Below are 108,354 nucleotides of genomic sequence, written 5' to 3' on the forward strand. Positions count from 1 at the left end.
TTGTTGATAATTAAAATAATAAAATTATAACCCTAAAGTTCTGTCTAAAATATCTTACAAGTTATAAAAGTCCAAGAACTTACCCAGTTCCCTGGACACTGTACCTGTCACAGAGCAGAAAGATTTATATCTTTTCCCTGTGGTCTCTCTGTAATAGTTATAATAACTGTTTGGGCCTCGGAGATATCCCCTCCTGCCAGCCTCCTCCGTACTAATACATATCTAATCGTGTCCTCAAGCGTTTCATCTATGAAAATCTCGGCCGTGAAGGAGAACTACAAAATAGAGTTTTGGAAATTGCTGCCTTTTGAAAGACTCTGACATGGATGTTTCCTTCAAGAAATTAATCTGTTCGTATCAGTACAAATGATATATATATATATATATATATATATATATATATATATATATATATATATGTTTAAGCATCAATTTTAATTATAAATAACAAAATGTGAAAAATAAATTACAAGCGCTGCTCTTAAATGCTGCTGTAAAATTATTTTTTTAAAAGGTGAAAAGATATTGGTCGCTATAATTGACTGAAAACAGCATCGCCGTGGTCATAGCCCATTAAAAAATAATCCTGGTATCCGGTTGCAGGTTTTGCCACCGAGACCCGGAACAAATCTCCTTATATCATTTTCCAACACATTTCATCAAAGCCTTGATCTGTCAAAGCAACGTTTTCAATGGGGATTTGGCTTCTCCGGGATCACAGTAACGTGAATGAACTCGTGAATAAGGCATCCGCTTCGGTTCATTATGACAACGAGTGATAATTACCCCAATTAAAAGTCTTTTGTATAATTAATGGAATGAACAGGGTGATAATTGGATGTTAATGGATAACACTTTTGTCTGAGTGTGCACATTAAGATCTGTTGGGCCCCTTGAGCGCGGGGACCTGCTGTCATTAACTTATTAAATAAATAAACAAATAAATAAATAAAACTCGTGTGTGGCATATCACCCATAAATAGATTTTTTTTGAGTTTGTTCCTTATATCTAGTCAAAACGGGATCACATGTTCAATAGTCCAAGCCTGTCCATCAGAGGCCACGCGCCCTTAAAGCCAACATGTCCTTGAATGAAACACTGACCTCCCTCCTTCTCATCCCTGAAAATCACAACCATCCTCTCTTCCGTTCCGCAGGTAGCGACCTCTCAACATGCAGCACTACGGGGTGAACGGCTACTCTCTGCACGCCATGAACTCCCTCAGCGCCATGTACAACCTGCACCAGCAGGCCGCGCAACAGGCGCAGCACGCGCCCGACTACCGGCCGTCCGTGCACGCGCTTACACTGGCCGAGAGACTAGCTGGTAATTGAGTGCACGCTCTCTCTCTCTCTCTCTCTCACACACACACAGACATTTTTGCATCTTTTTTTTGTATAACCCGCTCAGGTGCCTCATTAACACGTGTACAATGTGCAGCAGATATTCATGGTGCAAATAAAGTAACTTTCCATGATCCCATCATCATCATCACCATATGCTCAGTACAATAAAACTTGCCGTGTGTTTTCTCTTCCAACGGCTGCGCATTTCAAGACATCATCCTGGAGGCTCGCTACGGCTCTCAGCACCGCAAGCAGCGCCGGAGCCGCACGGCCTTCACAGCCCAGCAGCTGGAAGCGCTGGAGAAGACTTTCCAGAAGACGCACTACCCGGATGTGGTGATGAGGGAGCGGCTGGCCATGTGCACCAATCTGCCCGAGGCCCGAGTGCAGGTAGGCCTGTCACAAAGGAAATTCACTGTGCAGAGGGCAAAAAAATTAGCTACTGAAATGGATTTGTGTGTTTGTAGAAATTTACAGTGAGTTTATATGCGTGGCCTTTGTGTAACTTATCTCATTTTAATGAGATTTTGTATTTTGATAGGGGTTTCAAAAGTTCTGTGTAATATATTTTTATATAACCCGAATTTGTGGGGGTGGACTAACACATTTTTCTTGACAGTTTTTTTTAGATGTAAATAAGTAATGAAATAAATCCAAATAATTGAAAAAGAAAAAAATAGATAGGCCCCCTATAATTGTTTTCTGCATTAATTAAAAACACTGGTGAAAACACTGTGCATTATTTATATATATACAGTGTATGTATTTAAGGGAGTACTTTCTCAATGAAGCTTTTCACTTATGCCTACACAAAAGAAAATGCCCACTGCCCCCAGCCGGTGCCTACTACAGTTTTGTCCACTGTTGTACATCTTTTCTGCTGTTCTGCCTCTAACTCGCTAACACCCTCTTTTCCTCTCTACCGTCAGGTTTGGTTCAAGAACCGCAGAGCCAAGTTCCGCAAGAAGCAACGCAGCCTCCAGAAGGAGCAGCTCCAAAAGCAGAAGGAGGCATCAGGCGAAGGAGGAAGCGAGAAGGAGGACGCACCTCCCTCCACCACCATCCTTCCTGACACCCAGCTGCCTCCTTCATCATCCTCCTCTTCTTCATCTTCTCTGGAGACAGAAGGACCTGTGGTCCACCCCGTACCACTGGACATGGAGCTGAACGTCACGTCAGCAGAACATTCAGGCAGCGAGTCGGCAACGGAGGATAATGCCACAGATAAGGAGGATGAGAGTAAATCTCAAAGAGAGGAGATAAAGTGTGAGAGACCAGTGACACCTGGGGACATTTCCCCCTGCAAAAGACTCAGCCCTAAACCAGGTAAGAACATAGGATGGCATCCCACACCTGCAACACCCTGCTTATCAGCCGACTAATTATTAAATGTTTATACTGACAACTTAATCCCCTCTTCTCTCTGTCCAGACTCTCCCCTGGTCTCTCCATCTGTGACCCCCTCCTCCTCCAGCAGTGGCCTGGCCAGCAGCGGTCCTCTCTCTCAGAGCCACTCTTACTCTTCCTCCCCTCTCAGCCTATTTCGTCTGCAGGAGCAGTTCCGCCAGCACATGGCTGCCACCAACAACCTGGTGCACTACCCTGCTTTTGACCTTGCCGCCCCGTCTTCACTCCCCTACCTAGGAATGAATGTTAACATGCCCCCTGCACCGCTGGGTTCTCTGCCCTGTCAGTCCTACTACCAGTCCCTGTCCCATCATGCCCAGCAGGTGTGGAACAGCCCGCTGCTTCAGGCGTCGGCTGCAGGCGGCCTCACCAGCCACAACAGCAAGACCACCAGCATCGAAAACCTGCGTCTGAGGGCCAAACAGCACGCTGCCTCACTGGGACTGGACACAATGTCTAACTAAGGATCAGACAGGACCATGTAAACTAGGCCACAGCCTCGGCCTGCGCATCACCCCATCCTACTGCGTGTCTGTGTGACTGTGATAGGTCTTTAGGAGCTGTACACTGATGCCTACTTGAGCAGATGGGCACAGGACATGCAGAGATGTCCAAAAAATAAAACATGCCAACATGCACTGGACCTACAGAACTCCATTTAACAGCTTTGTAAACCACACTTCCACAGCTTTTTGACTCCTCTTAGCTTCTGCTGCAGCTCAAGGTCCAAAAGTACATGCTTGGGAAAAGAAAACCCAACATCGCCAGAAAAAGGTGAAGCGGATCGAGTGAATGTCCAAAACTCAAAGGACAGCAAACATATTCCTGACTCATATGATAATGTTTCCAACAGACATGCATAGTTGGACCTTCTTAACATCTTAAAACAATACAAAAAAAAAAGAATCACTAAAGATGATGTGAACAGCTGATGATGGATGCACTCAGTTCAAAAGACAATGCAAATAATGTTTACAAGAAAAATGTGAATAAATGAGGCACTTTTGGAGGAAATAGGCTGGTTGGCCAGGAGGAAAAAAAAAAAGGTATCGCTGATGCAGCAAAGAGACCATTTCTGTCAAAGGACCATTGACATTTCAATTAAGAAACGTGGTTATGTACATAGCATGTACTACATAACAGCACATAAATAAAAATAAACCCAAGCCATGTTGTCCTCAACAGCATAATTAAACGTGACTAATTTACCCGTTTAATGGCCAGTAATATGCCACTTTGTACAGAGGCTGGTTTGATAATGAGAAAATGATTTCAGTGAATAAATTCTCAAAGCTTTTAATTACATTTTGCCCTGGGCTGAGGGAGCTGGGGCAAATGCAATTATGAACATGCATACCATTTAAAGCAGCCTTTATAAATTCAAAAGGTCTGTGCACTAACAGTCAATTAAGGTAGCAACGTGATTGACATCAATTGGAAATCATTTTATATTCAACAGAAATCAATTTCCGTTGAATGCAAAATGATATGCCAAACAATTTTGGACTATTGGACAAATACTGTCTCCACTCATATTTTCTCAGCAGTCATTCTTGCCTTAATATTCTCTTGAGGAAACATGCAGCTTTTTACTGAAAGTCAGGCTGACTGTTAGCACTTGGTGAGGAGACTCACACACGTCTCTGATGTTTTCTGTTCATGTGTTCTGGCAAGTAAAGTCTTCATATGAAAAAATAGCACATTATTTTAATATGTAAAATACAAAAAAGTTTATCTATTAATGTTTACTGGTAGGGTAATTGTAAAGTTCCTATTATGTTGTATAATTAATAATGGACTCTGTCTCCGATAAAATTCCTTTAGCTGTCAGATTGTAAGATTGTATTTGCTGAGCTCACCGGCAGCCCTGTCTACCCCCCCCCCCCTCTTGGTTGTCTGTGTGTACCGACCCTGGGTTGAATTAATATTTTAAATGTGATCAGTTTCTTCTCTGGAACTGACTTAAAAGAAGAAGAAGAACAAATTTGGATTGTTGGAAAACTGCCTCCTTCTGTAGTGTGCAATCAATCCAAACAGAAAAGCCTGAAGTCAAAGAAGGTGAAAAGCTTTCAGTGAATAATTGACCCGAGTCCTCTGTGTACTGCTGTCTTGACTCTATTTGAGTTCCGTTGTTGCTCTTATTCTAATGCTGTTCCCCCGACTGTCTCTGTCAAAACTACTTGGTCCAGTGGTAGATAGATTTATAACGGTGGAAGAGGAAGTGATCGGACCATCACCAGTGTTGTTTCCTTTACTCCTCCCTAACAATGTAGACTTGAACTAGTGTTGTTGTAAAATATTCATCAAATAAAAACATTGCTTGGAGATCTTTATAATGAAGACTTTTACTATTTGTGCTGAATATTTACTCAGTATTGGGTTCATAATGACCAAACTTTGACATGTGTTAGAGCTAAAATCCATTAAACAGCATGAAATCAGAAATACAAGTAGAAGCTTTAGGATCTTACATTTTAATAGTGTTGTCACTCAGCCTTTGAGTGAGTATTAAGCAAACTAGAAAACCTATGGAACGAAGTTGGTTTAAACTGGAAAATGTAAGCAAAAGCAGGTAATATAGAATGTGAGTTATATATTCATCAGTCCAACCTTTCTTCTGTCTTGCAATTGACTAACTATGGGAGAAAAGGTGATGCTGAAGAAGGTCACATTAAAAGAACATTTAAAAAAACGAAGTAAAATATACCAGAATCTGCAGGGAGACAAAGAGTAGGGGAGCGAGAGAGACAGAAAAAGAACAACATAATCTGAAAAATCTGAAAAATAAAAAGCCGCACGGAGACATAAGCCATCCCCAATGAATAAGCAGGCCATTATCCTGAAGAATGACGGCCTGGGGCGGTGATTATGCTGCTATTATATCTTTAACAGCATGGTTTGTCAAAACGCACAGACCCCCACCCCACTGTGCTCCTACACACACTCAAACACAGAAACACACACACACGTGTGGGGCAATTGGGCATCTCTTCCACATCCTCTAAAATGTGCCCTTGCTCTTCCTGCAGTAAACTTTACATGTATTGCCCCGTCTGTGTGACATTGCTCTGCTGTTAATTGAATCGGCCTTTAACATGTATTTTCCCCTCAGTGTGTGTAAATAACAAATGCACCTCGGCTGCTGCACCGAGCCATATTTCCGACCGTTATGAATGACTGCTTTCCAAAGATCGGATAGAAGGGGATAATGATCTCACCAGATTAGCAGCCTTAATGTGGGTGTAACACCTCACCCTAGCCTTGTTGTGTTTTATTACACCAGATACATGTGTGTGTCCTCAGTCAAGGGCATACCTCGATTGTGTGACTGATAAGATTGGGGTGTGGATATGCAGCCGGAGCGAATGTCCTTGTTATCCAGGGGAGGAATCTGTCCAGGTACACGGCTGGTTTTCCTCCCATGGGACTCTGGAGCAGAGAACATAACACAATACTCTTGTTCCAAATGTTCTCTCTTTTCTTAACACCCATCCCCCAAATACACACACACACGCACACATATGCACACCCTGGGGGCTGAACAGGGATTGCTAGATTGTACTGCTGCAGGGTCAAGTGTGTTGAGCCCTTGGTGCTGGATCAGGTGCTTCCATCTCTAACACTCAGGGCTGTGTATTCAACAATAACGCCATAACCGCCTATTTATAGGCGCACACGCATCTCCATCTACTTTCCTTTAAGCAAGTGATGACATGTGTGTGTGTTTGTGTGTGTGTGTGTGTATGAGAGCATGTGAGTTCTGTAAAAATCTGTCACCCAAGAAATACGAAACAAAGCCCAGATATTAACCCAATACTGACTCAGGTCAGACTATTTTTCTAGTATTTTATAAAAGTAGGTTGTAAACATTGCAGTGTACATTTTTTCTTTATGCTGTAGAGTTAAGTTTATAGTAGACATGACAGCTTTATGCACATTCAAACAAGAGAGCTTTGTATTTGACCCACACCTGTTTGCTGCATCGTTTGGTTTGACTCTCCTTTTCCCTTCTCTCTCTCATATACACACAGCCCCCCGGAGCAAGTCCCCCCCAAACACAAAAATCACAGTGTACCATTCAATCAGTGCTTTTTTTCCTCCTTCCTCTCCATGGTTCTCTTAAAGGTTTTAACCATGGCGAGAATGAAAAGTTCCAGCGTTAGAAACCTCGGCCCATTGAGGAGGTGACAGGGTCTGCCAGAATATGATCCTAATCCTGTTTCCAGCATTCTTTTAGCCCACTGGCATTGCCATTTCGCTGCATATTCTCTGTGCTGTCAGGCCCAGGGAAATCCCTCTAATAGTGCATTGCCCAGATACACATCAAAGCCCTCCTGGAAACCACCAGCGGGAACTTTACTGAGAGTGAAGCACAAGTCTAATCAGGCTCACAGCTGCACATACACATGCAAGAAAAGCTAAAAACTGCTTGGACGCCATAATTCATACAGAAATTTAACTCATACATGATGCTTGAAGGTGTCCAAACTTCTTCAAAATAAAACTGATGTGACAACAATCCTTGTCCTTTTTCTGTAAGGTGTTTTAAAGGGACTTTTATCTTAATTGGTTAACTAATTAACAGAAGAGACACAGAGGAGAGATAGCTGGTTATACAGATGGAAAAACAAAGAAAGGATATCAAGTGATATCAAGAGGCAAACAACAGGTGGCTAAACTGTGTATCCTGGGCCACCCTCCTTTAGTTCCACTTCATCTTCCATTTTCTTCTTGTCCTTTTTTTCTTAAACACTCTGACTGCCATCTCGCCCCTCCCCGGGTAATCTTCTTAGAGAGAAGAAAACCCCCATTCTCTCTCTTCTTAATCTGTCTGCAGCCTAAACCTACGGTTGCATTTCAAATGCGGGCCTCGCTAAACTGAACAGGAGAGCTCTCAGCCAGTTCATGGCGTATGGAGTCTTAGCTCACACGGTGAAAACACGTCTGATGTGTGAAGCTTGTTGGAAGTGATTTAAAGAAGAATCTTTAGTTTTGGGAGGAATCACTTCTAGCAATTTGTTGCAAAAAATAGGAATAACACTGAGTGAATGTCTCGCATTGCAAAACTGTTCTCTCCAAGGCAACCGAAATGTCCATATGATATATAACAAATACGCATTAGGAGAGAGCAATATGGGTAAAATACTCTATCAAGCTTTAGGAAATTCTATTGAGATACAGTATATTTTGTGGGAAGTGAAAGGGGGACACGCTTTATGGAAATATTAAGCAGAGAAGAAAAGGCAATCTGGAAAATTAAATACCCAACAAATCAAGAAGCTTCATTATGTTAGAGCCAGTGGGGCAAAGTAAGTACATTAACTAAAGTACTGCACTTACAGGCATTACTTTTAAGATTTTATGTATGGATGAGCTTACAGAATACAATGTATTGTTAAAGATTGAAATCAGCTGTGCCAAACCTTTTCTGTCTTGTGACAAAAAAAGAAAAATCAGTGAGTAATTTTTTGTCCATTGTCATGTTTCAGATTGAATTGTTAGTAGTAACCCCCCTTTCAAATAATAGTTCAAATTATCTGATATTTTACAAAAACAAACAAACAAAAAAAGCCATTAAAGAAAATTCAATACAAATTTGTCTGGGAGTGTAGTTTTCTTATTTCCTCTCTCATTAATCATCTCTTGAACTTGATCGGATTAGGTTGGGAATCACGTGACTAAACTCCCTAACTGTATATAAAGAAGTTATATCCATCTCAACTAGCTACAGTATTAAAATGCTCCTTGCACACTGAAATATCAGTATTAACAATATCAATTACAGGAGACACTTTTCTGCAGAAACAGCACTTCTGCTTTTATACTTTAAGCATAATCTGCATGAAAGACTTTTAATTGTAATGGAGTATTTTCAAACTGATGTATTTTACTTAAGTCAAAGGTCTGAATACTTCTTCCACCACTGGTTCATTCAAAAAATATAAATATATAGACACAGCACTGCCAAAGAGGGAGCTTGCTGGTTGATTTTCAGCTTTGTCCATAATGGTTTTAAGCAACCAGAGATGCTAATGAGATTGTTACCTCAGCATTCATGGAACAGAAACATCTCTGACAGTTGACAAATGAGAAATTGTCAGTTTGCCCAACCAAACTACACAATAAAAAAAAGTTTCATGAAAAGCACAAGTGCAATCATGACAGCATGGAAATTGGCCTCTAGAGGACAGTAAGAGATCCAGAAAGTCTGAAACTCTACTTGTGAGCTTCACTGTTGTAGTAGAGGATCTATTAGTAATAGTCATAGTGGCATTATTCGTACAATCTCCTGGAAAATGATCCATAAATTCTGAAATATGTAAAACAGACAACTGAAGAGAAAGAAAGGAACAGGAAGAAGTCAGCCTATACATGCCACCTGCTCTCGGTCACTCTCCCCCTCCTCAATCTGTCATTCCGCTGTAATACGTCTTTCAGTGAAAATGATCCTTTCACTACTTTCAATAGACAACTGGATACCTGTAAAGGTAAACTGTTTTTTTTTTTAAATAGGAACATCTGTAATCTGGGGGAAATATATATATATATAGTATTTTTCTATCTCTCCTGTGGCTGAGACAGGCAGAGAGCACATCCTGCTGGGCTCAGTCTACACAGTGCATCTGTGACAAAGACCCCCACCGGTGAAATCCTCTCTCCCACCGCTAACTGGGACACATGTCTGATCTTTACCTCTGGGCCTGAGAAAAACACCACAGCGGGAACAGCAGCATCTGCTTTAAATACACAGACTATAACTAAGACAACACCGGCCTCCAGGTGTGTATTTACTAAACATAAAGACACCTTAATGTTCATCCTGAAGTACTGAATCAATAAAACTGAATCATTCACTTTAGGCAGTGGCAGGTAATTAACTCATTTAGACTCGATCTACTCCTGTCAGACATGTTTCTTTTAGGACGTTTAAGTTTCAGTCATTTTCCCTTCTGCTGTCATTTAATAACCTGCTGTATGTGGGTTTAATATATGGAGTTCATTACTAAAGGGTACAAGATCATTCATTCAGCAGCGCGCGTCGTACGAGGTGCAAACTTGAATGACAGCGTGCTGCATCTTTATTGACATAAAATGCAACATTTAAATTGTATTTGAAAACACAACAGAGGCATGGCTGTGTAGTTAAATCCATAATGTTCATCTTTCTAATACACAGCATATGTCTCCCTAACACAGGCTTACACATAGGGACACAAATGCACAGCGCTTCATTGGCTAATTCAATAATAAAGCAGGCAGCCAGTCGAGTCTATAGACAGGCAGAATAGAGAGTAAGTCATCTCTAACAGTCTGCCGTCTCCTGAGTGTTAAAACATGTAAATTTATGTAAGAGCCCATAGGAAACACATATTTACAATACGTTTAGGTAATCACAAGATGTGCGAAGAGGCATTCAAGGCCCTGGAGACGAAAGCAGTCAATACAAAAATAGTTTTTATGTGTCATTAATTCCCTCTGCATTCCCCGATACATCCCCCTTTTACCGCAGTAATACAGTAATCACTCACAATCGCACAGAAAATTATCTGCACTCATCTGTGGAATAAAAAAGCGGAGGGGCAAAACAGGGCGAAGCGTCCCATTTTAGCTCTCTGCTGCCTCTTTAATGTTCATCTGGGAGCCGCATGGCTGCCGTCCATCCCTGCACACGGATGGGAGTCAGCTCCTGCACTTGGAGCAGCTTAATGACAGTGGGATGTGGTTGGTGGACTCGTTAGACACACACATACTCAAGGGTGCGCACACACACACACACACCTTTTTCACGCTACATTGCCTGGGCAGGACAACATAAAGGGTCATCGGCGGTGTGATGGAAAAAGAGGCACCTCTGCGCTCACATTAGGTTGTGATAAGAGGAAACATTTCACCTCTGGGTGATGTCAATGCAAAACGGAGACAATCCAGCTATAATAATGAAACTTGCACTGATTCAGATGTGAGAAGCCAAATGGTCAAATAAGTCATTACCTGCCTGTTCATTACGCCCTCCTTCCACACAGCCGCATATCGCATTATTAGGCAAAGCCATCAAACCTGATGAATAACCATAGAACAAGCCAAACCCATTTTCACTGGAGAGTTAAAGAGAGCAGGTAATTCTGATAGAAATTTGAGTTTCAGTAATGTGGTTCCACGACCTGAAACATTCATCTTTATGCATCTGACACAGAGGAGGAAACACTGTATGTGCTGGAGTTTCTGTAACCTTTATAGATAAATGCTTAGTGTCTCCTAGTGGGAAGGAAACATGGAGGATACCTTTACTCTTTAGCTAACATTGCCACCTATGGGGCAAAAAGATAACTGCAAGTAAAAGTCACACCACAAAGTTGGTTCCAGTCCTCAGTACATTTATATTGCATTGTGCTGAAAAATTGTCAAGAATCCCAAAACTGAAATTTGACATTCCTGTTGGCTTACAGGTCTCCATAACAAACTGCTGTTCAACACTGTCCAGTGTGTCCACAGTTGGGTCCATCAACTCCACACTTCATTTATTCCAAAGTTCAAATAAGTCAGAAGTCAAGTCCATCAGCTGTGCTCCAACAGTTTGTAAAGGTAAGTGAGTATTAATCTGACCGCGGAGAGTCACTTAATACTCACGAGTCCAAAGGTCCAAAAGCTTTTAGGGCAAACCTGTTCATCAGTCCATAGCCTACGTCAGCCTCCTTAGCTTGCACATGTAGATTGGCCCAAAGTTCGCGGCTAAATGTGGGATGACCATCTCACCCAGGTGGAGTTCAGAGGCGAAGTGAAAGGTTTTCCTAAACATATGTGTGAGGGGTCGCAGATTGACAACCTGGATGTGGATATGATTAGGAAGGCAGGGGGAGAGGGGGGCAGGAAAAGAAAAGGTCAAATGATTTGGTGTGCTTTGGATTTCCGTGTTCATAATCAAGGAATTTATACAGTCACACCAAGAACAAAGCACATACAAAAGAGAGAGTGAACGCATTAACGGAAACATGCTCCAAATCCAGGAATACAACAAGTAATCAAACGCATACAAATAAGGTCATGCAACAAGAATTTTCTCTTTAGCTGCTTTCTCTCTTGTATGTGCATTGTCCTAAGGGGCGACCATAAATTACGAACATTTCAGAAGTTCATCTCTAGCATACAATTTCTTGTTGAAACTGACTGTGTGTGTCTGACTGACCTCAAGGTGGATGCCGTGCTTCTCTTGAGCCACGTGGATGGCCTGTTCCACTACACCCAGGTTCTGGATTTGAGAGAGTGTGCAGGTGGAGTACATGATCTCTCCGCCTGGACACGCTGCTTTGATTCCCGCCCTGCAGGATGCAGAGAGGGTTTGTTCATTTTATATAAAACAATCATGTTCACTTAAAGCCATGAAGAGAAATCCTATCCTCACACTGTCTTTGATACTTACAGCAGCAGCTCCAGCTGTAACTGTGGTAGCCTCCGTCTCTCTCCAGTCCTCATCTTACTGAATATATTGTTGTCATCCTCCATGACTGAATGTCTGTCTGTAGTGCAGGGAACATCAACAAGGACCTGAACACAGAGAAGAAAGGAGGAGGTGGACAAAGTGGTAGTATTTGGATAAACACGTGATTAATTCAGGCACAGCCAATCAGTTTTTTTTTTTTTTTAAAGAATGTGTCCGTGGCTCACTCTGTCAAAAGAGTTCCTTTCGATTTCCCCCCACTTGGTGCCATCCATGGAGGTGATACGCAGGTTGTCGTCTGTCAAAAACTCCTTAGGAACGTAGCTCTGTAGGACCCTTCTCAGTCGCAGTGTCCGAGACACTGAGGTGTCATTTACACACAAAAACCCTTTGATGTAAACACAAATGGTGAACGGTTAGCAACAACTGACTGACAGAGCAACAGAACTACTACACACAGAAAGAGAACAGGCAAGATTTTGGTACGAGCTGAGTGAAGAAAATACAAACACGAGAGCAGTCTGCTTACTGATAGCCTGGGTCTGAAATAAAGCCAGGGTCTTGCCTCCTGGAGCAGCACAGAGGTCAAGCACATTGTGGCCTTTTTGAACATCCAGGGCGAGACAAGGCAGCACAGACGCCGCGTCCAGCAGATAGTAACCCAACAACCTGTGCATGTCTGGTCTTAAGAGAACAACAGAGAACTGAGAATCAAAATCCTCATTTGGACGACTTGTAAAAGACTTCACACAAAAGGGTCAATGTTAACAATGTTTTCCAATAACTGACACATGAAGTAAACATTTTGACCCACAGAGGTAATTAGTAAATGTATAAAACATTTCGTATTTTGTCAAATAAGTCAAATATGCTCACCTAGCAGGCTTGAATCTTGTGATATCCCCTGTTGGAAACACTGCACACTTGATGTTAGGACTAAGCTGTAGGTGAGATAGATGCTGAACGTCAGGATCAGATTTCTTCACAGGAGGGTCACTGGATTCCTCCTCCACACCAACTGCAGAGTCTTGCTCCAAGCATGACTGAGCTGCATGGATGATGAAGAATACAGAAATGAGGAGAGAGATTTGTCTTTTTAATGTTAAAAAACTGTTATCAAGAGGTCTGTTAATCTTCACAAGTCTAAGTGGTGATATCTGAAGATGTAACAATTGTATACACCACGACCTATCTCAGGGCAAAAGATAAGAAAAAGTCCCAGGCATCTGGACAAGATGAAATATTTGTGAAAAACTAAAATACACTGCACACCTACCCTCAGTATCTGTATCATCGATGAAGTCTCTGCATCCCTTTGCTTGGAGGTCTTCCAGAACAGCATCGTGGGAGAAATTGTTGAGCAGGGCTCCATATTTTCTCTCTGAGAGCAAGGCGACTCGGACTGATGGCCACAGGTGCCCCAGCTGGACACTGTAGGTGGTATCAAAGTGCTGCAGGGCTAGACTGGTAGGGGGATGCTTGGGATGCGTAGCAGCCTGTTCAAAAGGTCAAATCAACAGGTATGTCAAAACACTGATTTTAAATGGTTTTGTTTTGATGTGCTCTTCTGTTTCAGTGAGAGTTTAACTAGGATTTGATGGGATTTCTTTTATATTCTTCAATGAAAATAAAAAAGGAAATACATTTTTATTATAATGTATGAGAGAACAGGAGAAACATTATATTTAATTATACTTGCACTTGTACTTGACAATTTCATGAATATTTTGTCATTTATTGCATTTAGCAACAGAAGTCACAGTTGTAGATATTGTCATTTCTTTTAACACTGCTGTGAGTTAGTGCTGTTAGCTATTTACATTTCAGAGGCAAACATTTTTCAAGCTCTCATTAACTACGTTCTCCGTGGTGCACACAGTAATTATAAAACTCAAGGACATTTTGTAGAGACATCTATTTGTAGCTATGTAGCTAGTTATTCTTCACAGATGAAGATGTGTTACACCTCTAACAATTTTCGGTGATAACGACAATTACCGGCTGCTTTATTAAATACTGTGTTGTCAGCGTACCCATTTCTCTTTCACGCGGTTTCGTTTGGGCGTCAAACTCCTTAAATCTTTAACTTTTCTTAATAGAAGTCTGGTGTCCATGAGCAGCGCCATCGTGCCGTGCGACAGTTTTTAGGTGCCGACTTCGCTCCGAAAGCCAAAAACAAAAGTTCCGCTCACATGAACTGGTCGATGGGCGGGCCTTACACAAAAGCTAAGTCGATGATTGGACAAGATCAACTTCAATTATCACTTGTCACCAATAGGAAACTTTATCCGGTGATCCCTTCTAGTCGTTTCCTATGTGTGACCGACCTCACGTCCTCATCGAAAAGTGGTGCTGCTGCCGAGTTTGGGCTGCTGTCCTCTGTGGGGATTTTGTGGTGAATTTCAAAGCCGTAAACATGGTATTCGAGAGGAAAATGCTCACGTACGGCGACCCCGACGACGAGGTAGTGAACAAAACCGGTTTTTGTCTTTTTAGCCGCTTTTTGTAAGTGTATTTGGCCAAGTTACCTAACAAGTTACCGCAGTTCAATTAGCCGGACTCTGCTGTCAGTGTAGCGGTGTAATGTACGAGTTCAGTGACAGCTCTTTTAACCACGTTTAAATATTATTTGGAGTATCAAACACGGACGGCAGCTCAGATTATAACATTAACTGTACACGAGTTAAAGTTATGAGAGATATTTGACTCATAAATCAAAATTTTCAGATCAAATTAACTAAATATCTTTGACATCATTGTCACTGATTAGGAGGAAGATGCGCCTGCTGAGGAGGAAGAGGAGGAGGAAGAAGAGGAAGACATGGTGGTAAGTTTGTTTTTCATGTATTTCATTAACCTAAGATGTGTATGAAAATGAACTCACCTGTTGTCACACACAAAGCTCTCTCAAAAAACCTACAGAAAACATTAGAGTATGGACAACTCGAATAGCCTTAAATATAAAGTATAAACATTTAATAAGGTAATAGAAATAGACAAAATAAAAACTGTTAAAAAAAATCACATAACATACACTGATGTGCATTATTAGCACTCACTGTTTTCATTTTTACAAGTTGTACATTTTCTAGTTTAAAGACGGTAGCTCAAAGTCAAGGAAAGTTATAATTATGTCTGTACACTTATACATTCCTATGAGACTCCACGAATTAATCACTGTATTGCAAGTAGTTTTGGTAAACAGCAGCCATGAACAAGCTAAGGATTGTGCTTTAAGTCTTGGTCCAATTTCCCAAATGTACAGCCTTTCTCCCTCGTCCTTCTCAGGACCCTATAGAAACGATACGAGCCAAATGTGAGCAGACTGAACACTGTGTGCACTACAAGGAGCGTTTGGAAGCCTGCGAAGCCAGAGTCAGCTCCCGGTCCAACACTGAGGAGGACTGCACAGAAGAGCTCTTTGACTTCCTGCACGCTCGGGACCACTGTGTAAGTGTGTGACACAAAGAGACGGTGGGAATGGAGGAAGAAATACAATGTGAATTGTTTTGTGAAGACTTCAATTTGTGCCTTATTTGTCTACTGATGATAATGTTAATTGTGTTCTCCTTTCTCATTACAGGTGGCACACAAGCTTTTCCACAATGTGAAATGATGTGCCAGCCCAGTTCCCACTATTTGCAGCTGTAGAAGCTATTCAACTGCAAAAACTGTAAAATAATCAGGACAGTTCTGAAGTATTTTGTTGTTCTCCTATGTATTAATGTAAAATAATTTTCTGGGGTTCCTAGACTAAAAACATAGCACTCTTTCTATAGACAGTCAATACTTGTAGACAAGGTCAGAAACAGTTTATAAGTTATGAATCACTGCTTGTATGGGTGATGGGGCGCATCCGTTTTAAAAGGTTGTGCAAAGAAGGGCTCTGACTATCATTCATAATGTGGTCACTTCATATGCAAAAGCCAATGTGCTGCTCCAGTAATGGAGGGTTTACCTCAGGTTTGGCCAGGGACTTATCTTTTCTGACCAGAAAATAAAGGTTTTCCTTTGGTTTCCAGTCTGTCTGAGTTGCTCCTTTTCATTGTTTTCCTCTCATCTGTGAGAAAGAAGTGACTGACTGTATATTCACTTCAGCAGACCACCAAAGGAATGAAGGCTCTTTTGCTCTGTTTCTATATGAAAAAAAATTGGGTGATTATGGACAAATTGATATTGGAATAATCACAGCTTTATCCGTCATGGTATTTACGAAAGTAGTAAGATCCTGTGGTTTATCCTGTCTCATGTTGTTTTAGTGTCAGGTTTATTGGTAACTATAATATCTCTAAAGGAAAATGATTACAGTAAATGGTAAGATGAAGAACTATACTTTAATTTTGCTCAGCCTTGTTAAGGACAGACTTGTAAACTATTTTAGGCAAAGATGTAGTCAACATTTGTTTACACAAACTAAATGTTACTACGTAACACTACATCAAAAATGCCTTAAAGCCACAAAGCAGTGAGAGTGCACCCCCATATCACATCAGGTGCACTGACAAAAATACAGTTACACACTAAATGGATGCTCCTGGTACTTGCGTGACCACTAAAACTAATTTTACACTACCAAGACTTGTAAAGCAAAGAACAATACACTTTTTTTTGTGAATACACCAAGCTAATCTTTTTTTTTCATCTATTACTTTTCCATGGCCAAAAAAACTTGGGCAATAATAAAAGAATCCTTCACACAAAGTTATGCTATGTTCTCACTAAAACTTTATTTGAATACGGGCTAAAAGTCATGATAATAAATTAAAAAAAGAATTATAAAAAAAATAAGCTCCTAAAAATGAAAGTTAAAAAAAAATGAACACATGGTGGCAGTGTGACGTCATGTACTGCCAGTTCAAACGGGAACAGTGAGGTAGATGGTGAATGTAGATGTCTGTGACTGCAGACGTTTTAAGAAAACCATATTATCACCACAAGGATAACAGAGATCTCATGCACACAGTGCATAACATTACAGATGACGTAGAGGCATTCTCCTTCTCACCTAGAGTTTTCTTTGTTGTTGCCAACAAACTCATCCATGGAGGCCTGTAGAAAGTAGCAGTGGAGACAGAAAGTTTATTTACCAGACTGAGTAATAAACAACAGTGTGTCTTAAAAAGTATTCCTGCAGCTCTGCCATATACTGTGACTGCTACAAAATGTAATATGCAATTATGTGTTTTTTTTTAACCTATTATTGTTGTGATTCTACTGGAATACAAGAATTGTGTGTTGTATTCAATGCATACACTTAAATGCGAGTACTGCAGTTTGGTACAGGAAAGTTATTGCTGCGCTGCATTTACCTGCATGAGCAGCCTCTCCTTCCTCAGTTTCTTGTAGAAAAGGAGAACATCTGGATCCGCCCGCACCACACGGGGGTCAAAGTCCATGACCCTCAGACCCTCCAGGCTCCGAGCCCTGGACAAGGCCACATAAGCCTGGCCACTCTCAAACACACGCGCCAGAGAGATTTCAACACAGTCCAGTGTCATTCCCTAAAATAAATGACAGACTAAAGGTCACAAGGAGCCAATATGCAAAAACTATTTTACAACCCAGAATTCACTGGCATTTTGTAGTTCATGTTGCAGCCTGCTTTACTGGATGTATATTCCAGTTTCTGACTCTGACTCTTGGATTTATTCACACCTCATTAGTATATGGAAAAAATATATTGGAGTACTGTGCCATGTAGGTAGCACATTAAGCTACTTGCTTGTGTGAGTTTGTACATCACAATCACAAGACTAAACTGCTTTTGAATGTTTTTTTTTGCAGAGAAAAATAACGTGTATAAGATGTATAAGATCTGAGAGAATTTACTAACAGGGCAATTTGAAGATTGAAAGACACACAGCCAATTACCCCCTCCCCCCAAGATATTCTCCTGTATTCTTTTATGTCCACTCATTTCCTCTGAAGGGATGAAGGCGTGGGATTTCCTTTTTCCTTTTTTTTTTTCATCCCTGTGCCACGGCTCCTCTGCAGCACATCAAACACTGGTGACACACTGGTTGTGACCAATGAACTCAATTACCCAGAGGAGCCCTTTCCACCCTCTATAACCAATTTCAGAGGTCAGGATATGAGAGTCTGCTGTGAGAACTGAGTGGGAACTGCTGGTGAGACAGCTGAGGGACTGGTGATGACACAGTTACAGCTCATTTGTGGGCAACAGTAATACCGGGCTAGTGTTCAAGGTGTCTGAGCAGGCTTCTATAGCAATTTCCCTCATCAAATAGCATTGTTGCACCTAGTCTCACCTAGCCTGAGTTTCCTTCTGCTTATTGTATGATTGTGAAACTGTCACTACAAACTTTGTTTCTACAATATCTTTTTTTTTGCCTTTATGTTATGTCAGGAAAACAAGGAGGACGTTGAATCGGGGACATTTTGATTTTATGGTCAGCATCTTAAAACTTTTCTAAAAGAACCACAGCATCTGTAAATTCATGCTCAGATGTTCATAACATGAGTCACTGTGCCTTTGTTTTACATCACTAACTGGAATAAAATTCAAATTTAAAACTAAAACTGTGAATTCAGAAAAAGCTGCTGTTTGATAAATCAGACGTCATATTTCAATCAAAGTGCAATTTTGGAAAGCTGCTGATAGTTAAATCTCACGGAAACGCCAACAGGTTTTTCTTGAGATTTCAATCATCATAATAATAATATTTTTTGTTTTCGAAGATGTTTCACCACTACCCACAATTAATTTTTTTCCCCATCTGTGAGAATCTCCTCTATTTCCTTTGCACAGTGCAGCCAAAAATTGCCTGGACTTAATAAGACCATTATCTTGTTTGAGCATGCACCATTTTCCCCACGTATGTAGAATAACACTTTGAGCTAACATGCAAACAAAGTCAATGCAAAACATGACATGAAGTAGGTATAGTGTTTAGCATGTTGACCATCATAAGTTATGCTATGTTGTTATTGTAATTACACCTTGTACATAGTGTTTGCATCAACTTCCAAGTTGTAATTAGGAAAGAGGGAAAGCACTTGAGAGCCAAACCAATGTCAATGTCTCATAACCGTTTGAGGAACTCAGTTCCCCTGCCTGAAGAAGAACACAGTCTACATTTCTAACGTCACTCTCATTTCCCTGTCTTGTTGATCTAAACCTTTCATGACAAGCAATAATGTGGACAAGACGGATTGAGCTTCAAGGCTGGCTCCCACAGTGCAATCAAACTGTCAGCTATTTTTAGCTGTCTAAAAGTGACTACAGACGCAGTACAAAAGAAAAATAAATTAGTTTCAGGCCAATTAAATCAAAATAGCCATTCATCAAGTGAGTCATTATTTCAAGAAAAACCCACACAAAACAAAGGCGCTTCGTGGCAACACTGAACAACATCTTCTTCAAAGGAAAAGTAAGGGCATCTTTGTGATTTGGTGGAGCGCTGGTGTAGGCTCTGATTGAACCTGTGCTCACCTGGCTCTTGTGGATGGAGATGGCCCAGGCTAGTTTGAGCGGCAGCTGCTGTCGACTCAGGTGGATCCCACCACCGGACTTAAACACCCAGCGCTCAGGCTTCAGCACCTCTGTAACGCCGCACAGGAAATGCACTCGTGGGAGTCCTGAGGAAAACGAGTCATTACAGGGGTGTTACCACCAGAAAGTAACTTACCATTTTGTTTCAGCCTAACCTGCCAATTCAACATAAAATGCATTATGTTCTTCTACAATTCAAAATCATCCAGTGATGTTTATTTTGTTAATGTAATGTGATAAATAATAAATAATAGGTGTTGAACAGAAAATAGCATTAAGACAGGTGGCTGTAGTTTTTTGTGGGGGGGCGGGTATAGGCATGCTTTTGGATTGGATAAGGTCACAGTTAAGAGCTACAGCTGTTGACACAACAACTCTGTCATCTTGTAACAGCAGTTACCCATATACAGTACATGTCTTAAAGTGAACATAAGAAATGGGAGGTGGCTGGTGGGAGCAAAAAATGCCTCCTGTGGTTGAGTACCTCCTACAAACACCCAAACCTCATCAGAAACAGAAAAGATGGTGTCAAAGCAATGGACACTGATTGGCAAGTGATCGGAAAAGAAAGAAAAAATAAAAGCACAGCACTGACAAATGACAAAATAGCTTAAAACCTGTGTGGGGTTAGTGTGAAGACTGACATCACTCTCATGTCTGTACAGTAAATATGAAGCTCGAGCCAGGAGACAGTTAGCTTAGCATGAAGCACAACAACCTGGCCAACATACTCTGCATAATCGTGCTTGTTATGCAGGGTATAGATAAGAGTGGGATCAAAAGATTGGCTGGACAAAGCAATTGTCTAGCCAGTCTGGTATTTCTTTGGTATTTCTTAGCAAAATTAAATATTTTTCAAGTTAATAAAATTAATAAATACTGACCGTGTTTTCCAGACTCAAAACCCACAACAACCCCTCGAGCTCCATTCACCAGACCTCGAGAAACATCCAGGTTCTTTGTCAGCATGACCTTAAAAGTACAAGCCACACCAAAAATGTCAAAGCATGTCTTCATTCAAACTGAGCACAGTGCTCCACACATGTCAAAAGTGGGAAATATTGCAGAGACATTATAGATTTACACTCTACAGTCATACCTGAGCTCCCACTTTGAGTTGGATCAGTCTGCTGACGGGGCTGTGAGCATCTATAGTCTTTACCAGGGCCGGGTCACTGTCAAGTGCCTCAAACACACGCACTGAACCTAAGAGACAGGGAGAGATTTATTTAACATGTGGGTAATAATATTATGAAGGCAGGCTGTTTTATAGAAAATGTGATGGATCACACGGTTCCATGTGAAGAACCTAAAAATGTCTGAGTATGAAAGTATGAGTATGTTGTTAATTGGCATAACTGTTCAAAAAGCAGTCTAAAGAATAAAAAAAAAAAAAAAAAAACACTAACTGCTGCCACAGTGGGTCAACACACTGCTCAGAGTTTCCTGATGCAGTTAGGACTTACAAAATAAAAGTAAACGAGAACAAGAAATAACAAGAGTCAGAAAACAAATGGCGTCCGGCTGAGACTGAAAACACCTTGAGAGAAAAAAAATTTTCAACGAGGCTGTCACCCATCACACAAGCCACGGATAACAGTTTTCACCTGGTTCCCAGCAAAACTCAGTAACACCTGGTAGAAGTTGAACAAAAATATATAATTGAACGGAAGAATTCAGACCTGGCAGCTGCTGGAGTTTGCTGTCGTTTGTGAGCTCCACGTCATCCTTGTGCGTGCAAAGCCTGGTTGCCAGAATACCGTCTCTCTCGATGTGATGGTAGGCGCTTTCCATCAGCTTAGCAGTGACTTCCTCCGTCACCCTGAATGGTGTTAATTAAGACAGAACTTTTTTTTCTTTTGAAAAGCCTGGAACAGTATAAAATAAAATAGAACAAAAAAAAAAGTCCTGCTGTTGTCATAACAGTTGTAAATCTAAATGTATTTACCATTTAGGTACAAATGGACAACACATTATTCTGCACATTTGGTACGGGTATTAAAAAAAAATATATGAATTAATAGCTTTTAAAAAAACAAAGCTATCAAAAAAAACAGTGCCTGTTATTTTACCTGCCCACTCTCACTGCCTGCAGCAGGGAGATGAAGGACTGGTCCGTTTGCCTGCGCACTTCCGTTAGCTCCATGTTGACCTGGATGACCTTACGCCAACTCCTGGCCTAAAGGTTCACAGAGAGGAAAAAGGTCTTTTTCCAATAACATCCATTAATGCTTTTCAGGAAATAAGCAGAGAGTCTGAACAGATCCCAACTTATGGTAACAACATAGCAAATCATAGAAAGTAAAAGTGACTCAGTACAGTAATGACTCATATACTCAGACCACCCTTGCAGCATAAACATAGAAATAATAGAAAAATAGGAACACATCCATAATCACAATGCGGTTTTTATGTCCATAAAAAAACCCCATTAACTTTAGAGGAGTACAAAAAAAAAGGCAGGATTCCTTCCAGGGTAGTTCTGTTGATTGTAGAGCGGTTACAATTTTTTAGTAAGTGACCAAATCGCTCTCATTACCTAACACACAGTCATGTCACATAGTATTGCTAACAAAATGGAATAAGCACATAGGAATGGCGGCCTGACCTGGAAACAGAAGCTGGCCTTCTCCTTTCCTTTAGACACAGGAGGCAGCTGAAGGAAGTCACCACATACGATCAGCTGGATGCCTCCAAACGGCTCAGTGGACCTCCTCACTGACCTACAGGAGTGCAGTGAGAAGTTGTACATCAGTGAACATGAATATACTGTATAGCAATATAACAGTCTGAAAGTGTCTTTATATTGCGCCCCCCCTCCAAAAAAAAAAAAAATATGGAGACATTTATTTTGGAGCAGCTCTGTATGTGCCCCTCAAGGTTTAGTTCATCGATTTATTGAGGGAAAGAGGTGCAGCTGCAGTAAGTTTGATTTACTATGATCATATTTAACATTTGCAATGCTGCTGAGCTTCTCAATAAAACACAGGGTTCTATCTGTTCTAACTGGAGCTATAAACTGTCATATAAAAGTAAAGTGGAATTAATATCAACACCATCAAAATTCTTCATGCTGTAGGTCGAACTACGTCAGTTAACTTCTGAGGAACATAAAGAGTGTGAGTTCGTTATTACAGGCATTCAAAACCTAGATGACACTTTCAAGTTTTCCTTTTAACTTTTCAATAGATAGTTTAAATTTCCCAAACTTCATTTAACCTTTGAAAGACTAGTCAACCAGTTTTGTGAGTTTCAAATTGTTTTATGAATTATGAATGGGTATGTGTTTAACCAACACCAGCTGTCTGTAAGACCTTTCATAAATTAAATGATATTAACCACCAGTGAGAAACATTAATAATAATTTGTGTATTGCGTAAAGAATTATTAAATTAGTTAATTTTATCATTAAGTTCTGTGGTATGGGTCAATTGGAATCATCAACACAGCATTCTAAATGTGATATGAAATCATTTCAGGAAAGATTTGTGTAAAAAAAACACTAAGGAATTCATCATCATCGTCATGCATTGACGAAGACAAACTTTGGATTAGGCAATCTGTGATTTATGTCTATGGAATCCACTGTACTGTAAGTCTCATAATTTAATGTCATAGCTGCAGCCACCTGGGAAGCAAATATCTACCACACTTGAGGCAAAATAAAAGACACAGTGGCTAAACCCAAATACATGAACAAGAGTTCTGCCCCACTTAAGTGTATGTGAACTTATATCATGACAGAATATAGTACACAACATGTGTGTTTTTAGATTGGTACTAAACTTGGACGCAATGTTAAGCTTTGAATCTCCTCTCACCTGGCAACCGACTCAAGCTTGTCAAAGAACCGTGCCTCCACCATGGAGATCTCATCGATGATGAGGTGCCGGCAGCTAGTCCAGTGTTGCAGCACCCCAGGCCTCTGAGCCAGCTCGATACACTGCTCCAGTGGGGCAGAGCCTGAGCCGATACCTGGAATGAGCCCGGTTACGGAGAATGGAAAGACAGATGGTCAGATGGGACGCAAATGAATAACACCTATGCAAATACTCAATTCACACCCTCTCCTGTATATTGAGATTTAATCAAATACATCAGTGAATATGTGCAAAGACATCCAACACCTCTTCCTCAATTATATTAAGGATTCATATTCTGAAATACGCCATCACACAGACAGTGTAACAGTCAAAGACTGCAGCTCTGCTTTACAAAAGAAAGCACAAAGGAAGAAACAGAAAAAGATAAAGAGACCTTATTCTTTGCATTGAGGACAAATAGGCCTGAAACATTTAGCTCAACAGAAACTTGTTAACTACTCTAGTAAGTGTTTCACTCATTCTCAAATGAAAATGCCAAACATTCACAGTTTCCAGTTTCTTAAATCTAATGATTTGCTGCTTTTCTCTGCTTTGTATTGCTATAAAGTAAATATCTGGGTTTGGACTGTTGGGCGGATAAAACAAGCAATCTGAGGACTAAAAGATTAATCATGAAAATAACCATCAGATTAAATGATAATGGAAAAAAAGCTGTTAGTTGCAGCTCTACTGATAGAGATTTGTTACATGGTTTTCTTTATTAGGACAGCAAAGAAACATTTGTGTGCTCATCCACACAGCCTAATTTTAAGATAGACCCTTGCTGAAAGCAACAAATTGACCAATTATTTGGACAATCTTCACCATGGCTGAAAAACATAACCTCTGCACAATCCATAAACACTAATTATATATCATATAAACAGATACATTTGTATAAAAATCGATTTGATCTCTTCAAATAGATTTTATCCAATAACACTAAAACCGACCTGCAAAGTTGTGTAATGTTGTTCCTCCAATGTGACACGCAGCCACTCCGGTACTGGCTGTGGCAAAGGTGCTCTTTGGAGGAAGAGATCCCATGATTCTCTTGAGTAAAAAAGACTTTCCTGTACCTGGAAGACACACAGTCAAATGAGCTTAGAACAGACAACTTCACACAAATACAACAGTGTGTGTGAAAATCAGTAAAAGGTTATGTGGACAGTTGTATCATATGTACAAGTGTATCTAGTAGTGGTTATGCAAATCTCAGCCTACTGTCACAAACTCACCGGCACTTCCAGTGAAGAAGACGTTCTTGCCGCTCAGCACTGCGCTGAGAACAGCAGCCTGTTCTTTATTCAGTTTACGTGATGGCAGAGACAGGATGGGCTTCTTACTTGGGTTTGTCTTCACCTGAAACAGTCAAAACAAAGCTGGTGACACATCAAAGCTAACATAGTGTGGACTCAGCATTGGATTAAAAGTTGAAATATAGCATTAGATAGAAGTAGAATACATAAATGATCCAAGACAGAAATTGTCAGAGCTATCAAGAATATTAAAATGAGTGATATTCAGGGCCTCTTTTACTTACTGGGCTAAAGTTACTGTCACTCCTTGACCTCTTGACTTGCTGTCCTGTTCTTGCCGCAGTTATGTTATTGGTACAGTCTGCCAGCCCCTTGGGAGCCACTTTACTTCTCAGCTCATTGACCTTCTGGATGTCCTTTTGCTGCAGGGGGCTGATGGCCTCGAAGCTGCGGGGTAGACCGGCTTTGAGCTTCTCTCTGTCGCTCAGGGGCTTGTTGCTCTGCCAGGCCTGGTGTTTGATGCTCAGGGTTTTGAGGAAGAGGTTGAGCTGGTCAGGGGGGCAGTTGGAGATGAGCACCTGGATGTTTTCTGGGAGCAGTTTGATGGTGCACTTTCCATCTCTGACGAACTTGGTGAAAAGTTTGAACTGTTTCAGGTGGTAACTTTGCGGGACCCTTCCGTCGTGGACCCGGAGGATAATCTCCTGGAACTCATTCCGGCCCAGGATTACAGAAGCTTTCCGGATGACCTGCCTCCGGCTGGCCTGGCCGGAGGTGTTGAGGTGCTCCACTGTCACACCGCACTGCAGCGGGGCACCGTCCTCTCCTGCAAACATTGCAGCGACTTTCTGCCAAATATAAGAGTTTAATATTAATGAATGCATAGCAGTTTGCTGAGGCAGGGTCAGATAAAGGTTCAAACAAAACAATGCAGTACGACGGTGCATGAAATGGAAATTAACACTTAGCTTTAAAAGACCAAACTGAAACAATGAAACCTGTGCGTCATTAAACAACACAAACATCGCACATCGTGATCTCGCACGAGTATAACGTTACGTTTTAACTTGGCCCCGTGGTCTGAACCTTTGTATGTAGTTAGTAAAAAGTTGTAATCAAGGTCTTACTTTTGTTTCCTTTAAATAAACCGTGTCCTAATCTTTGGCTTTCTTCCTCTCTCGGTGCAGTTGCTCCTACTCTGAAAGGGAAACAACCGATTTTCAAACAGTCGGTGCGTGAAATCAGCCAATGGCGGCGCGGAGCTCTTGGCCAATCAGAGCGAGGAGATTTAACAAAGCACCCAATGAAAGACGAGAGGGGACGCCCCCGTAGCTTCCCGACCAATCACATACATTATAATTGATGGCGTCATACCAACGAGAAATACACATGGCTATCCGGAAATGGCTGCAAAGTTTGTCTACAAGCACAGTTTTATTTAAACGACTAATGAAAATGATTATTATTGTTGTATTAATGTGTACGTCACGTTAATGTTACAACTGGTAAACGTGGGGACAATTTTAGTAATTGTGAATACTGCTGGGAAGCTTGTGAGGATCCCCCTCAGGGAACAATAAAACCTTATCTTTTATCAACGTATAATAACAAATCATACTTTATTTGTTTTTTATAATGTGTATTATTAATCTGAATCTGCAAAGTAATGAGTAACTACTACAGTTATCAAATAAATGTAATGGATTAAAGAGTACAGTCTGTCCTCTTTAATCCATTAGTAGCTTCATGCTACAGTCTGTAGTGGAGTTGAAGAATAAAGCATCAAATGTAAATACTCAAGTAAAGTACAAGTGTCTCAATATTGCACTTAAGTACAAGAATTAAGTAAATTTTCTTGGTTCCTGTACTTTCCACCACTGAACACAAACCAGCTCTGGGATCATCAATAATTTGTGCTATTGGTGCTGCAGTCGCAGTAAATCTTCAAAGAAAATGCTAAACATAAAGGAAAGAAACTGTGCAGCTCTTCATGTTATTCCTTTTTTTAATTTTCTTAAACAAACTAAAATCCGCACCAAAAGACTAACGATAAAACTTAAGTGGCAAGTATGAGATCTGCCGCTTTGACGTCTCCTTTATGTGGTGAACGTGATTATTAATGATGGAGGTTATGAGGCCAAATAGGCAATAAACAGACACAATCCAATATCAATGAATTCTCCTACATTGCACAGCTTCATGTCTGCATCCTGTAATGACTCACCATCATTTCCTCATTATTTTTTAATAATACACACACACACACACACACACAAACACACACACACACACACACATCCTGCATAGTAACAAACTATCATTTTCACATTGCTGTACTTTATCTAGACCGTGTGACACTTCCCAGAACCTGAAGAGAGGAGAGAACATACCTCTGCAGTCGAGCAGCTGCCATTAGATAAGGTTGACCAAACACAATAAATTTTAAAGTGACTAACACCATGATCTTTAAGCTTGGGGCCAATGAACTGTGACAGCCAGTGAGAAGGTGTTTGATCAGTGTGATTCTAGAGAGATCAGTCTCACACACACCATCAGCTGGAATTGAGTACTTGTCTCAGAAGAGCAAAAGATGAATAGGAAGAAAGAGTAATAAAACAAACAAAGCAAAATGTGATCACAATTTACCCCAAACATGTATGCATTTTAAAATATTATCATTGCCTTGATGTGTACATGAGTACTGAGTACAAATCATAAGTCAAGCAGCCATTAATATTCCACACTTTGGGCTTCTTGAGTCAGTTCCTCATTAGAATCCACATCCATATCCTGTCACACGAGGTGACTGGCAGCAGCAGGTATATGGAGAGAGAAAAATAGAAAAATGTTCTCATATTTGCAGCTGTAGTTCCTCAAATCTCCTCACTGCCTGTGATGCTTCGCATAGTTTACTACTTTGTGGTATAAAGATTCAAATACACCAAGGAAATAATATCCAGATTTAAACAGAGCAATGCTGTATGTTTCAAATAATAACCAAATCATTTAGAATCTTATTTATTCCTTTATTTAAATGGACTACTGAATACAAAAAACATGAAACATTTCATGTTATGATTTCCATGAGTTCTTGTTATGTCTGTTTTTTTTTTTTCAATTAAAAAATAGTAATTAGGCTATGTGATTCCTGATTTAAAAAAGGATCAAGGATCTTCTATTTGTCTCAAAACATGCAAGTCTGAGTCATGCAACTCTAATGTGTGGTTAAAGAAACATTTCACCTTTTAAACATATCTCAAAATTCTGTGCAGTGAGTTTTTTGTTTTGTTTTGTTTTGTTTGTGTGTTTGTTTTCACCATCCAGAGGGCAGATTTTTTTTTTTTTTTTTTGCAAGACCAAGAGTAGAATTCAAAGTCTATTTGTTACTGAAAAAAAAATCACATTCTGTGTTTTAGTACCCTGAAGCAAAATACCAAAGCAAAATGACCCAATGGAGATGCAGTGATAGATGAATGTTGTCAGATAAAATGGCAGCATTACAGCACATTAGAAAAAAAAATATTGTTCAAAACTCCAACGGCATCTTAAAGCTGCATGAATGGATTTTTGACCCATAGGGGGCAGAAAAACTCCCAAACAGGCTGACAGACACGCAGCCTCGACATAAATAATGTATAGTAAAATTGTTATGCGTAATGTGTAATGCAAGCATTTGCACACACCCTGAGTTGGCACACAGTGACTTCGTCTTACTGCACAGTCATTTGATTCAATATTAATTTTAGACATATCGAGTAAAGCAGCATTAAAAATTTGGTTTGGGGTCAATACGTGGTCTTAACATCTAATCTGTCTTTAATCCTCATACATGTTACATGGGATACTCAATATTTCTTTATCTTTCTTTCTTTCATTTCACACACATTTCTTCATGGAATTACAATGACTTGTCTGCAGCAGCCTTATTAGATGAATCTATGTATGCAGTCTATGAGTCTATTTTAATATAAAAATGAGAAATTTTTGTCCCCAACTTTAATAGGTTATTGTGATTTTGAATACTGGAGATGGTCTAAAGATGGCTCTGGTTTCAGATGTGATTATGTCCATTGAAATGTAGCTGTGATGACCTTACTGCAGGCAAAATGTTAATCAGTGTTCTTAGAAGGCAGACCTTCAACACTAGCCATAAAATTTCCAGCAGATTAAAAATGTGCCCAGCAGATCGAGAGGACATTTTTAAAGCATTAAAAAAAAGTTTCCATCTTGGGGATTATTCACAAGGATAGAACGTTCCTGTTATGAAAAACAATACAATCTGCGTCATGCTTTATCAGTTTGGTTAGTTAACATTTGGATTGTAATCTGAAGTGGTGTGTTCCCCTGCGGGCTGTGGATTCCAGCATGGGGGTTTTAAAGTGACTGTGCTTGTATGATCTGTAGTCGTAGCACATTTATAGTAAACACTGGCCTCTGATGTTACAGCAGATATTCCAGCCTGTGCGGTCAGGATGAGCACAGAACATCACATGGCTCTGTCAAAACCACAACAACTTTTAATACTCTGTATTCCAGAGAAACAAAAACTGGACAGCAGCAACAGTGAATGCTTTTAAAGCTTTTAGTCCTAAGTGAACAGTATTCTTTTAAATGCATTTTGAGCTCACATGGCCAATTTCCCTCAGCAGAAAGATGCATTAGAGCACATTTTCATTAAAGCTGACTGTCTGTGATGGTACTTATATTTCAAGATGACACAGGTGGGTACTATTATTAGCAATTTCCCCCTGACCTTACTCTCATCATTAGGTGGACAAATTGTGAATACTGGTGCCTCTCACCTCCCACAAGCCCGTAGTGACCTTACTGATGACCTATGGGAAATGTGTTGATATCAAATTATGAAGCAAACAACAATGACTCACAAGATAAATGTGAGAGAAGTTGCTGAAATGGTATTATACGGGAGGAACATTGCCACTATTTCCTTCTCAGTTTTCTTTTTTCTTCCTCCTTTGTCGTGACGTGTTTCTGTACAGTAATAGAGCTGCAGACAGAAACAGAGACTTTGCTTGTATCCTGTCAAAGTAAAGGGCACATCTACTCAACCATTCACCTATCCATCCATACACATGCCCACTGACTAATGTCCATACTGCAGGGCTACTTGAAGGTACAGAGCCTATTCTCAGCCCAGAAGCCAATTATCTGTTGCTCTTTAATATGCTGTCAAAGGTGGGAAAGAGCAGCTACAGCTTTGTGCTAATTCTAGTATACCGCCTTCTCTGTATGTAGTTTGCGTGTGGCAGATTTATTTAAACCCTTCATATTCCAGTAGAGGGTAAAGGGAAGAATTTGTTAAGTAAATCAAATGTGTCAGTCCTCATGTGGCTCACTTCATGCAGGAGAGCTGTTGTTCTCTCTTAGTATAAGAAACGTGCTCCTTCGTTCATGATCTCTGTTTGTTTTGAGTGAGAAGTGGTGAGTGGATGCAGGTGGTTCAGCACGATTTACTGTACATAAAGGCATCAAACACACAAAAAACCCACTTTCCACACCTCAGGCAGAGAATACAGCCAAAGAGCTCCATGTGCTCCTAAAGTCCTGGGAAAAGACTTAATCAGACAAAGTAACTAAAAGCACTTGTGACAGAAAATGTTTCTCATGTATCAGAAGACAAACAGGATCTTTTTGAAAATGTTTTGGGGGTATTTTTCTGTTAAACCCTGCAGAACATTTAGTATGAAACAGTAACTGTGAAATTAATTAACAAAATATGTTTGGATTATTTAATTTCAATTTAGACAAATAGCATCAGGGATTATATGTAAAGATTTGTTTTTAATGCTCGAGAAGAAATTTGTTTATGTGTTTTATCTTTGATTTAAAGTTCTTTTTTAAAGCACTGTGTGCTGTGCTCTGTTTTGTGTAGTTCTGTGTGTGCATGAGGAAAAGAATAATAAACATAATTAGAAAAACTACTTGTGTGGTGTTATGATATAGTTCAAATTAGCTTCACTCAACAAACTACATTAAAAGAAGGAGAAGGCTTTTACTTCAGTGATTGGATTTCCACTTCAGTTTTTAAAGTTTTTGACCATGAGCATGTGATGTATTCATGAAGCATTTGCGCTGTGGAAGTGTAGGTTTGACCATAGAAACATGGATTCATTCAGTCAAACTGAAAACTGAGTTCCCAGATGTTCTACAAAACCCCAAAACGAAACAATACATTTTCTTTTTCACCTCCACTGCAGTCGCTCATTGTCATCTACGTACAAACTCCAATGTACTCTATCACCAGACAACATACATAATTTTCTATAAATGCAGCATGTGTGAAATGAAACATAAAGTGAAATAGACTTTGCATTTGCACTGTCAAACTAGCAAACAGCATGCTAGAAATTCCTAAAGGAAAATTCAAACCAGGTTTTGCATATTTAATATACTCTGCCTTGGATCTCCACATTGCTTATGCATGCAACATTTAGTCATTTCTGCACATAGGACAATATACATTTTTCCATATGCAGTAAAATCCTAAAGAAGATAGGATCTCTTCAGAAGAGTAAAAGCTCATTATTTCTGAACTGGAACAATTTAGCTTATGACTCATCCAGATATATCTGAGAATGCAAATGCAGACTTTGACATTGAGTTCAATACAGTAATATCCCAATCCTTTACTTACATCTTGGACTGTCTCTGGCAATTAGATCCTCTGAGGAAAGGGAACTGTCTTGAAGGGGATGGAAGGTACGTAGATTAGGATAGACGAGAGGCTGCCAAAGAGAGATGTCGCTTCATCATAAGAAAAAAAAAAAGACAAGCAGCAGACTCCAAGTGATATACTTATTAGATTTGCTACATCAGCACAAAATGCGGTCTAAACCAGACTGAAACCAATATCAATCATGGGAATTAGTACTAAAGAACTAAAACAAATGAAGTTGTCCTGTATGTTTGATATTCCCTCTTTATTTTTGAAGACAGGGCCGTAATGGTGAACAAACCCCCACGTACAAAACCTCTTCGCTGGTTTGGACAACTCAGACTGAAGATCAATATCACTGGCAAACACTGTGAAATCGAAAAGCACAAAGTTACAGACATTCAGTTCATATGATTTCAGTCCTTTTCTGAGACAGAGGCGCACAGGGAAACAGCTGAACTCCCTGTGCACTGAACCAGACAGATATTAATATTTCCAAGTACAGTGGGAGGATTTGTGTCTGCCTTGGACTCTATAACCTTGTCCCAACACTACTGAAGAAAGTTGGACAGAGAGAGTAAAACTCTATGATGAAAAGGTGGCCCCAAAACAGACACTGCACAACATGCTAGACAGATCACCTGATTAAAGGAGGACTAAAGGAAAACATGTAGCTTGGCATTTGGGAAAGACACTTATTCACCTTCCTCCCAATAGTTAGATGAGAAACCATTAAATATGAAGTTACCACCAACAGCAGGTTAGCTTAGCTTAGTACAAAGACTATGAACAGGGGGATAGGGTAGCTATTCTTGATCTGTCCACCTGAGAGTGGCACCAGTCTTCTTATCTCAAAACACCACTGTGCCTAAGTACAGCCTCAAAGAGCCAATAGCATGGTTTCAGACTCTTGTTGTTGTAGTCTTCTAACTTTGTAAAAAAAAAAAAAAATCCATAGGTGCCTTTAAGGTTTTTTTTCCCCAGGTTAACATGTGGGAAACAGACGTCACCATCTCTACAGCAAGAAACATTTATGTCTGGAGAATGAATGCAGAACAACAAATTCGGACAGCTTGTTCAATTATCCTCATTTTCCTTGGTGTAAAGTGTAATTATAGTCAAGAGGAAAACAAGATAAGCTTCCTTGAACAGCGAGGAGTAGCTCTGGTCTGCGGGCATATTGACATTTTAAATGTAAACAGTGCTTACGCACAGATTTACCATTCACCTCATGCCCTGCTTGCTCTATAATTTCTGACTGAGAGCAGCAGAGATTCCTCTGAGAAAACCTGCATCCACTCCTTTTACTCATGAACAGTGTGGATGTGATTTATAGGTTCTGTGCTCCACATTCTTCAAAAAGTTGATCTCTGCCATCTGGGGCTGCTAACATATACAGCTGACAGTCACTGTAGTTAGTCACTTTCCCCTATTTTTTTCATTTCAGGTCTCACAGGTGGAGGGCATTAAGTCTACAGACCTGCCATACCCTTGGCCGATCAATCAGCACTGATTGTAGTGAGGCTAATTCCTCCCGTGGGTCATTCTTTCATGCTTTCCTCTTATACCATCACACACCCACACCAAGCTTTCCCCTGCAGAGACCCTACTGGGTGTGCCAGGCCTTTAAACGGTGTCATGGAAAACTTCACCCTGACAGACAGATGGAGCCTGATGGGACACAGGGAGGCTTCTCATTAATGCTGATATGCCAATGAAGCGACTGGAGGTGATTCAAAATTTAGAGTAAAAAAAAAAGTGTGGAAAGCAAAGACTAAGAAAGAGTCAGGGTAGCAGAAAAAGATTTGTGAAATCTAAATGTAATAATTTGTTGAATTTTGGACAGTGTGACTGAACTGAGACACCATGTATGTCCAACTTTGGATTCAGTTTTAACTGTGATTAAAGACTCACATGTTCCTTTATTTGACAACTAAGAGTCTTATACCATAAATGTTTTTTCTTGTCAAGCTACTGTTTCCTAGGTCACAAATGAACTTTTGCGCTGAAAGGTTTGTTAAAACTATCAGTGCTCTATAGTTCACAGTTTGCTTTCTTCATTTTGTTTAATTCTTGAGTAGTCTTGCATTATTTCCTACTTCAGTACGGCTTTCCGACTCTCAAAAACAATATTATGTATTTAAAAGCAGTTCAAACCAAGCCATCATGCCATCGCCATGGAAACACATCTGCTACCATTATAGCCTGCTCCTTCCATTTGGCAATTCAGACTTGTAGAGCTTAGAAAAATAATTTGCAGTGATGAAAATATGATGTGATTATTATCTATGTATAATTTAAAAGTGCAGGTAACTGAAGAACCAACTGAAAAACAGAAAACAAGTTCTTTGTAATCTGCACATTAAAACTATGACTTTATATACAGTTAATTAATTGTGACACACATTTGAGAGAATAATAAATACAAGTTCATTGTAAGACTGTGGCCAAAGGTTTTTTGACAGTGTATAGTGTTTTGTTTTCTTTCCTCCAGATACAGTACTAATGACAGATGGCAGTGACTTCACATGGTCAACAGCCAGCGAAAAGTCAGAGGTGTTGGTGGAGATTTGACACTGTAATGTCAAACCACGATAATGAGGTTACTGAATTGTCGAGTTTGTGGTAAACACTCGGAGGCAGAAAAACTAATATGAGATGTTTAAAAACAATTTTTGTCAAGAATTAGCAAGAGATTCTGTCTGACAGACTGTTAGAGGGAAAACAAACAGCAGACACCCTCTCATAGAAAAGCAAAACACAGCTGCAGCGTGACCTCTCTGTGTTTTGTGCCTCTGTTGTTTTTCACAGTCAAAATATTTCAGTTAGTGGAGTCAAATGGCTCCTTGGCAGCTTTGGTGGCAGAAATGATGTCGACACGTGGGGATGGTGGCAGATAAGTGACTTATTTTTCTATCAATTAATTAGTTTGCCTGTGGCACCCTATCTCTGTCTCTCTGTCTTTACTCACTTGCTCTGTTTAACAGATGTCTCCAACTGCTCTTAATTGCCTTTGGACATGATTCAGCTCACATCCATTCTTTCTAATTGAGTCTATTTAATACCTTTGTGGTGTGGCTTTTTATCTACTTATGAGCTGTAGCTGGGAGAAGAGAGTGTCTGTGATCTTCTCTGTGGACACATTGATGATGTAGTTGTAGGCTATGTAGGCTATGTCCTTCTTCATCTAACTAATGTCGTCTGTAAAAGATGTTTAGAAAGGCTGAAGTAGATGAGAGTAAATTATACAAGGCAGGGCATGATGGTGAACAAGCAGAGCAAATATAATCAACAGATTCTGTTGATTATATGTCTCATGTGGATTACATTGCCTGAAATACTGTGGAGAATCTCAAACAGTTGTGTCTTAGATTAGATTACAATTTGTTTTTTGAATTCAATTTCATTTTGCTTAAATGAATGCAATGAATGTAATACAACTACAACCCCACAGGAATTAAAGAAATAAATCCAGTTCCCTGTAGTGATCTTTTATTTATTTATAGACTTACAATTAGAGTTGATTAGAAAGCATCCACACGTGTCTGTGTCTGTTCATGTGTTTATTTTCATGAAATGGTCCGCTAGCATGAACTAAACTGAGTGGTTTACATTTAGAGGTGGAAATCACTGATCACTTTGCAGATACAAATCATTTTGTTCCGTTCAGTTCAATGGTTCTGTCACTTAATATGTGGATTGTTCCCTTTTTTTCCCACCAGGCTGAACGTTTGTGTCACCTTTATTTCTACGGCCGTGACATTTGGCACTGATCCAGTTCAGTAGTACGTTCAGTCTGTTGTTAGTCCAAGCTGTTATTGCTCAGTTCAGTACAAAACTAGGCTGATCAAGCACTGCACACAAGGTTAATAGTTTAGCAGCATTCATTCAGAACTGATTATGACTGTTTCTGTGGCTCTCTCAGTCTTTTAATAAGGAAGTAACTCAGTGCGATTCACAGCTGATGTGCTCCACAGCTAAAGGCTTCTGAGAAATTTAATCAGACTCAATCAGTTTAATCAGTTCAGTTGAAAGAGTTGTTAAAGATTTGCTCATACAAGCACTGATCACCTCTGCTTAGGTTAGAATGAAGACTGGAAACATGGGGCAAACGGAAACACGGGGCAAACGGAAACATGGGGTGAACCAAAATTTAAAAAATATGCCCATTAGCACCTCTAAAGCTCACCGTACCTTGTTGTGATTTTACAGGTAGTAACTTCTGGGAATCTTGTCACCACTGTGAGGTTGCCAAGAAACCAGCGCAGACTCCAGGAAATCACCTCAGTTTGTGCACAGAATAAACAAACAAGAATTAATGTGTTAATTGGTGAGCTTTAGTGGCACTGGTCAGCACATTTTGTCACCTTTGGACATCTCGATGTTTCTGTCTTTCTTGTTACGCCAGACAAGAAAGTGAAATGTTGAAATATTCCTTTAAACTCCTTTAAACTCACACTACAACAACAGGGTCATGGAGGAGCTGATATGAATATTTTTCAGATGGCGCACTGACTATGTAACAAAACTAAACAAGTATTAAATGAAAATTTGTTACCGCTTTCAAACCCCTACAGTTCATAATAATGGACGATGTGCTTTTCATGCTATGCTAAACACACTTGTTGTATAATGTCCTTCCTGCAGATATTTTGTGGGAGGATGACTGAAACATTTAACCAAGTCTGTTGTACATTATGTGTTTCACCCAGGGGGTGAAAACACAACAGCGACACAAGAACTTCTGGCAAGATATTACTCTCTCTCCACACACACACACACACACACACACACACACACACACACACACACACACACACACACGCACACACACACACACACGCACATGCACATGCACATTCACCTTGACACAATCACTGAATTTTTGTTCCAGTGTTCAAGTCCTGTATCCTCCACCTCTGCATGTTGATATTCATTGATGTTTCATTGCATCCCACACACTGTGTCTCTGCTTGTGTGTGTGTGTGTCTGTGTGCTTGTATAGCTATATTTGTGAGGACCAGTTTGAGCTTTATACCTCGAGAGTGAGGACATTTCGGCTGGTCCTCACTTTCTGAGATACTGTAAAAGGGCTGTTTTACACTATCTCAGAAAGTGAGATACTGTAAAAGGGCTGTTTGAGGGCTGAGACTTGGTTTTAGGGTTCAGGTTAGAATTAGGTTTAAGTCAGGGTTAAGGTTAAGGTTGGCATGTAGTTGTGATGGTGAAGGTTAGTGTAAGGGGCTAGTGAATGCATTGTGTAAACAAGAGTAAAAGCACAAAGATATTTCACCAATTACCTCCATTGTGTTGAAATGGCCTTGTAGAAATCATAATATTGTTTTTGTTTCACACAATGAAAGATGAGGCGACTGTTTCCATTTGCTATATAAAAAGAGATATGAAATCTAACACTCATCCTTCATGTGGCAGGTTTTAAAATCAGTTTTATGAAGCCTCCTGGTTCCATTGAATTCTGTGGATAATGTGATTTCTTCCTCCCACAGTCTCAGTTTTCATCCAACTGGAAATGTGTGGAACTGATACTTTAAGACCCTGTAACTGGATTAACATTAAATGTTTCAGCACTGCAGATTAGACTGTGGAGGTAGTAATTAAAATTGTTTGGGGGAGAGAAAAGGTGAGATGACTGCTAATAATCCAGGTGATTGTCACATTCATGATACCTGAGTGGACAGTGGGCGGTCCATATTGTGTGTGTGGAGGTGTTGCTACAAGCTGCGGTCCCACAGAAAAGCCCATTATCACACTGAAAACACTCTCACAAATTCTAAAACTTTTCTATTCATTTTGGTTTGTATTTTCTCAGACATGTATTGTCAGAGACCTTTTTTCAAGGTAACACTAAACATTAAGTGAATTGTTCGTTGTAGATGGGTGAAAACAACAGAGTTGTTGTGAGAGTTTTAAAAACAGATTTTTTTCTTTCTTTTGCTTGAGTATTGTTCACATAATCACCTTATAAGACTACTTTCCAATAATCCATTCGATCCTGTCCTTCATGGATTTGCTGAGTTTGAGTCGTGTTTTTGAATGTGAATCTTTTTGCCCTGAAATTTTGTTTGTAAAAAGAGCTCATTAATGTTAGTTCCATATCAAAGGTGCCTTTAAACAGCTCCAAACTCTCCAAACACGTCACATCTTCTGTTTGACTACCATCAGTCTATGGTTTGAAGGTATTTAATGAAAATCAACAGCTAGCAATGTTGGCTAATATTAACTAAGGCTAATGTTTCTCTTTGTGTTAACTACAAACTTAATGGTTAATGAATTACAGCTACTTCTCGGACATGAGCAAAGCAAAAGCACAGGGGGAACAGCTCCTTCTGTCTGAATTGGACCACTTTAATGTCTGTTTCAACAATAGGATAACTGAACACTGAATGTGAACATGGTACATGGCTTCACTGTCTTAAATTCTATCACTTGGCCAATCTAAATAACAACATTATGTAGGTCTTGATAAAATAAGAAATAAAATAGGAAATACTTTTTTTTATAGAATTATCCCATTAAACAGTAGAAAAATAAGGAAATCTACACAATAAATGTAATTTCAAATAAATAATCAGATAGCAATAGTAGCAATTGAATTTCTTCCATTCTTTCCTCAACGGCTCAGGAGAAAACTACACACTGCAGCTCACAATCTAACTCTCTTGTCTTCCAGGATTTCTCATTTAAATGATCACTGAAGTGAAAAACATCTCACTCGTCTCACTGGTCATTTTTTCAAAATTTGAATGCAGATGTGCACTTTGCATCTGGGTACACGCGCACACATTTGCACACACACAAGTAGTCCCAATTTTGTAACGTTCCCAAACCAGAAATGAAGACACTAATTAGCCTTGCAATTGCAGCGACATGTTAAACATCCCATCTGTTTTTCAAAAACTCGGCACTGATCTGTTGATAGTGAGCGAGTGTGTGGTTTTGTGCTGCCAGTTAGTAGTGGCTCACATGATGAAAATGTTTAATATCCTGCAGCCACCTGATACATGAGGTGAAAACACAGTAAGGAGGACCATTAGCGTTGATGGCTGCACTCTGAGCATGGTGAGAGAGTATGTGGGGGTCTCCTCTAAATGAGGAAAATAACGATGAAATTTCTCTTGGCACAAAAATCAGAGTATAAGCAGTCAGACATAAAACACATTAGAACTTTTATGGAAGTGTTCATCTTCATTTCATGTCAGTTTCTCTGGAAAATACCCCTCACTGGTATCTCCAACATCCAAAATACAACTCCACAGACACAGTGTTCCAGTTCACGTTTGCTGTTTTTTTCCATTCTGCTTTTTTTTTCTATTCACAGTTTAGTGCCAGAATAATCTGTCAGCAATACTGTAGCACATTTATTCACTCTGACAGAACTCAAGTGCGTTCTGAACACAGAGAAGAGGTGGCCAATGAATTTTCCACTTACACTGTGCTGTGAGCTCCAGGCGCCCTTATATGAGACAAGCTGAAAGATGGAGATGTGTGGGACACACACAGGTTTGTACATTTATCTTTGTGAGGACACCCATTGACATAATGCAGTCCCTAGCCCCTTACCCTAACCTTAACCATCTTAAGTGAATGCCTAACCCCAACCCCACCCTAAACCCAATTCTTACCCTAACCATAAAACCAAGTCTTAACCCTTAAAGAGCCATTTTAAGGTGTGTCAGAAAGTGAGGACCGGGCAAAATGTCGTTACTTCAGTGGTTTAAAATTCAAACCGGTCCTCACGCTGTATAGCCATACAAGTACATGCACACACACATATGCACTTGCATACACACAAACACAAGGCTGGCCTACACTGACATATAGCAGGACATGTGTGGGATGTTAGTATTCAAAAGTACAGAACAGCTGTCAAGTTACCTGTACCTGTGTGTGTGTGTGTGTGTGTCTGTGTCTGTGTGTCTATGTGTCTGTGTGTGTGCGCATGCGCGCGCGCGTGTGTGTGTGGGGGGGGGGGGGGCAGATATACATTGCCCCTGGGGTTTATCATATTCATCTAATATACAACAGATCACATTGTAGGCCTACAAAAACAATTTTACATCTGAGAGTCAACAGGCAGTGTCCCATGACATACCAGCTGGAAAAAATAAACAACAGCCACATTAATAGGCTGATAACTAACAGAAAAGAAAAAGAGTAAAAATGGAAAGTCGCGTGCTAAATGGAAGGACAGAGACAAAAGAGAGAGATCCAGGGAGGAAAAAGGGAATAACATAGGGGAGGGTAGAGGGAGTAAATGAGCTTTAGTCTCCCCAGTGTAATGAGCTTGGCAGGCTGAAGCAGAAGCAGCACTGTGATTGGTCGTGTGTGTGTGTGTGTGTGTGTGTGTGTGTGTGTGTGTGTGTGTGTGTGTGTGTGTGTGTGTGTGTGTGTGTGTGTGTGTGTGTGTGTGTGTGTGTGGAGAGGCAGCGGTGGTGGAAGAATAAAACTCAGATAGAGCCAGATGATGACATCAGTGCTGGTGGCGTAATACCACCACCAGCACTGAGCAGCGTGATGACATAAAGACAGTAAAGCATCATCATCATCATCATCATCAAATTACATCAGCGGTGCAGACGTCATCAACATGGAGACATCAGCACATCTCATTATTCACTTTATCCAGAAAGGAAGCTTCCTGTCACTATAGGAGTGGGTAACTATATGATGTGATGGGCGTGTAAAAAAAAAAGAGGGGGGATAGTGTTATCTGTCTCTTTCTCTCTCCTCGTACACCATTTTCTCTTTTGGGCTCCTGCACTTCTTTCTTATGGATGAGAGGAAAATATTTAACCTCAGCAGAAATAAATAGCCATTCTCATAAGCTATCAATCCTCCAGGTGCTGACACATGTCAGAGGAAAAACAACTTTTTTTTTTTTTTTGTAAAAGTCTACCCTGGAGTTACTCAGGCTTTCTTAAAGGAGCACTGAACTAAACTGTTCTCTAGTGTGACTAACTGCAGGTCCTTCAGATTTCAGCATTTGTGAATGATAGGTCAGTCATTGTCATCTTACCTGTGCAGGTTGCGAGCATAACTGACATTTAGCCAAACGGCCTGGGCATAAAATTGATGGAACTACAACACTTTAGAGTTTAAAAAAAAAAAGGGTAACTGTGCTTTTTTGACTAGATAAATGGAATACTTTGACATGTTTGGAAAATACACTTGTTCCTGTGGCTCTGATGCACCTTGCTAAGATGCAAATGAGAAGATCAATACCGTGTATGATTAATGTGTTGCTACCTCCAGGAGACACTTGGAGCTTAGGTTAGCATAAATACTGTAAACAGGAAACTGCCAGCCTAGCTTGTGTCGAAAGGTAAATCGCCCAAACGTATCTAAGCTCATTAATTAACATGTTGTCTCATGTGTTTGCTTTGTACCATATAAGTTATATTAGCTGTTTCCCCCTTGTTGCCAGTCTTTGTGCTAAGCTAAGCTAACTAATTAATTGGCTATATACTTACCATACAGATGTGAGTATCATTCTTACCATCTCACTCGTGGCAAGAAAGCAAATGGGTGTATTTCCCAGAATGTTCAAATTCTTCCTTTACACCAGCCTGTAGAAGACAGAAAACAGAAAATGAGGCTAAATTTGTTCGGGAAGCCACACAAACACAAATCACGTTTATTTGGTTTTTAGCCGAAAAGGTCACTGTTGTGATCATTTGCATTCCAAATCAAACAACAGATCACATGATATTAAATTAACTTCACACAAAAGAATTGTTTTAATTGTATGTCAGCAGTCAGTCCGGTTTAATAATGCTTAGTGACTTTTTGATTGCACTCTGATCAATACCAAATGTGCATACTGATTCCCCTCAAGGCAGGAGAAAAATGAAAGTGTGTGTATCAGCGTCTTTCCAGACTGCACATACCCTCCAAGGATACTTGACAAGAGGCTCTGAAAAAAGATTAAAGTCCTGTGATATGAATGGGGAGTCCCCCAAGGATCATTTGTCCTGGGTGAGAGGAACGATCACACCCACCCACACATGCACACACTCACACACACATGCACACACACACACACACACACAAACACACAAAAGATACCCTTATTAAGCCCACTCCATGTCTGCTTGTATTTGGGTGGCTGAGTCCTAGTGTGTGTGTGTAGAAAGAGACAGAGTGTATTTTTATGTATGTGCATCAGAGTCACTGACGTCTGAAAGCTTTGGGTTATTACAGCACAGAGGGAAGACTCTAACCCACACACACACACACACACCCAGAAGGCATCAGTCCATAAGAGGAGGAGAAGAATCTACTTACACAGACAGAGACAGAGAGCCAAAGCCTCTGACACAGTCTACCATTAGACAGACCTTTTCCCCACAGTATATGATGAATTCTTTCATTTCCACTGATTAGATTCTCCCTCTGCTGCTGCTGCTGCTGCTGTGTGTGTGTGTGTGTGTGTGTGTGTGTGTGTGTGTGTGTGTGTGTGTGTGTGTGTGTGTGTGGTATAAGCTGCTGTAAATGGTTAAACTTAAGATATATAATAGACCTCTTATATTAAGACAGTACACCACTATAATTTAATGCACTAATTATAGAATATTTATTAAACGTTTTACTCTGTATCATGTGACTTTATACCATGCACTATGCCATGTGTGTAACATGTTACTTTGTATATGCCATATATGATCTAGATTAAAAATAAACAAACGCAACCGCATGTAGCTCTGAGATGTCAATTTGAGGTACATGTCCCATTTTCCTGCAGCGCACGTAGCAAATATGTGGAGTCTTATACATTTCACTTGCGCTCTCAGTTTGGACGTAATTATAGCGCCTGGTTAACAGAGCAGAGGCAGGATTGCGCTGCAGGCGCAGTCTGAGGCTGAGGCTAAGCTCAGGGGGGCGCAGTTGGTGGGATCTGTCAGAGGTCACCAGTTTAAATAAATAAATCAATAAATACAATTGAGAGAGATAGGGAGAGGGAAAGAGAGAGAGAGAGAGAGAGAGAGAGAGAGAGAGAGAGAGAGATGCACTTAAGTTTTCCAAAACCAAAACTTAGCCCTCAGTTCAATTTCTGCTGAGATTTCCTGAATTATTAATTACGATTACTCATGAAATTATAATATCCTTTTATAAGCCGTAGGGATATTTATACTGTGCGATTTATTAAACAAACTCGGAAAGGAAATGAAAAAGAGATGGAATGATCTAATGAGACCCACGGACCCACAAAGGTAGGACGCTTGTGAAAAATCGATTGGGGGGAGAAAAGGGTGAATGGAGGAGCAGAGGCTGCTCAGCGCAGACGCTGGTGATACGGCTGACAGTCATTTCGCAGTTCACTGAACGTCGACTTCAAGTCGCACAAAAGCGCCAGCGCTCCGCCCCCTCTTTGTTTGGTTTCAGTCAGATAGTCAGGTGTTCATTTATCTCTTTTTATTTATTTCTTTTAACTCGCATTGATATCAAGTTAAATTTAAATTCAGTGCAGCTCCCCCGGGCCCCACCTCAAAAGGCGAGAAGAAAGCGTGGCTCTGTACTCGAGTGACACCTTAATCTATCTGGGCTTTCAGCGCTGTTTGGTAGCCTTAAATTCAAACCCTCCATGTGGTAAGACTTCGACAGCCAGCCTGACAAAAAACAATCAGCAACAACAACAAAAAAATCACAATGCAAGTGACAAAACTTTTTTTGGATCATGTTTTAATACTGCAGTCCAGGTGTGTTGAGCTGTGGGCTTGCTGAAACTTTTTTGTTGTTGTTTGTTTTGTTGTTTCAGAAAAGGACTCATTCATGTGACAATACACAGCCAGTCCACAGATAAAGAGAAGGGGCTATAGAGCCAAAAATATTTAGTCAATAACACTGACACTTTGCAAAAGATGTGAAGTCATGTGGACCTCTAAGGTGGATGTGACTGGTGAATTTTGTCTGCGTGGAAGCATTTTCACTGCTCTTAAATTCATAAGGATGTCCTCTGTTTTCAGATCAGATCATAAAAACATGATCACAACCAGAAATCCGATTAGAAATAAACATTTGGGTGTTGCAGCGATGGATTTTTTTTTTTTACTGGTTTGGATGGCAAAGTATCTAAAAGCACTTTCTAAATGAGTCGTCATGGTGAATCAATGGATCACCTCGTGTGTGTCTAAACTATGGTCTATTGCACCACTTGATCAGTTATCGATAAGGGGTTAAATGCTAACTTTGCAGCAGTGTGTCGACTGTCTCTGTTCATGGTGCTGATTGTGGTGAAGGAGCTGGCCTTGGTGCTGAAGGTTTTTTTTTCCCCCATGATCCACACCGTTTGCGTCTCTATATTTGTGGTTCCAGAAACTACTTATATATTAATATATTTAAAAACAGTAGAACTTTTAAGACTAATATTCTCTGCAATGTGCGCCTGCGCCGGTCCGACTAGACAAAATCGGGTTTGGAAGTTTCTGTGCGAAACAATATCAAATGTTTGCGTTTGGCTCTTGGGTTTAGTGAGCTGAAGCTGCTGGCATTTTACCTCTGGAGCTAATAAGTGGCGAGCAATGAAAAGTATTGAATATTGATTCTTTGGGAAACCTGGGTCGCCGGCGTTCAAAGCCACAAACGTCACTGTCCTGACATCAGCACTCGGCTTAAAAACCCGCAGCACCGAGCGGTGTAAACACAACCAGACACACCTGCATGTGGGCGTATCGGGAAACAAACACGCTGCTGGCAACAGCACAGAAGAGCCACTTCGAATGCAGCGCACTTTATGCTCCATCGAACAGGGGACATTTCAGGATGTCATTTTGCCGTTAATGGTAGTTTATTTTGAGTAGAGCTCTATATTTCCAGAGACACGTTTTTTTTTTTTTTTCCGAAACATCACAGAAAGTTCTTGCACTTTAACTCCTTGCGCATTGTTGGTTTTGATAATGATCAACGACACACTTGCGTTTGGCGAACTGGACGCGAATGTTTCTGAGCCGCTGTCTTCTCTCACTCTCAGCCAAAACCACAGCGCGCTCCGGCTGGAGTCCAAGTCTCTGGTCACTTCAGCCACGATGTTTGCCGTGGGAGTCCTGGGGAACCTCATCGCCATAGTGGTGCTGTGCATCTCCAAAAAAGAACAAAAGGAAACTACTTTCTACACTCTGGTCTGCGGCATGGCCATCACAGACCTGTTGGGCACATGCTTCACCAGCCCGGTGGTGATCGCCACATACGTAGCCAGCCGCTGGCCAGGAGGAGCGCTGCTCTGCCACTTCTTCTCCTTCTCCATGCTCTTCTTCGGGTCGGCTGGGATGTCCATCCTGTGCGCCATGGCCGTGGAGCGATACCTGGCCATAAACCATGCCTATTTCTACTCCCAGCACATAGACCGGACAATGGCGCGTTTTGCGCTGCTGGTCACCTATCTCGCTAACATAGTACTGTGCATTATGCCCAGTTTCGGCTTCGGGCAGCACGTCAGGCACTTTCCCGGGACTTGGTGCTTTCTGGACTGGAGGGCGATGGATCCACTCGGAGCCTGCTACTCCTTCCTGTATGGCGGCGTGATGCTGGTGCTGATCGCAGTGACAGTTTTGTGTAACTTGGCGGTGTGCAGGTCTCTGGTGGGGATGAATCAGAGGGCGGGAATAGTCAGGACGGAGTTGTGTGAGCAGGGAGGTTCACGTCGCCTCTTCCCCCGGCTGCCGTCGGTCACCTCGGCGGCGGAGATCCAAATGTTCTGGCTCCTGATCTTCATGACCATCGTTTTCCTGGTCTGCTCCATCCCTTTAGTGGTAAGAACAACAGACTTTTCTATTACAACTGTCTACTCTAGAGTTATATGTGCCAAACACATTTAGTTACTGACGTCTATTTTACTTGACATTATAAATGAATAAATGAATGAATACTTATCTCAGACATTCTCTGTCCATGTGTTTCTACGTGACAGGTGCGAATATTCGTCAACCAGTTATACGACCCTGCCTATATATCTGCTGGCGGGAAGCCTGACTACCGGAGCGACCTGTTGGCGATCCGCTTCGCCTCATTCAACCCCATATTAGACCCCTGGGTTTACATTTTGTGCAGGAAAAACCTGCTGCTAAAGGGCTGTGAGAAACTGAAAAGGATAGCGGCACGAGTTAAGGACGGCCGTAGAGACAACACTGGCTGGGCGGGAGGTCACCACTCCCCTCCGTCTTTAAACAGCAACGATACCAGTTACGCGTCATTACGCACAGTCAGCTACAGGAACGACGCGGAGCACCAGGCCTCGATCAAAAATGAGTCCTTCACAGACTTCGCAATGAGACAAGCGTGGGAGTACGACACCGCCCGGGTCAACTTTCACCCGTTCAGCGTCGAGTCCACCGCGATCCTCGGGTGTGAGGAGGAAGAAGCAGCAGATTCCAAACAGGAAGTGGCGGCCAAGTCCTCTCCGGGACGCAGCCCAACACCGCTGCTCTCTGCGCACGTTAGAAGAGTGGACATTGTCACGTGCACATTCAGCACACCGAGCTCCTGTCAGTCAGCGAAATGCTTATGATGGACATTTATTATCTACCAACAGAGGTTTGGAAACGTTTCAGAGTCTGGCAGCTTCTCCATCTGCACAGCAAACTGGGACTTTCGAATTCAACTGTGAGGAAAAAAACCCAACACTGCCAGTGATAAACTCAGCACTACATTCAACTACACCTCTCTTATATGATGCCTGCCTCAGAAAGGTCTCTGAATTTAATTTAGACTTTATTTTAAGGTATTTTTTTTTAAAGATACGTCCAACACAAGTACAACAGCAGATTGTGCAGTATGACACGTCCAGCTTTACATTTCTAACACCTTAATTTCAACCAGAAGAAACCATTCAGACGAGGGCCAGAAAACCACTGGCTTAAGCTGTTTGTATAACTTCTTCTTATTAACCTGCATGATCATGTTTGCAGTAAACTCGGCGAATATGGAAGGCTGCATGGTATCACTGGTGGTGGTAAATATTTTGGGGGTAACTTTTTTTTTTTTTTTTAAGAGGAACCTGATTTCTTACCTCTGCTGAAAGCACTGCAGCCTTAGATGAAGCCTGTCCAAACATGGAAATTTATACTAAGTATTATCATACCCCATGGGTATTAGTGTATGACCCTCTAAGAGTTTGTTACACTGTATGAATCCATATGTGCCATTCACATTACATGTTCATTATGTGTTGTTGTAACACTGCACTTCAAACTTAAAGAAAATTTACATGCTGCTAATTTACCATGTGCCATTTAACAGTGTTGCATGATACAGGGAAAACTGAATGTAGACCTTCTGACCCTTGTTAAACTTTGTTTTGTATTGCATATTTACATAAAATGTTTTGATATTTGCAGCTGTAAACAGCCAAAGCGAACATATCACCTTTAAAAAAAAAAAAAAAAGATCTATATTGTTGCTGTAAGCTGTGTAACCTGTGGTGTTTGCTGGATGTGTTGCTGGTTCTGTGGAGAAAAATAAAGTGACATTGGAGACAGCTCACTGATCAAGTTAAAGAAGAATGTAACCTTTTCTTTTGTTAAGTTTTACATCAACTGTTCTCAGCCGGTAGACAGGTGGCAGGAGAGCTACACTTCCTTCAGACCAAACTGGGGACCAAAGAATCACATTTTTGATTTTGATTTTTAAACCAGCAGGTGGCGCTAGAACATAAAAAGTCCTCTGTAAATTGGTGGGAAAAAAACTAGTGATGCTGATACTGTTCACAGCAAAAATCACTGTGGAAGTCACTTGGAGAAAACTTCTTTAAGTCAGTTTAAATCGGTGCCATATGTGAAGCAACCAGTGATAACATGATGTGTATTTAAAAAACTTTATTCCCTGGAGGATAATACCATACAAAAATAAAGAAACCTTTATATAATAATAATAATAATAATAATATTAATAATAATAATGTGACATACTGAATTCAATCACTCGATCACTTTAAATGTTGAGGTCCTGTAGTATAAATGTTTCACTTGTTTGCTGTACATACATTCTAGATGTAAAACTGATTTTTTGTTTCAATGATGCTGTGTAAAAGCTGATATCATTACCCAGAATTCACCACAAAACTAGAGATCAACTCACTGGTATGTGAGTATGTGATGCTGTTGAGAAAAAAAAAAAAAGAAATTAAATATACCGCATCCTGTCAATGTGTTTCTGATGTCTGTTATTAGGATTTTTAAAAAGTCTCCCTGGGATGAAATGTAAGGAAAATATAAAAATCCCTAAACTAATTTCATAAATGTAAATTGCATCCAATCTGTTCAGCCCAGGTTCAGGAGGCCTTTAATAAATGTGAAAATCAGCACCTATTACGCACTGTATGTGAGCAAAAGTAACTGTCAATATGAAATTTGAATCTTGGCAATAAATAGATATTCATCTACAATATATAGAGTTCATAAAAACAGCTCTCATATGAAGCTATAATAAATAAATAATTTATCAGAAATAAATATATTTTACTTTTATACAGTAATACATGAAGATGCATGGCATCCATTTGGCTGAGTTCACCTGAACATAGAAATTATACGATGTTATGTCCCTGTTTGTGTGTGGAAAAAAAAAAAAAAAAAGATACTGAGCTTCTGTTAAGAACTGGCTTCACTGTGAGTAATAGTGAACATCATATCATAGAAGTGTCTTTTAGTTTGAATCTAAATATAAACACAGTGTCAGTCCTTTAACTGCGTCTTTTCTTTTCATCTCTTGAGCTTCAACCTTCAGGTCTCGGCCCATATAAAAAAAATCAAAAGAGTTATGCTCACATAAAGAGTCTCTTCAGTGAGTAATAACTGCTCTGCTGTATCCTGCATTAGTTACCAGTCGCTCAGTTGAATACAGTTTATCCTTTGATGGTGCAACTGTAAATCCACACTGTGATTCCCTGATGACCCCCCCTCCCACCCCCCTCCCACCCCCCACTCTCTGATTTTCGCCCTCAATCGTCCAGCTGCACACAGACCTCTTCCTCCTCCACTGGAAATGCACCACAGGAAGCCAAAAAGTGGCCTTCATCACTTCCCCTGCTCTGTGTATATGACAGCCCACCCCCCGCCCGGCCGTTTCATACATCCAGGCCTTCCTCATACAACATCCACTCTGAGCCTCTTGACTCCTCTTCCTTCAGGACGGGTGACGCTCGCTCTCATCACCCTCTCCCTCGTTTTATATCTTCAGCCCATACACATGCAGCTGGCGGCAGATAAAGACTGGATGGTCCTCCATGTGGTCTGGGCGTCCATGAAGGAAACCGACTCGTACCGGTCGGGCCGGCAGCAGGGGTTGCTGCTGACCTTGCGCCGAGGCAGCGACCCGTTTTCCAGCAGCGCCTTCAGTGCCAGGTCGTAATTTGTTCTTGAAGACTGGCAGGAGCCCACGCAAAACTTAAAGAGGACGATCTCATCCGAGTCAAACCCCAGGCCCAGGTCCCGAACCCTCATCTCTCTCTTCTCTACACGGCAGTCCCTGCTGCTCTGCTTTGGCCGCCTGTTTTTACCTTTACCCTTTTTATCTCTTTTTCCTGTCTCTTCCTCTTCCTCCTTTCCTTTCCTCTTCCTCTTCTTCTTTTTCTTCTGCGATCCCTTGGGTTGAGGTTCTGTGGGGTCAGAGGAGCGTGGAGAGCGCCCCGCCCAGCGACTACTGGGATGGTCATCCACCTCATCCATTACAAAGGGGTCTGAAATGGAGAGGAAAAAGGAGTGGTAAAGAGTGGTAAACAAAGAGAGTTCTAGGGAAAGTCAGGATTTATTAAGAGTAATTAGGGACAACAACATTCAAAATCTGCTGCAGAATCTAAGATTTCACTCTACCCTTTAACTTAAAATGACATGTCAACTTTTAAATCAAGTAAACAATATTTCAAGTAAATATATTTAGATGACTCAGACACAAAGCAGATCTCCAGCCATGTGCCCCCTTTCCACTCTTTAATACTCTGTGTGGTGAAGCAGATGTGCTGTAAATTACTCTTTCATAAGAGCTACAGTACCATATAGAGCATGCCAAGTAGAGTAAGGGTCACTGTCGTCTTCCTGCTCCTCGTCCTCTACCACCTCTGGTAACGTCACAGGAAGCTCTCGCTCCTCCTGGCCTCCCAGAAGGCCCACAGCTTGGCCTGAGTCTGATGCCGCACCAGCAGTACCAGCTTTCATGTGAGCTCCTTCCGCTAGAGGCAGCAGAGAGAGGAGCACCCAGAGCAGCACCTACAGGACACAGATAACATGTGAGCCGCCAGAAGGAAATCAGAGGGATTTTTTTTATTTGACTTTCTTGCACATTAAAGCTGGCATAATGCATAAATAAATGAGTGAATAAGCCAGGGATTGCTTTTCAAAAAGACAATTGGCATTAGGGTGTGAAAATTAGTTTACAAAGTTAGTCATTCTTAAAGTTGCATTTGATGATATTTTTTGAAATTATTTTTGGCCACCTGGTGGCAGTCTAACGAGTTGTAAACATGGCTTTGACACGCTATCACCTCATAAAGTTGATATGGAGAACCTCTTAACAGTTGCCCTTTTACACATTCAGCAGATACAAAGCAACATCAGCATATATATTTTTTTTTTTTCACCTGCCGAATATAAATCCAATATTCATATAATATACTCTTGCTTTACGCAGATTTTGATGATGTACTGTACTCAACCTGCAGAAAGGTAAAAATTACAGAATGGCGTACAGTTCTTCAGGGAAGTTTACTTAGAAAGAAAAGATGGTCTCCACCAGAGGAACTAGCTGTTTAGTCACATATTTATATTAAAATGCAAATAATAATTAAATCATGATGCCATATCAGTGCTTACATTGTGACCATGTACACATTAACAAAACTAAGCTGACAAAGTGATTTACAAATATAAAAACAGATAAAGACAATGAGATAACATTTATAAGAGCACATAACCCACACAGAACTCTTCAAAGGATCTGTCTTAAGCCTATTTCATCAAAAGTAATCCCACTTACTCTTCAGTAATACTTAAGTCAAATAACTCTGCTTTCTTTCCGCCCTGGATCAAGTGTTGTCCACTGGCTTATAATTTAGCGGTGAAAGCTTTGGCTTTGGCTGACACGGTTTTATGGAAAGCTCAGTCCTGAGCCTTGTGGAGATGGATTTCATTAACAATTTATAACTACACATAAGTCATCCCCTGGTTTATAGTTATCTGTCCATTGAAAATGAAAAGTGATAAGGCTGGTTGTTTGCAGAGATGGTGATTTCATATAAATTGATGATGAATAAGAGAAGAGTGAGGAAAAGAAAGAGATGGAGAATAGAAGAAGTAACAGAACATAAGACGGCGGTAAAAAGTTTCATGGTGTTCTTTTGGCAACAATGCCTGTTTCTGACAAACCTTGGCCTTTGCTGACATTACAGAGGTAATCTCATGTCTATCCTTCCTCCGAACCCTCCATCTGGTCCCACCTGGAGAGAAAGAAAAAGTGAGGGAGATAGGAATGTAAGAACAAGAACAAGCCTTCACTCTGTCAACTTTTCTCCTCCCAGAACTCTCTTTGAAAAGGGTAACATAAACTAAAGGCACAACATGCGGGCAATATGATGTCTATACATTCACAATTGTCCAGATACTGTAAAAAAAAAAAAAAAAGCCCCTGTGGGCCCCTGAGCAAGTCGACGTGTCACATAAATCACGTCTTCAATGCGTGTTTGTTGCTGCTTCAGTAAAAGGCCAGTGTTTGCTGCCAGCTAGTGTGGCTAGTGTTGGCTTGTCGGTTCATACATCCATGCAAACAACCCCAGTCCAGCAACAAAAGGCAGCATCTGCGATATACTTGTCAAAGGCATTCTTCAGGGTTATTCCTGTGGCAGAGGTACAAGCAGGGGGAACGAGGCATAGCGAGAGCACCTCGCGGAGGTCCCAGACAAAAAAAAACACGGAGATGCAGGACAGGTGATAAGAAGTGTCACGGATGCAGATGTTTATATATAGTACGTGCTGGGTGGAGGATCGTGCTGGCTGCGGAGCGCCCATAGCATGAGCTCATCAGGTTCTTTTGTGGCCCCCGCCAAATATGAAAGTCAGCGGAGGTCAGAGCATCACGTACTTCAAAAACAGGAGTAGTACTCAGTTGTAGGAACTTTACATGGTCTTCATCTATCCTGGATCAGTTCTTCAAAAAAAGTATTGCTTTTGGAAAAATCATTAGGATATATCCTCTGGGTACTATGAGCATCTGTGCAGAATTTCATGGGAATTAATTAATCCAGAAGTTGAGATATTTCAGGACCAAACTGGTGGACCAGCCAACCAACAGATGGACCAAAGGATGGACACTGCCATCCAAAGAGCTATGCTCTTAGCAAATACAAAAAATACAAAAGATAATTAAGGATCAGTCACATACCATTTTTTTTTATACTAAACAGACTTTGGAATTCATTTTTGTGCAGAACAAGGACTGTGGATTTTCTCCCCCATTTTTGCATTGCAATATGACCAAGGGGAATGTTTACTGTGACCAAAATTGACGTGTTGTCAGTGTGGCCCCTTGTCTTTGGTTGAGGCCAAAGAACCAACCAAAGAGTGTTTTTGTCCTCCTACTTCATAACAAAAAAACACTAAGATTTAAGAAAATTCTTAAAAAGCGGAATCAATGCCTGTGCACTCAATACAAAACCTGCAGATTGCTTGCTTTGTGCAACTTAATGGTTAATTGTTGGTTGGAAACAGTACTTGAAAAAAAAAAGAATGCCAAGGCCAATTAGTGGCTGTTCTGGAGCTTTTGCTTATATCACAGGACCTTTCCTTCTCATCAACATTTATTACATGTGTAATGATTTAAAACAGTAAAACAGTAAAGAAAAGTTAAGGGTTCTGGCTGTTCGAGAGTCAAGGTTAAAAACTAGAGGTAATTTTGCTTTTGCTGTTGTTTTGGAGCAGCCTCTTGCAAAGTCTCACAGAAGCTAAATAACAGCATATATCCCACTTTCCTCATGCTTCTTTTAAACCAACACAGCTTCAACTTTGTGCTTTGTATTCTCTGTCTTCTCTGCCCCTTTTCATTCCCTCTTTCACTTTTCTTCTTCTTGTAAAGCACTCTGTAACTTCTGTGTTGAGAAATGCAAAGTTAGTCGGGTGAAACAACCTTCTGCCTACAGATACCTCCAACATCTTTGAAACCACATGTTATCTCTAAGGGGCTTTGTATAACCTTGGCACTGAACTGCAGCAACGAAGCGCGCCCATAGCAACGTATTCGAGCATGTACTGTTCGTGTGTTCAAAAGATCTCACAGATATGTAGTGCAGCACGTTTATTTAACAGTCAAAAACAATCTCAGTTGTTCTGTCTGTGCAATGAGATGGAAGACTGACAAAAAGTTAAGGATCACAGGTCACGATAAGACCTGTTGGTGCATTTGTGCAATCCTGCATGTTCCAGCTGTAGCGATCCATCCGAGGGAAAGCAAAGTTACAGACACTGAGGAGTGGGAGAAGGAACAAGAGGACGAGGAGAGAAAAACTGAGCATAATTCAGGCAGACAGAGACAGACAGACAGACAGTGTAAACGTCACTGCTGCAACCTAAAACCAAACTGTGCTGACTCCTCAGCTCTCCATCTCCCTCTGTCTCAGAGCTGATTTAAAACCTAACAGCAGTGCGAGGTAGGACAGAGGGCTACAGATCCTCGCTGGCTCTCAGGAGAGGTGCCATTCTGAGTCACTAATGCTACAGCTGGGAGTGTTTAGCCCCTTTTAGATCAGCGAGCTGGGAGTCTACATGAGCCTGTCTGCTGGTTCATTTCACCCCGGCACTCTGGAGCTGTTTACACCCCGACGCCTCCAGCCTTTTCAGGGGATGAGGTGGGTGGGGGAGCCGAGGGGTGGAGAGAGGATTAAAAGAAGGAGCGGGACACTGGTCCTGAAGAGCTCCAGACTGACACAAGCCTACTGATGGTGTGTGTATGTACAGTTTCAGATCCGATACTGCATGTGTGCACTTCTATGTGTGTTTAGAAAGGAAAGCATGTGTTTCTTCCTTGTTTGGCTGATTAAAGCCTTTGGTTTGTCCATCAGGCTGCATGTCTGCAGCAGGGAGAGCGGAGTTCTTGTCACCTTCCATTTTCATTGTTGGTTCTCTGCACTCCAGTTGTTGTTCACAGTTAGTTAAGTGGGTAAGCCCTCCTGAAGCAAGTACAACCCATAAAGCCAGAGCCGGCTACTCTTTCCAGAGCTTATGCTGCTGTTGTGAATTGCTTTTCCAAATACCGTCTAAGTGCTTGGCGAAGATGGATGTGGATTTTATTTGGGGGATTTTTATGAGTGGTAAAAGAACAGAGGTTGCCATAACAAAAGTAAGTCAGTTTACTGAATATGATGTGTACTGAGTGGGTGTATTTATCAGCATTCATCAGCATTTGGACTTTCATCTTACAATTAATATCTAATATTACTATACAACCCCAAGACCAAACAACAGAACTGCAAATTCTTTCGACATCTTAACACATTTAAATTATTACCTCTTAGAAATGTGATTTTTCTTGGGGGGAAACAACATGTTAATGTTGAAACAAAATAGAAAACAGTGGTAAAAACCAAAGTGCCCCTGGTTTAAGGCATGCTGGTGAGTTAGCCTTAGCTAAAACTAAGTTACCCTGTTTCGTGTAATTGAAAAATAAATTTTGATGCTCCAACATGTTAGTTATTGCGCTTTTCTTGCCATGTGAATAAGGCCTGTAAATAATCATAATGGAGCAAAAAGTAAAACCAAATAAACTAGTCCTGCTAAAAGTTAAGTAGCAGAGCTTAGCAGAGCTGTCGTCTCTACAGCCTCTGACTCCAGTGGAATTCACATGATTTGATGCGGTTAAGCTACCTTCAAATCACGTATTTAAAGCATTTCATTAAAGTTTAATTTTATTAAACTAGCTCATTAGTTCAAATGGACAATTGAGAGCCAAGAAAGAAACAAGAACATTGCGTTTTCCGTGACAATGGTTCAATAATCAGACTTAAAGACATTTAAGGTTTTACAATTTATATATCTGTCAAACATTTGACTAAGAGCCTTCAAACTTCACTCTCAAACTCTTTTTTCTTAATGCCAGTGTAGTTAAAGCTCTGTGGCTTTCTGAGGACATATAAATAATCTATAATTCCTTCTTTATTACTGTCAAAGCTGTAATTAAGTCTATTATTATTGCTATTTCCAACAGAGACACAGAAAGGAAGCAGAGCAACATTAACATAAATGTGTTTCTGATTAGTGATCTATGTGCCTACTGTATACTATTACACCCTTGGACCTGAGCTTTGCCACAGAGCCTCCATAAACCTCTCACCGTGTAAAAAAAGAAAGCTCCAAGCTCTCCCGTTGTTTCGCCTCCCTCTAAAAGCCAAACTTCTCTGATAATGACCTCCTATTAAAGACACACACTGTTCTTTGCTGCAAGCGCGTGCACATACGCGAAATGTTCTGACCTCCAGCTTTAACCTGTCACTAACGCGGAGCCTGATTGCAGGAGCGGGGAGAAAAACAAGAGTACAGTAAATCACCGCTGGCTCAATAAAAGACACCTGCAGTGTAAGAGGAGATGCAGGAGAGAGAGGGAGAACACCAGGAGAGCCGTCTGATCACTACCAGACACTGAGAAATCGGCGGAGGTCCCACAAAACGAAGCATGGTGATATCTGCTGTACATGCTTGTGCCCCAAAGCTCTTTACATTCAGAGCAGTGTGAAAACTGGTTTTGTAACTTTGCTTTAATCTTGCATGTGACGTTCTGTTGACAGAGTTCAATATCTTTTCAGTATGTCATTCAAGGGGCTTCAGGGTGTAACAACAAGCCCTGGTTGAAAGTTTTTTTTTACCTTATCTGAATCAGAACTCCAGGAAAAGGCCTCTGGGAAAAATCTGTGATTTAGAGCTGTGTAAATAAACATAATTTAACTTTTTGTTAGACATTTATGTGATACCAAGGAGTCATGTTTTACTGCCCCTTCTCTTTAACCTCCTCTCCTCCTCCTGTTTCTCATTTTCATCATGCTTCATTTAATGTTTCATACACATGAAATGTCTTTTTCCTTAAAAGAGCTATCTTCGCCTTACTAAACCAATTTCACTCTTCAGCAGTCAACGACAGCATGTCTTAACTATGCAAGGCAGCCACAAAGTCAAAGAAGAAAATGCTAGAGGAGGAGCGATAGAGGGAAAGAGATTAAAAAAAAAATCACATGATAAGAGTAAGGAGAATTAAAAATAGAATGAGTTACTGTCCAGGGGAAAGACAAATGAGAAAAAGATAATTGAACCACTGAATGGGAGAAGTCTGAAAGCAGAGACAAGGTGAACACGGGGAAGAGAGGGAACGACAAAATGAAAGTGCAGAAAGAGAGCACAGACTGAAGCCCAGTCAGTCTGTAATCCCATAATCCCTGGCAGGCAGGCAGGATGTAATTGCTCGTTATTGCCAGTTTCCACTCTGAGGCCTGTCACTGCTGGAAAACCACAGAGCGCCGCTGAAATGAGAAACAGATAGCAGGTCCCATGCCTCGGTTCAGATAGGTCAGTAGGCCCCCTACGTAAACCCCCCCTCCCCTCGAAACACACACACATATGCCCATGCACACTGGTGAGCACACACAGCCATTCTTTCTTTCTGCTGTGTTCTCTCATAATCCTTTCTCTGCCACAAAAAAAAAAAAAAAAAACACACCAGTATACACCCTATCTTTGTCATTTTCGCACACTGTCCAGTGCACACACACAGGGGAGCCGGGGTAATCAGAGGTGTGGACACTACAGAGCGTGTCTGAGATTTTTTCAGGCCTGTAACAGACAGTAAAGCATGAGAAGGAAACTCTGGTGGGCTGAGAGTAATAATGTGTCAGGAGCAGGTTGTCTGATTGTGAACAACATGAGCTGGGCCACCACCAGGATGGCCGACACGGGTGCTGTGTTTCAGCACTAACTAAAAGTTAGTGCTGAAAACAAATAGTCGATAGATTGACCTCTCGATGGACAGAAAATTGATAGTCAACAAGTCTGTGTATGATTTGCACTTAATCAAGAATTTTTAATATTAGAAGTCACGAATAATGAGTTTCTAATGATTTGAATGACTAGATTCAACTAACATGCTGTTTGCTATATCAACTTTATAACATGATAATCTGTCAATGATGCTCTTACAGTACATAAAGTAAAACAAAAAATAAATGATTAATTCAGCTTTAAGATATATTCTCAATATTATGGTAATTGTTTTGCTAATTATCAGCTTGTGCAGGGTTAGCTATAATGGAGAACAGTACCTCTTTCAAGCTTTGCCTGTAGGGTTAGACAGTACAACCTGGACCTCATTAGAAGAACCTATTAGAGGGAAAACTTATTGGTTTCTTGATCACAAACCTGAGTGATTAGTGATTTACCTCACTGACCCTGCAGCCTTCTCCCCACACCAAAGAGAAGAGCTACAGAGAAACGTGTCTAATGGTTCTTCGGTAGGATAAATGAAGCACTCTTAGCGGAGAACAATGTGTCTGAAGAGTAACAGTTCTGGATTAACGCCGTCACACGTGCAGGTTCAAGTTGCCAAAGGTGCTGCAGAGAGTTACTGCAGGTCATCAAAGTGCTGGGATCAGCAGGTCACAACAAGCACCATAAAATGCACGCTTCCACGGGACGTTAAAGTGCCGTCCATGACCAGCACATTAACCCCGAGCTGCATGCCCTGATGGCATTATTACGACAGGCAGAGAAAAAGAAAGAGCTGCTCTCATCATATTAACCACCAGAGCCGCCTGACTCCATGAAAGAAAACATACTCTCAGTGTAAAGCAGAGAGCTGAGGCTGTAGAGTCGAGAGCATGAATGACAGCTGCTTCTAACCAGGTCATGTAAACAGGAATAAGTGGTATCATCTCAGTCCTGAAATATGCTGATTTAGCTGCTCAGACTTTCACACGTGACGCAATGAAGTTTGCGGTAAACAGGTTTCAAATATGCAAATCAGACTCTCCCCTTCCTGTGTTTACGTGTCTGTTCTTCTACATGCCTTACTGCTTGTTTGGTTAATTTGGATTACTGTAGCTGTTATTGTTGGTAGACACACTGTCAGCTTGTGCCAAGATCTGACTTCCTTCTCAACAAGTCACTGTTTCCATCAATCTGTCAATAAGATTTCATCATGAGAAATGAAAAAAAAAAATTTCATTTTCCGAACAGTGCTTTAGAGCCACCAGATAACGTAAAATCATTTCTAAGTTGGTGATACTTAGATTGGCTGGTTTTTTTTTACACCTGTAGGTAGGAAACCTTCCGTAAAGTCTAATGTTGAATGAAACAAACCACCTGAGTGGATTATTTGCCAACATCTATTGATTCATGAGGAAAAATGAGAGATGGATATGTAGCACTGCAGCGTAAAATACAGTTAAAGGATGGTTTACACAATTTATTTTGGAATTTAAGCCAAATTTGTAGTGGTTATGAAAACATACCCACTGAGGTAATTGCAGACATCTAGGAACACAGCAACACTGCTAAAAAAAATAGGTCCCATGGGGCAAGAAACACAAGCCACCACAAGGGTTTTAGCAAACCAACAGTTTACCCAGGTTATTTAATCCATCTCATTTGGAGGTAAAACCAAACACTGAGAGCACCTGAAATGTTGATAATTTATTATTGTACAGTTGAAATGTGTGTACAAAAACTCTACAGCAAGTAAGTCAGTAAACTTTGATGGATGCTTAATGAATAGTCTGGGTAACACTTCTATTGTTTGCCTTAATTTCCTTCTCTAAAGATGTACTAATCAATAATTTTATGTTCACCATGGATGAAATGGCTGTGCAGTGTAGAACAGGTAATTTGTAGTGACAAATCCTCAGAGAATTACGACCCGACTCTACATGGACCATTTGGGGCTGTTTTGGGCCCGGGGAGCTGGGCTAGGTCGGTGCCTTGCTCAGGGGCACCACGGCCATGGTTGCAGGGTGGGGGGGGCGAGAGTGAGTATTGGACTTACATCTTTTATGTGGACACAAACATGACTGAATGAACGCTAATGTTGGGTAGGCAAATGTTTCCTAACACATTTGCCACAACATCTATGTCGTTTTCAGTTTGTTCTGTTGCCCTCAAGTGGCCAAACAAAAAAATCTATTAATGCAGCTTTGACAACTGTATTATTGTACGGCTGCTCATGTTTGCTGCTTTGCTTGACTTCTTTTTAGGAATGTTACCATGTTCCAAGACCTCAGAATTTAATTTGACTGATGAATAACATTTTATTATTTGCAACAGGAAAGATGGCCTGTAATAAGAAATTATAATAAACCACAATTGTCCTTCAATACACCATCAGAAAAATTGCATCAGCCTTTGAAACTGCAAAGGAAGGAGAGAGAAGGGTTTCTGGTACAGTAAGGAAGCGTAGTGAACTTGCTATAGGATTTTCCACATCAGCTGTAACTTCCATGCAGTACAACGGCCTCTGTGAGATTAAGCGTGCAGGGTCACTGGAAAGTTTAGCTAATTGCAGTTAGCACTAATCACTCACAAAGAAACCCACAATGCAACAGACTCATAAGTGTCTTGTGACCCGATCAGGTAAATTAGATGGGACACCATCTTCCGCTGCCTTTTTTTTTTCCCATGAGCGCTGAGATAAAGACAGCCTCCTGATGCGACACATCTGTGTCCTCACCTTCTCGCTCTCCTTCACTTTGTTTCTCACTAAGGCAACTTCCCAGTGTCCCTGACCCTAATAACCCAAATTCCTGCCTGATTAAGTTGGTTTTAAAAGGAAGCCACACAGAGAGCGGTTGGGTGAGCCTCACCTTAAATGGGAACACATTTTAGCTGTGTTGGAGAGATGATCAGAGGGTAGGATTTCACTTTCCGGTGTTTGTGAGGATGGCGGCTCTTAAAAGGCCGCAAAAAGGACAGAGGGAAAGAATGGAGAGGGAGGAGAGGAATAGATAACATACACACACATTCAACACATAACATCTCACAGTTTCTCTCTTTCTTTCTCTTCCTGCTCATTTTCTCAAACATACTCTGTGTCACTGACATTTCCACCAAAAAATTGGCTTTGCACACACACACATGCACCCAGGACCCCTCACCTTTTATACAAAGCCACACACACACTCTCTGAAATCCCCTCTCCCACCACCCCACCCCACCCTCACGACCTTTTCTTGATCCCATCTCATGTTGTTATTTCTCCAAATTAAGCCCACACTGAGCCTGAGAGCAACAGGCTCGGTGAAAAGTGAAAAGTGGCCATCGGTGATACACACACACACACACACACACACACACACACACACACACACACACACTGGCCATTAATAGTGTGTCTTGTGTCTGGGTGAACCAGCGCTCTCCAAAGTGTTTCCGTGTCGCCCGCTCGCGCCCCAGACAGGCTGGGTTTAATGACCTGGCCTGATAGTTCAAAGCAGCCCTCAGACGCTATGATTAATGAATGTGACCTGCTAATTTCAGAAGAATACAGCTTATTGTATCAAAAAACTCTCTCACAGACACAAACACTGTGCTGGGCTAGTTAACATTCTTCTGCATTTCGAGAAAAAGTTGTTTTAAGGAGGGAGATTTCACGATAAGGACAGGAGTTAGCTTTATTTTTCATCAGCGACTCCAAAAGTATTAACTGCTGCTTTGTTCTAAATAATTTAAGTTGTTTGAACTTGAAGAAGCCAAAGTGCTCAACAACAACAAAACAATTCAAGATCAGAGAAAGAAATAATTCCCCAAGCGTACTTACACAAGATTGTCCACCGCTATAAAAGCAAGGACCCAGAAAACAGAAGTTGCATGGGAAGCATTTGTCTGAAGGAATACATCTAACAAATTGAAATTCCTTTTTGTCAGATCATGCCTCCTTCAATTTGCCCTGAAGGAATCACTGTGGTTCGCTGCGTACTTTAAGCACTTCCAGATTGAAGTTGCCCTGTGGCACTTGAGGTTGCATAATCAATCTCTCTCACTGCACTCTCTCCATTAGTGCCGGGGACAAAACAACCAGAGTAACGTTACACACTGAGGCTGAGAGTCGGCTGAAGACAGGTCTCCCTGCGCAGAGCACACATCCATCTTTTAATGACAGATTTCCACTGATCTGAAAAGACTGTGGCCTGGTTTAACGGTTGAATATTTCAGTTGATCAATACTTCTATGGAAGGAGCAAAAAGTTTGAAGCTGTTGTTTGTAGAACCGAAGCCTGTCACTGTGCTTGATGATGCTTTTTCTGCATCTTATAGTTTTGTGTCTCCTAAGCAGTCAGTACACTTCACCTTTTGGTATTGTATTGTGTTTTTAATAGTTCTCTAGTGGATTCCTTTTACAGAACAATTATCTGATTTGTTGTTTTATTTTTTTTTCTCATAACAATCTATAAAATAAGTTAAAACCCCATAATACACATACTTGATGAAAACATCCATTTTCAAGTTGAGCCAACAAATCACACAGTCTGTGCATTTTGTGTTAGCTTGCTTTTTTAAAAAGACTGGCGTGGAACAAAGAAAACAAATCATTTACAACATTTAAAGTGTCTTAATGTCTTTGTAAGTACTATTACACATAACATTATTAAGCTCTCTAGCTAGCTAGTTCTGAATACTACAGTAAGGGTATGGGTAAAATGGTCTTTTTACTCTCGTTAAGCGAGATGAAAATTAGCTAAGTCTAACGTTTTTTGTTCTTCGATATATTGATATATTTTTTCTTCGTTTTCCATTTTCTTTTGAGCGTAATGTTTCCATGTCAAAGAACTATTATTTTAACTTACATGGTTGATGTTTCTGCATTCTTAGCTATACTGAGGCTAAATGCCATTCTGATTACTTAAATAACAAATATTAATGCAAGACTAAGAAGCCTAATAATGAAAATCAGGAATTTTTGCCATTTTTTTTTTTTTAAGAAAAATTAAGTCTGGAAAAAGAACCTTTATTTGGTCTTAAACATTGTTTTTTTTTTTTAAAGCTTCTGTAATATTTATCGAGCTCCAAAAGTGGCTGAATTTGTTCTTCCATTCTTTTTTTTACCAGCTCATGCCCCTTGGCTGTCAGGTGAAGTAGACTGTTCTATTTTACATCACAATTCTGATGATAAAGAATATCCTGTAGGATTACATTTTCTGAAAATGAAGGGTTTTATCCTCAGTATGTCTCAGAGTACTAAATGAAATACATAAAATCTAGATTTGAAATATCAGGCTTTGCCTTTGAAAGCTTAGTGAGTAATGAAGACCACTGGGAGAGGGAGACAAACCGTGTCAGAGCCTGTTTGCAGCTACAGTAGCTCCAGATACATTTCTGAGGACGCTTCTATATAAATGAGTGGTAATGATGCTAACTTCTTTTGTCATTTTAATTACAAGTGTTTAATTGGCTTTTTGTGAGCTTGAGGAGCAACACAGAACAGCATCAGAGCAAGAAAGAGTTAAACCCATAACACCAACAAACGGCACGCTAGCTCTTGTAAAGCCACATGCCAGTTAAAACAAACCAGACCACACATCAGGAGGCTGCTGGTAAAGAGAACGCACTGGCCCGCAGTACCTGACCCTCGGTGGAGCTGCTGACCTTGTGACCTTTGACTACAGGAAGTGAAAGCCGTGGCAGCATGACGGGGGAGTGTGAGATGCCTGAAGCAGAGGTGGCACTCTGATGTTTCGGCCTGAGAACAGACCTGAGATTTTAAAAGACACGAGCAAAGAAAAACAAGGTTGTTTCACGACATGTTTTCTCACATTTTACAGGCATTTTATTGGTGGACGCCTGCTGGGGATGTGTGACATGTCTCATGTGATGCCAGGGCTCTCGCACACACCGAAATTCATCGAATACAACAGCTCTGAAAAGCAGGGAGGAGACGAGAAAAATGGAAAAAAAGATAAAAACACCAAAGCCAGATCCAGCTCTGAACATCTGATGCCTGCCGTCCTCCAACTGAGCCTCGTCTGCGTGCATGAGTGACACTGTATGTACATGAACGTGTGAGTCAGTGGGTCACTGAGACAGTGAGTAAGTATGAAAGTTCATCTACAAACGTGTGAGTCAGTGACACATCATGTAGTTTCTTCTACATCTCTGAATGGACAAATCCTGACAAACTGCACAGTTCGGGACAGAAAGCACTGCAAAGTGAAACTGTGAGTGTGATGAGGAAAAAATACTGATGAAAAAGATCCTGAAACAGCCTCTGTGTCACCAACTCATGAGGCCGAAGCGATCAACACAGTTTCATCTGAGACCGAAAAGAAGCGTGCTTGACTTCCAGCACGTCAAAACACCTGAAGCTTAAAATACTTCATCTGGCCCTGATCCCCTCAGAAGCAGTGGAGAGGAGGGAAATGGATGCAGCTGTGTGTCTGTGTGTGTATGTGTGTGTGTGTGTGTGTGTGTGTAAGACCAGCACTTTGATATTTAGATCTGCAGCCCACCACAGAGGAGGGTCACACTGGACGACTTCCTGACTGCCACTGTTTCTCCTCAGCCATAAGAGCACACATTTTGATTTATATTTTTCCACCATTCAGAATCACCTTCTCACACCTTGTTAAGCGCTTCAGACCATAAATCATAAAACTTTCCTTCACAAAATACAGAGAACAAACACCTCCACCATCCTCCTGCCGGATTACATTTCACAAACACTCCCAATAAACACTAAATTAAATCCAACGCTGGATCCAGGTCAGAGTGACCCTGAGAGTCAGAGGAGCCTTAAACAGCTGGCAGGTGCGTGCAGGGAGGTTTGGAGCTTAGCAAAAAAGCCACTGATGTGAAAAGAAGTCAAACATCAAACAGTGTTGTCACAGCAAACACGGAGACAAGAGCGCAGGCCTGCTTTCACAGCAACATTACGCACAAATATACCCAACAATATTCTTCTAAAAGCCAACGATAACAGTTAGAAAACTTTACAGCCTTACCAGCTGTACTGAGCGCAATCTTCTGCTCCAAGTGCGCCCCGGTGGGGACACGAGAGCCGCTTCTTCCACGCTGCGTGCAATTCATGATTTTGACAATCCATACGCCGCGACGTGTCATGTTTTACACCTTACTGTCACGGTGACACTCGTGAGTGTTCAGAGCAAGCTGACTCCTCTGAGGCTGAAGCAAACATGAAGAATCCATCTAAGAGCGGCTCTGCTTCAACGCGAGAGGCGCCTCCTTCTCTCTCTCTCTCTTTTTTTTTTTTTTCTACGCGGTCAAAATCCTTTTTCTCTGGCCGATGTCCTGCCTGTCACGGCTCCTCACAGAGTCTCAGCACCCTGAAAAAGAACAGAGGGGGGTGGATAGTGAGTACAGACTGTTAGCCTGTGAGCCAAAGTCATATCATCCTAAAGTTTTATAATGGGTCTCAGAGTTAGATTTGAAAGGTTGAGTGAAAATGGATCACTGGATGTGATCATTTATCACTTTTTTTCATTTTTCCCCCTCAGATTTTTTTTTTTTTTTTATAAAAGCAGCTGCACTCTCAGGCTCTAACTCAGTCACATCCTGCCTTGTTTCAAAAGGCTTGTTTTCTTGAAAGAAGTCAAACTATTCTGGAAATAAAGTGAAGTTACCTAAAACGTATTTTTAAGTTGCTTAAAGAAAAAGTGTATTTTAAGACAAAATACAAGGCCGCGTGACATGTTAAAGCTGGACATTTTGCAGACGGCAGAGCTATCCGCAGGTCAGGAAAAATAAACTTTACAGCTGACTGGTGCGCGCAGTGTAAAGCCTATATAAAATATAATTAGGCAGGAGTTTGTTTGGGGCGAGATAAACAGTCCAACAAGGAATGAGAGAGAAAGAAAGACACAGAGAGAGAGAGAGAGAGAGAGAGAGAGAGACAGAGAGAGAGAAAGAGAGAGAGAGAGAGAGAGAGAGAGAGAGAGAGAGAGAGAGAGAGAAACTGACAGTCGAACAGTCTGAAGTGTAAAGAAATTTGCTTTTCTTCAATTTGCTACTCGCGCTGACTCACGTCCAACCATAGTTTAATGAAATGAAGCCAGTTTTTCAGGCATGCCTTCCCTCTCCTTACCTTCAGTAACCTGTTCAGTCTTGTCTCCAAACAGCTTGTACAGTTAATGAGTAAATAACACCGCGGGAAATTTCTCACAACATGTTCTGCGTCTCTTTAAAGAGAAGTCAAGGTCGATACGGAATCAAAACGTCCGAGGAGAGACTCCGCGCGGTCACCTGAATCTGTGACACCTCGTTTTCTTCTTCTTTTTACGCGTCAGTTGATCTTCAGTGGATCTGAACGTGAAGTTCAGCGGGAAAAAAAGCTCTAATATCTTACTTAAACATTACAAGTCCATGCGTCACGCCTTTACGCAGCCACAGTCCGCGTGTCCAAGTGAGCGTTTCTCTTGTTCTTCTTTAAAAGAAAAAAAAAAAAAAAAAAGACTCTCTTACTTTCGGACTCGGGTATCCAGGTTATGACAGACTGCCCCGCTCCGGTGTCTTCTCAGGAGTCTACTACACAGCTACTAAACAATGTCTACAATGCCCCGCAGGACTGGAGGCTATGCGTAAAAACAGCGCGCCGCTCCGCCTGTGAGAGACTTTGTGAAACCGGAGCACGGTGGCCGCTGTACAAAGTGCTGTGATTTTTCTTCCCCATCCACATAGCTCAGATGTCTTTTTGTTCCTGCGCCGGGTGTAGTGAGGGAGGGAGGGGGAGTGACTGTCACAGAGGACGGTCGTGGAGCGTTTCTGGAAAAGTGTTCAGTGAAAGTGGGAGACTGACATCTGTCACTCAATTTTTACTCTCCTAGGTCACATACAGACAGTGCAAGCATGGACAAACACAAGGATTTATGTGTTTTTTTGTTTTTCTAACATTTGCTTGTTGTGTCTGTGGTTGTTTTGCGTCTTACTATGGATATTTTGCGTCTTTCTGTAGTCGTTTTGCATCTCTTCATGGACATTTTGTCTCTCCTTGGAGTCTTTGGAGTCTTTCTGCTAGTCATTTTGCGTGTTTGTAGTTGTTCCCAGTCTCTTTGTGGTCTTTTTTTTTTTGCATCCCTTTGTTGACTTCCCAACAAGAAATGTTGGCTGTCACTTTAAACATAGGCTCTGGCCCAGAGCCTCTTGACCTCTTGTGTCTCTGGGCCTGTGCCCAGTAGGCCAGTTAAGTAATCCTTCCATGCTCACATGCATGACTGAATGTGCAAACCTGTAGGTCTTCACTCTGTACACACACACACACACACACACACACACACACAGATGTTTGCCATCGTGCTTCATGCGTTTGCTCAGTCAGTCCTGTCCTGGCCTCCTCAGCAGACAGTGTCACCTGCTGTCACGAGCCTGAAGGATGGACACGACACATACCCCAACTCACTGCACCACAAAACACACACACCTTCTACCAGTGGAGCTCCAGTATCTTCTCCACCCTCTAACTTGCAGGTTTGTCCTGTTCTGTTCTGCCACCCTGCTCCACCCACCCACCCATCCACCTCCTGCCAATGCACTCCCTGCATTGGCAAACACTGAGGCCTGCTGAGCACAAAGGCTGGGTAAACAGCTCTGTAGCTTTCTTCTCTGGACCCACTCTCTGCACTGAGGCAGAGACAAATGCAGGGAGGATCCTGGTCTCTGCCACGATGCTATTTATAGTGGCGACCAACAAGGCGACAATGCACACAGCTGAGGTGCATGACATGCAGGAATGTACCGTCAGATAATAAGGATGAGCGCAATAACAACAGGAGGGAAGAGAGATCTGCTGCGGTCGTAAAAATCTAATATTTGTGACCACGATGAGTTAAAGGAAGCAAAATGAGCTTTACAAAACTTTCTCTTCCTAATGATACCCAAAACACAGGCGGGTTTTACTCCTTGAAAAAACACTCCAAACATTAGCACACAAGTGTCAAAGTGATTCCGCGGCCAAATAATGCCAGTGCTCCGCTAAAAAAGATGAGATAATAACCCCCAGAGTGAAAAATGTCCTCAATAAAATGAATCACTGTGTAAACTGTAAGTCAACAGGCGGGTGGCAGAGTTTCAGCAGAGAGGGCACCACCAATTTAAGAAGTGTGTGTGCTTTTCAGAAGTGTGTCTGCACCATCCATCACAGTGAGCGATGGCGATGAACTTGTCTGGCTTTGTGAGAGGGATTTGCAGCATGACACTGTTTGTACACCCACAGTTAAACCCCGTGCAATCACAACACACACATATCTTCAGCGCACACACACATACTCACGCATAGGTTTCTTCTTTGGCAAGCCACAAGAACATGATGGCTGTTGTGGAATTCTTCATTTCCCTGCAAGAATATAAAGCTGAATTTATAAAGAGAACATTTTTTAAAAAGAAGATATGAGATTTTTTTTTTTTTTTTTTTAATCATTTGCTTGTGTCTGGTGAGAGCCGAGTCTCTGTTCTCCAAAAAGTACTGCTGTCCCTGTGGGATGTGTACAAGTGGTTTCCATGGATACAGGATACTGTCCCGGCCTTTGTAGCTGTCATGGGTCCATCCAAGTGGAGAACCGGATGGGGAAAAGGGTGGGTGGTTTGGATTTTGGGTGGTGATGCTGAAGGGAGACAGAAAGGAATAAAAAGAGTGACTGTTCCAGATGTGAAGGACAGTTAAAGGTTTTTTTTTTTTTTTTTAGCTTCTCTGGTTTCTTCTGGAGGCACAGGTCACTGCCCTCACCGCTTGTCCTTCCTCTCTGTCTCTTTTGTGCTCTCTCCATCTGAAGGTGACTTTCTTGTCTTGGGTCTCTTCCAGCTTTTAAGTTTGTTTTCACTTTTTCAAGTGGGAACTCCCCTCATCCAGCATACTGTCCGAAGCCCCCAGGGCCAAATGTGTGGGACAAAGTCAGACTGTAGCTGGAAGAGCAAAACATTCAACTCCATAACAACGTGTTTCCACATTAACCCAACAACTGAATATAGCACAAATAAATCTGCAGTAATTTACACTTCATCAGAGCATTTCCAAGCTGCATTCCTGCAGGCGTCCTCCGGGTTTGTTGTATCGCTGTTCATACAAACAAATCATAAAGCAAAGTGTCGGCATATGGCTTGATTAGAGGCGTTATTATGTGGATGAATGACCAGAGTACACAACATGGGAGCTGCAGAAGTAAGCAGTGGTGAAACTTCAGAGCGTCACTCTGGCTTCAGTCTCATCACAGGCAAGTGTAGCTGAAATGATAAGAAGAAGCAGATCCTGTGGTGATGTTATTTTGTCGACCTTGTTTTGCTCAGGCAAAACAAGGGCAGTTTTACTATTCTCTGACATTTTATAGATTAAACAGTTCATCAGATTTATTGTTTAATCAAAAGAATATCGGACAGATGAATTAAAAATAAAAATAGCAGTTGTAGGCACTAAAATCCTTTTGTTACCTGGCTAAAAATACAGGTGATGGGGGCACAAATGAACAAAACAGGGACTTGAACTACGATAAGTGCAAAATTTTTTCTGTGTTGCTGAAAAATGTAAATTTTCTGCGTCCTCCTCATACTTCATACTAAAGACAACAAAGCTGACCGAGTAAAGGTAAAGTTTTTTTTTCCCTACAGATGTTTCTGACATGCTTTGGGCGTCTAGGCACTTTTTTTTCTTGTGCAAGACAATCAGAAACACTGAACAAGGGAAGCTGCCATCTTTAAATAATTCAATTCAATTCAATATCTCTAAACTGTTTCGTGACACTATCTTTGTTGATATTCACTAATGATCCAGAAGCGATCACTGCTGCCAGGCTGATGGCAAGAAGAAACACTCAGTTGCCTGTGGTGATACAGGTGTGGGACAGCCCTGTAGGTGTGTCCCATCCACAGACAAAGGTACACTGACAGAATGTGGGACACAGTGCGTAGAAGGGAATGTTGTTTTCCCTCATCTCAGCTGACCCAGCATTAAGTAAACATAGAAAAAAATGGGTGTCTGAAAGGGTGTTTTCTCTCCCCATTCCAACTCTTTTTACGAGGAGTTTAAATTTCAGGCCCAGAGGTCGTGGCCTCTCCGTTCCAACCCTACTGAGAGGAGGTGGGGCGGGGAACCTGTCGCAGAGAATAAAAGGCCCGTCGGCTGAAGTGGTGCAGGCATGCTCATACCTCTGTCTGCTGGACAAACAGGAACGTCCGCCTCCAGCCGGCCAGCTGCCTTGGAGGGTAGGGGCGGTTGGTGGGTGGGTGGGGGATCCCTAGTGGCAAATATCCTCCTGCTGAGGGGAGTGAGCCTTCGATCCCACCCTGCGGAGGTCAGGAAATCTGTTGAGTCAGAGTAGCCATAGCTCGGTGGTTTTGGTTGACCAGTGAGGCGTGACTGGGGGGGGTCGACAAAAGTTTCTGGCACCCCATTAACAGCAGGATGGGACGGTCCTGCGGTGCTTTAAGGGCCCCCAGCGTCTTGTCCTTTTTCACCTCACACCGGCGCTGACTCACAGCAGCCCACAGCTGGACGGCCTGCTCTCCCTTCGTTCTCAGCAACACTCCTCTGGTTTATGGTGATGTTGTGGTTTGTCAAAGTGAGTGAGAGCTTCATGGCTGCAGCTGAATAGTCTGTGTGTTTAGTGTGTGTGTGTGTGTGTGACAGGTTTTGAATGGGTCCGTCAAGGCTACAGCAATGAAACAAGATCCACCTCAGAGTTGAGCAGGTGAAGAGAAAGAAATACACGGCACGGAGACGGAGATAGGAACAGAAACCAGAACAGAAAGAATGAGGGATGGAGACCAGAGGAGTGGGTGAGGGGAGAAAAAGCGAGAGTCAGAGAGGGACACCGAGTGGGACAGACATAAACACACAAGAGAAAAAGGAGAGTACATTAGGGAGGAAGTCCGGTGGATGGAGGATTGAAAAATGATTTCCTCTGGCTCTGCAGGTAGGAGATACAGAGTACAGAGCAGCAGAGGAAATCCCCTTCTCCACGCTCCTCCGCTCAATCCCTCCTTCATCTTTACTGTGAGCTTCCTGCAGTTTGTAACCTCTGAAAGTGACACACAGACTGTACAATACCTGATGTACGCTTCATAACCGCAACAGGGCCCCTCCACTATAAGCTCACTGGACTGTGGCACTGAAGGCCACACTGAGCTTTGAGATCATCCGGGCCTTCAGGGGTCTTCAGGCCACCCGCCGTCAACATTTTGACAAAAGCAAGGATGAAAAGTGAAGCCTGTAAATTGAGATGAAACAGAAAGTAGACTAAATACATCAAAAATATTTACTATATATACTGTAAATTCACAGAGTACAGAAATATATTTATACAACAAGACAAATAAACAAAAAAAAAACAAACAAAAAAAAAAAAATCCACTGTTGGGCTCCACAGAATCAAAAGATGCAAACATGCACAGGCAAGTATGCATTACAAACTTATTTATTGAGTTGCAGAAAGCCATTTATGAAAATGAAAACAAACTGTAATACTTTCGATCACGTTGACTTCCCACTGATGATGGAATGTTTAAAAAAAAAAATCATTATAAAAAAAAGCATTATAAATATGAGCTAATACATTCTGCTTTGTAATGAAATGTCATTAGATGAGACGACTTGGGTCCAATTTGAATTTCAGTTTCAATTTGAACTCCTCCAGCATTCGTAAAGATTCAAAACCTACTGTAAGGGAAAAAAAAAACAGAAAAGAGAAAGGGTTCATTTCATTTCAACTAAGCATCTGCTTAGTCTCAAAGCTCTATAGACCATACTGGTGGCTTGATGTGTTTTAGCCCGCTGAGAACATATTGCACATATTTGAAATTATTAATGACCATTTTCCCCCAACGTACTATATAGATTCTAGATCACATATCTGCCTTTACACTGCACACACTGGTTTCAAAATATTTCAGTATATATACAGTTATCATGACATGGTGCTGTGGCAGTGAGCAGGGACCATTTTCAAACTCTCCTTGCTGGGGCGTTAAAGGATGTTCTATCATTCAAGCATTAAAGCGGTGCTCCATAAAGCTCAGGGATGGACAAGAGACAGATTAAAAAAACAAAGGCTGATCAAAATCGGAGCACAACAGGTTGAAATGTCCTGAGAATTAGTCCCTAGTGTGGATTAATTTAACACTGGATCCACTGCAACACTTCTCTTTTTGGGTAAAATTTGCACGGTGCCCCTTTAATAGTCAGCTGCCGGAAACCAGAGTATTGATGAGCTACGTTGCGAACAAACAATAAGCAACAATGCATCTATAAAATGAGTGAAGTGAATTTAGTCATTTCCTGCATTAAAACAGCTGTTGTTCAGAAGCCACCATTTGAAATACACTGGTCAACATGTAGTTTATGGGCTAAAACATAGCAACACCAGTACGGCCCTTTAAACCTCCCTACACTGTTTATAAGGTACATACAGTACAGATATGGAATGGACTGGCCCCAACTGATGTGTGTGGAGTGACCTGTCCTGACTTGGAACTGATCCTACATACCAAATCAGCTGTGGATACTTTCCTGCGTCAAACTCCGTGCTACAGTTTCCAGGTGATGAGGTGTAAGGCACTGAGCGCGCCTCATGATAGTGCAATGGTCAGCTGTTCCCTGTACACTAGCTCTCTCAAAAAAAAAAAAACCCCAACACAGTCCCAAAAAAGGCCTAGTTTTCCAAAATAATGATCCATTCCTTCAAACCCAGTGAAACTGTTCTGAAGGGACTGGGTAGGACATGCGGCTGCACGATCCCCGCAGTGTTTGTGGAAACGTAATCAAGAAAAGGAGCATGTGATGGAGCGATGTAACAGATGTAGCAACAGCAGTGTACTGGAAGTGAACCTGTATGAGTACACCGTACAGTAAATATACTTGCACTTCCAAAGAGAAAGTAGTGACATTAAATAGGTGAAAACTGTGTTGAATTGTTGTTTCACCAAAAGAAAAAAAAAAAACTTTTTAAAATGCACCATCACTAAATAAATCACAATTTGATGATAAAATGATGAGAAAAGGTGACAATCTTAAATTCTAACACTTTTTTTTTTGAAGGAAGGAAGAAAAAGAGAAGCCCAACCTTTGATTGTGTAACACTTAGTAACAGTTTCTACTGTCTCTTAAGCAGTAAATAAATACTGAATAACACGTGGCAAAATCGCCATCTGGAAAGTGCAAAGATCTGATCAGCACGTGATGTTAATTTATGACTGAGCCTGGCAATTATCACCTCACAGCTTTTAACAAATTTTATGAAATGACTTGTAAATGTAAGATGAATGATAGCCAGAAATAAAGGCCTACTAACATTTAACACTAAGCCAATAAAAAACAAAAAACAAAAAACAGATTCATCAGTGGATGCTGTCACATTTCTACTGCCACAAACTTAAAAGATGCAGTCACTGAGGAAGCACATGGTGGTGAAATCACAACACAAATTCAAACTTTTGTGTTTTCTCTGAATAAAAACAATGGAAAGCAGGCCTGCCTGTGACCAAAACATTGGGACTCTGTAACAAAATAAATTATTAAAATTAACCTAAAAACAAAATATATATATTTATATTCTACAATCCGAGATTCACCATTTACTGAAGAACAAGAACGTCTGCAGCAACAGGAAGTTGGGAAAGGGAAGCGACATACAGCCTCTGCTCTTGACCAGGACATGTTATTACAGTGCTGTATGCCTCTGCTTCAAGGCTAACAGCTGATGAAGTGATGAAGACAGTACCGTGACATGTATGAACCGAAAGGAGGAAGGATTTACAAAGAGACAACGAGGAGGAAGAAGAGGAGGAGAGAGATGCAGTGTCCAAATTTTACTTCAGGGTTCACCTGCTAAGGCTGCCTAACTTAAGAAAATAAAAGTCCAAAATTATTTGGATCAACCAAAATAATGACCATAGCTTTGTCCTAATGCATGCTTTCAATGGAATGTAGTGTAGAAAATCTTAAAAACTAAAATCAAGTGTTCAATTAAATCGAGTTTTAACTGAACACTTTCAAGTGATTTGTTTGTATTAGTTGTTCATTTTTTTTGTTTCTGCTGGCCTCTCGCCTGATGTGAGCAGTAACACGGTGATAACTAACTACCCAGTCACGAGAAAAACACTACGAACCACTCTGTGTAGAGCCAGCTTAACAAGCACCTGGTTACTGAGTCACAACATTAAACATTAATGTTAGTGTATTAAAGTGACACCAGTGTGTGGCAGGTGACTCTCTCTCTGATTTAGCTGCTGTCAATTGTTAAGTGTTAATTTTGGATCCTGCACAGATAGTTTAAAAAAAAAGTGAATGAATGAAAGGACAAATGGCAGGTGGAAGTGGGGGTGGGTGGGGGGTGCAGGGGCCGCTGCAGCTTGATAAAAAGCACAGTAAAAATCTTTGATATTTACACTGAGGAAAATGAATACATTCAGGCAGCATAAGGAGAGGAGTGCGACCTCTCCCCTGTACGAGGTACGTTTGGCACTGCTAATACTCGACCCATTCCTGCACAATCTCTGTGACAGTCCTCTTTTCACTCCTTTCTGTCTTTCTGTCCCTTCATCAAGTCACGCTAAACCCCTGCATGTCAAGATGTCACCTCTGCTCTTACTATGAAATCTTGCGACTCTTGGGGGTTTACAGTGGTAAACGTCAAAGGGTGGGGCTGGCGGAGCTTTTCTGCGACTGTCCTATGATGAGACAGTAACCAAGCAGATCCAGTCCTCCTCAGGGCACCTCGCCACCCCAAGTCTTTGGTTCAGAAGGCACATGTGTGCATCTCCCCACAGAAACCCTCCAGTATTTTAAATAATCTCCTCTGATATAAAAACCCCGGCAGTGTGCAGGCCACCCAGATTCTATGGGTTCTTTCTCCCCGGGTTGAGCCATATCCCAGCTTCCAGTTTTGTAGTCCTTTGGGAAAGGCAGAGGGAGACTGCGGGTGGGTTGTAAACTCAGATGCCATTGGTCAGGTCTGTGATGACGCTGCCCTTCACCAGCTTGCGGAGGAACTCCTTCTCCTTGGAAATGTTGTGTGTCCATGACTGCGGGAGAGCCAAATTCAGAGTCATACAACATTACAGCTTAAGTAGGAAGACAACCATACAGGCCATATTCAACGGTACCTATAATAAAAGCATTGTTCTGTGCAATAAGCCACAAGCCTGTGTGTTAGCTGGGGATTTTCATATTCCCAGTGTCTGTGCGTGTGGGTGTACATGTGTGCATTAATATGTGTAAAGCCACGCTGGGTCAGTTTTCCTCCCTGCTGTGCTATGAGGATTCAGTCCAGTGGGTTGACATGTAACCAGATCTGCTGGTTCCTGTGTGGTGCTTTGGGATGGAGAAACGAAGAAACAGCCAAAGAGCAAATGAAGGAGGCAAAGGGTGGAGGAAAAAAACATACAGGAGGGAATAGGATGAAAAAAAACAAAAAACAGAAAGCTAAGATGGGCCCTGCAAGACCCAGTTTAAGACTCTCCTCTGGGCTCTGGGCCTGTGGAGACCAACCACCTACCTCCACATTGTGATGGGTCACAACAGGGCACAATGAGCTACAGTTTTATTGGCACCAATAAAACTATTGTAGTCAAAAATCCTGTCACACTGACTTACAAACCCACACACACACACGCACACACATACACACACACACACACACACAGACGATGACCTGAAGAAGCAGGTATTTACTAACATTGTCTCTCTGCCATTTGGTGCTAGGCAGGTAGTTTACAGCGGGTTTTCATATTTGTATTTATTTATTTTTTTTGCTACTTATTATTTATTTATGCTATTTATTATCATCGTAAATCATAATTATATCAATTTTTGCCATCAGCATCCATTCAGCTAGGGAAGAAAAGCTCTTTCTCTAAAGCAGTGGAATAATATGAGGATGATTTCACGGCTCAGTGGCAGTGTGTTTCCAGAAAAATCAAACAACTGGGACTGGCAGTGGTTAAAGTGTTCCAAACAATAAAGCCAAAAGTATTCTCATTAATTAGCCATGTGTGGCTGATGATGACAATGTTGTGGATGATGATGATAATAAATGCCAAAGGTTCACTGGGAGTTTAGACAAAGGTTATCATCATACTGAGCTCATGGTTTATACCCGTCAGCGCATGGGTGACATCTTTGATTCCACTGAGTTTCAGTGTAAACACAGAGAGGAAGATGTGACCGATGGGGAGGAGAGAGGTCTCTCATGAGGGCGTTTAGAAAATGATTGTTCAGACCATGCACTAACAGTACACTATGTTGCTACAGTGAGTAACAAAAGACTAGAGCCACTTCAGGTGCATTGAAAGTTTTAGTTTTTACCACACAGGATATGACTTGAGTTTTTAATTTGTTTCAGTTTTACTTTTTCTAGTTTTAGCTTAGTTTAAAACATTTTTTTTTCTCCCCAGTGTCTTAAGTACTTTTGAGGCAGAGGGATAGAGCAGAAGTTCAAATGTTTATTTTATCATTAACACTGTGCCTCATTTAAACATACATTGTGTGACTAAGCAGATTGCACAGAGGAAATCTCCAGAGTTACTGAATAGGAATGTTTCAAGTGCTGAAATGTCTTTGGATGTAAATGCAAAAGCTGGGAGGACTTGAATTCGAGTACAGTTCTTAGACTAATATTACCATCAGTCTAAATAGTGAATGCTTTGTAGTGAATGTATTTTGGCTGTAAGCCATTTCAACTCCCCCTCAACCTCCACAGGACTGGTGGTCCCTCCTCATCACAGATTTCAGTTATTTGCTTCTTCATTTATTCTTTGGTGGTCAGAGCGGGTAGGGAGAAGCCAAAATATATCGTTCTTGTTAGCGTGGGCAGAATGTCACACCAAATTCCATTTAAAAATCGGATAATTTAAGAGCAACTGGATTATTTGATAAGGTTGTAGTGAAATAAGTGCTGTTTTCAGATGTTCAAACACTCACCTCTTTAATGGCAGACATCTTGACAGTCTCATAGTAGTGAAGAGGTGCGTGGGGAGTATTCATGTCATAGCCGAAACCTGCCACCGCCACCTCATCACAGTTATGCAGTGCCATCGTTATAGCGACTGTTCCTAAAGTTGGAATGTTCTGTAGTAAAAGCAGACATGGGCTGTCAGATCATTACAGTGTATACACATAGCAGGAACATTTGTCAATAAAAAATCATTTTGAATAACACAGCAATTAATATAGGCTAAAAACATGTGCAGTATCACCATTTCAGGCCAGTTCTGAGACACTAGTTCAGAGACAGATGTCCACTCCCTCTCATGTATCTGCTTCCCTCCCTCCTTTATACCTCTGTCTTTGTTCTGCTCCACTGCCGCTAACTGACTTTGAGCACTTGGTGATTAACTATTACCTTTAAGACACGACCCCTGCAGACCCCTGCTACGACACAGTGATCTACAGGGTTGAACTGTGCTTCCTAACTGCCCTGGGCTGCCAGAGATCTGGGGGGTATAGGGGCTGTGTGTGTGATTGTGTGTGTGGATGTTGGACAACAAGAAAGAGGAAAAAAGTGTGTGTGTGTGTGTTGGAAGAAAAAAAAAAAGCAGGTCCAGAAGAAAGAGTGGAGGGAGGCCCCATTTAAACCATTACCCTGATTTGCAGCCCTCAGGGTAGGTGGAGCTGAACCAGCAGCTGGCCAACCCCCTACTGTGTGTTCTAATACAGATTAATTTACACACACTCGCATACACACTCAACATAAACACTCGTATGACAAATAGACCTCCTCATTAATTTTCACGTACATAAACATACACTCTGATAGTCAGAGGAGGGACAGGAAAGTGTTCAAGGGAAAAAATGTGCCAAATCATACAGCTCTGCAGCTTGCATTGTATGAGACAGCACTGCAGACACAAACACAAATGACCAAGCACACGATCCCTCTTTCACACACACACAGGCCAGATGCCCACATGTTGAACACATGTTGCAGAGGGGAGTTCATGTAGGGGTGTTCTGGTGGCCCCAGAGGGCAGAGCTATAGTGATACATGTACACTCCTCATTTTTCTAACAATATTCACTCTCTACCTGCCAACAGATCACACAAACAGTAACTGCGTACTCAAACACAGAGCAGTGTTTAAGTTGCTCTGTGGGGTGTTCAGTTTCCATTTTTCTGCTCTGTACCCTGGTTGGTAGCCACCAACTCAAATCTGTTCACTTTATTTCTCTAACAATGTCTCCGGTCAAGGCCTGATAAAGCAGTCTCAGGTCCAGACAAACATGATTCACTTTCCCATTCAAGTCAATGGGAAAGCAGTCTCCCACTGTACATCAACTTATAACATCAAATTAAAATAACAGAGTACTGTTGAATTTAGACTGAACAAGGGCTCCGGCAGGTATCCAGCATCTTGGTAATGTCAACAGTGAGAAATTGTTTGGTATTTCCTCTTAATCTACTTTCTTTCTCCATATTTATATTGTGAAATCTGGTGGAGGTACAGTCCTCTTTTGAGGTAAAGAAAGCCTGAAATGAAGTGTAGATCACATATTGTGAAACTAAAAAATAAAAAGTAGCCTGGAACCCATATCCATGATACCTTAAAGGACTTTTGTATTTTTTCTTTCATCAGTTATTAAATAACAGACTATTGTACAAAGTAGGGGATACTTCTGTTGCCCCCCCCCAACCTTGGCGTCAGTACTGATGTGTGTGTAGAATATTAAAGTAATCAATTAACAAAATACTTGTTTGGTGAAGCCCAAGTCTGAACTGATTCAACCAGCATCCAGTCTTTTCTGTTTTCCAGTTGAAAAAGTCCATCCAAGTGCTTGGTGTATGCCATTTTTTGACAGTTCTGTCATACTTTAATTGTCAACTCTTAAATCACATTAAATGAGAGATAACTTCTGCCTTTGCTTCTTTCTGTTTCTAATTAAATCCCTGACTCCCTGCACAGGATTCCATAAAAACGTGCTAACTAAATTTGCTAAAGATGCTCATCAGCGCACTGTTAAAAGAATATTCTCAGCAAAAAATTAAAAGTGCACCTGCAATGCTGTAGGTATGGAAAGTCCTGACACTGTGTGTGTCTTACCCCTTTGCCCATGAGGCCATTGTTGAAGGGCAGGCCAATGAACTGGAAGGCAGCTTCCTGGATGAAGTAGGGATTCAGGATTCTCATCTCGCTCGGCTTCCGAGGCACATAGTGAGCCACTGACTTCCAAAACCCCTCTGTACCCCTCTGAGGAAACAAAAACAGAAAAAAAGGGAGGAAAAACAGAAAAATAGTACATTAGTAATAAATACTGGACTGTTTTTTCTCTGTAAGCTCAGAGTCATGAGCAATAAACACAAAACTAACATTCACATGATAACACCTCCATTGCGGACAGGTACCCGTGATTTACCACTCCCAACATCAAAGTGAGATTATCCTCAGTAACACTGACATAAAACACAGAAGCCAACCAGAAGCCAGACCCCAACTAGTACTGATTAGGGAAATGGCTTTGGGCCTTTAATGGATGGAGTCAGGGTGAGGGGCTCGCAGGACATCAGTAATTATGAACGCTGGTAGGAGGAGAGTCTAGCAGTGGGTGAGGGGTGCGGCTGCCCTAAAGTACTGAGAATCCATCACTTTGAAGTCTTTCTTTTCCAACTTTCAGCTGTTGTTAGTATTTCTCACAATAACAGCAGATACAAGTATTACATGATTTTAATTTGGAGAACAATGGCTGCAAAGTCAACCCTGATTTGTTGTTAGACGTGCAGTTGAGAAATCACTAACCCCAAAACAGTTTTGCCAGCCAACATCCGAGGTTAAATATGGCATTTGACAGGAAATGGTTCAAATCACACCTTGACCTGAGGGTGTGCTGCGAGACCTCGGGTCTTTTTACACAAGGCAATCATCATCAGTCGCTAGGGCAGCCTGTCAGACAGGCCTGCAGGACCACCTGAATAAAATTATGTAATGAAACGCACTTGCTCAACTCAGTCATACCAGAACAGCCACTGAATAGTAAGATACTGAGAGACACAATCACAAAAAAGTACCCTTTAAAATTTTAGACTAATAAAAATGCAAGTAGATACGTAAGAGGTCTAATCTAAATTAGACCTCTTACAAATCACTCCCCTTTATAGCATTACTTTAAATGATAAACTAAATGAAAGTGTAACAAACTAGCTGTGCGTGATTGACTTGCTTGACAATGTGACTTCCTAAAAGGCATGAAGCCAATACGGTCAGCAGATGAAAATGGGAATCACCTGTTCAAATAGTCAAGCACCCGCCCCGGCTGCCTTTGATACAGCAATCCATGACTGTGTGTGTGTGTGTGTGTGTTTGTGGGTGTTTGTGTGTGTTGGCAGAGGCAGTAGCAACAAGTCTGCTGGCTTTGTGGCTTCAACAGTGGCGGCTCTTTTTGAGCGTGGGCCCAGCTCTGTGCCTTCGGCAAGCTGCAACAGGAACAGCAGCTCATCTCTCCTGTCAACACAGCTTGTGTTTGCCAGGAATCTATTTAGCAGCGCTGTTTGGATGTGTGCGTGTCTGTGTACGCTGAATAAAGACAGTGATGCATTTTTTTCTTTATCCTAGGAAGGAGAGAAGCTAATGACACACAACACACACCCCTCACTTTACACAGCTATGACCTGACATGTACACAGACACAAATGTGATGGGGTGGGGATCTCTTTGAAGATATTCAGACAAGTACAGGTGGCTTTGGCAAATCTAAGAGCAATTAGTATGGAAGGATTCAGGTCTGCTGGGAAGGAGGGGGTGGCGGGGGCTATGAGTTTAGGAATGTGCGAAGCTGCTTACATTGTAAGGTCTCCACCACCTCCAGCAGTTAAGATGGTCAGGAAAAGTTAACGATAACACTCAAGCCTCCTCAGATGGCTCATTTAGCTCTCAAACTACTCCAGAGGAGCTGGAAAGTGACAGCAATGAAGACTGCATTTCTGGGCTGCTACTGGATATGAATGTTAAAATATGTGACTTTGATACAAGGTGAGCTTCATTAAGAAGTCAAGGCTTATCTAGGTTAATAAAAGTTAAAAGCGAGACAACACTCACTGCTGAAAATCACTATCAGCACTATGAGTGGTGACCGCTGCTGCAGACGCACTCAAAGCTGTTTCAAATGACATTCAAGGAACAGGATGTAGCTTCCATTGTGGGCTGACCACTGACCTGTGTGAATGTGGATTAGTTTGTCAAGAGAAACAGCGCTGTGTCAGTAGCACTTGAACACTGGCAGCAAAGGACGCTGCAGAGTGGGCCTACCCCACTTCCTCACCAAGCCCTGACACACACACATGTTCAAAGGTGGACAGAAGAGTGTACCTTGGCTGGTTAGGCTGTCACTGGGCTGTGGTCAGAGAGGAAATGGCTGTTTTCCTTCTCCTGCGACAGCTTTATGGTTAAATTGGTCCAGATTATTAGATTTAAGTGTGTGCACAAGGCTGCGTGCTCCACTGAAACACCTGTTAAAACAAACTTGAACTTGGAGACTTAACGGGTTGCAATGCAAGGAAAGCGATGGTAGAGAGGTTAACATCCCTGAGTCCGAAGAAGGTAAAGTGAGGGCCAAACAGTTCCACTAACATTAGTATTAAGTTTCCAGGCAAATTCAGGGCAAAATTTAAACAAATTTCTGGAAAATGTAAATTTATGTGCATTTTTATCCACATCCAGAAAAACAGTAGGTGGCGCTGATTTGTCAGTTGGATGCCATTAAATCATTGCAGAAGAAGAGGGTGCAAAGAGATGATGTAATTAAGAGTGCCAGTCAAGCCTCAAACGACGGGAGACAACGGGAAAAACATGTTGGTAATGCTTGATGCATTAATGTGAGAAAGGATACCTCATTGTGCCACACATATCTGATGTTTTCAGCTGTCGTGCTTTGCTTTAATCAATACATCTTTCTTTCTACTTCTGCCAAGTGTAAAACCTCTCTCATAATATTTCAACTTTTTTTCTTGAGTTTCCACTAAGGTTATTTTAATAATTGAAATTGAAAATGCTCCTAAAAGTACTCTGGTAACCAAACGGTTACAGAACATGCCACATAAACGCAACATAAATGCTTCAATGCCGACTAGGGACCTCTGTTATGTGTCACACCTCTTCTCTCTTTTTCCCCCATGTTTCCTATCTGCCTCCAAAATGATCTTTAAAAAATAAAACAGGTGGATGGAAATGCACTTACTGGCTATCAGAGGTTGACAACTATTTACTTCTTAATGGGCATCTTGATTTTGAAGTATTCATGAGCCCTGAATAGAAAATAAAGTTACATTCTTTTTAGCCACACAAATGTGTCTTGGAGACATTATGCATTTTTAGGACAACATATTTTTATACTTTATGTAGCCTGTTGGCATTATCATGATGATTCTTACTGTAGGTGCTGAGACTTTATTTACACCAAGCTGAGAATTAAAACATTTCAGCATCTTCCAGCCTATAAGAGTAATCTTTGCACTGCACATGTCGAGTACAACATACCAAGTGGGGGTTAAGGACTGTGCTGGAGATGAGTCTGTTGCCATAATCTCAGAGGCAGCCTTAATAAGAGCCTGGCATTGTCCGGATGCTGACAGTTCTTGGCAGTGCTTCTGAGAATATGAGTCAATGAAGAGGAAAAATAGTTCTGATGAATGACACATAAGAAAAGAACAGTCTCAGTCCCTTGCTTCACATTAAGACATTTAACAGAGCCTGACTAACCCAGGTAAGGCACACTGACATGAGCAAACTCATACTTAGCAGGTGACTGAATTGTCCAAGAAAAGGTCCCAAATCATCATCAAAGTACAAAACATAACGCTCACAAGTTTAGAACAAGTCTCAGACCTCAGAGAAGCTGAGGTTTAGGCTGGTTGAGCGAGTTTAAAAGCTACAATCCTAACTGCAGTAAACATGGTTTCCCACACATAACAACAAGCTGAGAAGTCGGGTTGTATACCTGTGCTTGTACATGAATACTGAAGTCAGTGAAGACTGTGAAATGTATTAGTGATGATTCTTTTACATTACTGTTGATGTATTTTCGAGTAGACCACAATACCATAAAAACACTGCCTCTTCATGTCAGTGTTGTCGACTACATCAGAAGCTTTGCAAAGGCTATGTGTATTTGTCTTGTAATTTCACAGCTGTAGGAAAATCCCAGCTATACAAACCAACACCAAAGGAGCTTAAAGCACAAGATTAGAGGAAGACAATGTCAGAGGGCGAGGAGAGGAACCACTGTAAGCCAAGAGAAGTGACGGATCAAACAGATGGAAAAAGTGATGTGGACCGAGAGATAGAGACCGTTCAGAACGGTGACAAAAGGAGCGCTAAAATGGAAAATGTACAACTTTCTAAATATGTGAAAATTACCACCTTAGGATCTGTTTGCATGCATCTGTTTTCAAAACATCTAGGTCCAATAAAGGTCATGAACAAAAGCAATAAAAATATCAGAAAACTAACTATGAGTTAGTGAGGGCAAAATACTTGAGACATGAATCCATTTCCAATTGCATAAAACTGAAAATACACCTCATTTGCACTTCACTCCATAAACGTAAAAATGCCCAAATAAGAAACAGCTTGGTTTAAAGAGTTGCGTTTACAGTTTTCAGTGTGGTTTGGTTTCAGTGTGGCTTTAAACGCAAGCCAATGAAACTTAACTCACCATTAAAATAAAACGTTTCTCTGTGTTGAATGAAGCAGACGCTTCAGTTTATAGCTCCCGAGAGACTGAGTGAAATATGCAGACATCAGGAGCACTGAATGGGAGTGTAATACAAGGGGAAATAGAGAAGCCAGACCATCTTGCCTAATTTCAACCTGCACGTGAGAATTGTCCACAATAATCTCGTAGTACAGATGGAATGACAAGTGTCCTTCCTTCCTTGATAGTCAAGGATCACACAGTTTGGCTCTATCTGGGCCTGTCAGTCCCGTAATTTGTTGTGTGAGGATGTGGTTGTGTTTGATGTTTATGGAGAGGACGAGTCGAACGAGGTGGACTGGGTTCCGGAAGGGAGACTTAAGGCAATCTAGAAACAAAAACCACAGGCCCCAAACTGCTAACGATCACAATTAAGGTTGTCTGGAGGTCATTAGCACTGTGTACATGTTGAACCTTTGAGTTTACAAGTTGCCATGTCTCACCACTGAAGAGGGACCGTTTCAGAAAGAATGTTTGAAAGGGAAATGGCGAAGTGCACAACAGGGGGATTATGGGTTCTTAGATCCACAGAGGTAAAATTCTGGACAGCTTTGGTTATTTTATTCACTTTCGCGTGCCAGGAATCTGAAGCATTCACCAATTTGCCTCTGCTTTTCTTGACGCATTCTACGACCTCTGCCCTCATTGAGGTCACGGAGGTTTCTCTTTTCCTCTGAGGTTTTCCACTGTGTGAAACCCTTGTCTCCACACTCCCATGACGACAAATGCGAAAATAGTGCCAACACTTGACAACACTGTGACCCTGAGGACTTGTATGTGCAGTGTGGCCTCTGGCTATTAACAGGAGACACCTTGGGGGATCACACGGCTACCGCTGCTGGCAGGACCAGCTGGTATCTGGCTAAAAAACAAATTAGTCTTTCTTTTGACCTATTTTGACATGTCAAAGTCCTCCTTAAGCTTGCATAAATACTCAATTACCCAACATCCATCGCATGACAACATACTACTAAAGGAAGCCAGAGTGCGGGTCTGAGTGTTAATCATTGCAGGCTAGGTAGGTGACTCATTTTCGAAACACAACACTCATGGTAATCAGTGACATCCGGACACTATGTTAGTCACTTGGTTCATGTTCAGAATCCATGTTTACAAGTATGTAAATGTTTATGAATGCATGTATGCATGCTACTTTGAGCTTCTGCACAGATGTTTGGGCTTAAAAAAAAAAAGAGCCATATAGCTGTTATTTCTGTGCCACAGAGCACTCTTAGTGGTAGAGTTACAATAAACTTTTTTGGCGAAAGTGACTGCCCTATAAACTGGAAAAACCTGGGGCATTACACAGAGCAGAACAATAGATAATACTTCCTAACAATACTTCCAGCCAGAGGGAGTTCCTTTTGAAGTTTGTCTGTACTATTATTTTTATTATTATTATCAGTGATTCCTCGCACACTCAATTTGTGGTAGATGAGCTGTGCGATGTTTTTAAAATACTGGCTGAACTGCAATATTTTGATACTTCTGAGTAAGAACCCCTGGCTGTATTTCTATTAAAGGAGAAGTACTCTCTTCCTTAAATTGTCTCCATCCATCATTTATCTCTCTGGCCTGTAGAGAGGCAGGGAAAGCTCCTGTAAACAAACAGGAGAGATAGAACACCGACACTCCACCTTCGAATCCCGTGTTTACCACCGGCTGTATATCCTTCACTGGCTCTGTTTGAAAATATCCCTGCATATACAAACAACTGCGGCTGTGTGTGTATGAACCGTGAGTGTGCGCTGTGCATGAGGGCAAAAATCAAAACTAGACAGATAGGGGGGGATATACCAACAATCGGGGAAATCGTGTTTGAGCACATTTGTAAACTGCATGTAACGGGGCAATCAACCAGGCTGCTGCATATGTGGGGTCAGACTTTCAAATCTGAGTTGTAATCACGTATACCTGCGGTAGTGAGGGATTAGGGAAGTCGGAAGCCTTGTGATGCGGCAGTACTGTAATTGTAGATTGTAGCAGAAGGCTTCACTGATCTAAAATGCGAGACACAGACAGAATGAGAACTGTCTGCAAGCTGAAGATCTCCTCTGGACCAAGGTCAAGTTTTTAAATCTAGACTTGGTCTAAATTTTACCCTGAAGTTTATGACTGTGTGCGCGTGTGTGTGAGTGAGTGGGAGGCGATGTGTGTGTGTGTGTGTTTGTGAGAGTGTACAAAACACTAAATAACAGATTGGGAAATTGCCTCGCTAATTTGTATTCTGTTCAGTCATCCAAGACTGCGCTGTAGGCATTTGAAAAGCCACAATAGCGCAGGATAGTCAAGCACGCTGACCACCGGCTAGATGAGTCACTTGCGGCTGCACTACAACTGTGTACCACCCACTAACCTTTCAAAGAGGAGGATGCAGAGAGACACTTGCTTTCATAACCGCAGAAGGAGAGTGAAAAGGTTTTGCAAACCTTCCAGCTGTGAGTGTGCAGGTTACACAAAGAAATCCCCTGCACGACCAACAGATGTAAAAGCTCCCAATGGACAGATGTCCATAGTTATAATACGCCTTAGTCTCAGATGAACCAAATGGATAGAGCGAAAAGAGAGGGAAGCTCGCTGGTGAATATCCTATAGTGTGCAGTATCACTCTCTGAACCAAATGTCTCTGACAGACGCATTTTAGTTGCATTAGTGGAAAAAAACAAAAAACATTTATGAGTTAGTGTTATTGGAAATGTGGTCCTGAGTTCACAGATGGCACATGTGCATACACACATAAACACCTCTTTGTGTTTATGTTTCCACTGCATTTGTCTAATGTGGGTGTGAGTCAGATACAATGAAGCTAGGATACCAGTCTATTAACAGGAACTTCAGTTCCTTTCATGTTGTTGCTAAGACTTAAAATCCACTAGTACACAGATATTGTTGCTATGGAAACACAAAGTAGCTAACTGTGCGCTACATGCCATCTACATGCCATCTTTGTGTGTCCTCCTAAAGTGAAAGTAAAGTCATATTCAATAGGCAGGAATTCAAAATCATAATGGGTGTGATGGGTAAATAACACGCCTTTAAATAAGTACATAAATGCTACAGTAAATGAAGTTAGTCAATTCAAATTCAATAAAGTTGACTAAAGGGAGGGGAGACATTCAGTGGGTCAGAAACCTTCTAGACACACCAACTTACTCTAGTAACGCCAAACAACACCAAGAGTCTAAGGCACAACAGCAGGCGCTGATGAGCACAGATTCCTACTAGTAAAGCTAAAATTGCTTTTGGATCTTTTTGGAATCAAAGTCCATGCACATGATATGTTACACTGATGTCTATTTATGAGCTTCAGTGCCAAAAACTAATTCCAGTGAGCTCAGTCGGCCATTATAGTGGAATAAATTGCCCAGGAAACATTTTCAGACAGTGATATGCAGTATTTATGTGATAGTAAATCAACTACTGGAGATGTATAAAAACAGACTAAAAGACTAAAGACTGTCCAGAGGTCAAACACGGGTCTTTGCACATCTGTCAGTTCTCTTCTTCCATATTATCATCAAGGCTTGGACCAAAAGACACTGATGATTTTTTCTTTTTGTTCCCTGATTTTTAACCCACGGGAAACATTCTTCCTTCCTCAGCAGATCAAAGACGGCTGAGTCAGATGCCAGGGGCCAGATCAATTATCCCAGGCAGCCATTTCCACTGTCCTCTCCCTCTGACACACCAGAAAAATCTGGGCCCTATCAAAGGCTGAAGGGGCCATCAGCCAGCCAAGCAGACTATTTTCCTCCATTTTACTTTACCGTTACCTTCCACTGCTCATTTTCTTTTCCCCAGCTATTATCCCTTTACCCTATTTAACTTTATCCTTTCCATCTATCTTTCCTTTATTCTCTCATCCTTTAATCCAAATTCACACCATTACTTAGTTTCAGCTTGCAATTTTATGTCCTTTCGGTGCCCCATTATAAACGTATCGTCCTTTCCTCTTTTCTTTTATTCCCCATTTTCTCACTCATGACTCTTGTCCTCTGGTTCCTGAAAGTCACACAGCTGTGGTGGAAAATGAAATAGGTTTTCCCTATTAGAGGGAAAAATTCTGCACCGAAAATGAGAAAATAAAATCTGGAGTTAGTCACAGTACAGTATGAAATTACATGAAGCAAAAGATCTTCTACAAATCTTTAAAGCTCCATGCTTTGGAAAATGGTCAACAATGATGTGAAGTAATAATTATTTGTAGTTAGAACATATTTTTTTTAAATGGAATGGCCCTTTAAATACCACTACCTTTTATCTGAATGAGTATGTAATGAGCTCTCACTAAGAGCTCCCATTGTCCTGGAGCTGAATGGCCTCACAAAAAAAAAAAAAAATCTCAGCAATACTAGAGACTGTTCACAAAGAACTGAATGAAAGTGCTTACGAGAGCTTTTTTAGTGGCAAAGGCTATAACGTAGGGGGCACAGGGGCCTTTAAATGAATACTATCTATAATACCTTAGGAGATAAGGAAGAGTCTGTTCTGTCATTCAGTCTGTGATTAAGAGGACAATTCACAGCCCGTCACTTAACTCTGCCAAATCATGATGTTTTGAAGGACGCCCTAAAGATCTGTCATGTAGTATATTAATTCATAATTACTAGTGCGGAGTGAGAGAACAGCTTAATTGGAGAGCAACATAATTCAGGAGAAAATGGGAATGTAGCATGAGGGAAATTCATTCTCTTATAAGAGACAGAAGAAAAAATATTTTCTGTAGTTGTCATTGGTTTTTCTCAAATGTCATTTCCATGTTAAGCATTTAAAACATCTAAAACATCCATACTATACAGCACAGATTCATGTTGTCCTCTTAATCCTTTACTAGAGTGGCTTACATTTCCACAGAAAGGAATGTCCAGAATGTGTTCCGAGGTTAGACTGCTATGTTCTACTAAAAAAAAAAAAAAAAAAACACACACACATAATTCAGATATCCAGACACATTTAGACACTCGCAGAAGTAAAAATTCAACTTCTAAGTGGTTCTAGAGCTGAGTTTTGTTGAGCAGCAGACACTTTTCTCATTTTCAGCTCTTTGAACACCCACTCAAGTGTCTCGGATTTTTCTCCAATGAGTCGTCATCCCATTATCTGTTAGCGTGTGTGCGTGTTAAAAATTGTTGATTTTCACTTTCATTCCTTAATGATTTTAATGCGTCCTCACCAGTTTCTCCCCGAAGACCATCTGTTTGAGCCACTTGAAATCCTGTGGTTTGAAAGCAGAAAAAACAAAAAGGGAATCTTTTTCATAGTTTTCAGGCTTCTGGATCGCTCCCTCTGGATAGGTGATTCTCATGGTGGTTTTGGTCCCAACGTCTTTGCCATAGCCGCTTACTGGTGCTTCATTCAACCTGCCAGCACAAAAAAAAAAGAGGCTTAGTGAGTGCCCGTAAGGAAGAGTCCATAAGGTCCATGACACAGAAATTACAGAATCTCAGATGTTATTTATAGTTAAGTTGTAATCATAGTGTTGTGTGTCTTAAAGTGATAGTCTCACCTCACTACAACATCATAGTCATCTATACGGGAGCCCAGAGACTTGTTGAACAGGATACCCCCATTGCCCACGATGATGCATTTTTTACAGTTGAGACTGGAAGGCAGGAGGGTCACAGGTTAGTAACATTAAGAACTGTTGGACGGACAGAACAGGACTTCCTGTTGATGCAGGTGAGTGGCGGTAATTACTTGTCCAGCTCGTCTCCAAGTCCGTAATTTTTGGTGGCACTTAAAATGTTGTCGATGATTCTCTCTGCAGAGGGAAAAAAAAAGAAACAATCACCATGAGAAGGACAATGAAGGATGCATTACGTTGTCACCTACACTGTACTGCAGTACACTATATCAAAAAATTACTGCATACATAAGCATATTGTGTAGCTTATTTTATTTCCCAGAGCAGATTGCAGAAAAATACATTGGGGGATAATTGCTTTCTTGGCAATGAAAGGATGTTGGCTTCATATCACTAGTGTCAAATTCTCTACATTCAAGATACCGTACCACATACTCAGGCATCAAAAAACATATTGTTATTGTCAGGGTTAGCCATGTTAAGTGCTCACTCCTTATAGAGCAGTTTAACATCACAGATTAGATGTTCTCTAATAGTGAAAATGATATATTTGAAAAGCCAGGACTGAGGGAACTGCTCCTTCAGAAGATGTATAAACTGCCGAAAGCGCCAACATACCACCAGAGATATAGCAATCTAGGTGGTCTTAAGACAGTTGGAGGAGAGAACACCTCTCTCCGTTTACTCAGTCGCAGATAAGGAACGACCAATCAACCATCAGGAACAGTGGTGATGGAAGAAAACGGAGAGGAGTGAATCTGGGAGAAACAGACATACAGGGTTCAGGATGGTATGCGTGTGTATGTAGAAACTCTCCCATAAAAGCACTCAGAGAGGAATGCTGTTTTCAAACACGCACATTCTGCTGGTTAAGTGGGCGATGTTGAGCTTGTCTCCCTGCGTGGCCAGCACCCCTCTGATCGCAGGGTGAGAAACGGGGATGTTTAGCCATAGCGCGCATTCCTGCCATGTTCTACAGGGCATTGTGCTGGAGTCATGCTTCCAATGTTAGATATTGCATTTATTTCTCTCCCCTCTTGACCATTTTTAGGCCTCACATACTTGTAATAGAGCAATCATAACATCCCAAATGTGCAGATTCCATTACAGCTGCTACTATCTTTATTTCGAGTTACCTTTGTAGTAATGCAGAGGCACCATAGAGGAACTACATAGATTATACTACAATGATGACTAGCATTCCTTTATTTGCATCCTATATGGAAAAAAACACAGTTCCCCTGCATCACAGTTAAGAAATGAGTGGCATTTTCATTGCCCTCTCCTCTTTAAGTAATATAATCACCATACTGCACATAGTATGCATGGGGGGGGGGGGGGGGGGGGGCAAGAGAAACAGAAAAAGCGAGAGTAAAAGGAAGAGGGGAAGGGGGAGAATGAGAGAGTTTAGACTGGAGCCTCAAAGCAGTTTGTGAGACATATTACAGCCTCATTCACCCTGGCTAACGATCCTAATGATTAACCTGCTGAGGAGAGGAGAGCAGAGCAACAGCCCATTGTTTGGATGTGGTGTCGATGTCTGGCGTCAAGCATCACCCCGAGCAGCATAAACACAAGACCAAGGACCACACCTGGATCCAAGCGGGTGAAAAGTGAAAAATCACAATGGGCAGGACTCTCTTCCAGAGGACGACATGGGAGCTAATTGTTATAAGTACCCGGGGTAAACATTTCAGCAAAGTATGCCTCGTGGTAGAGCCGGAGACAAATGGCTGTACGTTCAGGCATTAGTCTGATATGGAACTCTTGAAATGACAAAAATCTTTACTGGCAACACAGAGGAACAGCGGAAGCGTCGCACAACACATAAACACAGACACATTGTTGAGAAGAGAACAGCCTAAACAATATAAAGAATCATGCGATGACAGAGTGGTATTTGTTAGGCCTGAAGCATTTAAGTGTACTTTTTCAACAACATCATCAACATCAATTGTCATGGTGAAAAAGAAAAAAAATATTTGCAGTATGAGGACTCATTTATTAAGGACACTGGTATTTGAACAATCCTACAAAACATATCTGAAGACTGATGCAAATCTGAGGTGTGGTCAAATGTTTGGCACCGGTTTGCTATGTCTTTCTGGCTGAATCATGTTTCTGTCTAACTATGTGTAAAGTTGCATAACAGTCTGTGTGTCTTCATTTGATGAGCATGCTGAGAATGAAAACAACACCCACTGGGGCAGTGATATCATTTATTAGTTTACCAAACTTTTGAATCTGTCTCAGCTGGCGAGGATCAATGAAATCCTGATGTCACTAATACTGTAGTGCAGGACTGGTTCCAAGGCTAAGAAGTTATAATTCAGCAAATATTTTTCTTGCCCTGGGTCAATAAAGGCAGAAGAGGGAATGGAATTTCTAATAGGAATGTACACCTGTGCATCTGTTCTTGTCTTGTGTTACAAAGAGGATTAAGCAGGAAATTACCCCTCAAATTTACATGCACATCAAAAGTGCAATCATTTGACAGAGACGGAGCTTGTGTAAAGAGCATACACTGGTTGTGTTAATGCAATTGTATTCGTATTCATCAGTGTAGTCTGCACTCAGCTAAATTACGAGCAATTAACACACTTTACAATTCACTTATCAGTTTTATTTGTCATTGTTTTATTTGATTTAATCTATTAAAGTATTATCATTTAAAAAATTTTTAAATTCACTTTTTCACTATTTTTATTCATATGTTCTTATTATCAGCTTGTCAACTGTCTGTGTAGCTCTCTGAGTTGCACGTGTACAAAATGTGCTACACAAATGAAGTTAAGTAACTAAGTGCAGTTCTGGGCACATCATGCAAGGCTGGGTCTAAGATTATTTGAACAGTCAACATCAGCTTTTGCAAGTATAAATAAACGTCTATAATCTTGTGTACACCAAACTGGGTTATAACTCAATATTAACACACGACTGCTTCTCCTGTCATCAGGGGAATTAAAGACAGACGATGACCAGCGTGGAGACATATTGTGTCTCTCCTGCCCATAGGTTTCCCGAATATAGGACATGAAACACTTATTGTTTATGCCCTTGAACTGCAAAATTCACTCACTTTAGTTCAGTTTATCCACAAGTAGGTGGTAAAATACTGTATGTAACTGTTAACCTAACTGAAATGGAAAAAGGAGGAGGCTAATAAAAACTACTACATAACACTACAACAAGATTCAAGCATTATCTAACACAATTTTTTTGTCATTTGATATAAATGTCTCATAATCTGCCAAAGAGGACGGGGTGAGTTGTGGAAAATAGTCCTTTATCCGAACAACATCATGCAAACAGCTTCACTAAGTTAACCTTGCTCTGCAGAAAGAAAGAATTTTAAAAGACTAACATTTCATTTGCAGCACAGCATGTCACAATTAATGCAAAATATAACCAGTAACACATGTTGACCATTGAGTGGCTGACTGGCATACTGACAAGCAGCTTTTCTCTGAGACAGAATCAACATAGCTTTACTGTTCTCAGGCTCTCGTTGGTGTGTGCCAAAAGATACCTCCTGGCAGTAAAAAATAAAACTCCCACCCACCGCCCCCACGCCATGTTCCCAATTTGGAATCCTTTGTGGCCTTCTATTCAAGATCCACACGTATCATCTCTCCACATGGGTACCACTAAAAGGGAAACCCCACTGCCGTCGCAGTGCGTGGAGAAAACAGAAACCAGGTGTAACACATATACGGGGAATGCTCTTTTGATGGCAACTGAGGCCGTGTGTGTGTGCGTCTGCGTGTGTGTAAGTATGACAGCAGAGAACTTGCCAGAGCACAAAGCTAACATTCAGTGTACCTTCTGCTTCTAAGTATTGGAAAGTATGTGACAGAGCATGTCACTGAAGCCAGGTTAATGTTATCTCTTCACTTCCCATGGTATTATGTACTGGTTTGATAAGTGCTGAAGTGCATTAAGGTCACAGAACAAGTACAGTGTGTGGAAACATTAAAGGTGGAGACATAACAGTTCTCTGGTCCCAACGCAGAACTCATACAGCAAACAAATGCTCATCACTTTAAATTAAAAAAAAAAAGCCACTGCATAGATTGTAAGCAGAGCATCATGAAATTATGATAACAATGGACTGCCCAATGTCTTGTTACAGCCTGGACAGAGGAATTAACACTGTCTAGGGCAAAGGTCAAGGCTGAAAAGAGGATTTTAAAAAATGCAAAATTTACTATGTACCTACTATATAGTCAGTTATTTTCGTGGCATTTTGCCACAGTTACTGATGCAGACTTTGAGGAATGCCAGTTTTTAAAGAGTGAGCTTTCCTGTGAGCCCAGTTTTTAAAAATAAAAATGCAGGATTAATTTGATTTAACACATCTACTTGTAAATCCTCATTTCTGAAATATCCTGCAGCTCCAAACGGGAACTGTTTGGAAAACTTGTTTTGGTGGTGTATTCAATAGTGTGTTCTAATATTAATGTCTAAGAGTCGGTTGTCAAAGAGCATTATAAATTACAATGTCTGCAAATAAAACTCAGAAGTCAAACAATTACCAAGTGTGGATGATGCCAGATAGAGATTTGGTAATTGCTTGCATTAAAAAAATGTTTGTGAACTGCTTTTAGCATCTTTGTCTCCTATGTTAGGCAGACCGTGAATAAATCAATAGCAGCAATTTTCAAAAACAGTCTCTGCTTGCATTACTGTTTAAGATAACATAACCCTGGCAAAAACTAAAGGCGTCTAAATGTGCACCATGATGGATTAGTCCTCTCACCTTCTATTAACTCAGGACAGGACACAGTAACAAGCCTTAGGTAAAATGTATTCTGCCAAAAACACCAAACTTGAAACAATGACAAATGATGAAAAGTGCACAGTGGCAGAACTTTGGCATTCTCCACAGCTCAGAGTGAAACCTTGATGATGAAAAGAGCAGGTATTTGGATAAGCTAACCAGCTTGGTTTCATACGTCTGAATCACAAACTACACCCCTGATATTTTTCAGCAATTTATAATGGAAAAACAAAATGGCAATTCAATCTCAATATCAGGTTACAGAATAACTTGTCTCATAAGAGATGTTGACAGTTTGCTGATTGGCCTAGATTGGATAAGTAGATACAGTATGAGAAGTTGATTGATGCCAGGTGATAAGAGAAGAAGGCTGGCAGCCCGTACTTTTCATTTCATCACCTCTATTGACTGGAGTTTAATGTTGGAAACGTGGAACAAAAACTGTAAAAAAAAAAAAAAATCATAGCAATACTGAAAACACCCAAAGCTGAGCTTGATACCAACACAATCAGATGGTTTACTACTTTTGAGATACCAGGCAACACAGGCACAAAGTACTGTACCATGCAGCCCTGGTCACACTCCAACACAGCATCACAACCCTGTAAAAACAGGCTCAGTGCTGGCTTTTAAGGGACACTCCAACCTTCAACCTGTCAAATGTTTAACACTAACCTGGACTACAAACTAGGACGCAGAGGGCTAAGGATCGATGCAATGAAATAGCATTAGGGGAAATATAGCAATCAGCGGTTTTAGAGCTTGAACCATAATAAGGACTTAAAGTCTTAAAGTCTTGTTTCAGCTGCTTTGAATTTGACCAGTCTTTTTTAATCTGCATCTTGTGAAACCCCCAAAGGAACTGCAGCATCCACTGCTGGAATACTCCTTTAACACAAGAATGCCTACACATACCAAATCAAAAAGAAGTAGTAGTTTTTATAGAGGCCAGCCTTGAAAACGCACATGATTTAAGTAATGTTCCGTGTATATCATTAGTGGAGGGTAACTGATGTAATGAATGTTTCTTACCTTGCGTTTTAAAACCAAATGGAGGTAAATAACTGCTAACTTTTTCTAGACGTTTGAAGGTCCGATCAAGAAACATGGGCCCTATTTTCTTGAACCTACAAAGGAAAGAAAAGAAAAAGGTGAAAGAGAGAAAGAGTTTTCGTCAGTGGAGACAAAGAACTAAAGTCATCCTGTTGTAATAATGACTTTCCTTAGCAAACCCTAGCTATCATTAAGAATTATTTATTCTGTTCTGTTTCTGTGACCATAATGTCCTGGTCAAAGTTTAAACCACAAAATGAGAAAAAAATTCACTTGTTCCACTGTCATTAATCTAAGAGCATCCCCACGCCCTGTGCTAAGCTAAAGCTTCCCAAAACAAGCACACACATTACCAAGGTAGCTAAAAACAAAGCAGGCAATGCAAACTGAGAGGCAGACAGAGACACAGAAGGCAGCTGCAGTGCATAACCCATCAACATAACCTCTCCACCCAAGCCTAAATCACAGCTGACGCACAGTTTTGATAAATCTGCCCGAGACAACACACTCCCGCCAGAATGCTTTTCCTCAAATGATCTGGAGCCAGACTGTTTCAACAAACTGAATCAGAGAGGAGGAACCTTCTCAGAGATGTGAGTATAAAATATAATATGTCTGTGTTCGCGCAAGACAGACAGAGAACACACAGTTTCAACTGCTCAAGCGAGAAACCAGGCACCCTGCCACGTTAAAAAACAAATCGAGTCTGATATTCAAACATACGCCTGACCAATGTTTTTAATGCCCCATGAACTGCTACTTCCAGCATCGCCTCTTCCTTATCCTGTGTGTCAGTATAAGTGTGTGTGTGTGGGTCGCTCTTTGATTAATTGCAGCACTAAAATCAAAAGAAGCCATTTCCTCTTAGTCACGCCTGCGACCTGAGTGCTGGGCTACGTGCCACTTCTGCGAGTGTGGCTTCGGGATGGATGTGTGTTTTTATGACCTGCTGTCAAGCCGGGGGTGACACAAGAGGAGAGACTTGTCTTTTTTTCTGATGTTAACAAGCTAGGAGCACCCTGGATATACTTTAACTTTAATGTTAGACCTAATTGATCATTCAGGGCAGAAAAGACGATGCTTGGCGCCTTGGACGTATCTACAGAGCTGGTGTGTATTATTCTGTTTATGACAGAAGACAGTTATGGGGATTGTTGTACTGTCTCATTAACTGGAACCAGACCTCCAGCAACGCTGCTACTGCATCGTGCTATCAGGGCTCATGGTTGGCTGACCCACACATAAACACACACACATTCTCGCACAAATGGTTGTTCGTTCTCACCAACCATAAATTATGGCTCCAACGGCTGACAAACCACAAAAGACATTTTAAACTCTGGAATCAAGAGAAGACACACGAGTACGATCACACTCCCTTGTTTCTCAGCAGGAATCTGGGATAGCTTGTTACCACAACACTGCTGTGGGTTCTCAAGAAATATGTGAAGCTCTGAGGCACAATGACCAAACATGGCTGACATTACTGGGAGGCCTTCCGGATAGCTTCAACCTCTTCCCAGCACCCTAATCGGTCTTTGATACCCTCATTATCCTCCAGCTTTAAAGCATGAGAGCAGAGATTCAAGAGGCGAAGCAGTTATGTATGGCTCTCTAGCCTCTTCACATCACCTGACAGGGGCACACACACTCACAGACTTCTGTCCTGCCAAAACAAATGGAGATTCATTAAACCCGAGACTTCTGGGGCCATAAGGGGCTATAAATAACACAGGATCACTGCAAGTCACTGAACCCTGACCGACAGTCAGTCACTGACATCCTGACAAAGCAGAGAGACAGGGGGCTGCTTGTTGTTAAATAAAAAGTGAGGGCTCCCAAAACAGCCAACAGGCAGGGATGCATTGTGCTCGCTTCCTTTGCTGGGTCCATCTCTCCCTGGCAATATTTTCATAACCGTGCCGCTTCAAGTTCACTGCCAACACTTGATTTAGGGCTCCAATGCAAACAGTTTTGGGTAAAGCAGAGGGGAGGGGAGGTGTGGAAAATAAATTGGATTCTGCGAGGGCAAGGGGCTTCAGAGAAGACAAACACGGAGGAAGCAGGAGATGATTAGAGGGAGAGCCACAGGACCTCACTGCTAGAGGTTAAGCAGGTTCTCTCTAACAGCTGAACTGTAGGCCACTCCTATTTAGACAAAATGCTAACAAGAACGTTAAATTGATTTGCTTTTGCCTGGTAAACATACAAAGCAGGTTCAGATAAAGAAAAACAAGATGTTAATTGGCTGACTCCCTTTCAAATAGGACACAATAAATCACACACATACTGCACGACTGTATACGTTCAACACAACACTCGTGCATACGAACACATACATACGCACAAACTTATACAAAATGCGGCATTAATTGTGCTCATTGACCTGTGTGACTGGGTTGAAGGTGGTAGTAATCACAGGGCTCCCAGTGGGGGTTCTGTGTTGAACAGAACTTTGATCCGACACGTGCGGCTGATTAGAGGAAGTCATTACGAGGGAGGACATTGTTAACACGTAGCCTCTGAGATAGGGAGAGGGAAGTTCCACAAAACTGCCTCGCCTGTCTCTCTAAGACATGTTTACAGCCGACAGTGCAACTGATGTTTGTGTGTACGAATACACACAATCCGTCAACTTGTTCACTATATACTGGACATCACATATGTAAAATTAAAGTTATAAAAGGTTGACGAATATATTGGAATTTATTGTAAAACTTATTTCTCATCTATGGCTTTGACTGAAACTGTGCTTCTTCAGGCAATAGATAAATGGAGCTCAATACTTCTGCGAATTTGTCCAATAACTAGGTCAAGAACTGCACTGAAGTGCCACTGGCTATTGTTCAGCAATGCGGAAAATTGCCCCTCTATTAGCTTAGCTCCAAGAATGCTAATGGGACAATGTCCTATAGATAGAGCTGAGATGGGCGGCAAATAGAGGCGCAGAGGAAAATCAAAAGAGCCAGTGACATCAGAGAGGGCCATGGAGGACTGTGTAGACTATGTGGGCAGGGTACCAGGAAGCTCCAAATGAGTCAGGACAGGAAGTTGGTTGGTATCGCTGATAGAGAACGCCACTAAGGCTGTAGGATATGATCAGGGAAAGATGGGAGACCTTGTACTCGGGTGACAAAGGTCCTTTTGTGAGACAGGGCGATCACAAGGACACAGTCGAGTTTTTGTGGTGGGGGAGAAGATGATAGAAACACGATTGAAACTGGGGGGGGATTGTACTGGAATGAGGCGACTTCACTGTTCCTGACTCAAAACCCCTTAAGGCCAAGTTGGCTCGAGGAGTGACATCATGGATCTTGGTACGCTCGAGTAAAAGTTCTAGCTTTTCTTGTGCTGACATCCATTTAAAATGATTTGTTTGTGAAGCTCCTGATTGTGTATGTGAAGCTTTAAAGTTTAAAAGGGAGTCTGCCTCTAAGTTTAGATAAAGTGCACTCCAGGACATCCAGGGCATTTCCACCCTGTTTATCTGAAATTACACGTAAAAGAAAAAGCAATCCTCCTCACTTGGGATAGATGGTGGCCATCTTGGCTGCTGCATATCCTGGCTTGCACATTCCTTCGCTGAGGTTGTCATACTTGAATCTCAAATCCTGTGGCCTATACATTAACAGAACAGAGGGAGAGATTAATCAGACACAACTTGATAACTGATTATCAATTACACTGACACATTTCAAAGCCTCCAAAACTGAGCTTGTCAAACAATCTGCTTGAGAGATAGGGAAACGGGTTGCTTAGGAAGTTGGAGAACTCAGCAACAGCTCAGAATATCACCTGTGTGTGGCGAGACAAAGCAGAGAGGCCTTGTTCAAATAATCACACTGGAAGTGCTAAAACTAGAACTCCCGATTACTAGCACGATCATTAATAACCTGATGAATGCCGCGAATCTTGTTCAAATAAACAGGGAGAAGGGAGAGAGGCCCTGTGTCTTAGCACTATGTGAGGCCCAAAATCACAGTTGGCAGGAGAAGACTCTTGAGTGAGGCCTATTTGTGCACAATTCAAAGCTGGTCTATGTTGATATAATACATTTCAATCCTCACTTGCTGCTCAACTGTAACTGGTTTCAAGCTGGTAAGTGATTTGGTGAGAAAAGAAAAATCTATGGGGCACTTTTCTATTAGTCAGACTACCAGTGGAGATAAATAACCAGTCATAAAACTAATTACTGGCTTCAAGATGAATTGCACTAATGTATGCATGTGCTCTAATAGTGTAATTAATGACGCTGTAGATAAGGTAAGGAGCTGTATTAGATAAGCTCAACCCATGCTAAAGACCATCTTACAGTGTATACTGTCATAGTGCTTACAGTGTGTGTGTAGAGTGTGGACAGACATGCCCTGTGAGAGCCAGGGTGGTGATGGCAGCATATGATTATTGCCTGCATGGTAATAGTGGGTGGGAGGAGAAGGGGGGCAGAGAAAGGGCCTTATATTTGCAGTTTAGAGCAGGAGTGTCAAACCAATTCAGGGAATTATACACATATCAAGAGACACGCTGACACAATGACAGCTGCACAATGACTCAAGGTAGCACATTCCCACCCTGACAGACCACAGCTGCGCTGGAACAAACTGCATCTCAATTCACACTAATTTCTAAATTTATTATTCAGACCACAAATCACATTTGTGACGTTGTCACCAGGATTTGGTTAGGACTCCAGTGAGATGCCATGTGTTTATTTAAAAAAAAAAAAAAAAAAAATCAAGTGAGATTAATTGGCTGAGAGTTTAAACTTTTATGTTTCCCCATTGATCAAACAGAATCTGTTTGCCTAAGTATTCAGTGAAACACGCTGTAAAACATATCTAAACTAATGGGAGTCCACGTCTAACTGGGAATTCAGCTGGTGTAATTATAACAAGTAGGGAACGGCCCACACAGCACACGATTAAGAACTGCTAAATGTGTGACATTAAATGATATAAGAGTTTACTAGAAAGAGATGTACTCACAGTTTTGTGTCCAGCTGCAGCAGAAAGCCCTGCTTGTCATACACTAGAAAAGAAAAAAGACACAGAAATGAACCGTTACATCATACGTCTACAAAGGATGTAGACAAACACACAGGGCATCTTTGGGGTGGAAGCTTGATATAGTTGGATAATGAGCACAGGTCATCCAGTCTACATCATTTCAACTATAGGCTCATTAGCTGTAGTTAACAACCCTGTGCATCTTTCACAGGGAAACCAAAATGGCAAATGCAAAAGTAAAAGCATTAGAACTTGTGACAAACAAGAACAAGCGAGGTTAGGGAGAAGCCAGCCAAAACAATCTGTTGAGTTTAAAATAAAGTTAGAAAAGAAGTTAAGAGATCACCTATGGACAGCCAATAGGTGCCTGGTGAAGCGTTGGAATAGAAGACAGAGAAGCACAAAAAACTAGGAGATACATTTTTACAGTGAAATGAGAACTTTATTTTGAATTACGTCATTTAAGAATCGACAGCAGTCTCGATGATGCATACAGGGTCTATAAAAACATTTAACATATTAAAATAATTTCTGTCTGTAAACTGCTGCATTAGTATGACTAGGTTTATCATGAGTATTAGCTGAAAGTAGGAAAAACGAAATATTACTCCTGTGGTTGCGGATCTTGTCTTCACAGAGAAGCTGGAGGAAAAAGATAAAGAAAAAGCACAATGGAAATGCATGACAGCTGGTTAGGGAGGGATCCAAGCACTGCCCTGGAGGATGGGGACTTTGCCATTGCAGCCAAGATGAGTGAGAGAGAGTGTGTGCGTGTGTGTGTGTGCATTATGTTTCTGTTGAGAAGCATAAGGCAGCAAATCGAGGGAAACAGCTTGGGAGAAATTAAAGGGGCAAGGGTCTTCCAAGTAAGACAAATGTGGGTTTCTGGAACTTCACACTATTTTGCACCGCAACTCCTGCTGACTGCTTCAACTGCCAACCACTTGTTACCGTGTAGAGACAACAGAGGGCAGTGTTGTATCACGCTGTAGCTTCAAGTGGAGGATGGTGACTGAGCAGATGTTCAACTCCTCACTAGCTGGCAAATTCACCGTTATTACTGTACCTGAATTTACTTTAAAAACTTAAACACATTGCTTTTCTTGTTAGTAAAAGATCTTATTGACAAAAGTTTGCTATTTTTTCTTCCCAGTCCAAATGTGGCTGCAGAAGAATTGCAGGATTTTAAAAATAAAGTTTCTGTAATTTTCTTTTAAATGGCAGAGGGACAACTAAGGTGTGGAAGGGGTAGGTTGGTGGGGCTGCAGATGTACCTGAGCCTACTATTCGTCCCACGTTGTTGTCCGGTTCCACCTCTGAAACACAAAAGGGTCGGTTAGCACCATTTGAGGTCAGTCTGTAATGGTAGCACTGGACTTTAAAATAAAGCCAACTGCAAGCGTCAGACAGTAATAGGAGAAAGAGGACGAGGAGAAGTTAGTAACTTTATTCCCAGTAGGTTGAATTAGAATCCTGCGTCTCAATCTTTATTCAAAGATGAACAGCCCGGTGAGGTGGAAAATTAACAGCAGAAAGCCCCCTTTGTGTTTTTTGTGATTATTATGGTGGTATATAGAGTTACCCATACGAACTGAATGAGTGAATCAGCACAAACACTTCTGACAATAAAACAAACATAAATATGATGATATGTAGATGAAAGAGGTAAAAAAAAAAGTAAAGTTTTCATTGTTCAGTTAGCAGAGAATTATATTCCATAGGAAAAAAAACCCTCCACAGACTAGTTTAAAGTCACCAGCTTCACAAAAGTCACCCAGTATATGTGGGCAGAGTCTCAGTGCCTCTACCTGTATTTCTTTTCAGTCCAGCCCCTTTAGCCAGGACTACAGTTGTCTCTTCTGCATCATTCTCTGTAAACAAAAGGGGTTAGGACACTGAAGTAAGATTATCATCACTGTAGAACTGTGGAAGCAACTATTAACCATACAGCTATTACACAAGACCAAAGTACTCACAATATTAAAAGAAAAAATGTTTTCAACATCACCTTAAGCAAAACACAGACAGTAGCTGCGCACAAAAACAATGCACACAAATAGTAGACACAAAAACAAGCCAAAAATACCAATATATGATAACTGAATGTGCTAAAAGCCATGTTCAATATGCAGAGATTGTGGCAACTGCTGTGCATCACCTTTCTACTTCCCTTTTTAATAATTATCATTTGTTTTACTAAATAGATAGAGACCTAGGACCTTTAATTAACCAGGGGGTGAGCTTCAAACAAAAAGCCAAAAAGAAAAAGTCTCTCTCGTCTTTATCAAAATAATCACAGGCCAGATGCAGTGTCACTTCACCCAAATACTTATGAATAAGCATGACAAAACCACAAAGCCGTCTCCACAACAGAGCAAGGACAAAAGGTTCTAACAAGAGACAGCAAAGATTCTGTAAATGAAAACTGCTGTACAAAAATGTCTTATTTTATAATAGTCTGCAAGTGCAGCAAAGCCTCTCCATGTGAGGGTTTTTGGCAGATCACATTTCCCAATTAGTAAACCTCAAACTGGTGAACGGGAGGCCCATTTTAAAGGATCACATATCATTATCGATTAACGAACAGTGCATAAAAACTTTCTTAAAAATCTATTCCTGAAAAATGACATACACAGAGATTCACTGTTTGTAAACAACTGAATTTATCTCATTCACAACATTTTTATGAGCTACTTCAATGTGTTATTTCAGAAAAGTAGTTTACAGGTCAAAACAAAAAGGTGAGAAGCTCTGGCTTGTAGTCTGCCACAAATAGAATAAACTACACTTTCTCTTCTCACCCCGTAGGTGTTAATTTCAACTGTGATTAAACACCCTGAGGCGATATTCACATTACTAGCACCAGACTAACTAGTAATCAGATTGTTAGAATGCTTAAAAAAACAAATCAGCTCCTTCTCCTGTTCAAACTGGTTGGCAAACAAAATTGTTGAGCTTACAGGTTCACTATTGATCTTGGAAGTAACACGTAAAAGAAAAACAGAACAAGGTCCAAATTTTCAACCACATCTTTCAACCACAGCCGTCATCAGTATATGGAGTTTGTTCATCTGACCACATACAATATTAGCCATATACTTCCCATATTGAATATGCCACTATATTATATCACTTCCTGTTATCAAGTGAAAAACAGTGAACAATGCAATGCACCTCTTTAAAAAAATAGGAACAGTCAATGTGCAATAAACCCTGTTTAAAATAATGTGCAATCCCACCTGTGTAATATACCTCTGTTACCATGTGCTATATGTCTTTACAATCACCATGTGAAATCAAATCATATACTGAAAGTGACTGTGTGCCTATAGCAGACACTTAAGCTTATATCTTGCTTTTCTTTTAGTAACTTTAGTAACTTTTAGTAAGCTTGAAAAGAAGGGGTGGGGGGGGGGGGGGGGGGGGGCATTTGCACAGATACATTGCATTGTACTGCAATGTATCTGTGCAAATGGCAAATACAACTCTATTCTATTGATTGCACCACATAAATACTTAACAATTATTCCTGCCCTGTTGCACTGGAAAAGGTCAATGAAATCACTGTTTTATAATTGCAAAGTTGTCTCACAACATGACTACAGATCAATGATAATGGCTGTATTGTAATTGAACATATTGACACTTCAAAACCAACAATTAGAGAGAGCTGGAGGCAATAGAAGGTTTGCTTCATTAACAGCAAGAGTTCCTGCTCCTATGTGCGTGAGCATTACTCGTACCGCTGCATAAAAATCCCATCTTCTCATTGTAACACAGTGATACAGCTGACCATTAGAACATATTTCATCATAGCTGATGAGGCTTTGGGGGTTTCAAAGTTGAATAAGACTAAAAAAAAAAAGACCAGAGATAGTGGCGGCTTACAGGTCCATGTACGTCAGCAAAAGCAATTCTTAACCATGTTAACTGAGAGCTCTACTGGAGCAGTGACAATGAGTACAACTTAAAGGCTAACTACATGAGATTGAAAAAAGAAGACTCTGCTGTTGAAAGGACATGGGTAAAGTGGACACAGGCAACTCGTCACTTCACCCTTACAAGAGTTGAACAACCACTGCAGCTGACAAAGGAATGACAATGGTCACATGAACCTGCTCTGAAACTGACACTCTGGGGTAGCAAGGCAGAGTCAAAGTAAAGTGTAAAACAAACAACCACAGTCAATGTTGCCTCTGGCCTTTGGTTGAAAAATACCACAACAGAGTTCAGCACTGATCTGATCAATAACTGCAGGGATTATTACTTAAACAAGTCTGGATTAACCATAAAAGCAGGGCTCAAAAAGAAGAAGAGCAGGACAGGGCACAAACCTTCTGGATACATGACCATCTGGTGGATCTACATACAGCAGCTGGTTAAGCCCAGCTCCTGTCACAGACCAAAGTTACAGGCCACGCATATACTTTCTACAGGAAGCCACACACAGCGTAAGGGCTAGTTGAAAATGGTGCTAACACTGGTTCAAAGGCTCTGATATTAATGAAGCTCATCAGTTAACAATAAGTACATGGACCTTTCAGCTGGACTGCATAACCCAGTACATGCCAAACCTGTGTTTACTGCTGCAAGCAATAAATAAATAAGCAAACTGCAGTGCTTTTAAGCAATGAATACATGCTAGTTAAAAAGGTACAATATGACTATAGGAATACTCTTAATGACATATATGATGAGCAGGGCATAAGCCTCTATATGCTCCATTTGTCCCTGGAGTAATGACTTAGTCTCTAGCACTATAAATCAAGAATGAGGAGGAGAGATTATCCAGAGTTGATCCTCTCAGTGAGACAGCATAGCTTAGCCGACCAGGGAGCAAGGCAGGAGAGACCATCCACATGTTCATCTTTCCCTTTTGACCCTCTTTAAGCCAAACATCTGGCACCACAGCACTACAGAAAGCCAATATTTCGCACTGCAATCAAAGCTCCTCTCTTTTTTGTGCTGTCGAACCACGTGCTGGGGAGAAAATAAGCCCCGTTCTTTTGGCTCTCTTCGAGTCAAAGGGTATCATGCAGCTATTAAAATAAACGGATTGCATATCATTTCAGTCCAATGCAGGTGACATTTTAAGGCTGAAAGCATTTCACCTCCCTGCTTTCAAAGTATGAATGCAAACGAAAATAAAACTGAAGGTGTTCCAACTGAACAACCGACGCTTGTTATTGCACACCATTGTGATATGGACCACAGCCAAGGTCATTTGTCAATCAGGTGCTCTGTCAGTGATGAACATGCAGAACAAGTAAGTTTTATTTTAGAAATTTTGAAGCAAATTGTTTACTTTAGCAAATCAAGTTGCAGGAGACTGTTATGTTTCTAGAGCTCCATGTTAAAATGGAACAGAATCCTTTTACAGATAGAAAATCAATGCTTGCACCACTGGCACTTGGCACATAAGACAGGGGAAAGCTGAAGACCATAATCTCCTCACACTGAAAGCAATGCTTATGAACAGTGATGAGTTTAAATGAAAGTAATGAGATCAAGGAGGAAGAGCACTCTCGCTTCTCTCATGAGCTTCCTAAGTCATGAATTTTGTTGTTTTGTGATATAATGTTTTTCTCCATGACTCGAACATTTAAGGAGTGAAGTCAATGTCTGAATGGAGCTTACAACAAATATTCCTGATAACAACAGTAAAAGCAGAGTCAGCTGTTGATAAGTAGCACTGAGGGATACAGTGATGTGAAGTGATTTGTCTACATCAGAGCATCAGCCCTGGCATCAACAAGTCCTCCTGAATCATCATACCACAAAAATAATCCTTCTACCAAAGGTCAGAGCTTCACACAGGCAGCAGTTGGGAAAAGAGTGGACTTGACAGGAATGGGTGCATTACTCTTTCCAACTCCAAACTGGTTAAAAAAAAATCCAGTTTCCAGTTCCAAAGCAAAACTTTAGATTACAACCAGTGTGGGGATACCGAAGACACAACACGGGGAAGATAAACATTTTCCCCGAGCAATACACTTTAGACAGTGTGTTGTCCCTCCAGCTAGGCTCTCATCCTGGTTCAAAGCAGTGACATTTGTGGTTTCTGTACCAAACGCTACTCTCTGAGAACATTTTCCCAGAAAATATACTCTGCAGGAGGCACAGAAAATAACGTTTCACATTTTTGAAGTGAAATCTTCTAGCCCCCTCTGCTGGATTTTAATCGCTATTTCAGGGCACCCACACACTGTGACAAAATCCCCACCCCACCACCATGGTGGTGGTGGGCTTGTACAAGCTGATTCTGAACACACATTTCACCCGAAGAAGTATTTCCTACTGAGCCAAATAACAACACAATATAAAAATCCACGTCCCTCATCACTATGTTTCTAAATTTGGACAGAAAAACATTACTAGGAACACTGATTCATAACCTAAACCCAAAGATACCAAAGATATTTTTAAGTAAAACATGGAGGACGTGTATTTTCAATGTGTTATAAAATGCGTTGCACAACGGGCATTTTCAATTTTGTGCAATACGGTTTCATCATCTAAATGTAGAAATTTCTAAATGCCATTTCCTCCCATTTACAAAAGCAGATAAGAGAACGTTCAACACTGAGTCAGAGCACGCCTTCATCTGTTTGTTTCACACAAGTTTTTCTGAAGCCTAGCTAGGGCTGTCAAGAGATTTCTCTGTCTCATCTGCAAGACAGCCTACAAAGGAACATCTGCTCATTTTTAGTAGCAGGAGCAGCTAACACTGGGTGTACAAGAAAATCTGATCGTACTCTCCTCACAACATCTGGTGGTCTGGAGAAGTGTTTAAAAAAAAATCATTTAATAAACCCGTCTGACACAGACAGGTTTTGCGACACCAACACACAGCTTGATATAACAGTTCAGCAGAGAGACGATAAAACAAAATTTTAAAAAACACACTGAAACAGACTCGCGGGTGAGTGACAGTCAGCACAGACAGGCAGACAGCAAAAAGGAAGCTGATGTCAAACAGACTTTCTCAATAAAAACAGATTTACATCTGTGTAGGTTTCAAAAGGGCTTTGACAGATGGGTGATCAGGAAATGAGTAAATGTTACAGTCAGATTGGAGATGTCACTTACGAGACTTCTGGGCCCATACAGGTAGATGTAGCTTCAAGGAGGAGTAGCAAATAAAGCCCAAGACCAGCATGGTGCACAGGACGAACAGCAGAAAGTGTGTGGGCTTCATGGTCTTCAGTCATTCACATGGCACCATCCAGGTCATCACCTGAAATCACAAGACCGTAGAAGGACACTGCTCTTACACATGCCCAAAGAGAAACTCACGTGCCAGCAGCACAAATACAAAAATGAGAACATCAATGATGTGGTAACATATAGCAAGAGAGAGACACACATGTGCTCGTGTCTGTGGATTGCCTTTGGTTAGTTTCCAAAGGCAATAAATAATGAAATGAACAATATAATTTTAACATTAGGTGTGATTTTTTTTTTTCTCATTTTTGTTTCAACCCCACACATGGTCTTATCTTAGTCTACTGCTTTCATTAAAAACAGGACCTGTTGAAACAAACATGCTGTGCAGAATTTCTTAGATTAGACTTTTTAAAAAAAAAAAAAAATATATATATATAAATTTCGCTCTGAGGTCTCTTTTTTTCACCCTGAGAACTGCATTTGCAAATGCTGGACTATAAAGCTTCGGCACAGTGAGGTGTCTGAGCTGAGCTGAGCTCAGATAAGACTGTAATACCTCTGCAAAACCACGCATATTAAAATAGCTACATGGAATGAGTCTCCTCTGTTAGTACTCTTTAGTTTCTCTCACATCAGATGCAACTTGTTGATACTGTATATCATAATGCACGACATTAAATGCAGTGTATTAACGAGTAACTCTATATGTTAAATAACAGCAACTGTAACTTGTAAATATTTTAAAAGTTACCTGACAAACAACTAGCTGGATAGATTGATCGCTCTAGACTCGGAAAAAATAACTCAATAGAAAAAATAGACACTTCTGTAATAAAGTTAGCAACGTGCGCTGTGCGGTGGATATGTATACAAGCATCCAACAGTGCAATCCTGGAGTCCAGTCAAAACACAGTTAATTGCCCCTTCCACGTAGCAATTCTAGACTACTGGTGCCATTGCATCTCAGAACTAAATAGAAATCACAGTCGCATCCTGTCATGCACAGGATAAGAGGAAACTGGCAGGGTTTGAGGACCAGCTGTGACTGGCACCTCACATCCCACCGTTACTCGTTTCTTATGCAGGTCGACGACAGGGTTGTATTTCAGGCCATGACGAAGGCTGAGTGTTCACTTTCACTTACACCGCCCTGGAGTTTAGCATACGAGCTGCGCTTCTCGTTTACTGCAGCCGAAGTTCAGCAGCTAGTTACCGTAACAAACATAACGGAACTTTTGTGTTATGATTAAACGCTATGCCCCAGTCTGACCACATACAATAGCTGCTTAAAGAATACCTGAGGGTTCGTCTTACCTTAAACGCTCCGTTGACGCTTTAGGTTGTAAAACGATACAACGAACAGAGCTAACGGTTCCCGGACATTTGCATATATATATATACATATGAAGTAAGCGACGTAGAAAAGAGAACATCAAACAGCTAACCATAAACGTTAGCTTAGGTTAGCCAGTCGCTATGCTAACAGCGCTACGTTGCATAGTGGGGAGTTTGCCTTGATCCCCGTCGGCAGGCCTGCAGCACTGGAACAACACAGCACTGGTTCGGCGTTCGAGTGGCTAGACATAGGGGCTTAGGTACACCAAGCGCAGTAGGTGGCCGAAGCTGTTCACACATGTAGGTTAAATATTGGTACGGAACAACAGCGGTGGTGGCAAAGTCTGACGAGAAAACAATACTGAGTTAATATGGCAGATGTTAGGGAGAACCCTGGACCACCGGTTCGCCAAAATGAACCACTAAATCACCATCGAGTAAAACACGGCGTAGCAATGTCTCATTGCCATTTCTGATCAATTGAGATAACTGTGGACCTTACCTTTTCTTTTCCTCTGAGTCTTCGGGTCAGAAACAGTTCCAGCCTTAGTTTAAATAATGGATTGGTCGATAAAACGACCGTGTGCTCCCTACACTCCAAGCCATGTTGATCAAATCCGTGAAAGTACCCCGGCTCTCTAAGCCGACAAGACGACCAGGAGGACTGCGTGTTTCCCCTACTGTCTCACCAATCACCGCTGGCATCGAGACTGGCGGAAGGAGAAGTCAATCCTTCCACAGACACACACACACACGCAAACCGTTAAAACCATCAGCAGCAGCAGCGGCGGCGGCGGCCCTTTTGGTGGTCCACAATCAGACAGTCACATGAGATATGTGAATGAATTATGATGCCCTCTCCCGTTTATCGGAGTTGAATCAGAGCACCTCTTCATGTGGTTCCTCACGTGGTGCCCCTCTCTGCTCTTCAGCTCCTAACATCTCATTGTAACGGTCATTGTTTGTTTTTTTGTTTTTGTGTTTCGAGCCAACAGTCACGCAAACCACACCCTCAACTGTAACGGTACTTGCCACTAACAAGAGATGAAATAATGCATAGAGCTTATAGAACTGCCTGTCTCAGGATATAATGATATGTGCTTGTTCAGCAATATTGTACAGGTCAGAGGTAGGCTGAAATCCAGAGAAAGGTTATCCATGCTGTAAAAGTTGTGTTCCAGTCTCATAAATCTGCAGTAAAACAGCTTATTAGGGCCACGTGTGGAAAAAAGAAGAAATTGGAATTCTGAGAGAATTCTTTTTTCCTGAATTCTGACTTTTTTTTTTTTTTTTTTTTTG

At 41.2% G+C, this 108,354-nt stretch overlaps 7 protein-coding genes across 11 annotated transcripts; 3 read left to right on the forward strand and 4 right to left on the reverse strand.

The window, feature by feature from the left end:
* The first annotated feature begins 1,173 nt into the window (after positions 1 to 1,173).
* Positions 1,174 to 3,218, forward strand: dmbx1a (diencephalon/mesencephalon homeobox 1a). Of its 2 annotated transcripts, none has more exons than XM_041055590.1 (4): positions 1,174 to 1,327; positions 1,559 to 1,737; positions 2,277 to 2,673; positions 2,779 to 3,218. In XM_041055590.1, exons 1-4 carry the CDS (start codon positions 1,174 to 1,176, stop codon positions 3,216 to 3,218), a joined length of 1,170 nt encoding a protein of 389 aa, XP_040911524.1. The 2 variants fall into 2 exon arrangements, with proteins under 2 accessions (XP_040911524.1, XP_040911523.1); XM_041055589.1 differs by having other exon boundaries at positions 1,174 to 1,325; positions 1,542 to 1,737.
* A 6,575-nt stretch (positions 3,219 to 9,793) lies between these two features.
* Positions 9,794 to 14,349, reverse strand: nsun4 (NOP2/Sun RNA methyltransferase 4). The gene is made up of 8 exons (XM_041054335.1): positions 14,224 to 14,349; positions 13,467 to 13,686; positions 13,067 to 13,238; positions 12,720 to 12,874; positions 12,418 to 12,578; positions 12,173 to 12,297; positions 11,939 to 12,071; positions 9,794 to 11,578 (listed from the first exon to the last, which is right to left on the reverse strand). Exons 1-8 carry the CDS (start codon positions 14,314 to 14,316, stop codon positions 11,435 to 11,437), a joined length of 1,203 nt encoding a protein of 400 aa, XP_040910269.1. The 5' UTR covers positions 14,317 to 14,349; the 3' UTR covers positions 9,794 to 11,434.
* Positions 14,350 to 14,516: 167 nt separating this feature from the next.
* On the forward strand, positions 14,517 to 16,211 carry LOC121193798 (cytochrome b-c1 complex subunit 6, mitochondrial-like). The gene is made up of 4 exons (XM_041056260.1): positions 14,517 to 14,654; positions 14,961 to 15,017; positions 15,479 to 15,640; positions 15,774 to 16,211. The coding sequence occupies exons 1-4, from the start codon at positions 14,607 to 14,609 to the stop codon at positions 15,804 to 15,806; spliced, it is 300 nt and encodes a 99-aa protein (XP_040912194.1). The 5' UTR covers positions 14,517 to 14,606; the 3' UTR covers positions 15,807 to 16,211.
* A 653-nt stretch (positions 16,212 to 16,864) lies between these two features.
* pif1 (PIF1 5'-to-3' DNA helicase homolog (S. cerevisiae)) lies at positions 16,865 to 26,006 on the reverse strand. Its single transcript, XM_041056259.1, has 13 exons — positions 25,953 to 26,006; positions 25,110 to 25,673; positions 24,805 to 24,928; positions 24,520 to 24,645; positions 23,525 to 23,678; positions 22,312 to 22,426; positions 21,776 to 21,882; positions 21,386 to 21,525; positions 20,803 to 20,909; positions 20,588 to 20,675; positions 19,644 to 19,789; positions 17,500 to 17,691; positions 16,865 to 17,239 (listed from the first exon to the last, which is right to left on the reverse strand). Exons 2-13 carry the CDS (start codon positions 25,659 to 25,661, stop codon positions 17,192 to 17,194), a joined length of 1,899 nt encoding a protein of 632 aa, XP_040912193.1. The 5' UTR covers positions 25,662 to 25,673; positions 25,953 to 26,006; the 3' UTR covers positions 16,865 to 17,191.
* An 18,286-nt stretch (positions 26,007 to 44,292) lies between these two features.
* On the forward strand, positions 44,293 to 46,982 carry ptger4c (prostaglandin E receptor 4 (subtype EP4) c). Its single transcript, XM_041054455.1, has 2 exons — positions 44,293 to 45,267; positions 45,426 to 46,982. The coding sequence occupies exons 1-2, from the start codon at positions 44,416 to 44,418 to the stop codon at positions 46,020 to 46,022; spliced, it is 1,449 nt and encodes a 482-aa protein (XP_040910389.1). The 5' UTR covers positions 44,293 to 44,415; the 3' UTR covers positions 46,023 to 46,982.
* A 1,471-nt stretch (positions 46,983 to 48,453) lies between these two features.
* On the reverse strand, positions 48,454 to 69,744 carry LOC121192676. Of its 3 annotated transcripts, XM_041054459.1 has the most exons (7): positions 69,505 to 69,744; positions 68,604 to 68,741; positions 66,739 to 67,069; positions 63,458 to 63,799; positions 50,872 to 50,942; positions 49,503 to 49,716; positions 48,454 to 49,190 (listed from the first exon to the last, which is right to left on the reverse strand). In XM_041054459.1, the coding sequence occupies exons 4-7, from the start codon at positions 63,573 to 63,575 to the stop codon at positions 48,688 to 48,690; spliced, it is 906 nt and encodes a 301-aa protein (XP_040910393.1). In that variant the 5' UTR covers positions 63,576 to 63,799; positions 66,739 to 67,069; positions 68,604 to 68,741; positions 69,505 to 69,744; the 3' UTR covers positions 48,454 to 48,687. The 3 variants fall into 3 exon arrangements, with proteins under 3 accessions (XP_040910393.1, XP_040910394.1, XP_040910392.1); XM_041054460.1 differs by lacking the exons at positions 68,604 to 68,741; positions 69,505 to 69,744 and adding an exon at positions 67,192 to 67,736; XM_041054458.1 differs by lacking the exons at positions 68,604 to 68,741; positions 69,505 to 69,744 and having other exon boundaries at positions 66,739 to 67,736.
* Positions 69,745 to 69,855: 111 nt separating this feature from the next.
* st3gal3b (ST3 beta-galactoside alpha-2,3-sialyltransferase 3b) lies at positions 69,856 to 107,971 on the reverse strand. Of its 2 annotated transcripts, XM_041054456.1 has the most exons (13): positions 107,558 to 107,971; positions 105,643 to 105,790; positions 100,362 to 100,424; positions 99,828 to 99,869; positions 98,533 to 98,575; positions 97,073 to 97,165; positions 93,527 to 93,621; positions 87,828 to 87,891; positions 87,637 to 87,732; positions 87,304 to 87,490; positions 77,489 to 77,635; positions 75,373 to 75,519; positions 69,856 to 73,475 (listed from the first exon to the last, which is right to left on the reverse strand). In XM_041054456.1, the coding sequence occupies exons 2-13, from the start codon at positions 105,749 to 105,751 to the stop codon at positions 73,386 to 73,388; spliced, it is 1,176 nt and encodes a 391-aa protein (XP_040910390.1). In that variant the 5' UTR covers positions 105,752 to 105,790; positions 107,558 to 107,971; the 3' UTR covers positions 69,856 to 73,385. The 2 variants fall into 2 exon arrangements, with proteins under 2 accessions (XP_040910390.1, XP_040910391.1); XM_041054457.1 differs by lacking the exons at positions 99,828 to 99,869; positions 100,362 to 100,424.
* Positions 107,972 to 108,354: the final 383 nt, after the last annotated feature.

This window comes from Toxotes jaculatrix, chromosome 14 (assembly GCF_017976425.1).
Source record: "Toxotes jaculatrix isolate fToxJac2 chromosome 14, fToxJac2.pri, whole genome shotgun sequence".
In the NCBI taxonomy this organism is placed as follows: Eukaryota; Metazoa; Chordata; class Actinopteri; family Toxotidae; genus Toxotes; species Toxotes jaculatrix.

Excerpts from the sequence above, each read along its gene's own strand:
- dmbx1a (XM_041055589.1), top strand. The coding sequence starts at position 1,174 with ATGCAGCACTACGGGGTGAACGGCTACTCTCTGCACGCCATGAACTCC. Across the intron at positions 1,326-1,541 it reads ACACTGGCCGAGAGACTAGC|CGGCTGCGCATTTCAAGACA; the intron begins TGGTAATTGAGT and ends TTTCTCTTCCAA. Across the intron at positions 1,738-2,276 it reads TGCCCGAGGCCCGAGTGCAG|GTTTGGTTCAAGAACCGCAG; the intron begins GTAGGCCTGTCA and ends CTCTACCGTCAG.
- nsun4 (XM_041054335.1), bottom strand. The coding sequence starts at position 14,316 with ATGGCGCTGCTCATGGACACCAGACTTCTATTAAGAAAAGTTAAAGAT. Across the intron at positions 12,072-12,172 it reads TTACAGCTGGAGCTGCTGCT|GGCGGGAATCAAAGCAGCGT; the intron begins GTAAGTATCAAA and ends TGCATCCTGCAG. Across the intron at positions 11,579-11,938 it reads AGCACGGCATCCACCTTGAG|GTTGTCAATCTGCGACCCCT; the intron begins GTCAGTCAGACA and ends ATCCACATCCAG.
- LOC121193798 (XM_041056260.1), top strand. The coding sequence starts at position 14,607 with ATGGTATTCGAGAGGAAAATGCTCACGTACGGCGACCCCGACGACGAG. Across the intron at positions 14,655-14,960 it reads ACGGCGACCCCGACGACGAG|GAGGAAGATGCGCCTGCTGA; the intron begins GTAGTGAACAAA and ends GTCACTGATTAG. Across the intron at positions 15,018-15,478 it reads AAGAAGAGGAAGACATGGTG|GACCCTATAGAAACGATACG; the intron begins GTAAGTTTGTTT and ends CGTCCTTCTCAG.
- pif1 (XM_041056259.1), bottom strand. The coding sequence starts at position 25,661 with ATGTTTGCAGGAGAGGACGGTGCCCCGCTGCAGTGCGGTGTGACAGTG. Across the intron at positions 23,679-24,519 it reads AACATTACACAACTTTGCAG|GTATCGGCTCAGGCTCTGCC; the intron begins GTCGGTTTTAGT and ends GGCTCATTCCAG. Across the intron at positions 20,676-20,802 it reads AACTCAAAGTGGGAGCTCAG|GTCATGCTGACAAAGAACCT; the intron begins GTATGACTGTAG and ends TGTACTTTTAAG.
- ptger4c (XM_041054455.1), top strand. The coding sequence starts at position 44,416 with ATGATCAACGACACACTTGCGTTTGGCGAACTGGACGCGAATGTTTCT. Across the intron at positions 45,268-45,425 it reads TCTGCTCCATCCCTTTAGTG|GTGCGAATATTCGTCAACCA; the intron begins GTAAGAACAACA and ends TCTACGTGACAG.
- LOC121192676 (XM_041054459.1), bottom strand. The coding sequence starts at position 63,575 with ATGACACGTCGCGGCGTATGGATTGTCAAAATCATGAATTGCACGCAG. Across the intron at positions 50,943-63,457 it reads GATTGCGCTCAGTACAGCTG|GTGGGACCAGATGGAGGGTT; the intron begins GTAAGGCTGTAA and ends CTTTCTCTCCAG. Across the intron at positions 49,717-50,871 it reads TAATGTCAGCAAAGGCCAAG|GTGCTGCTCTGGGTGCTCCT; the intron begins GTTTGTCAGAAA and ends TGTGTCCTGTAG.
- st3gal3b (XM_041054456.1), bottom strand. The coding sequence starts at position 105,751 with ATGAAGCCCACACACTTTCTGCTGTTCGTCCTGTGCACCATGCTGGTC. Across the intron at positions 97,166-98,532 it reads CTGCAGCTGGACACAAAACT|GCCACAGGATTTGAGATTCA; the intron begins GTGAGTACATCT and ends GTTAATGTATAG. Across the intron at positions 73,476-75,372 it reads AGATGTCTGCCATTAAAGAG|TCATGGACACACAACATTTC; the intron begins GTGAGTGTTTGA and ends GCTCTCCCGCAG.